General features: G+C 39.8%; 9 protein-coding genes across 17 annotated transcripts in view; 6 read left to right on the top strand and 3 right to left on the bottom strand.

Annotated features, from left to right (window-relative positions):
• Positions 1-3,491: 3,491 nt before the first annotated feature.
• LOC306823232 (uncharacterized protein) lies at positions 3,492-8,872 on the top strand. 5 transcript variants are annotated; one of them, XM_079342679.1, is made up of 15 exons: positions 3,492-3,572; positions 3,822-3,873; positions 4,080-4,142; positions 4,311-4,346; positions 4,460-4,569; positions 4,687-4,987; positions 5,076-5,111; positions 5,258-5,323; positions 5,441-5,484; positions 5,588-5,615; positions 5,700-5,840; positions 6,064-6,256; positions 6,405-6,537; positions 6,869-6,976; positions 7,866-8,550. In XM_079342679.1, exons 1-15 carry the CDS (start codon positions 3,507-3,509, stop codon positions 8,301-8,303), a joined length of 1,815 nt encoding a protein of 604 aa, XP_079198805.1. In that variant the 5' UTR covers positions 3,492-3,506; the 3' UTR covers positions 8,304-8,550. The 5 variants fall into 5 exon arrangements, with proteins under 5 accessions (XP_079198805.1, XP_079198806.1, XP_079198802.1 ...); XM_079342680.1 differs by lacking the exon at positions 7,866-8,550 and adding an exon at positions 8,744-8,872 and having other exon boundaries at positions 5,588-5,840; positions 6,869-6,977; XM_079342676.1 differs by having other exon boundaries at positions 5,588-5,840.
• LOC306823233 (uncharacterized protein) lies at positions 8,560-12,831 on the bottom strand. The gene is made up of 13 exons (XM_079342681.1): positions 12,688-12,831; positions 12,094-12,168; positions 11,856-11,915; positions 11,595-11,685; positions 11,312-11,400; positions 11,085-11,212; positions 10,946-10,997; positions 10,646-10,743; positions 10,355-10,491; positions 10,206-10,271; positions 9,561-9,607; positions 9,332-9,480; positions 8,560-8,958 (listed from the first exon to the last, which is right to left on the bottom strand). Exons 1-13 carry the CDS (start codon positions 12,735-12,737, stop codon positions 8,660-8,662), a joined length of 1,341 nt encoding a protein of 446 aa, XP_079198807.1. The 5' UTR covers positions 12,738-12,831; the 3' UTR covers positions 8,560-8,659.
• A 1,368-nt stretch (positions 12,832-14,199) lies between these two features.
• celsr2 (cadherin, EGF LAG seven-pass G-type receptor 2) lies at positions 14,200-72,443 on the bottom strand. Of its 3 annotated transcripts, none has more exons than XM_079340659.1 (34): positions 68,607-72,443; positions 49,896-50,603; positions 42,627-42,849; positions 38,037-38,152; positions 37,825-37,913; positions 32,505-32,662; positions 31,897-32,060; positions 31,514-31,639; positions 28,851-29,014; positions 28,040-28,219; positions 27,835-27,948; positions 27,255-27,411; positions 26,913-27,054; positions 26,709-26,829; positions 25,437-25,620; positions 25,189-25,290; positions 24,962-25,056; positions 24,413-24,622; positions 24,003-24,186; positions 22,798-23,116; positions 22,000-22,167; positions 21,787-21,910; positions 21,495-21,695; positions 21,224-21,398; positions 20,892-21,004; positions 20,390-20,472; positions 19,428-19,554; positions 19,229-19,339; positions 18,316-18,446; positions 18,136-18,221; positions 17,866-18,030; positions 17,141-17,356; positions 16,802-17,024; positions 14,200-15,460 (listed from the first exon to the last, which is right to left on the bottom strand). In XM_079340659.1, the coding sequence occupies exons 1-34, from the start codon at positions 72,145-72,147 to the stop codon at positions 15,454-15,456; spliced, it is 9,027 nt and encodes a 3,008-aa protein (XP_079196785.1). In that variant the 5' UTR covers positions 72,148-72,443; the 3' UTR covers positions 14,200-15,453. The 3 variants fall into 3 exon arrangements, with proteins under 3 accessions (XP_079196785.1, XP_079196784.1, XP_079196783.1); XM_079340658.1 differs by having other exon boundaries at positions 14,200-15,512; XM_079340657.1 differs by having other exon boundaries at positions 14,200-15,515.
• A 2,217-nt stretch (positions 72,444-74,660) lies between these two features.
• Positions 74,661-88,785, bottom strand: capzb (capping actin protein of muscle Z-line subunit beta). Of its 2 annotated transcripts, XM_079341549.1 has the most exons (10): positions 88,454-88,785; positions 82,863-82,952; positions 81,063-81,184; positions 80,268-80,381; positions 80,029-80,170; positions 78,167-78,283; positions 78,009-78,074; positions 77,390-77,466; positions 76,943-77,044; positions 74,661-75,809 (listed from the first exon to the last, which is right to left on the bottom strand). In XM_079341549.1, exons 1-9 carry the CDS (start codon positions 88,454-88,456, stop codon positions 76,951-76,953), a joined length of 825 nt encoding a protein of 274 aa, XP_079197675.1. In that variant the 5' UTR covers positions 88,457-88,785; the 3' UTR covers positions 74,661-75,809; positions 76,943-76,950. The 2 variants fall into 2 exon arrangements, with proteins under 2 accessions (XP_079197675.1, XP_079197676.1); XM_079341550.1 differs by lacking the exon at positions 76,943-77,044 and having other exon boundaries at positions 88,454-88,782.
• Positions 88,786-90,286: 1,501 nt separating this feature from the next.
• Positions 90,287-95,612, top strand: LOC306822111 (MICOS complex subunit Mic10-like). Its single transcript, XM_079340857.1, has 4 exons — positions 90,287-90,413; positions 95,125-95,172; positions 95,253-95,362; positions 95,440-95,612. Exons 1-4 carry the CDS (start codon positions 90,353-90,355, stop codon positions 95,449-95,451), a joined length of 231 nt encoding a protein of 76 aa, XP_079196983.1. The 5' UTR covers positions 90,287-90,352; the 3' UTR covers positions 95,452-95,612.
• A 2,455-nt stretch (positions 95,613-98,067) lies between these two features.
• On the top strand, positions 98,068-103,473 carry nbl1 (NBL1, DAN family BMP antagonist). Its single transcript, XM_079342251.1, has 5 exons — positions 98,068-98,332; positions 98,414-98,547; positions 99,962-100,139; positions 101,294-101,405; positions 102,843-103,473. The coding sequence occupies exons 2-5, from the start codon at positions 98,538-98,540 to the stop codon at positions 103,119-103,121; spliced, it is 579 nt and encodes a 192-aa protein (XP_079198377.1). The 5' UTR covers positions 98,068-98,332; positions 98,414-98,537; the 3' UTR covers positions 103,122-103,473.
• Positions 103,474-106,056: 2,583 nt separating this feature from the next.
• On the top strand, positions 106,057-111,286 carry tmem88bl (transmembrane protein 88b-like). The gene is made up of 3 exons (XM_079342682.1): positions 106,057-106,286; positions 107,163-107,457; positions 110,529-111,286. The coding sequence occupies exons 2-3, from the start codon at positions 107,164-107,166 to the stop codon at positions 110,754-110,756; spliced, it is 522 nt and encodes a 173-aa protein (XP_079198808.1). The 5' UTR covers positions 106,057-106,286; position 107,163; the 3' UTR covers positions 110,757-111,286.
• Positions 111,287-134,110: 22,824 nt separating this feature from the next.
• LOC306822937 (von Willebrand factor A domain-containing protein 1-like) lies at positions 134,111-138,895 on the top strand. 2 transcript variants are annotated; one of them, XM_079342248.1, is made up of 6 exons: positions 134,111-134,554; positions 135,950-136,489; positions 136,629-136,907; positions 137,197-137,472; positions 138,178-138,470; positions 138,594-138,895. In XM_079342248.1, exons 1-5 carry the CDS (start codon positions 134,473-134,475, stop codon positions 138,468-138,470), a joined length of 1,470 nt encoding a protein of 489 aa, XP_079198374.1. In that variant the 5' UTR covers positions 134,111-134,472; the 3' UTR covers positions 138,594-138,895. The 2 variants fall into 2 exon arrangements, with proteins under 2 accessions (XP_079198374.1, XP_079198375.1); XM_079342249.1 differs by having other exon boundaries at positions 137,230-137,472.
• Positions 138,896-142,697: 3,802 nt separating this feature from the next.
• LOC306822695 (lumican) overlaps positions 142,698-143,164 on the top strand; it is a gene marked incomplete at its 3' end in the record, with an annotated part of 5,454 nt that continues 4,987 nt past the window's right edge. Inside the window, exon 1 of the mRNA XM_079341864.1 lies at positions 142,698-142,977. The remainder of the gene's footprint in view (positions 142,978-143,164) is intronic.

Raw genomic sequence — 143,164 nt, forward strand, 5'->3', positions numbered from 1 at the left:
TTAATGCCTAAGAAAAATAAATGATTGGCTTAAACATTCAAAATCTGACAACATATTGAGACAACCTGACTCTTTCCTGCATGCAACACTTATTCTGTAAATGCTTATCTGCACGGTAATGTATTGTCACATTTTGTAAATTAATTTTTTGGTATAATTTCATACAAACATCAGTATTTTTGTGAAAGAGGAATGTTGAGGTCCTAAATACAGTGGCTGTGGAGTGCAAACAGAACTTACAAAGTGTGAGGGGGCAGTCACACTTGCCATCCGTATCATGCCCAAACACGCTTCAGCCCTGAAGTCCAGTTTGTTTGGCCAGTGTGACCACTCATTCCGTATTAAGGCACAGTGCACTTCCTCGGCTTTGGCACACTTCAGAGAGATGTGCTTGGCCAAAATACATGTCGAGCACAAGCACGTGGATACACAACGCTGACAGCCTTCATTGTGGAGAAATCCAGAGTTTGATGTCTGTATCTGACTAAATTGACTCAAAATAAGTCATAAAGCAGCTGTCATGTTCTCTGTGTTCATCCTTGAGTGGGGCAAGATAAGGCTGGTTGAAACACTTTTACAAGGCTTGAGATAATTTGACATTTGGAAAAAGGTTTTACATTTTATTAAACAAAATTGCAAAACTCTTTTACCAAGGACAAAACTAATGGATGAAACAGGCACAGGAAGCAGCATCCACCAGGCGACAGAAGGCAGAAAGCGCTCTACCAAAACTGGTGGAAGACAGCGCTCTGCGGAATCAGGAACAGGAATCAGGGAGTGCTCAGCAGGATCAGGAGCAGACTTGTGTTGAGGCTTGGACTGAGGATTAGGCTGCTGTGGCTGACTCGACTCAAAAAATACACTTGTCCATTCAGGGATCATATGCGTCAGCCAAGGTCTTGATTTCCTTTTGAGCCTCGATGACTGCGGACCTGTCAAAATTTTTCATGAAAAAAGTTAGTGCAAATTTTCTTAAACGATAACCAAGGCTCTGTTGAAAATTTTCATGAACAAAAGTGTGTCCAAAATGTTCATAAAAAAACGATGACCGCGGACCTGTTGAAAATAAATAAATAATAGCAAACAGTGGATAGTATAATTCAAAAGAAAATAAAAAATAAAAATATAAAAGACAATTGGATAATGAGCTATAATAAGTTACAAGTCTGAAAGACAATGGGAAGAAGTAAAAGTTATTGAAACACCTTCTCCATCTATTCAGCTATCATGTAATATAATGTAATATGTGTTTATAGTTTATATGTGTTTGTTTTTTCATGTTAAGTTATAAATAAATAAATATATATATTTTATCTTTCAATTTTCACATCCAAGTTTGGTGGCAGCCTCAGCACTTTTGGCAACAAGCATTTCACAAGCTCAACCACATCCCCCTCCTCACTCATCTCTGGTATTTGGAATATTCAAATGTTATTTCTTCTCAGCCTGTTTTGAAGGTCTTCACATATATCAGTGAGTTATTTATCACGTTGTAGCAGGTATCGTAGCACGCAATTCTTCCTTGGCCCTGCATCTTCCACTCCACTCAGTCTTCTGCGATTCTCCAATCTTCTGTTGGTGTTCACCTAGCTGCTCTTTTATATCCGTCTTCTCCAGGCTCTCAAGGGTCCAATGATTAACAGCATTCAGGTTTCTTTCAAGGAACCCTGTTTTCCGGATCCTTTGTTCCTCGTGGAGGAGGACATCTTGTTCAAATGTTATTTTCTAATCTGAAGGCCTTAATTATCTATAGTAGTCGTAGTTTTCCAAAGTTTTCTGGCAGAGCTCTGTCTCTAACCTCTCGGCCTTGTCATGATGAGCAGTTAATTAATTTGTACCGGAACAAGATCTGGCCCCTACCAGATTGGGACTGGCACCTGTTTGATTGGTTCTCTTTCAACATTCGTTTCGGTATCTCACTATGGGACAAGCTCCTCGTGCTGTTTCCCAACAGCTATATTACACTAGACGTGACGACCGGTTTTCCGGTTCTCGACCGGAAAAAGGTGGTTTGCCCCCTTCGGGTCGGTGGGGAGTCCCTGCCCCAGGTGGAGGAGTTTAAGTATCTCGGGGTCTTGTTCACGAGTGGGGGGAAGATGGAGCGTGAGATCGACAGACGGATCGGTGCGGCGTCTGCAGTCATGCGGTCGCTGTATCGGCCCGTCGTGGTGAAGAAGGAGCTAAGCCGAAAGGCGAAGCTCTCGATTTACCGGTCGATCTTCGTTCCTACCCTCACCTATGGTCATGAGCTTTGGGTCATGACCGAAAGAACGAGATCTCGGATACAAGCGGCCGAAATGGGCTTCCTCCGTAGGGTGGCTGGGCGCACCCTTAGAGATTGGGTGAGGAGCTCGGTCACCAGGGAGGAGCTCGGAGTAGAGCCGTTACTCCTCCACATCGAGAGGAGTCAGTTGAGGTGGTTCGGGCATCTGGTCCGGATGCCCCCTGGACGCCTCCCTAGGGAGGTATTCCGGGCATGTCCCTCCGGGAGGAGGCCTCGGGGTAGACCCAGGACACGCTGGAGAGACTATGTCTCTCGGCTGGCTTGGGAACGCCTTGGGGTCCCACCGGAAGAGCTGGAGGAGGTGTCTGGGGTGAGGGAAGTCTGGGTGTCTCTGCTTAGACTGCTGCCCCCACGACCCGGCCCCGGATAAGCGGTAGAAAATGGATGGATGGATGGATGTGACGTCTGCTCTCTGGAGGAGGGACTTCCTCCTACTATAAAAGCCTGACATAACGTCCCATCCTCAGTCTTAGCAAACACACCTCTTCCTGGTCAGGTGGTCAGGTGTACGGCATACATTTTAGGACATCCTCAGGTCTCAGACGAAGGTGTCAGACCTCAGACGAAAAAGCATCAGTTCTCAGGAAAACCTCCGTCGGGTGTCAGACCTCAGACTAAACGGCCTCAGATGAAACTGTCTCAGACTAAACGGCGTCAGACCTCAGACGAAACGGCCTCAGACGAAAAAGCCTCAGACGAAAAAGCCTCAGACGAAACGGCCTCAGACGAAAAAGCCTCAGACGAAAAAGCCTCAGACGAAACGGCCTCAGACGAAAAAGCCTCAGACGAAACGGCCTCAGACGAAAAAGCCTCAGACGAAACGGCCTCAGACTGAACGGCCTCAGACGAAAAAGCCTCAGACGAAAAAGCCTCAGACGAAACGGCCTCAGACGAAAAAGCCTCAGACGAAAAAGCCTCAGACGAAACGGCCTCAGACGAAAAAGCCTCAGACGAAAAAGCCTCAGACGAAACGGCCTCAGACGAAAAAGCCTCAGACTGAACGGCCTCAGACGAAAAAGCCTCAGACGAAACGGCCTCAGACGAAAAAGCCTCAGACGAAACGGCCTCAGACGAAAAAGCCTCAGACGAAACTGCCTCAGACATATTTATTTTATTTATTTTTAAATTCGAGGGGGGGGGGTGACTAAACGGCCTCAGATATAATTATTTTATTTATTTATATATTTTTAAATTGGGGGGAAGCAGAGCGTTGCCGGGGAACATGAAACGTCATCAAGATGCGACCACAACAACCCTGGCGCGTCTATGGGCGCGGAATGAAAATACAGTAAGTAAGTTTTAGTTAACGTTCGCCGTTCTGTTTCTTTTGCTTATGCCATTGTTATATATATTGATTTATTGACTTATGGTTAGAAGGTAGGAAGAGAGCTAGCGTTATATTATATTTTTTTAAATTGTAAAATTAGGCCGATACTATTGTGTCTTGCTAATCGTAGCTAGCTTCAGTACATTAACGTTAGTAGCAATGGCTAATGTTTTGCTAAATTGGTCAGTAATTGATCCATATATATTTCAGCAGATGGACAAAGTGAAAGCCTATGAGGATCTTCAAAAAGAACTTGAAAACGGTAACGACTGTTTCATTGTGGTTTAACGGTAATGGTAGCACATTCATGCTGACTTTAACTGCCACACAACGCTGACAGAATTGAGCTTTAATCATGTATGTATGTGTACTTTTTGTTGTTAAAATATAAAAGGTGAATTTGATTCAAGATTTGGTGACTGACTACTGCATTATTGTCACTCCCTCCACTTCAAATTTAATTTGTAGGTGAGCTTACCAAAAAAGGCTTTGATGCCAAAGTCAAAAAGCTCCTGGCAGCTGACAAAACAGGTAGGCTTGACTATTGATAGTTGTTGCACAACTTGTAAAAAATTACAGGCTGATTGAACGTACAATATGAGGACATCACATTTGTATATGAAGTTCACTGTACAGAAGCCTGTGGCAGTTGTGGAATTAATGCAGTTGTTTCATAACACTGCCCTTCTCATATTGCAGATGACACCAACTCAAGAAGGGCCAATGCATTTTTAAGTAAGGAAAAATAAAATTGTACACAGTTGTAAGAGCTAGTACTGTTACTAAGAAATAGTTTAGATCGCTTGGCTTGACACAATTGTCAGTCTAAATGTATAACTACTTTACAGGTGCAGCAGAGGCATTTGGCAAAGCCAAAAAGCTACTAAAGCCCCAAGTAAAGAAAAAACAATTTCCACTCAATGATAAAGATTTGGGCTGTGGAAAATCATTAGTGAAGGTGTGTGAATACTAAGCCACAGACACAGATTGTATGAATGTGTTGTATACATATCTTTGTAAAGACCTTCTTATTATTATGATTACATTTTATTTTATTTTTTTCCCTTGATGTTAGATAAGACTGGCTCCAATGGAGTGGAAGCCTAGAACTCTCAGAAAGTATGGACGGTACCAGAAACTGATTTTGGATGAAACTCCACCTCGCGTCCTTCTACAAGGCCATGAAACCTATGATGACTTGGTCAACATAGGCAAAAACAGTTTCTGGCCAGGGGATGTTGAGGGGAGTGAGTTCACCCTTTGCCATTCTGATGGGTCCAGGTGGAGTAAGGAGGACTTTCACAAAGAGTATAAGACTGTTTCAGACCTTTCGACTGCATGGAAAAGGACAGTTTATGTTGGACGAAGAGAATGTGGTAATTAATAGGCAATAGTGTAATAAGTATTGCTTTTATCTTTAATGTCCAATTTGTTAATTTTGTAAGAAATATTGTTTTTTTGCAGATGTCATGGTTTCAGGTGATCTAAGTTCCGCCTCAGGTGTGTACTTGTATATCTGCCAATGCTAAATGAAAGATTTTTTAAATTTTGTCTTGTGATTACATTTCCAACCTATATAAGCTTGTGCACTATGTGTTTGCTAATGTATGTTTATATTTTTTTGTGTAATGTGTCTAATTTTGCAGATGAACTCCTTAAAACTGATGTGGGCGATGATGAAAGTGGCATCTGTATGTCTGCCGATACTGAATGTATGGACTTTTTTTAGTGTATCTTGAAATTACATATTGAACCGGTATATGGTTGTGTAGTATGTGTGCACTATTGCATGGTTACAGTTTTAGTCTAATACATGTCTTATTTTGCAGATGAATTCCCTGAAACTGATGTGGGTAGGAGTCTTGCAGATCAGGTAAAGCCTTGATCTTCATTATGGTCTTATTTGTGTCACGGACATTAGTTAGTACACAGTGGAAAACATGCAGTATAGATATTTTCTCCAAATGTGTTCATAGGATATCCATCCTAAGACATCCAGCTCAGGTGAACTGGAGACAGGGAGAGCGAGAAAGGAAAGCCAGTGCAGGTCACAGGTGGATGTAAATTCAGGGTCATCTGCAATTATAGGCAGAGCTGTAAGCCAAGGGCTGTCACCATGTGCACCTATAGGGGAAAGGAGAGCAGTGGAGGGAGATGAAGAGCTATTTGTAGGTTCTGCAAATATGTTTCTCCCTGAATCGTCCAGCATGACTCCCATTTTACCATCATGTAAGTAATGTTTTTTGTTAGATTTATCATTAGACATATTTTTAAGCAGAGGTTGAGTTAAACCAAAGAAAGAATAAAAGTTGTCATATTTCAGGGGTAGAAACTGACTACAGCTCCTGGAGATAGCCTTGCATGGTTTAGATATGACTGTTCTACAAACATGACAGGAGTGATTGGAGCACCAAGTGGCAGCTGTTTGATAATGTGTGTTTTTATCCCCAAGTGTATCTTCCACGTGTTCCATATGTGGACAAGGCTTTAATTAAATACGATGAAGAAAACCTACTTGGTGAAGGAACATTTGGCAAGGTATATCAAGGTTCTTTCCATGGTACTCCGGCAGCTGTTAAAAGGATAGTATTTGGCTCTGCAGGATGTGAGGACGACGACATCCAACATGAAATAAACGTGTCCTTGTAAGAACTTACATGTGATTTATATTGTTTTTTTATTTGATAGTGCTGTGTTTGCGAAAGTTTTATAATGATACATTTATCATTGTATTTATCAATGTTGTAAAACAATGTGACACTACATTGTGTTCTTTGTCTTGTATTTTATCAGGAGACTGTCTCATCCCAACATTGTCAGACTCATGGCAGCAGCCCGCAGTGAGACCTGCTTTTTGTTGGCGACCGAATACATTCACGGAGCCACCCTGGAAGCAGTGCTTCATACAGACAACTGCTTTGTAAAGGTGCCATTACTCTTTCTCTTATGTCTGCATGAACAATGTTTAGGTGTGTCTGTGGGGGGGGCTTACTTACTTTGTCTGCTGCCACAGAAGCACAGGATGTTTGCCATAAAAGCATTTTATTTGCTAGAGCTGTATCTGTGCCTTTTTTTTATTGCACTTCCACCTATGGGTAATTTGGAAGTTGACGTTCTTGTCAATACTTGTACATTTATTTCGGAAGAGATGCAGGACATAGTTACGATTTCTGCACACTTGACCCCATAATGTTTAATTTGAGCAACATTTTCACTATTTCTTTAGTTTACATATATTTTACCTTTTGTCTTGTTAGCTCGAAGGACATGATGCCAGTTTCATATCATTGGACCTTTCAATGGCTGTTGAGTATATCCATGCACAAAGAATCATTCACCAAGACTTAAAGCCAGCAAATGTCATGGTAAGCTACTTGTCTTGAATTACAGTTTTTCTCCCTGATTTTGTTAATTTTCCCAGATCACAACTGAAATTCTCAACTATTTGTTCAACCTCCACGTCATCAAGTCACTTATGCACATCAGAAAAGCAATTTCTCTGCTTTTTCAACAAGTGAAACAGATGCAGTACTGCAGATGCAAATGCTTTGGCATATTCATGCAAAGGATTATGTACACTTATACAATTTCCTACATTATCCAGAGCGTATGTTATGTACTGTAGATAAACATGTTTTACATAGGTTATTTTTGATTGTCTTGCCCCCTGAAACATCTAATCATTCGTTCATTGCATGAATCAGTACATGCAGAATGGTTGAACATGTCACATTTTCAATACTGTAACACATTTTGATCGACATGGCATGATCACTTAAATGTAGGAAAGAGTGGACGACTATACATAATTTGCATGAATGTCCCAAAGGATTTGTCCAAAACAATTAGAAATTTGTTTTATGATGTGCACCAATGACTACATGTGGAGGTTGAATAATAAGTTTTGAGATTTTAAATTCTGATCTGAGAAATCTATCAAGCAACTGAAAAAAAATTGTAAAGACAAATTAACCCATATTGTGGGTGTGGTGCTAAGTTGTGAGCTTCATCCCTCTGCCAAGGTTGCCTTGCATCTGTTTCCTGAGATTCACTGCACATCAATAAAAAAAAAGTTAAAAGTGCATCCTACCTGAATACCATAAACATTGGACACTATGGGTAATAGGACTGTAATTAGTATGGGAATTATATAGGTATTATGTCTGTTGCAGCCACGTGGTTTTGACCAGTTATACAATCTGTGAGATTTTGGACAACCTGACCTTAAAAGATTTGTATTTCAATACCTTACAGGTTCACTACCCATCTAAGAAGGCAATCCTGACAGACTGGGGCCTGGCAAACATTAGAGACACTGTGATGGTTCGTCAAGGCAGTAGGTTCACTGCACAGGCTGTAGGGCCAACTGGTGGTACTTATCTTTACATGGCTCCCGAATGCATTCTACACTTTGAAGAGGCCTCCTTGCAGACAGACATGTGGTCCATGGGAGCTACATACCTGGAGCTCCTCACTGGGTCTGTTCCGTGGAAGGTCAAGAAACAACGAGAGCTGGTTGCACTAATGGCTGCCAAAACCCCACCACATGCCCTAGCACATCTCAGTGAGAGGTACAGTTTTCTTAGTGGGTTGGTAAGCTATGACCCCGCATCGAGGCCTGCCGCATCTGATGTTGTACAGTTCCTCAAGTCAGGAGTTGATCTTGCAAGCCGATATGGCTACAGCTGGTAATCAAGCAATAAGTTGGGGTTCAACAGTACATTTTTACCACTGTGCTAATATGTTTTGCTGTATGTTGTAGTCTGCTGTTTATGAAGCACTGAAATTCTTTTCTTACAGTTGAAAATTATCAAGAAATCAAAATGTAGGTTAGGACCTTTGAAACATGGAAAACATTGTTTAACAAGAAAGTTTCACTTTTTCTGAACACTAAACTTCCAATACTGTGAAAATGTTCAAATAAAAACATTGCCAGTTATTTGTATCATTTTATTTCTCAAAAGGTATTTAATATACTCCAGCTGATAGCCCTGTCGCTTGTCTTAGCCAAAGGAAGACTGGTGAGGTGTTTTAAAGATGTCACTTGCTCACTCCCCTCCCATCCTCTGTCTGATGAGAACTTCGTATATCTCATTTGCCTCTGCAAATGTACAGGGTGTAGGAATTGTATTCTTGTTCATGGCAGTGGTGAATTCTTGGACTATCATGAGGTATGCAGCAAGACAACCATCTGCTGTGTTTGGAAAATGACTGCTTTCCAAAATGGCATGGCACATGTCTCGGAACTCCTGGTTTGCCACCATTGATGGTTCATCTTTCTCACTGACAAGTTCTTTAGCGTAGTCGAGGAGGTCTGTGTCGACTGGGCACAGCATGTCAGCAAAACCTGCAATTGGGGGAACATTTTCCATTAGAATGACAAGTACATCAATAATTGCAAAGCTGTTTCAGAGCATGCATATAAATCAGTTCACCATGACCTACAATGCTTTAAGCTGAAGCTTCAATGTCTTTCCTGCATGTTAATTTAAATATGAAATGTTTTAAGTAGGTTTACAGATTTAGTAATATGAAATTAAAAAGATAGGTAGCCAACACTAAAACATAAACAAATATTTACAAATTTCAGAATTTGTTCCTATAATCTGTCAGTCTGATGCAATGGTGTGATTACATTGGCAAATGACGTGTGTTTTGTTACGTTAGAATTAAGTTAAATAAAGATTATCAACTTTTGTTGCAACTTGCAAGTAACATACCAGGAGGTGGGGACGTGTAGAGAACATCTGGCTTCCCAAATGGACCTGCAGCATAGCGTTGTTTGCGGATGTCATGGGTGTTCCATGTTATCTGCTCAGTTTTCAAATCTTTCTGAAGGAGTGGAAGGTGTGTGTACTGCAAGCAGTTGCTTTGGAGAAAGAAATGGAACTCAATGTTAACATTAAATCTGTTAGTGACATGCAATTAATCTGATCATTATTGACTTACATGTGTACAGGGTTGTCAAGCTCAAGGATGCCAGACTCCATCATGGCCTAAGCATGTGATTTTGAAAAAGACAGAAGTTGTATGTTTTAGCATTACATCAGTGAACCAAATTCTAAATTTATGTCAATCAAGTCTATGATTACAATAAGAGTGAGGAAATGCCCAAAAACTACAAGATTTTAATTCCCAAAGATGAGTGGGTTTTTTAAATAAAAATAAAGTCATGTAGCAAAGTAACTAGAAAATCAGGGTATGCAGCATTTATTTTCTTTTATATTAAGTCAAAACATCCTCATGCTTTTCCTTAAATACGCATACACAACAGTTAGGATCACTTCAGAAGGCAATAGAATAAAGCAAATGCTCCTGCTTGACGAGGACTTTTTTGATCTTATACTCTACAGTTTATATGTGTTTCTTGGGGACAGATTCAATCAGCCTTGACTAGCAACACATTACATTTAGAAAACTATCTAATCCAAGATATGGTCCAAAAACAAAAGAAAGTCAAACATCTAAATTGTCAGTTGGTGTTGGATGTTCATTTTACATCAAGCTGGTGTAAATGTCAAGCAAAAAAACATTAAACTTTAGGAGCGTACTTTTTTTATTACGTCTGTATTGTTAAATCATTTGCTTTTATACCTCAAATGTTATCAGCCATTTCTTGATCCATGCCCTCTTTAAAATGCTGTTGAACCATTCGGCTCTCTAAACAATGAAAAATTACACTATTATTTTGAATGCCATCAGTGCCGGTCTAAAAATATTTGTGTATAAATGTAAAAACTTTCCTGGTTGTGCACTGATGTCCCCATTCTGAAGCACTGCTGTGCCTGGTTCCCCTGCTCACGCATGTGAAATGCCATCTGCATTTGACCAACAACAAGGTTCTCCTTTCCTCTGTCACCTCGAATCAATTTGGGACAGCCTGAGCATACAAAAAGAAAATCTTTTGTTTGTGCCATAACTGTTTGGTATTTGAAACCATATCAAGGACATTCTATTGTTACCAAAACTTAAATCTTTCGCTTGGTAACTGTTTTCTAGGAATTCCAACCAATTAAAAACAATACAGTGCATACCACCCTGCTCCTGAACAGCATCGTAGAAGTATCTTGCAACAAATCTTTGCTTGCGGTTGGAAGTGCCTAGCTTCAACCAAAGAAGTTTCCTAGAAAAACTGAGTGGACAACAACAGAAAAGGTGCACATATTCACATTACTATAATAGGACTGAATTACTGTTATGGCACGTGTAATCATAGCAAGACTTTTACTGAAAGTCTACATGGCCATATGTGACAAAATCTACATCAACACCTAATCTTCATGGAACATTAAATTATCAATGAATTTACAGACTGCGAAGAAAATGCAACATACCCATCAATACCTAGATGTATCCACATGCCAAAGAACTTCAGTTTGTCATTACCTGTATGGAACAATGTATGTTTCTGAATGAGTATAAACTTACCATCTTAGAAGTTGATCACTTAAATTTAAAAGATAAGATATGTACCATCAATGTGCCAGGTGTCATTTGGGCCATGGCAGAAGTAATTCCTCCGGTGAATTTTCTTCTTGCCAGGAGCTCTTTTTTGAAGACCACTTGCATCCAGATCCCTCATTATTTCAGCAACATCATTTCTATATTAACAGGAGATTACAAATTAATTAAAATGACCTACAAATTAATTGAAATGAGCTTCTACCTCATAACATTAACAGCAAAGTATAGAGACCAACCTGTAGCAAGGCTGCACTCCTCTGATATCCCGAACCCGTTTCAGCATTGCCCTGATGCCTTGTTCAGGTGACCACTGTCTCATCTCACTCTGTAAATCAACACATTGCACAACATATTAAACCATTTGAATTATCATAAGGAAAAACACTGCAAATACAACCTGAGCAACTAACATTTCATTACATGTATTCAATATATCGGCAAAAATCCTGCAACAAAGGTTCCAGAAAAACATATTAATATCTTAGCCTTATTGACGATACTTGTTTTATTAAGGCTTACCTCCACAGCTTTGCGGATTTCAGTGAGAGGTCGCTGGGGGTCTCTCCGCCTCAATCCCAGAACTTTCAAAATCCTTCTCATGTGTCTCTCACTGTTAGGTCACAAAACAACCACAATACATGCTTTCCTTATAAAAGCACATGCATTGTGTCTTGTCCACAAGGAAAAGACTTTTGTAATTATAAGACAATGTGCATATCAGAGATGTGTCATGTCAATGGTATCTGATACAGCAACACATTTCTCAAAATGCAGGCCTACCTGATTTCATGTCCAGATGAAGCCAATACAGAGCGTATTTCCTTCTGTTTCAAGCCATTTCTGAATAACAATATTATCATATCCTCTACAAAACGTTAAGTGTGACAACCATAGGTTGAATGATATTCTAACACCTGTACTGATGCAAAATAGCTAGCCAGTGGAATTATGGACATTTCTGGGTGTGAACATTCTACTTAAGAGGTAGTAACTTTATTCAGCTAAAACTCATACATACATAGCCTCATAAGTATATTGATGATTGTGGATACTCCTTTCACTCTTGCTGTCAGTTGACATCTTGCACCAATGTCTGAAAAAAAGTAAACAACAAAAATGTTATTGCAAAATAATAGCGTTAGGCAATTAGTAGAAATCCACAACTGACAGCTTTCTATACAATACGTCATTTGAAATTTAACGAGCTATAATTTTAGGACTAATGGTCAGTATTTACACTTGGTTCATTTTAAATATCAAACAAAATGTGAGAATTTGATTTACTACAATACACGACCTAATCACTTCACTGTTTTAAGTGCTTTAATAGCCTCACAGCGTTAATCATTTAAAGCCTCCCATAATCATTTAAGGGAGCTAAAATATGTGTCTGCTACAAACGTATGCTATGTACATTTGTAGCAATTGCTACTACTGAAGCTAGCTACGATTAGCAAGACACAATAGTATCGGCCTAATTTTACAATTTAAAAAATATAATATAACGCTAGCTCTCTTCCTACCTTTTAACCATAAGTCAATAAATCAATATATATAACAATGGCATAAGCAAAAGAAACAGAACGGCGAACGTTAACTAAAACTTACTTACTGTATTTTCATTCCGCGCCCATAGACGCGCCAGGGTTGTTGTGGTCGCATCTTGATGACGTTTCATGTTCCCCGGCAACGCTCCGCTTCCCCCCCAATTTAAAAATATATAAATAAATAAAATAATTATATCTGAGGCCGTTTAGTCACCCCCCCCCACCCCTCGAATTTAAAAATAAATAAAATAAATATGTCTGAGGCCGTTTCGTCTGAGGCTTTTTCGTCTGAGGCTTTTTCGTCTGAGGCTTTTTCGTCTGAGGCCGTTCAGTCTGAGGCCGTTTCGTCTGAGGCTTTTTCGTCTGAGGCCGTTTCGTCTGAGGCTTTTTCGTCTGAGGCCGTTTCGTCTGAGGCTTTTTCGTCTGAGGCCGTTTCGTCTGAGGCTTTTTCGTCTGAGGCCGTTCAGTCTGAGGCTTTTTCGTCTGAGGCCGTTTCGTCTGAGGCTTTTTCGTCTGAGGCTTTTTCGTCTGAGGCCGTTTCGTCTGAGGCTTTTTCGTCTGAGGCTTTTTCGTCTGAGGCCGTTTCGTCTGAGGCTTTTTCGTCTGAGGCTTTTTCGTCTGAGGCCGTTTCGTCTGAGGTCTGACGCCGTTTAGTCTGAGACAGTTTCATCTGAGGCCGTTTAGTCTGAGGTCTGACACCCGACGGAGGTTTTCCTGAGAACTGATGCTTTTTCGTCTGAGGTCTGACACCTTCGTCTGAGACCTGAGGATGTCCTAAAATGTATGCCGTACAGGTGACATACCTCACTGTTTCAGAGAACCGGGGTTAATTCCTAACCTAAAGTTTCAGCACTCCAAATCTCTCATTACATTTTGCGCAATATAATGTCTGTTCTGACATTTTTTTTGTATTTAAATAACTGGGAATGTCTTGTTTTTCTTGTATGAAATTTTAAATTTGTAATAAAGAGGGACAGAGCGAGAGGTCAGACTGCGGTCAGGTCACATAGGGACGCATGAAGTGGGAGTTTTGTTCACGACAAGTGAACAAAATAAGGATTAAGGGTTGTTTTTTTCCTTTGAAAAAAAGGCTAAAATATCAGCCCCTTTTACCTACTTCTTCTACTATAGATTAAAGGTCTTAAATGTTTGCCACTATTAAGAGTCAGTATTTGAGTTTAACCTCAAAGATTGATTTGAAGATCCTCTGATAGATTTACCTCTTAAGATATACACATTTTTGTCACCATTCAAACTGGATTTGTCTCGGTTACTGATCTAATTCTCATTAAGTCCTCTAGGAAATGTGTTTCCGTGGTCAAAAAGCTTACACAATTTCCAAATATGTAGTACATTCACCCACATATCAAAGATTCTAGATAAAGTCCTTTTCATGGTCATCATCAGGCTTACATTTCTGCTGTTCAAGACTTTGTAAGTTGGTTCTTTTTTAAAGCACATAGGACATTAACAGAAGCATGTACCCTCATGTAAAGCATATTTCACAGAAGCAAAAAAAAAAGTCACAAAAGTTATTACCATCAACTTGGCACTGAAGGAGAGTTGAAATATGAATGGAATGGTAGAAAACAGTTTAATCAGTAAAAACAGGAGCTGCAGAGTCAAAGAGACTATCCTCTGCTGGGATACCAGACTGGATATGAGTGATCTGGTCATGTTGGTTCATATGCAATGAAATTATTTACAATAAAGTCACATGGTTAATGATATGGCATCCACAAATATCACAACTTTGAAAGAAGTAAGTCTGATAAAAAGTATTTCATAAAAGCAGTTTACATCTTTACTTCCATATAAAGATATGTCCTTGATTCATTTACAGGCCACTCTGTACAGTACAAATGGATTACAGCTCAAATAGTATTACAGCACATGTATTTCTTTTTTTTTTTACAAATGACAAAAGGCTGCGTAGCTAATAAAATACAGCTGTTTAGTCACTGAACTCGCATGAACGCATTCATCCAAATACATCAATGAAAAATGAGAGCACTTTAAATATCCATACAAAAAAATTGGGCCCTCAGTGATTTACGAAAGATGTATCAAATGTCCTTTGAGTCCTTTGTGAGTCTGCAGGCGCAGTTTTTCCCTCCTGATAGGCTGAGCAGTACAGTCTGTCCTCCTTCATTAAGGGGACATAGCTTATATGGAGCTTCCATTAACCAGCAGATACAACCGTTCTTTTGTCCTTATTTTCAAAATCAGTGTCTGTAAAAAAGCTCCACTCCACCGCATTGTATCTCGTGGACGTTCGAGGCATTTCAAGAAAGTCAAGAGTTTGAACTCTTCAGACTGGCACTGAAACGTAAAACAGCTTCAGTCGAAACAGGCGAACCAGGAAGATATCACAAACAAGTTGTGTTTGAAAGTGGAATTTCCCTGAATGTTTGCGAGTCTAAAACTAAATGACCCTCCCAAATTCAAACAAAACATATCACGTTAATGCTCCACGGTCTTTATAAAACAACATATATGTTCTTGAACACTTACAAAAAAAGTTAAACAAAATAATAAATTGAGCAGTGAATTAAAAAAAAGTGCATTGCTTCAAGTATGTAAACAAAATGATTTGTTTAAAGGGAGAGTGACATTTATTTTTGTCAATGTGTGTTAGCCTGGACCAGTGCTAGGACTCCTGAGGTTTGGCACACATGTATTAACTCAAAGACACACAAACACACACATACAATGTCTGGAGGGAATTCTTTCTGTTTCCACATTTGTCTTCATGGGGTAAGCCTGCTGCTCCCTTTTTTCAGTAGTTGTTGTTGTTGTTGTTGTTGTTGTTGTTGTTGAGGAATGAGGCTCTATGACCTGCAAAGACACACCCCTCTGTCAGCGCTGTCACATGGTGGTGTTGCAGTGGCTGCTGGGAACACAGGGTGGTGTGGGAGAAAGAGGAGGAGTTGGATGGAGATGAGTGCAGGTGCAGCACAACACAACACAAAACGGAAACACAAAAGGAAAGCATGAAACAACACATGAGGGAATGAAACATTTGTCCACACATCACACACACGTACGCACACACACACACACGTGCACGCACGCACACGCACACACACACACACACACACACACACACACACACACACACACACACACACACAGATGACAGATTACAGATGCTTAAATAATGCACCAATCTGTAGACAGTGATCCTAATTGCGGTACATGAGGATCAGAGCTTTATGGGATAAAATTAAAGTATAAAAATCTATGATTTTAGGAAAGGGGGAGGGAGCAAAGACGGTTGATTAGTGAACTATTTTTTAATATTAAAGTAAAAAAGACAATTTGAACATTATCCACAGATAATGTATTTCTAAGTGCCTTTGATAAACACTTATCAAAGTGGAAGTTTACCAGTGTGCGTCTCCTGTCTGTCTACAGGATGTTCATTCCAGCTTTAAATTTAACACTCAGACAGAATCTGAGCTTTAGTGTCACAATGAGCCATAATGTCTGGACATACGATGTGAATTCACAGCTTTTTATAGATACAGATTAGTTCTAAAACTTCAAAAATGTTTATACTATTGACAGTTTGAACAAAAAATTTAACTTCAAAAAAATTCAACTTTATTTAACCTAAATCTGACTATTTTTGATTCAGACCAAACATCTAGCAGGCAAAAACAGGAAGCATGTTTTTAGAAATTAAAATCTTTCAACATATAAACTTTTTTAAAGGAACAAAACTTGAAATGAGAAACTAAATGATGAGAACTTCATCTTTTTTACAAATCATTTATGCTTATTTTTTCAACCTTACAATTATGATGCTTCATCACTCCATTAAGATGAACTGCTTTAGGTCCATATTCCTTTAGGTTTAAATTCCTACCTCATTGAAAATGTTTAGGACCTTGCCCTATATTGACAAATTGTGTTAAAGCAGGATGGGTGCTATTTGTGTTTGGTTTAACTTTAACATTTAAGATAAATACGTGAATATGAGACGGACCACAAGCAATGAAAACAGCACTGAGACAGCAGCACAGGTCGTAGTTTGACACAGACATTTGAGGGACAAACTGAAGGACTTCTGTGACACACAATGATAGAAATCGAACAAGCTCACAGTAAGGGAGCTACATACAGTATGTCATGCTTATGTTTGTTTGTGGATGTGTGGCTTGAGTGTACACTCACTCTGATCCTGATGAGTCTCCATCCACAGTTCCCGCCTTGATGCTCATGGCAACACCATTCAGCTGATCGGGGAAGCTGGGTTTAGCCGGACCGGCTCGTCTGTCACTCGAGCAGGATCCCTGTGGAGACCCAGTGTCAGGAGCATTTTCACAGAGTTCATTGTGGATGCGGTTCAGACCGTTCCTTTCTACAATGGGAGACAGCTGCTTCTTCTTTAGTATCCCTGAAGAGGATAAAAACAAAATGTGAAACCTTTAGGAAAATGTACAGATTTGTTTTTCTATATTGAAAATATGCAAAGAAGGACTGTGCTATGTACACACTCCTACAGACTTTTACCTCTGTGAGGGTGGGCATGGAGGTTTGGCAGACTGGGCAGCAGCACTGTCATGCTGTCCTGACTCCGGCCTTCTGATAACGTACGTGCATCACGGCTGAGACTCTGATCCTGATAAGCCAAAGTCTCCAGTTTCAATCTGTCTGCACTTGCTAGCTCGCTGTCGCTCCCTGCTGCTGAGTAATCAACAGGCCAGTAACTCTTATTCAAACTGTTGTCTGAAAAACAAAAAGAATTGATAAATTGATGGACACGGTGAGATGAGTTTGATGTTATTGTAACACATTTTAAATACCAAAAGATTCAGAGGGTGTTTGTTGTCCTCATAGGAGACACAAAATGAGTTTCAGCACCCCTCAGTTGTTTTGTTATTTGATAAACAAGACTTTAACGCTGACTCTGAAACTGCAACATTTTTTTATTTGGTGAAACTTAATAAGGGCATATCCTCCAATTCAGCTACCTTTTAGCTTGTTGGAGGAGAGAAAACCAGAATTGCTTTTGGATTATGTTGAAAGAACCTTTTTGTCCCTCCATCAATGTCATTTTTTTGATTCAGGTGATTAGAAGGGCTTTTGTAGTTTTAGTAATACCTTCAGATAAGCAGGTGTGTAAAAAATGCCTCTGTTCAATTTATTTTTACATTATCTGATGCTGAGAACAGAACGTTGAATATAATGATAGCTAATAAAAGGCAAAACAATGGGTTGGAGATGGGCTTTTGTACCATGTGGTTGTGTTCTCTTGACACCATTGGACGCCAGGTTTTCCCAGCATTCATCAGGGGGGAGTGGACCCTCCTCATCCTCGCTGTCAGAGGAGTGGGTAGAGGCATAGGAACCGCTCTGATCGTCCTCTAGAGACAGGTCACTGTCTGAGTCGCTGTCACGATCTGAGAGGATGTGATACAGTTTAAACAATCACTCTACTGTAATCACTCCATCAATCAATCAATCTGAATTTTGACAAAATCAAAGGAAGTTGGTGAGAAAAATACCATCCAGGTGTTCTTTAGTTTCATGGAAGACTGATGCATGGTCATTCAGAGCGATGTGAGCCTGACTGTTACCTAAACCATCGTCCCTGAGAAGACAAGAAATCAGTTCACAGCAGCTGTTGTCAATCTGTCAGGTAATGATGCATTTTCAATGACTTGATAATCATTATGCTAACTTACCTGAGGACAAATGGCACATAACTCTGCTGACTTTTGCCGCTCTGCACTGTCCCGTTGAGAGACACACTGGAGTCTCCAAAGGGAAGGTGGTACAACTTGCCGTCCATGTAGTTTGTGTTGCCTTTGTAACCCTGTAAACAGATATCAGAGAGGAGAAGAGCAAACCATGAGACACATCTGATTATCATTTACTGAAATTGTATTCTTGTGGCTGCTGATACTTATTCTAATCCAAACTCAAGCTCAAGGGCTTCCTGAAACAGCCGCCCTTTTTCAGACTTCATCTCACAGAGAAGAAAGTTTGCTGGTTACTGTTTAAAGTAGCTGATGAATGCACATGTACTATACATGTAGTATAGTATACAGGGAGGATTTCTGAGACTTACTGTAATCAAATGTGTGGCTCATTGATGTGCTCTAAATTTTATTTGATTTCAAACCTTTATTTAAGCATCAAAAACATTGAGTTTTCCCTCATTTACAATGATGTTGAATTACTTAAATAAAAGAGCACAGATCAGACAACAAAGACAGTTTACGTCTCAGTAAAAAAAACAAAAAAACAAGTAAGTGTAAGTGTGTTGTTGAGTGTGTCCACAGAGTAATTAGCTAGCGACAAAGACAGTAATGGATCAAATAAAATCCTTTTTCTTCTGGGGTATTACTTCAGGACAAAAAAACCCAACCTATTTTTAGTTTAAATGTTCAAGGTTGAAAATAAACTCCAGAATCAACATATAACACACAACACTGTCAATAAAAGCACAAAGGAGGTCAGGAAAAGTAGGTGGAGACTTTAGAGATCAGATGATGTGATTTATATGAGGCCAAATAAATCAGTTTGTGTATGTTAACCTCTGCTCTACATGCTGGAGGTGTCTGAGTAGAGTTTGTGTTTCTCAGAGGGACTCACAGAAGCTTTTGATTTGATCATGTGATCGGGGCGCTTGCGGCTGCAGCAGTACTTCATGGCATTCCTGGCTTCCTTATTGAAGACGATGCGGAAGAAGAAGACAAAGGGACCCTAGGGATAGAGGACAAAGACGGTAAAATAACTCAGCCAAAATAAAATCAAGCATTCAAACATTTTCCGAGAGAGCTGATGTGCTCACCTGCACACAGTTGAACCCAGCGAACAGGTAATGGAAGATGATCATGTCACTATTGACGGAGAGGAGCGCTAGAAAACAAGTTACTGAAACAAGGAAGAGTACGCCACCGGCAGTCTTCAGGCCCGAGCTGCAGAATCACAGTCAGAATTAGCTTTATTGGCAAGGTATGTTTAACACACAAGGAATTCATTTGTAAATTAGGGTTTATTTGAATAGGGACTGATACAACCACATAGATAAGCTTGAGCAGTCGTCTGGTTAAATGTATCATAGTGTTTTCAGCCAAAGCTAATTCACAACACTTGTCCCTTGTGGGGCAGACTTTGGTATACAGTGCTCTATTTGTACAAATATAAAAAATAAATATCAACAATTGAATAATTAATAGTAAAGAGTGACCATGAGAGAGAAAACAGAGGTGTTGGTCTGAAGCTGTGAGGACAAATTCTGCTTATTATAATCTGAAGATGGAGCAGAAGATCGGACATTGTCTCATAAAGAGCTGTCATCACACGATGCTCATAGTGATCACATAGTGAACACTGATGCAAATCAAGTCTTAGCTTGTTTGGAAGTGACAGCTTCTGCTGTCATGATAAGTCTTAAATTGTACAAAACCCTTATGTGATCCATCATATCTGACAAAGGGGAGGAATCATTTTAGATAATATCTACTCTCATCAACAAGGGAACATTTCTCTGAGGGAGAATTGCTTTGTGCAGCTGCAATCAATTACAACATTACATAACAAAAAGGAAATAATTATACTCTGAGAATGTGCAACAAATTGACATCCTATAAACAGTTGTTTGGCAAGTTTGTCTGTTTTGATTAGAAGGTGAGGAATTTCCTCCTGTGGACAGAGCTGAACTGGAAGTACTTTAGCAGAATGACTTTGATTATGTCTTAATCCAAGAGCATGTAAACAGGGCTGATGAAAGATAACAATTGTGACACTCACACTCGAGGCTGTTTCATCTCCATGCTGTGGTGTCTGAGTGAGCAGGATGCTCTGGACGACAGGATGTAGAGGAAGATGTTCATCTGTAAACACAACATTGAATCACTGCTCACAGCAAGGCAGAAGTATGTGAAAGCAAACAGCGTATCTATGTTTCTGCTGGAATTTTTGTCTGTGCTGTCATTTTTCAGGCTGAGTAACCATACACGCACATGCTGACAGTGATCCAGCTGAACAGTGACAGGTATGTTTGCTGTAATAATAGCTGTAGAGCCACTCTGATGAGGCCACCATCAGGACATTGATATGAGCTGTAGATCTGCTAGCATTACCATTGTGTTCAGTTCGCGTGAGTCTGTAGAAACGTACTGTACGTGTCCAACAACAATCATGCATGCAGCTGTTGTCACATGTGGTAAGAATCATAAATAATCACGTTTTCAATATTCTCCGATCAATAACAGTTTCTTTATGAACAGAGCAAACCACTGCAGGGACTCACAGAGGCCACCATGGCGATGGGTCCAGCGAAGCTCCCTATAAGAGTATCGTACATGGACAGCCAGCAGAAGTCTGGGTTTCCGTAACCTTCAGGGTCAAGTCCTACTGCCAGGCCTTGACACAAACACAGAAAGACAAATTCTTCCTCAGACTGTACTTTTTTTTTTTTTTTTTTTACGAATTAGGAAGTTGTTAAGAATGTTTTTAATCTCTAAAAAAGGTAGACTACAAAAATATTTTTTAAGGACAATAATGAAATGCTTTAAACTTTCCCAGATGTGTCCATCACTGAATACATTTTTTTGTAATGAATAGCATCATGATGGTTCAAACCTGTAATAAAGGCAGGAACTCCCCAGCCAATCAGGTAATAGAATCTCATTGGTCCATAGTTGATGTCTCGCACTTCGCTGATCATGCGGTAGATGTGAAGCCCCTCGAGGAAGAGCCAGGAAAAAGTGCAGAGATAGAAAAAGTGCAGCAAGATGGCAATGACAGTGCACAAAAACTGCACAGAGAAGGAGAAACAGAGACAAACGATTAAAAAAAAAAAAAGGTAATTGGAAACTTTACAAAGAAAATGAAACGGAGATGAACTGATTACCGGGTTGTCAGCCTGGTTGATTCCCAGGATGAAGATAAGCTCTGAGAGGAAGAGAGCAGTGGCTCCGTTGTTTATTATACTTGTCTTGTTGCTCTGCATGGCTCTCAGGCAGAGGAGGAAGATGGTGGTGAGGAAGAGGAAGCCCAGGGTCACCCCCACTGTGCTCCATGTCAAGATTTTGATTGGCAGAATTTCTCCATTCTGACTCAACAATAAACACAGAAAAGATTGAGTGATAACAGAGGGATGATATTGGTGTGTAGGTGAAGCTGAAAGTTTGAGATTGTCTCACCTCTCTCCTGGAGATGTCCATGAGCACGGCGAAGCTGGTCATGTGATAACACTGACAGCTGATGTGGGTGCTGTTTCTGAAAACCACCTCACAGCCCTTTGCAGACCAGCCGCCGCTCCCGCCACTGACAAAAACATGAAGACAATGTGTGAATAAAGAGTGACTATAATCTGATCTTTCCCTGCATGTTAGTGTTTGTGTTGTTGTACTCACAGTATGGTGTGGTTCCAGAAAACACAGATGGGTTTGGAGCGCTCCTCGGTGGTGACCAGGCGGAACTGCACAGTAATGGGTTTATCCAAAGTGTGCTGCAGCAGCTCATCGTTGTCATGGACCGTGATGCTGACCACTGGTGTGTTGATGACAGGACGCTTTGGCACCCTGATGGATATTTAAAAAGAAAATAACAGAGGCTACATTTGAAACTTTTATGAGCCTAGCTGAAATACAAGCTAAAATCTTCTATGTGATGTCTCATATCCTACACCCTGGAGATTGTTTGCGGAAACTTCATTTGAATAAAGATTTTCTGTTGAATTTTATTTTACTTACTGCTCTTCAGCTGTAAAAGTTGAACTTTAATGGTAAAACAATGGATGGAAGCTGGCGTGCTCACTGTGTGTCGCTTAATATTCGTTAATACAGGGGGCGCTGTAGTGGAGACAAACGGCCAACACCATGCCACATGTTTTTCTCTCTTCTCTTTTTACCTTAACCTCACCCACACATGTGCCTCTTACCGCTTCAGAGACAACTCAACTACGACACGGAGGTCCACAGGTTTTTTTTTTTTCAGTCAACAGATAAAAGTCTCTCAATTCTTTTGATGAAAAAAAGAGATACTGGAACACTCAATGATAAAGGTGATCGGGAAAAGTGACTTTATTTTTACCTCTTTTGAATATCTTTATTTCATAATGAAATCCTGTTTATCTAATTAAGGGTGGTTGAGATAAACAGAACATATATCACTAACTTCACCGGGCTGTGGTTCCCATCATTGGTTCTTACCGCAGACTCCTCTTGTCGGGGTCGTAGCTCTCTGGAAGCAGCGATGCCAGGCTATGGAAGATGATCACGCTGGCGATGGCGTCCTGCTGATTGTCCTCAGGGTGGCGTCTCTTCCTGGTTGCCGAGCGGTTCCTCTGTGACGACTCTGGGAAGACGTCCATGTGCCTGTGGCCCTTTGTGTCCACAGGTGTTTGAAAGACAGAATCTGGTAGCGTGACGGCCGTCTCCAGGTCTGCTGGACGAGGACCCCTTAGAGACTGGTACCGTGGGAGTTTGGCTCCAGCAAAATTCATCTTTTTCAGACGATCCACGGAGATGACTGTGGAGATAAACGCACAGCATATTTGGAGAGTTCTGCTGGTCACCAACTTTATCTCCCTTTATTATCATCTCAATTAATTGAGACAGAAAAGGTGGAGAAGCTTCAAGACTTAACATCTTGAACCCCCAAACACCATTTTTTACAAATTTAATTTAGTATATGTTTCTTCAATAATTAGCATTTCTATTTTAATGCTGTTACCAACGTTTCTACACACTTCGTGGATTGATAGCTGGTTAAAATTGCACATCCCTTAAATCAGTCCAAAAAAAACAAAAAAACCTGTTATGCTATGCTACCACAGTGCTCGTGAAGGGGCACTTTCCCTGTTTTGTTTGAATTATTTTTCATTTGTTTGATTTAAGTCATCTGCACTATGGGCAAATCGTCCAGGCGATTTTTTGGATAAAGGGTCAAACCAACCCTTCTCTATTTCCTGTGGTGCAAAATTAAATAATGTGACATGTTGTTTTTCTTTGGCTGGGCAAAAATTGTTTACCAGCCTTTTTGGAAGAATCACAGGCATTCTTCAAAATGTTCTCACACTGAAAAACAATAGTAAGTATTAGTCTCAGCACTGCTGAATCAAATGAATGCTTGAATGATTGATTCAACAAAACCTCCTTCTAATAAATTAAAGGAAAAATTGTTGCACAATATCGCCTTCTTTGAATATTTGTATAAAATAATTCATATACATGTTTTGTTTTATTAATATCTGTTTAATTTCTTAATTTTAATTTTGACCTAACTGTGTTTTATAATCTCTTATGCAGCATCATTCTTAATAACTATACTGCACTTAATTATCCCCTTTATGCTTGACTAAATAATGTTCATCATCAAAGATCTACACCCGTCGTTCTCCAGTGAAACCGCTCACCTATGTGTGGTGTGACGATAGTAAAGGGGCTCAGATAAGTCTTTCTCATGTTCTGTGCCAGTGTGTTTGCGTATTCCTCATAGTGGCGTAGCAGCGCCGCTGTGCCACCCTCCAAGTGCTGGATCAGCTCCCAGTGCGTCCGCGTGTCTGGAGACAAGATGGAGCTGCCCACACGCACCAGATTCTGTGAAAAAAACAGCGAGAGTTCAGCATGACAGGAGGCTAGAGCAAGAGTGAAACAAGGTGTCACTTCCACCCTGCAGATATAACATGAGAAACTATGACGTCTCACTAGGCACTAGACTTGCTTTTTGTTTCTAACCTGTATTTATTTTCAGATATGCAGCAATGTATTGTTCTCATGTTGTTACTGTATGATAAATAAAGATCTACAGTGCGTGGTTTCTCACCTCAGTGAAGTGGACGTCCTGTGTAGCTGTGAGGTTGAAGCCCTGCTGGTTGCTCTCGTGCTGCAGCAGACTCTGCATGAGCCGATACGCTACTTTCACATCGCTGCCAAAGTAATTCTCTGTGTGCAAAGTGGCATTGGCCAACATGGCCGCCGTCTGCTGAACGTGTCCGGAGTCCAGGAGTGTTATGTTGCGGGAGAACTTTTCTGACTAGAGGAGGGCAGGGAAAACACAAGCGTTCAGTAACTTATAGATGTTGCAGAGGTAAAAATAAAATGTCTTAGTCGCTTAGTCTAAAATAAGATAGCTGTAATGTAAGAGGAAGATTTTCTTCAGTACAAACATGTATGGTCCCGCGAGGACAAATCCTTATGACCTTGGTGAGTTCTTAATTTTTCTTCTAGAGCCATCATTCAGTTTTAACAACTATTTCATAAATGGGCATGAAATTTGATTGAGATAAAAGCCTCAGTGTTTGTCTCGCATGCGGATGTCACTATGAGAAAAGCAAGGTTTAGTTTAAGACTGAGTGAGGGAGAAGGTACACACCAGTGCCTTAAGCTTGCTGAAGGTGACAGAGGTGCAGTTGAAGAGATTGGGGGGAAGCCAGCCCTTGTGCTCATCACAGTGTCGTATCGCTGTGCCTGAGAAAGAGAGAGATAGATGCATTATTACATGAGAGGTGACTGCAGCTGAGATAGGGCTGGAGGCAAGTTTCCCATATTGCCATTATTTTATGGAAATTTGATGAGCTGCTTTATAAAAAAACATCTTACCGAGAGTTCCCTTGGGACACGGAACTGCTGCTGGAAGACCAAACTTAGTCCTGGGCCACCATATCCCAGCCTCGATAGCTTGAGGGCAGCTGTCATAGATAACTGAGAGAGACGTAGCAGGGAGGATGGAGAGACACGAAGAGGAGCATGATGGAAAATTATCTTATATATATATTTATGTATTACGAGAAAACTGGTTTATAAATTAAGCGTTATGATAACTAGACAGTGATTTGATGTAGTCTGACCTTCACAGCCGTTAGGAGAAACCTCAGCAAATGGGTTGTCACAGCGGTCACACTGGCGTCCAATGACGCCGGGTTTACACTGACACTGTCCGCTCTCTCTGTCACACGCTCTGGAGAAAGATCCGACCGGGTAGCAGTCGCATAAAAGGCAGGTGTCACTGCCTTCAGGACGGTAGTGGTTGTCCTAGAAACAGGATGGGAGGAAGGAAGAGATAATTAACAGCTTTACACTCCAGGTTGTTTTTTTTTTCCAGTATCACCACACAGGATGGCTATGACAAGCTGCAGCTGCTCCTTAAGAAACATCTGGTGAACTAGTTTTCTCAATTATGCACACTTAAGTTAGTCCTTTTGACACCTTGTCCGTGTGCATTTATACACATTATATTCAGCACACAAAAAATGTTATTTATATTTGCTGGATTTTTTGTGTGAAATGTTATTCCAGTACGATAACACAAAAGTGAATGGTGGGAATCTTTCAGCCACGGATCATAAAGGATAGGAAATACTCTTTAATCATGACTGTGCATGTTTTAATGCTCCTTAATATCAAATCAGTACAAGACATATTTATAGTAGTAGTGCCAAGACACATTCAAGTGCTTGTGGGACAACTTTTAGGATCTCATGCGCACAAACACCATGTGCAATTGAGAGAGAGAGAGAGAGATAGAGAGAGAGAGAGCACAGCACACTAAAAAGGGCCATCAGCAGTCTTGATGTAATAAACTTTAATTATTACTATTGTTTTGCATTTTTTGCAACATTGAAATAATTATCACACCTTCAGAGTCTAATGTTTGTTTCTTTATTAATCCATTCATTTATGCTCCACTGTCTTCCCGTCTTCTTCTGTTTACCACCTTATGTTTAAAAGGTCTTCATGATTATTTTATCAGGTTTTTTGATGTTTCTGTTTCTGCCAAATTTCACACAAATACAGCTTAAAGAATAAGAACATAAAGGGTTGATGGTGGTGACACTGTTCCAAAACTTTATTTCAAAACAATACATGCTTGAAGTCTTTGGAAAAACATTTTCTTTTGATGCAGTATAAGGCGTCATTTAGTTAGGGTTTTTTTTCTCACTACAAAACAGATTTTGTAGATTTTCTTTTTCTTATATTCTTATCGCAAAAAATGTATGGTGTGACAAGTCATGTGGAAACCTTTTGTACCACAAGCTTTTCATGCACGCTCACACGTTCTCATGCATGGTTTTGGTTTTGTAAGAGTTATAAGTCAAAGCAGCAGGTCGGCACACACTCACCTTGCAGCGACACTCTCCACTTGTCTTGTTGCAATCGGTGTCAAAGCCCTTGTGTGTCTGACAGTTACAGGGGCCACAGGTCTTGTGACCCCACCAGCCTCTGGGACATGGCAGGTCAGTCCTATACATAAACACTTCATTAATTTACCTGCAAAGTAACAAATCAAATAACACACAGTCTTGCATTAATGTGAGAAACTGTACTTTTTCTCGCAGTAATGGCCAAAGTAGTTGCTTGGACAGTCACAGGTGTAACCGCGGGACAGGCTCAGCTTCCTGGTGCACGTTGCCTCATGCTCACAAGGGTTTACAGAGCAAACATCAGTGCAGTTTGTGCCATAGTAACCTATAAAAGAAAAAAAAAAAACGAATAAGCTAATGCTCACCTACAAATCAAGGTGTCACATTTCTTTCAGGATAAATCACTCTTACAAATATTTACCCTCATTAAGTGAAAGTTCTTAAAATTTGATGTGTCCCTTAAAGTTCTGCCAAATATTAAACTCAAACATTTTTAAAAGGTCTAGTATGTACTCGTAGACTGACCAGCACGGCAGGTGCAGGAGTGACTGTCCCAGTCGTTGTTGCAATAGCTGTTGGCTGGACAGGGGCTGGAGCTGCAGGGGTCGGGCACGCTGCAACCTGGCTCCACGTTCACCTTCCTTGCATGAGACAGACTCAGAGCCCCGCCCACACGCAGACCCTGCAATCAGACACACAAAGATAGAGACATACATGACAACAAAGTCATATCATGATGCAAATCCAAGCAGAAAAATATTGCCTTTCAGAGCTTAAATATGATGGGGGTTTTGTGATTTTTGTTAAAAAAGGTAACTTTGAAGTATCCATCCATGTAAATATTGAATGTTGTGCAATAGTTATTTGTCTGAATTTATTTTCAGGTTCCAACAGAAAGTGAATACTTTTACATCAACACGAATTTACCCTTTCTTGAGATAAGTGTGAAAAAATACCATTTGTATGTAATGTACATTTGATATGATAATCGGTAGAAATTTACATGATTTAGTTGTCAGTGTTGATTAAAATCATTTATAGAAATATTTTTTTAGATGTGCTTTAAAAAGCTGCTATGACTACAAATGCTACAGAGAGGACAAACCTGTATGCAACCACGAAATCCATGTTGCACTTTCCCATCAGGTGTTGCCAAACCACCAACACTCACAGCCTTCAGCTTAGAGTCTCGCAGCTTCCCATCCACTGCCATACTAGCCTAAAAAAAGAGTATGACACAAACATTGTGTTTGCAAAACCTAGAGACCAAAATTCACAAAAAATGTCAAAAACCAGGATCCAATACTCACCAAGTAAAGTCCCTGATCTACAGACAACACTGCTTTATGATGACTTGCTGCTCCCCCCAGACTGCTAATATCCAGCTGCAGGTGATGCCAGTCTCCATCGTTCACCAGCACCTCCTCCACACGGGAAAGAGTGGAGTTTTCGCCTCTGTGCAGTCCCATCAGCACACTCCCGTCGCGCAGCTATAAAGGCAGGGAGAGAGCAAAGGCGATTGAAGAGACAGCAGGAGGGAGATTGATTTCAAGCTCAATCACAGAAGGGAAAAAAAGAACCGAGAACACTGAGAATGAGCAACGCATGATAATCAGAAAGTGAGAGCTGATTGTTGTTTGTTTTTAACACCGTAGAGTTGGATGTCAAACCTTGAGACATCACAGGTGTGCAGAGCAGTAAATATCTCAGACAGTTATGAGAGTCGCAGTTAGAGATTACATCTCTTTAAAGCAGCTCAGCACACATGAGCCGAAAATGACTCAGAAGTTGCAATAAATCGAAAGCTCATTTAGGTTTTGACTCAACATCCTCTATCATCTAATGACCAACAGGTGGAGCCTCAAACCTACAATGTTAGATAACATTTAGGTGCAAATTGCTGGACTTTACAGCAATTAAAATGAAGTCTTTTACTCTAAAAATTCAATTTTATTAGGTATCCCATGAGATAAATTGCTGTTCATTGCAACATTTCAGCAAAGCTAAATAATGCAATAGTGATGCAACTCCCCCTTTAGCAGACAGAGATCCTTCTGTAGCTTATAAGTGAGTTTGAGTGTATGTGCAGTGAGAATAATTGCGACTCCCTATCACTCTTACCTGCAGTGTGAGGTTGTGCTGCATCCCGGAGGAGATGTGCAGCAGCGTCGCGCTAGCCTGACGTGTGCGGAACATGAGCTCTATGTGCCATGGGACAGATGACGCCGCCAGGTTGTTCCACTGCAACAGGCTGTTACCCAGGAAACGCTGCGGGCTGGCCATAACTACAGCAAAGAGACAATATGAAGCAGATAAAATGTTACGACAGAGTAATAGGCTTAGTTATGTCATTTGAATGTCACCCATCAATAATGTTTTCTGATCATGTCTGAGTTATCACAGCTGAAAAAGTCCTTTAGTTTATCAAACAGGAACAACTATTCATTACTCTGCATCCTGGTGTTCTTGAAACACTCTTATCAATCCAACCCCTGCTTTAAAGTTCAGGTAGTTCAGGAGTCAGATAAAACTGTATTTGATATAAATTCCTTGAAGTGAAATATCAGTTGACTTTTCTTTATCATTGCTGTTTTTGAGCTTCTCTGTGCAAAAAAATGCTCCCGGAGATTTTATGCCAGATAGCTGTTTTCACTTTGATCTGCAGGAAATTCTCCATCCTCTTCTTAAATCTGAGTTTCAGATGTGTTGGTCAGTACCAGGATCAGGGTTTACAACATTACAACTAGTGTGGAGGCCAAACACAGTTTATATACTTACCATCACACTGTGGTAATGCGAAAACTTGAAACCTCCAGTGCACATATGAAAGTACAAAATACCTCAGTGAAGGAATGTTTTATGCTAAGGGATTACATTTTCAAATGAAATATTTACATATTCATGGATTTTTCATCAATAAGGCGGAAAAAAAAATTCTTTAGAGATTTTTAACATGGGAATAAAAAATGTTGTGAGAATAGAAACACTTTTTCAGAAGCATATTATTATTTAATGCAGATTTTTAAACTATGTCTGAAAACGTATCTGGAGAGAATAATTAAAACCCTCAAGGACTGAACACTTGACAGTGTACTCTGCGAGTAGCAGCTACATTTTAATTTCAGATGTAGTTTTCACTGTGTAATTCACAAGTGTGCATGCGATGACTTTTAGGGTCTAGGAGAAGCTCTCTGGCCTTTCCTACAAAAACATAGAGACAGAAAAGGACACTATCCATGGCGGTAAACAGCTTCCTTCTCATTAAGCCATCTCAGTACTGACCAAAGAAAAAGCGCCTGATCGAATTGATTGATTAGTGACGGCAAATAAAGCTCATGTGATGTGACAGTCACTGTTAGCTGCTGAGAGGAACCAGTTGCAAAGAGAGAAACCACTGTGCAGTTTCAGTGAAAATGTCTGAAATCCACAAATGAAAGATACAAAAAACATCACCTGCCTGACATATATTATGCAGCATGACAACACCAACAGTTACGCAAGGTGAATTAAAAAACAGCAATCGCATTTTCAACAAATGCCCTCAATGTTGAATAAATTATCGTATAGAACTAAAGCGCTCACATCTAAAAAGGAGGAATTCCGAAATGTATGTTTTTTGTAATCTATGGTTGAAAAAGGCCTCCTACCATAATTTGAAAATCAAACAAGTAAATGTTAGTTAGTGCAAGTTTTAAATCTCATACTGTTCATGCATATCTGATGACTGCTCAAGATGGTTGTTCATTTTTACATATTCAAATTATCAGAACTGATTAAATCACTCTCAGAGATCAGTAACACATAATCAAACAGCCTTATGGCCCACTTTCTATACTGCTTTAATGAACACAGCTGTCCTCCTTTGAATATCAATCTCTAATTCGCTGAAGAAAAACAAATCCAATCCTTGTTTTTTTAATCTGGTCTACATAACAACATTTCAACAACACAAAATGTGTAACATATTCTTCTTTAGACAAAACAAAAAGTGTGTGCTTTGTTTTGCAAGTCTTTGAGACGGACTGTTTCTCTTCCTCCTTCTCTTCTCTAATCTCAAATTGCTGCACACCATAAATCAGCATAGCTAACAGCTGCAGCGGATCAGGTGCAACAAAAACAGACACTGGAGAACACAGGAACAGAAACACAAGAAGTTTACTGTACGTGTTCAAATGTCAAAAAGCAATTACTCTTGAACATTTGAAAATCACAGAAAAAGAATGAGGACAATCAACCAGAAACAGCTTTTCTTTCATAGCTTATGTCTCTTTTTTAAAATCATAAATCAGCCATCAGCAGATACTGCAGACAATCAAAATCACTCAAAATTACCAGTAATAACACACAGTTGATATTATACACACTGTGTGTTTTAATTCCTGATCTGTCTTTCCACGAGCGAAAGTGTACATAGTGTTTATGCCTTGTATTATAGTGTTTATGGTGTTTATAGTGTTTATGCCTTGTATTATTTAAGTCTATTGTATTTTTCTTTAACCCCTTTATTTAATCAATGTAAACTGGCTCATAGCTGTTCTTTTCTTTTTTCTTTTTGCTATTTGATGCTGTTTATATTCCCTGTTTTACTGTTTTTTGGAGCTATTGTAAAACCCAAATTTCCCCCATTGGGGGATCAATAAAGTTTATCCTTATCCTTATACATGATACTTTTGAATACAAATGAAGTATTGACAGGGATCTGTTACTGAGTTCTTTCTCGGGTCACACATATGGAAGACAGTCTTATATCTAATCCCCATCATTTTTATACTTGAACCACTCACCTCGTTCACAGGTTCTCCCTCCGAATCCAAGCGGGCAGTCACAGCTGAAGGAGCCCCATAGGTTCACACAGGTGCCTCCGTTCACACACGGGTTATTGTTGCAGAAGTGTCTTTTGGCAGAGCATCCTAGGAGGGAGGGAAAATAAGAGGTTGATCTGTATACTATCTTAGTATTTCAGAGTTGGAAGGTAATTAATTCATAGCGGTACAATGATCATTTCCACTGACTAGACTTCCTCACAGTGCTCGTTGAAGTCTTAACTTTATTCTTACCCCTGCCTGACTCTTGAGATACAAGAAAAAAAATAGTTGGACTCCAAAAAAGCCACAAGTTTAATTTATTCAGTGAAGAGTAAACTAAAGGTCAAATGGCAGGTGTTTACCTGGAAGAGTGCCGTTGTTAGCAATAAAGCTGGCCATGTCTACGTGATGGTTGTCAATCCGCAGGTTCTTCATGCAGCCCACAAACTGCTGGTTGCGAACAGGAAAGTCCTCTGGGAGTTTGGGGACACCTCCAAGGAGCAGCGGGCCTGTCAGGTCCAATGATCTGAAAACACAAAGCCATGAACATGTGTGTAGCCACAGTTTTGCTCTGCCTTTACATCATAAACACTAATGGAGGGGATGGGGGGTTGCACATTAAATATTCATCACTGAGAGGGATAGGAAGTTGTATTTTTTGTATTCATATCCCTGGATATGAAAAAAAAGGGGTAGACATCACTATGAAGGAAAAAAAGCCCAGCTTTGCTAACACCCTGGAGATGTGGATCTTCATTTCTAAACAAGTTTACTCTTTCTTTTAATGAGCCAGCTTCAAAGAAAATAATCAATTAAATTAACGGAGTAAATACAGGCGTAATGAGGGGAGATGTAAGGCAAGGATTTAAAGTTTATTTAGGAAATTTCTGCAGCAAAAAATAGATGCATCATCTGTTGAATTAAAAAAAACCTCAAAATTCTGATGAACTATTCTTCTTTTGGAGCTTACTTCTTTGATCCTGATTGGCTGCCCTGAGCAGAGCAGGTGTAGTTTCCAATCATGTGACCGAACCTCAGGGCCACAGAGGTGTCACAGTTATCCACTGTCACTACGACAACCTTCTGGTCTGAGGGGCCCTGCGGCAGGCCAGCCTGGTTCAGGATCGGCTGTTGGGATTGGAGACAAACAAGATGAAGATAATTTATGGAGTTTGAACAGATTAAAGATTCATAATGGCTTGTTGATTTCCCAGTATCGCACGCACGCAAGCAGTGTTGAGACACACAATGAATCCCACAATTAATTCCTTTTTGTATACAAGAGAAAACACATTTTCTAATATTTGGTTGAACTTTTTTAAATCTAACTGTGGATTTATAGATTGAAATGTTGTTTCCTGTTTTAAGCTTATTAAAAACAGAAAGATAACTTTTCTTATATTTTCATATTCATTTGAGGTTCACTAAAAGGTTTGACACCGAAATATCATGGCATGATGACAAAAAGAAAAAGCAGTGCAGCCTGCTGCTATTTTTGAAACATTTTTGTATTTTGGTTTCACACACTATTAAGAGAACTCAGGTTGTTATTCAAATAACTCCTTATTCTACATCTTTTAATGAGGGATTAGTGTATAAATGAGCACAGAGAATCCTGGCAGTTTCAGGCACTGCTAAGCTGCATGAAGCTTTATGAGCTTCATGAAAAGTCTTGAGGCCTGAAATGAGGAAACAAAAACATAAATGATCTTTTGCACCTCACTCAGTTCAGCTCCCGTTCATACTTACATCATCTATGACTGACTATGTCAATAATTCATATCATAACAGCTGCAACTAAAGGTAGCGTCTGGCTCGCATGCATGCATGCAGACCCACACACACACAAGGAAAAAGAGCTTGCTCTCAGCAGGACACCATCCCTATTAACAAAGAACCTTCTTTATTGTTGGAGAAATCAATGGGGGGAGCGACAAAAGGAGGAGGGGTCTGTGGGGGAGAGAATGATGATCCTGTCAATAAAAGGTCACAACCTCTTTACAAACCGGCCACGGACTCTAAGGTCACTCAGAGCTCATATTAGCCTTAAGTGTGGGTTCAAGCTAATGTCGCGGGCTGAGAGAGGAGCAGCGACCGCCCTCACACACACCTCCAACTTGCAGGTGATGACTGGCCGCTGTCAGCTGCTTACACAGGATTTCGCAGGAAATAGCTCATCTCATGAGCAGAGATCATAAACAACACAAAACTTTATTTTCTCCATTTTTAGTCTTCCATGAGGTATAATAATATACTGCACAGACCCGACCCCTGATTGCCCAAGCCTCTGAAATGATCATTTCTTGATTGCTCTGTTGTTATGAAGCTTTGTCTTCGAAAACACCACCCAGCTGTAGATGTACTGCAGATTTTACTGGCTGATGCAACACATTTAGGAACTTCATAGGAAATCAATTAAGACAACAAAAAAAAGACCTCATCATGCAATACATTAATGGCAGATATCATTTTAGCCTCAAGGCAGCGCCACAGATAAATTTCTCTCACATGATTTTTTTCCTCGAGAAGATTAGATTAAATCTCCATGAGCCTTTAATAATACGACTGTAACTGAGAGGCTGCAGTGAGTTAAATTCCTGGTCTCACTCTGTCTTGTGATCACTGTGTGTGCTAAGTGTTAGTGATATGAATGAGATGAGACCAAAAAACCCCAATTATAATAGTTAAGTAAAAAGTATTTATGGGAAACAGAGATTTCAGCGTAATGGTCTGTCCAAAGTTTTGTGATGAGATTTGTGAAGTAATACAGAAGGGGTTAATAAAACTTTCTTTTATCAGAGGGGAAACTTGCCCATGACTTTCTGCAACATAAAAGCAGCACAGTGTGATCTGATCAAAAAAAAATCTCTGCACGTGATCCCCGAATCAAATACATCAAAGGGTGAAATAAAGAACTTTGTAGGCCGGGCTAGCTGCTCTGTGAGGATGTATGTACAGCTGCTCTTTAAGCTAAAAGCTAAATTAAGAATGCTAACATGTTTAAAATTGCAGGTTTAGCAGGTTTACCAGGCTAACAGTTTTTGTGCAGCATGTTAGCATGCAAATATTTTCAAATGACCACTTACCAATGTACAACTGAGACTGATGGCAGTAACAACAGCTTCGCCCGTATTCAAACCAACCAAAAAATTGACCACAAAGTGTTGACCTTTGGTAATGCTACATTGAAAAGTAGGAGACTTCACAAATTTCACAAAATAAGTCATAAGTTTGAAAGATGAAAAATCAGCAGATGTTCTAAAAAATGGATATATCATTTTGTTACCATTTATGTTTTGGACATAACATTTCTTCACAAAGCCTTATTTATTAAAACATCACACACACACACACACACACACACACACACACACACACACACACACACACACACACACGCACACGCGCACACGCGCACACGCACGAACGCACACACGTGTGTATAATGTTTTTATAAATAAGGCTTTGTAAGAAATGTTATATGCTTTTGATTTGTGGCCCAGCAGGAATTATGTATTAAAATGCAGATTGCACATGCAACAAAAGTCTTCTTTTTATCCTAGTGACCAGATTGAGTAATTACAGGATGTGGAAAAGCTCATGATTTTGAAGTTATTATTTCGGTGGCCGTGGCAACTATGCAAGTTTCCTCCTCGGCCTCCAGTTCAGGTGACTGATGTTACTTTGAGGAACAACAGGCCCTGTTGTCCAGCACTTTTCCCACAGGAAGTCCTGTCATTTATTTTTTGACTGTGAAACTCTGCTGCGCACTGAAATGTTAAGTAGAGAGGAACAAACACTTCAAAGGTGGCTTTTTATTTCTTAGCTGATGCTCCTTGAGGGCAATCTGTTACAAATTTGTTGATGATGAAACAAGCAAACACGTAGTGTGAAGTGCCAAAAGGTGAAATCATCTGACATGCTGTTTCCACGGTTTGTGAAAGCACTGGAACAGGCAATGCTCCAGATTGGACGCTCCCTTCACTGACCTCTGCTGTCATCAGTCACGCCTGTTGACTCTCTCATAATGACCGTCTGTCAGGATGTCTTTCTGACAAACAAAACCCTGTCCTGTCAGCACTGATTGGAACACACATATTTGCTCAGGACCACATTAAACACTGCTCTCACTCACAACTACAGGGGATTATGGGAATATGAGTTCCTTGTCACAGAGGGTGAGAGGGGTTTCTCAGGAGGAGCATGGCGACAAAAAACACAAATATGGGATTTAAGATTGAGTGAAAAAACCATAGCAACAAGAGGGGTCGGCCCTGAAGCGCAGCATCCCCGTTCAAAGCCGGAGTCAATACGTCTCTCAGCTTTTCTTTACCCTTTTTTCGCTCCTCTCATGCCTTGCTTTTCTGTCATGCGGGAGAACAGTGAGAGAGGGGCACCTTCCCCCGGGCCGCATCATTCACTGCCCATGGTCCCAAAGGAAGCAGAGCCCTGCACAAAGGCAGCGGTCATTGCCATTCTCCACAGTCCCCCACCATCCTGAAAGCCACATTTCAATCTAAAATGTTCCCCCTCCTCCCTGACTCACCCTACCCCACCCCCTGTGGACAGGGATGGGTCAGAGTAGGCCACCATAGGATGTCTCTAGTGGGGAGAGCCATGTTTCTGCTTCAGTATGTGGAGGATGAGAGGAAGATTAGTCGAGCTGTGAGGAGAAACCCTGGATATATAATGCTTAACATATGGCCTATATTCAATATAATGGCCACATGAGGGATAAGTACACTGGTTCCACTTTATACAAAATTCATGTCTCTATCTATTTTTGTGTTTTGTTTAATAGATATAATGACGTTTCTTTGGCCAAAATTAGGAAATGATGAAGTTTCTCTGAGCTCATTTAGCGAGTAAATTTTTATTGGATCATTAATTAATGACATTTACTTCATAAATTATTCAATATGCCACAAAATAAGTTGCAATCCGGAAAAGTAAAAAGACTTATGAACAATATGAGAGTTAATAGAAATATGTAAGTGTCCACCACATATCCATATATCTCACTGGTATCTTGAAGACCATCTGCTCAACAACTCGTGCTGTTAATGTAAATCTCCTTTTATCAGGGTCATGTCATATTACTCAGCATTGCACTTACATAATAAAACATCAAGTCAGTGAAACAGTAAAAACTCGTGAAGTTGTTTGCTCTTTGGGTTTTTCACCAACGTGATTAATGGGACTATAATGTCTATCTGGCAAAGAGGCACCAACTTTTCATCCAACAGTCGACAAGTCCCCCCCCCCCCTTCACTTTCTCTGCCTAAAATCTCATACAGCCATGTTATCATAGACTCTCAATAGAAAATGTAAGCAGCGGGGGTGTTGCCTGGCAACATCTTTCTGATGCAAAGTAACTTCCTGAATAGCTTAAATGTGACATCCTGTGTGTTGGTCATGGGTGGGAAAATACTGAGAGAGCAGAGCCAACAGATCCATACGTCTCTGTAATGACGGATACATTTCTCTATAAGAACATCACAACAGTCAAAACATGTTTAGACCAGTCTGGAGAATAATAACATTTTCACTCTCTGGCTTTCCTCCTTCTCCTCCTCTTCTTCTCTAGTCTGAGTCTCTGTCAGCGTCTCGTTGGAATGTTGGCTCTCCTCCCAGTCATTGGCCTGTCAGCAGTGATGCTGTGGTCTGACAGTACGAAAAACTTACACAGCTCAGGGTTTCCTGACTTCACACTATCCTTCAACCTCCACATTTATGAAGTTATTTATGGAGATTTTTATTATCCAGAGAAAAGTGCTACTTATCACTGCAGTCTTTACTTCAATAAGAACAACACTGTCAGTCGTCTGCAGGGGATCAAACCAACAACCTAATTTCTCTCTGAATATCTTCAGACACCATGTCTGGTGTTGTGCTGTCAAACCTGATGAGAGGAGCAGCAGCAGACAGTTTCACCAAAAGTATGTCAGCTATTGTACAGTAATTAAAATCAAGAAATGAAGGAACATGATCATTATGTGGCGAGGATCCAACAAGCTGAACCTTGTTCAAAGAAATAAAATCACGACCATTTCTCGACACAAAAGATACAGCTATTACCAGCAAATAGCTAGCTTAGCATAGCATACAAAGCAGAAATATGTGTTACCATGGATCAGTCACACAAGCAAAATCAGAAAATGACCCCCTTTGAAACTAAATCTAAATCTAAGTCTAAATCTAATTTTACCTTTTCACTTTCACTTGGACTTCCTCATTGCGAAGGAAAACACGAGTAAGCAATTCTTTTGTAAATTCGTCAGCACTCATACCTTGTTGTAGTAGTGGACCTCCACGGCGTGCCACTGTCCATCACTGACCCCCCCAAGAATGTACGGGGAAACTGTAGTTTTGGTTTCACCTGGAAAAAGTCAAACAGGTAAAATAAAACTGCAACACAGTCCTGAAAAATATTCCGAAAAACAAAAAACTGTTGTCAATAAATCATAATGCAAAAATAGTAATTAACTAATAACCAGTGTACCTGCAGAAAAGGTAAGCTGTATCTGCTCATTGATGATCTCCATGGCGATGAAGTCGTGTTTCTCATTGAAGCGCCCATTGTAGAGCAACAAACCATTTGGCTCCTTTGTAGCGAATCTGTTTAAAAAAACATAATATTCATATATATATTCCCCCCCAAAAATTTTAATAATGCCAGAGATTTGGTGTGTGTGTGTGTGTGTGTGTGTGTGTTTACTTTCAACAAATAATCTAGTTATTTAACGAACCTAATGTTATTTGAAATGGTTTTCAACAAATAAAATCATCAGTCACATGGCTGCACTGAAGTATGATGAACTAGCACACTCTTGTTTATTTTACCCTAATCAAACATACACCTCCATATTTCCTCACTAGTAACAGTTGAAGAGCATTTTGCGTTAAACATACTGGAGCTTTAAGGAGGTTCCATTTCAATTAATCTATATATCCAGGTAAAACCCTGGTCTTACACAGATACTGGCATGGCAGATGTGTACAAAAAATGTGCTTTTAGCCATGCTGGTAACCCCCATTAACAGAGAAAAAAAAACATAAAAAGGAAAGAAAGAGGGCAGTGGTCCTCCGGTTTGACCCATTTAAAATGATCCAATTATTCCAAAGTGAGCTCAGGATTTAACAATGCTGATGATTAACAAAGACCAGTGAACATAATGAGGTTAATACTGAACACCAGTCAGAGTCAGAGGGAATAAAGTCAAGGAAGACCAAATCTGCATGCCATGAATAGTTATCAGATTCACATTAAACAAGACACTACAACACAGAAGCAGAAAACTAGGACAATGTCAAAGCAGCAGGGTGGGGGATACATTAAGAAAGGAAGAAGCACACGGGAAGACAGTTCAGAGTAACAACAGCTTCAATATATATCATTTTCTCACAGAAGAGGAAAAAAACACAACAGCTGCAAATTCAGTAACCACAGCCTGAGTTTCAGATTTCTGTTTTGAATCTTAATCATGAAACTAGATCGCCCATGTACAACGTGTTGCATGATCTATGCATTTACTGTATATATGTCAATATATTTAAATATATTTGCTCTCACATGGTCCTGACACTGGGACCAGACTGAATCCCTCTGCATGTAGTATCAAAATGTGGTTTTAAAAATATTACACTTCACCTGTCAGCTGTGGACTGTGCTTGTAAATCTGTATCTGTGGAAATGGGTCGCTGTGATGTGTGAAAGTGTGTTACAACAAAAAGAAGGACTAGATTCTGATTGTATTCATAATTCATCCCACCGGGGACCAAACTGTTAGACTTGGGTACACATCTGCCAACTGAGGAGCATATTCGAGTTATGAGCAGCTGTGTTTTCCAGTCATTAAATCCATCATGCTGCAAAATTTACCTAGAAAGCAATACTGAAATACTATATAAAAAAGACTGTTCTGAAACACAGCAAACCACACAGTTGGTTTAGCATCCTTTTTTGATATACAGACTAAAATAATGGGATTTACAATGTTTTTTGTAGAAAAAAAGGATGTCACTCATACAGCCAAAAATCTCACGTGCAAACAGACAACATGAGCAGTAGCCCAACCCCCTCCTCAAGTCCTAATGGTTTGAGGGTCTTCTGTAAATGATGCTGTTTGTGCAGTATTCTTCAGCTGGAAACAAGCCAGAGGGCACAGTACCGCTGACCTGCTTACTGAAAAAAACACATTAATCACAACCTCTGAGAAAAGAGGATGCCGATGCTCCAGCTGATAGTAAGAGCATAGACAGATCGCAGACAAATGAGGGCTTCTATACATGTTGTAAAAAATACACAACGCCAACTCGAATATCAATCCAGAGACTGAGTCTAATACTCCTCAGTCAGTGGGCTTCAGTCTTTGATGGATCGATTTAAAAGGCTTCTTCACTTCATCCCCCTGAGCCCTTTTGAACTATGAGAGTAATCAGCCAGAGCTAAATACTGACTCAACTGGCATTACTGTGTGTCACATTAGGCACCCATCAGAAAAAATAACAACCAGTCTGCCCTTATGTAGGGAACCATGTCACGCAATGCTAAGATGCTGCATTTCATACGATGTATGCAGTGGGGAGGAAAAATAAAAGAAGCATTATAGATTTCACTGCCTCTAAGAGCAGTATATAGGTTCAGAAAGCTGTGCTACAATATGAACTTATATGAAATAAATATCTGGAGATGGAGGAGCATCATTTTTTCACACCTTTAAAACTTTTAAGTTTATTTTTCAGCTCCAGGGATGACAGTGGTTTCTTGCAGACTGAAATATCTGAGTAAGGTTAAAGATCGTACAAACAGGATGAACTGAATAAGATAAACAGAGACGTCGGATCAATAACAGTACAGTCATATTTACTTATATTTGTTTTTGTTAAATATCTCAACAAATGATTCATGGATTACCAGGATATTTGGTACATGAAATCAAATCTATGAAATTGCAGATTATAGTTGGTTAGTTTTTAATGGGGAAAATGAAGTTTCATTTGATGGTGTTTGGTTAAACAAAACCTTGTTATTGGAGGACAAACTCAAGTTATTATGGGGGTCCCCTTACTTTTCTCCACCATTCATATTAACACACGTGGATTATCTTTATAGCCATTTATTTTTCTAAATCTCAGTCACAGACAATTAAAATTGCCACAAATGGAGAAAGTTAAAATCAGCGCTTTTTATGAATCTCCAGCTAAATTGCAGCAGTCAGTGACATTAATTGAAAGAATGAGGTCTAAAATTAGCCATCACATCAAGTGAACAAGATCCACTTCCTGACTCATTCATCATAACAGCAGCTCCTTCTGGGAAAACCTGATCGGTGTAGGCTTAGGTAACAGAGACACTTGTTGACCTCACCTGCCTGGAGCTCTCAGTACCGGCACCTTTTACACAGCAGCTATTTCACAGCTTCTGTGACCTGCCAGTGAAATGTAGACCACTTTCAAAACTGGTTTGAGCAGTTCTGCATCAAAAACCGCTGTCATCTGAGCCGGGCTTAAAGAAGGGCCGTGTCCATGAAGCACCCAAGGGGATTTTATTTTCACCGGCAGCCACTGAGAGTATAAAAGGCTACCAAGCCCATCTCAGGTGTCAAGAATCACAATAAGTGAAGCAAAAAGGCCGTACATATTCCCTGTGATACCAGCCGTGAGCTGATACTTGTTGTCACTTGTTGTGACAGATAACAAACAGAACGGACAGCTTTTATCGTCGATTACATTTCATCACGTGGAAAAATCCTGCAGATCAGGAGTCGTGCTGTCTTCGCATGTGTTCAGTGTTTACAGCTCATCTACTTGTTTTAACACAATATGCGCTTTAGTTTCAAATTCCGAACAAACTTCTACATCTGAGTCATTACATCTGGTCTTGACACAAGTTAGAAGGTAGAAACAAAAATAGAAAATGCTAAATTGTAGAAATATAGCTTTAAACAGGACAACTTCAAGAGGGACTGTCTAAAGAAAGAAAAAAAGCAGAAATAAAGTAAAACTTTCTACTTTTAAAACCAATGTGATTAAATTTAGATGAGGCGTTTTCAGGTTGCCTTTTCATTTTGTGCTGTGTCGGAAAAAAAGGAACCCTGGGCTTAAATCTTCTCTTTTTTGTACCGAATACTAATCAAGGTAAAAGATAGCGCCTCCATCTCTGAAAGTGAGTGCCAGTGTGAGCGTAGACAACTCTGTTTGCATCTCTCATGTCAGAGAAAGTACTACCCGCAAATAGTCAGAAGTTAAAGGAATAGTTGAACCATTTTGGTGAGTCAGTGTATTGAGATTGTCATCTTAACTGAGTAAAAGTAAAACAAGGGGGAACTGTTAAACTGGATCTATCTGCAAGAATCTAAATCCATTAGCCAGCATCTTTAAAGCTTACAAACAAACATGATATGTCCTTCAGATAATCTGCTTATAAACTCAACTGTAGAAGGTTTCAGCAAATATAAGCTAACATAAATCTGGCTTTAGCAACATTGTATATAAAATATCTCATATTTCAAGGTTGCAGGGAGTGTCTTCCCAGCAGAGCTACAGTAGTCCCTGTAGCTCTGCTGGGAAGACACTAAAGAAGACAAAAATATAAATATAATTTGAAACTAAAACTATAAAATATGGAGCATTTGGGAAATACAAACTAAAATAAGCATGAACTTGAAGCAGAAAAGGGGAAGTTAGATATTAAGGAATAACTAGAACTTCCTAAATACGATAAACACTTTCATCCATACACAGCCTCTCTCTGGAATGACGTCACAGTCTGCACTTCAGTAAAAGATTCACACCTCTGATAGGCAGAATCTTTCAGGGCTGGTTCTATATTTATAGAGCAGGATCCAAAATGGTAAACGAGAGTGGCTCTACAGAATATGGTCATTTGTCAGTGTTTCCATTATGGCTATTAAACACCATTATGATCACAGAAATGTGAGGTGGGGGCCACATTTCAGTGAAGAGAAAGCTCGAGAGTGAGCATGGAGGAGTAGATTGTGGAGGTGGATGCAGAGTGAATCACTGAAAGGTGACAGAGCAGCACAGGTGCTCTGCAGCATACTGCAGCTGTGGAAAAGGAGGTGCTTACGTGAGCGAGAGGGTGAAGTGGAAGCGCTGCCGGAGGCCCTTGAAGGTCAGGAAGGAATGTGGTGGGAAGTTGCGCGTGGTCATCTCACAGTAAGGTTTCTCGTAGCCGCCCTGTGGACACTCACATTTAAATCCTCCAACTAGCAGGTTGACACAGGAGCCACCGTTCTTGCAGACTCCTGGAGCGCAGCGGCCAGAGCGGGAGGACAGCTCGCAGCGTTCCCCTGCACACACAGAGAAGGATGTAGAAAGAGGAGCGTGATGAAGATGTATATTGTTTGTGACAAGCAGCATAAGCTTCCATGTCCCTGTACATCTTCCACCTCAGTGACACAGTACATGCTCTGTCACTGCAGCTGTCCTTTATGTGTTAATGGAGGTATGATTTATACAGAAGTATTGTTTAAATACATGAGCGAATGAAAAATAAATGATGAGGGTGTTGAAAGTGCATCAAAGACTCATAAATATGAACCCCTTTTGAACATGTCTGCAGTTTCTTTATTTGTCTTTCCTCTGTGTCAAACCTAGCTTGACTCCATATCCTCCCTTGGGGGAGTTCATTCCGTTTTTGATGCATTTATCTTCAGTGGGACAACCTGATATCTCAGAGCAGTGACTTAGCAATGAAACAAGGTCAGACTATGAAGCGGTCAAATGAAATGTCTGCAGTTTTTGCTCTTTGTAGTGTCTCGGAGCATAGAGCTCGGAGTGATGACTGCAAGATATCCACATCAAATACATTCTTGATGCTTAACTTTAAAAGGAACAACTGAAATATTGTTTAGTGACACTAAGTGGAATGAGGAAGATGATAAACCAAGAAAATAACAGACTGATCACTAAATCACTGATAACAATAAATAGTTCTTGCACAGATGGATCCCATTAAGCGTATCTGAAGGGATCAGAACAGGTCACACGTCCATATTGTCATCTCTCCTCCCTGTTCAGGTTCACATGTGCTGTTTGTCTGGATGCTCAGGACGGGACGTTCCAGCAGTCGCTCAGGCGAGACTGCAAGCTCCCATGCGTGAGCAGGAATCTGTGTCAAAGCTACTCAGTCAGCAGAGTGGAAGACTTCCTCTTTGTACTACAGCTCTACTGTAACACTGACACACACAGAGACACATTGAATGTCTTTACCCACTGACACACAGGCCTTTTATTTGCTCTGACAGTTCATTGCTTCATCCACAGACCACTGAGAGCTTACTTTTTACTGTCTTAACCCTGCTGCTCAGAACATCTGTTAAGTCAACTTAAGCGATGCTGATTAGACGGTTGAATTGCTGATAATGACAATTTCCATTCTCGGAGAAAAAATGTGAAAACACAAGACAACGTTTGAAAGACTTAATGTTAAAAAATCATGCTTTACAGTTAGTATTATGAGCTTGCCGTTATATTGTAATGGTATAAAGAATGGGTTGCCAGGTTGTGGAACCACATGCAGCTATTTAGCTGGAGTCTTAAAAATGAAAAAGAAAGAATGCCTTCCATGAGGCTTCAAACATAAAGTAAAAACGTTTGCTAAAAATCAACCATCATTTAGTTTAAATGATGAATCCAGAACAACAGTCAAAGTTTTCTCATTTAAGGCTTAATGAAAGAATGTGTTTAGACTTGTATGTTAAACAGCTGATTTAATGTTTGCTTTAAAAAGATGTTTTGAAGTGTAGGACACGCATCTTTGACCCACAGGGGAATCCTTGACAACTTCATTAGCATGCCCTGCTCTAGAGTGGTATAAAAACCCATGACACGACACTCTGCCACTCTAATAAATGGAGTGAGATGGCCACCCTTTCATGCCAAGACAATTTGTTGTCAAGTTCTTACTGCTGCTTCCTGGTGACAAACAGCCACTGCTGGCCAGCCGACTGGAAAATGAAGCCTTTCTGCCTCGTTTTTAATTCAGCAGCTTGCTGTTGGCAATAAAACACTTGTGTTTCTTTAAGCACTTACACGGGTCAAACAGCACATCAGCACAGAGCTAAACTTCACTCACAACACTGAGATGTTCTTCACTGTTAGTTGACAGCACATTTTACTGCAAATTTCTACAATTCTGCCCCGTTGGATGAAATTCTTTTGAGCGTTCACTTCCTCCCTGTGGGACGTACCCAGCACATACGCTCCTGAACAGCAGCTTCAAGCTGCCAGGTGAGCAACATAGCAGGACGGGAATGGGCTCACAGCCGCTATTTGACAGAATATTCCAATCAATAATTCAAACACGTCTCCTCTGCTCTATTTACAGTCCTCTGTAAGTTCATCCTGTTGCCCACACCCTGTGTTTGCTGCCAGCATGAATCATTAAAGCAGCAAATCGCACAGATACCTCAGAGATTCTGTTTTTATTTAGACAGGAGGAACCTCGTTTCCTGTCTCAGTTTGTGGGAAAAGAATTTTAAATCTCAACCTGGTCGGCTTAAATTAAGATAAAACCTCTGCCTTTACGAAAGAAATGTTTTATGTTAGAAAATGTTTCAAAAGTACTGCCTATAAACCAGATAAACACAACACACACACTTAAATCCATGCCAACATTCATTTCTTTAACCAGTTACCAACCAAATCCACTGTTTACTTAAAGAGTGCACCACTCTGAGCCAACCGTGTGCAGGGGGTTTCCTCAGAGATCTTTTCTTTTCTCAGCAGATTTGTCTGTGCTACTAGGTAACAGGTGAGTTTCATCAAGTGAGAGGATCCCAGCAGAAAACCAAAGAGAGAGGCTGATATTCAGATCAATGGCCACTCACCCCCCAGGAATATCCAGAAGAGTTAAAGATGCAGTAATCAATAAATGTATGGATACCGGACTATCTGTGTTGAAGTATCTGTGATCAAATATTCTTATCACATTATAGATTGTCTACATCCAACCACACACAGAGACCACATGACCTTGAGCTGTATCTGTATTCTTCTCATCACATTACTGGCCATACACATCCCCAAGACACGCACACACGCACACACACGCACGCACACGCACGCACACACACGCACACGCACACACACACACACACACTATCTACACAGAAACTCAGGAAGAACGACCAGAATAACACACACATCTGATTGTTAAAAATGTATTTCTTCAAACACAAATCATCAATATTGTAGATCAATGAAGCCCATCGGCATTTGTAATCATGTCTCTCAACCCTTTTTGTTCTGTTTATAAATCATTATTTATTAATTAATTATAAATCTATCACTAATCAAATCTTACTTTACTTTACTTTAAACATACTGTGAGTATTCATCGGCTTATGAGAGAAAACAATTCCATCAAGAAGATTACTGAATATTTCTGTTAAGCATTTACTGCTGACAGAACCCTTTTCTTTTTTCTCAGTGAGTGTTGCGTTTAACAGAGGAAAGAAGGTATAAGACAATCATTGTCTTCAGAGAAAAGTGCTTATGTAATTACAGGACAAGTAGACGCAATAACACGTTTAACTTTGTGAAACAGTTCCCTAAAATATATGCAAAATGAAAGTTTCTCAATTAAAAATGGCAACATTCAACATTCATTTGAACGAGTCAGGCCTTTTCAGGATACAAAAGTTGGGTTAGTTAATCTAAGCACAACAACAAAAAAATACTCTCATTTTAAAAGTGTCCTTCAGTCTGGCTGAGGATTTTGTTGATGGCACCCGGCAAAAGCTAATTGTCGTCGCTTTGAGTCCTTGGCTGGTATAAAAATTCAGAGTGGGAACACTCACCTGTTTTTTTATCCTCCAAGTGCTGTCGGCACTTTTTATCATCAAAAATGTGTTTGATTATTGAATGAAATACCAGAGATGTATAAAAACAGACGGGGTCAGCAGTTAGCATACAAATGATCATCACAAACACATGCAGGGTGCTTTTAATTCCCTCCTTTTTATACAGTGTTTGATCCTTACAGTGTGTTTTAAGAGAAACATGTGTGAGATGTGACAACCTGTTGTTCAGCATGTTGACAGTGACTCAGACAAACTGTACAAGAACGGCAAAGATGACTGCTGGTAGTTTTTTTTTTCATTTGATTTCGTGCTACCATCTGCCAACGCCTACGGTCCAGCAGTTACACACACCACCACCACACAAATACCGACGCATACACATCCACGCACCATTAAACAAACCACAGTTTATCTGTCCAACTTTTCATCCACACATCATAGCAGAGATTCAGCACTTAGCTCTCTGCCAAAACCGCAAAGAGCGGGCAATTTAGCACTCACACACTCAAACACACAGACCCCATGCCAGCGTGCAGCAACTCTTACTGAAGTCAAACAACATACTTGTGGATCTCAGAGGAAAATATATAGAATAAACCCTAATGGCCTTGTTTGATCAGACAGTCTGACAACATGTTTCAAACATCTTATAGAATAAGATAAAAGACATAATCTCTCTTAGATGACTCCTGCACACTGGCTCTAACAGCCCCACCTGGCTCTAAACGTCACACTGATGGGGATACATGCAGTTGACTGTTCTTTCTGCTGCCTGCAAATGAAAATGCGCTCACTTCACCCACTCACATATTCACTCTCCATCTCTGTCGCTTCACTTTAAAAGCACCTGCAGGTTCAGCTCTGACACCCACTGCTGTGCACAGGAATATGTAAGTGCCACTCCACTTGGACTCGGATTGACGGAGCCCACACGTTTAAATACTGACACTATTTCAGGCTTTATAAACAGCGGCACAAATAGATGGAAAAAGGCTTTTTATGTTTGACAGGAAAGAATGGAAATTCTTTCCCCTGTCAGAGCAAACAATGTGGATATTTGCATTTTTTTAACAGCAGACCTTTCTTTCGGCATTAAATCTGATGTGATGTTATAGTTGCAGTTATCCTTTCTTGTGATGCTCCAGGAATTTCAACATTTGCAGTCAGATGGACTGAAGTCACACAGTGCACAGCAGCTGAACATCTGCACATAATAACTACACTTCAGTACCCAAATTATCGAAGCATCATATCAAACAATAAGGCAATATGTCATATTTGCAATACTAATGTCGGCACTCCTGCTTTTGTGGGCTGTACAATGCATAAAGTATTAATAAACTAATTATAAAGCGATTAAAAATGTGTATGATGGTTAAATTAAAGGCAAATAATTTAAATCATTAAATTTACTAAATCTGCGATATAAGTAAACTGTTTGATTGATTATGATTAAAAGTATCATATAATTTACAGTTGTATGATACAATTTACTACAATGAAGAAAACATACTTCAAAACTAAATGTAAGTGCAGTATTTGACAAAATACATTTATTTACTTTGCAAAACAGCAAATTATAAATCAGCTATTGGTTACTTCCAAGATGAAATGAATCTTTAACTCACATTTAAAAGTCAGGGTTTGACCCACTTAAAAAACCAAAAATAAAGAGATGGAGAAACTAACTAAATATTCATAGTGTATAAATTAGCATATTATATTTCCTTCCTCTTTAGACTTTCAACTTTCCCTTTGCCCCTAAACCATATAGCAAGTGAGCAGACCGTCTTTAACCCTTTGAGAACGTGAATAATTTTTGGAGCAAAGACTAAAAAATAGTTCCTGCAATTCTGCTGCAAACAATCATAAATTATTTCTTCATCATCCTTTTTAAATGGACGCCTCTGTACTCTGGCTTCTTTTGTTATCTTAGATATATTTTACTACCGGGCATGTTACAGCCAGGGGACACTCTTCATCTGTAGCCATACATTATTTAAGATTTCTTTCCCTTATTCAACTCAGCATTACTGCTCTGTAAAGAAACACTGACGCTTTCTTTACTGCAAAAACATTTGAGACAAAGAAAAGATTTCTCCGAAAATCTTCAGCCTTTAAATAGAAATCAGTGAGGAGATATATGATGGTTGTTATATCATCATTCCTCCCGTTTACTGGCTGTTCCTCCTACAGAATAGGATGGAGTTATTAGAGTAGGTGTGAATTACTATGTAGGTATGCAGGTTATAAACAGTAGCAGGACTCACAAAGACAAATTGTTCTTGATCAAAAAAATGCAGCCAAAATAAGCGTGGACAGATATTTCTGGGACCAAAATCTTTGATTTTAATTTAATCAGGATGCTAAGACCAATGCTATAGGCTTTAAAACAGATCAATCAAGTTATTTCTTTAAAATGAACCAAAGAACAAATATGATGTTGCATGGACCTTAAATTGACACTACTTATAACATTTAAAGTAACCTTACATCAGAAATGCTTTACATCTGTTTACATGTCCATATCCTTGTCTTTTGCTGGCCAACAGGGATAACTAAATCAATAACTCATCACTCAGTCTTTGTCTGCACACACGGCCATCAGTATACCGGACAGTCTACCTCAATAAAGAGCCAGGTTCAATAAAAGAGCTGAAGAGGGGAGTGAATGGGACAGATGTTAACATTAAAGCCCCCATGGGAACTTTGTGAAAGAAAATGCATTTAAATTTTGAAGACTACGGCTTGGCATAAATTTTGCCCTTTGACCCTGTTGTGGCATTACATTTGAAGACAGGAAATTATTCAGTGTGAAATCCTGTGGGACAGCCTGCATAACCCCCTGCCTAACACAGTGATTTTGCTGTCAAAGATTACAAATAGTAGGCTAACCTGGCTCCAAGTGCCAAATCAGCATGCAGGGACCTTTCATTATTATTGGAGACCTCATCAAAACCAAAATCATAACAGTTAAAGTGTAAGGAATGGATTTAATGTTGTGCTTACTTGCTCTGTTAGCATGTCCAGCTAACTAGATACTTATGGCAGCTAAATTGGCAGCTCTGTTCTGGTCTTTCTTAAATGTACTCTCCAATAATCTTATATTCCAAACTAAAAGCTTGTTTAAGTTTCTTGTAAAACTAAAATTTGAACAAATAGCACAAATGTTTTTTTCTCATCAAACTTAACATAATGTTAGGATAACCTAGCTCTTGGACCTTTTAGTTGTAGCCTCTATCTTACAACATGTTAGCCAGAAATGGCACATTTAAGACCCTTCTGAGTTGTTTGGTTTTAAAATAAGGTGGATATAAAAATGTTCCCAAATTTAGATTATATTTTTCATACTGTAATACTGTATTTAGTGAATACAGACCATTTTGAGTAGTAAATCTTTCATTGTTGTGTTAGTAAACACCCTCACCTAATTTTCAGCAGTAATTGAGGAAGATGAAGGGAGGTAAATGATTTGAGACTTGAAAATAAATAATATAAAATGGACAAGTCAATGAAAATGAGCTTCTCACCTGTGTAGTCCTCAGAGCACTCGCAGGTGAAGCCTCCCTCTCTGCTGCGACACACACCGTGGGTTCCACAGGGTTTTGAGTAGCAGAGGTCAATCTCTGTCTCACAGTAGTCTCCTGTGAAGCCGGTCGGACACCGGCACCGCAGCCCGGCGATTGGATGAATAGGTCTAAACAGGATGGTATCTGATGCAACAAATGGTGCCAGACTGTCAAACTTCAGCACGGACACACATTTCATGTAGTTCTCACATGGCTCTCGGAGGCAGATGTTGTCATCAAAGGGAAGAACTTCCTGCGAGGAAATCTTAGCAAGGAGGCTGCGATTCAGGTACAGCCGCTCCTGCAGTTCTTCTGACCCAAAGAATTCCCCGCCTCCAATTTCGACCCCTTTTCCAGGCTGGTCCCCACTGTGGTCGAGAAGCCCTATAGGCTGCTGAGCCTCCCCCAACACAGGCACAGCTACGGACAGGCTCACATTCAGGATGCGAGCACTGACATCAGTGTCGTCTTGGATGTTAAAGATGACAACATCCTCAGGGGCAGCAGAGAGGACACGGGCCACTCCATCCAGAAATTGAGCAAGAAGCAGGGAGAGGAAGTGCTCCTGGGAGGTGTTGGCGAGCCTCAGTGTGATACTGTTTGACAGCATCTCATCGGTGATGATGGTGACCTGAAGGAGGCACTGAGCTGACACCGAGTGGACACCATCTGAAAAAGTAAAGGAGACATAAATGTAAAATTTATGGGATTTGTGATTTATATTTTGGAATTGTTCATAATTGGCTTGTGATCTGAAATGCTTTAATATTTAAAGAGAGGGTGACGGCAATCGTGGTGATATCAATCAATGGCTCAAGGAGATTGATTCAACTCAGTTTTGTCATCTGTTTATCTTGGAAACATATCAGTTAAAATCAGATCAATGAAGCCATCAGATTTCATCCACAGTACTTCTTGAATGTTAGCTTAAAAAATCACGGATCAACGCCAATCCTCTAATGGAGGCTACAGGGATTGTTAAAAGGTCTCGTAACAGTGGACATGGAATGCTTTTGTTTTTATATTACATAAATTAAGAGATTTAAACCAGATTAACATGACCATCTACTTTAAAGTCAACATTGACTGCATCATGGGGCAGCTGTTACAACTGTCCACGCAGGATGTATGCAGGTCGAGTCATGGTGGCACATTTAAGCAACAGTTGCTCTTGTTTGCAGGAGACCCTCATGTGCAAACAGAAAAACACCCCTGTTGTCACTATGAATGCAAAATTAGTTGATAGTGACTGACTTGTATTCAAAAATGATTATACAAAAATCATCACTTTTATAAATCCCACTTTTATCTCGCTGTTTAGTAATTCATTCTTGGCACAAAGGAGAGAGGGGGTTTTTGCGGGGAGGGTCTTTCTCATGTGCCAGAACAGATAACAGGAGAATGCCAAGACTCAGACGGAACAAGTGTATCTCTCTTTTCAATGCACTCCAAGTTTCTAATCAGCCATTTCACGCCTGTATTCACGACTCTCTCTTTCTTTTCTTTGTCCGGAAGCAGAGAAGCGCCTTCATTATACATGCTGCACTGAAAGCCTCAAGATTCAAATTCTACGCTTACAGCATTTCTCAGCTCAGCAAATCTCTAACAAGACAACATATTTTTTGTCTATTGTCTTGTTAGTTTGGCGTTTTATCTTCTATACATTCAGTTTTTTGGAATTGACTGCACACATGTCGTGCTTTGTCTGCGATTGTACAGTAGCTCTTGACTGTACAATACATGTTTTACCATGTTAGATATGCCTTTATCATCCACTTTGGATTTGCAATGTAAATAATGCTACTGAATAATGTCAAAAAGGTTCTGTTTCATTGTGATAACCTGGTTGTCCTCTGTAGCTCCTTCACTTTAACTTAGTTGAGCTCAGTTAGTTAGATGTTTTTCTCCTGTAAACACAATACAATAAAACAATAAAAAGGGAAACTGCCTATCAGCTGGAAGTCACAGACTGGGGCAGTCAGAGTTCTGCTCACTGAGCAGTAACATTATAATGACAACAGGGTTGATCCTAAAATATCCAATCACAAAGAACACAAAGGGAAGGTTTTTTTTTATGTTGCTAACAAGCAGGAGACCTATGGATTTAAGCCCGTTAGTCTCTGGTTGTTCTACATCCAGCAGACAGAAAGTTTGATACGACTGCATTACAAAATATATGCAAAACCTGATTTTCAAGACATGATTACTCAGACTTGGGTGAGTCGTATGCTAGAGAACAAGAAGGCTGAAGTAGTAAAAATATATAAAGTTTGCAAAGAGCATCCTGCCCTTTTGGCTTTATTTGTTAGTGGAAAATGACAACACTTTGTCTGTCAAAAGTCACAGAGTTTCACGTTAACATCAAACACAGTGGCCATTCCCCTTTAGTCTATCTCCCTGCTGCCATCAGGTTCCTGCCTGAGACCTTAAGGCCAAACACACAAAAGGTTTAATCTAATCAAATGTGTCAAAAAAACAAGGTCTGGCCTCTCCTTCCAAAATAATCAATGGGATGCTTTGTTCTGGATGTCTGGATGTCGGCCAGATAGCAGAACCTGTGAGCCGAACTCACTTAAAAACACTCTGCCAAAAGTTACCAGATCCCTGTTTTGGCATTGAACAAATTTAAACACCAAGTGCCAGAAGAGGTGGGAGGAAAGAGGAGAGGGGTCATAGAGGAAGTAAGACAGAGAAGCATGTTTGACACGGTTTTAATCCCTCTACTATCAGTCAAGTGCTTCCAGCACTGTAATAATACAGGGCTTTAGCAGAGGAAGTGGGGGAAAATCAAAGAACAGAAACAACCAGGCTCGCTCCTCTAATTCACACTTTACTGTAAAAACAGAAACACAGACAAACGCACACAGACACAACACCTGTGTATACAAGACACATTTAAATATAGGAGGGGGAAACATAACAGGAAGCCTCGACAAAGGTAAATCAGTTCATAGTTCAGCCTCTATGCTCAACAAGAGAGAACAGATTCACTGATGATTGTTTTTTATTGCCAGGCCAGCTAATCTACTCATGATTATTGTGAGCATTTATTCACGAATAAGGAGTTGGTTTCCAGTCTTTGGTCAAAGGCCTTCTGAGTGATCTTTGTTTTTGTTTTTAAAAGCTGGATAGCCACTACTTGTAAGTGGAAATTGCAATTTAGAAAAATTGCTCACATTTCACAAACATAAAATGTGACGTGGCGCCAAGTAGGAAGATTTAATAATCAAAGGTCTCCTGATAAGGGGGTGGTGACCAGTAAAGTCGAATAAATAAATTGTAGATTAGAATACATTTTCTGTGCAAAAGCTCTAATCTTAAATGTTTAAATTGACAGAGATTTTGTACAAATAACAGGTGACAACTTGAATCTGTGTATATAGTAAGTCAATTAATCATGTGTTCTTCAAATGTGAGATAATAGAGAAAACAAATCCTAACTAATTTTCCTGGAGTCTAAATTGTCATTAACAGATTATAAAAATCTTTGCGGAGGCCTTTAGATACATGAGACAACCACTGTAGTTAGTGTACACACACAAGCACACACACACACACACGTACATATATAAACACAGACAAAAGGCTTATTCAAATCAAGGGAACTCAGCAGGCTGCTTCGATCTATCAGTGAGAATCTGACAGTTTTATGGATTATGATTCCAGGTCTCACACAGAGGAGATTTTCAGCCAATGTTTATGGGAACAGAGGAAGGACTGTACATGAAAGCTTTGGTTTTATTAAACAAACAAATATTCAAAAGTCACATAGGCTAATGTCAGCACTAGAGTCATTTCAGATTTGATAGAAACGAATAAACAACAACAAACAGTTTCTCTTGTTCGACTATTAAGCTCACTAGAACTGATAACTTGCAGTGCAAGCAGCCAGATATACACAGCTCTCAGAGAACATAGGCACTTAAAGGTTAGGCCATATAGACAGACATGTATTTAATTATGTCCTCTGCCAACTCACATTCTTGGTTTGGAGCTAGGACAGAGATACAGACATGGACACAGCGCTGGGAACCTGAGCGCGAGGAGAATCTGCTCTGAAAGGAACCAGACCATCCCTCAAAGAGGTCATTCTCCATAGAAGGATCCTATGCTGAAGAACGCAGGGTAAGCGGTGCATTTAGGGCCAAAAAGGAGGGAAAAAAAAGAGGGATGCTAAAATGGTAGCAAGACGAGGTGCCAGCTCTGAAGTGTGACACTGTTTTCAGCGCAGAGTTTGACCCCCTCTGGGCCTCTTGGTGCCAGGAATGCTCTCAGCTAGGAAGTGGCGCCAGCAAAAAAGATTAAACACACTGAGGCTGTAGGACTGCCAAGGCTGTGTACAGAATTGTGTGTGTGTGTGTTTGTGTGTGGGTGTGGGTGGGTGATGTTAATCCTTGCGTCTACACAAGCAGAGCGGAGAGTTTACGTTGAAGCAGAGGAGGTTTGTCATCACAGAATCACAAGAGGGGTGGAGCACAAATAGAGAGTCTTTATGATTCAGAAATGAATTAAGAATGAAAATCACAATCCAATTCAAAATCATTATAGTTTATTGCCAAAGAGATTTATTAGGAATTTGTCTGGGTGTTTTAGTGTCTGACAAGAAACAGAAAATTAATCAAGACAGGGGGAAAAGTAAGCAGCAATACTCATACATAAAACTCAACTTAGATCTTGGAGTTGAATCAATGTTTCACACAGCAGGATAATTATGCCAATTTTGGCCCCGATTCTCCCCTTCCAATAATCTTAAGGACGCCCCGATCATCATAAAATAATCTAGCCGTGTGTAGTGTGTTAAAACTGCTGTGGTCGGCTCGGAAGGATGTCGGGACTGTTCCGATCTCAAATCAGGGATATTCAAGATGTTGGATTGTTTTGGCCCGATTTACCATTGTGTGTGGTGTCCCCCGAGGGGAAAACGAGCATGAGCCTGTTAACTGTGACGCGTAGCCAATTTCGAAAGTGAGGTGACGTGGTTGCGAGGAAACGCCGGGAGCACGCAGGGAATCCAAAAATCAAAACACGTTTGATCTCGAGAGGTTTTGCGAGATTTCCTGTCCGATCGGGGGATGTTCACGAGTGAAATTGGTTCGTGTGTGGTGTGTGTTGATGTGGCCGCACACCACAAACTGTATGACAACAACACTGTAAAACCTCAGATTATTTATCGCCATGTGTGTGGTCTCTAAGGTTCGGGAAATCAGCAGACAATTTTAAAATCCTGTCGTGTGAACCAGGCTTTAGTGATTTTTTAGTGATTCATCTATTTGATCACTTGGTCAGAAAAAAATATATATAAACAGCTGTTTTCATTGCTGTGGGTCAGCTGCATTAATTATTCAGGATGCAAAGAGAACCTTGCGGTTGCTACTGCTCATGTTCCTGTGAAAAGAACAGGCATATCAACAGAGCAAAAAAAACCTTCAAGACAAAACTGTTGCAGGTTACCAAGCTGATTCATTAGGATTTCCAGAGAAAAGTCTCTCATAGACACACAAAGGTCATGTTTGACTAAAAGTTCATGGACATGAATTATCAGGAGAGATTGGAGAGAGGAGGTCTACATCTTTTTATCTGTGAATTATAAATGAAGCACAGTTTCAACCGGTGAAAGAATAATGCACTACAAATACTTCACAGACAGTTTCAGGAGCACAAAGACAGCCTTTACATCAGAGTGTTTACTGAGAAAAAAGGTGTTATTCAAACCAAGATATAAATGGATTTCTGTTTCAAGCCTACCAGGGATCTCAGTGGCGAGGATAAAAGGCTGCTGAGAGAGAGACAGAGACTCAAAGAACAAATCGGTGAGACTGGCCTAATTAGAGCACAAAGTTGCCATCAAATCTCCCCGCTGAATCCCAGAAAATGTCAACAAAGTCATGGTGGATAAAGATCAGAAGGACTGTTTGACCAAATTACTCAGGACAGAGACATCAGCTTTCGAAAGGCTGAAAGTAAACCAGAGCCTTTCCCTCAGAACGTCCCCTGATGGGCCTCTGAGTTGATCTGTTATTTACGCTTTCCTCTCTGTTTAAAGATTGTATCTGGAGTTTTTCTTCTCTGCATATCAAGTAGAAAATAAAGAAAATTACGTTTTTAAGAGCTGTGATGTAAACACTCAGGCTAATGACAAATATAGGGTAAGAAAACAAATCACAGTTCTCTGTGACGCTGCTTGCAAATGACTGTTACAGCTTTCAGTGCTGAATTGAATATCAAGAAAAGAGAACAAACAGCGGTGTTAAGGCTACTATTTTCTGTTTTGTGTTCTTTAGATAGAGAGAGGGGATGATATGGAGTAAAGTGTCTTGGTTTATATGAAACCCAGAATGCAACAGTAAGTAGTCGACCTCTGAGTTTTGAATGCTACATACTTAAATAGAGGGAAAGTACTTATCATTCAAATAATCCATCAAGTGGCAACATATTTTTTTGTATAAAATTCCATTCTGTATGTACTATACACACTGATGCCTGCTAACATTGGCCTGGATGTGGATGAAGTGGATGAAAATCAAGCTGTGCACAGCTGCCTTCGAAAGAGCTTTTTTTGTATAACATGAAGACATCTTCAGACAACCATGTCATGCTTAAGTCCCTCAAATGAAATGTGAGAGACTATTAGAAGTGGCATTTATGTAAAAATCGAGATTCCGATCTTGTTGTGAGATTTAAAATAGATTCCAAAAATCGATTGCTAAGTGCAAGCTCTTGAACTCAGTAGCAAACCAAATGGAGCAAGAAATTAAGCCAGTCTCACAGATGACTGGAGTAGATCCCAAAGTATGTACTAATTCAAAAATAGACTTTGATTCATGCATCCAGAGTCGCTTTATGAAAATAGATTGAAAAAATATGCTCATAGAATTGATACAAAAATGTTTCAAATGTGGAGTTTCTAGTTTTAACATCTTTTTTAACTGCAGGTCAACAGATCTATTACATGCAGTCTGTAGGTTGTTAGCAAGACACATTTTTATCATTAAGAACTCCAAAAATGTGATTTTAACTAGAGACTGCTTTCTACAGACACTTATTGACATCATCACTTTACTTACTGCTAGTCTTGCTCAGAGGTACTTCAGCAGGCTTTAAACCTACCTGCTCCACCTCCTAATGTGCAGGTTAAACACAAAGCCAAGGATAAAACCTTCTAGTTTAAGTAGGGAGGGGGAACACATTAGTAAAACTATAAAAATGCTATTTATCATTGTGGTGAGACAATAAATAATCCTACTTAAGCAGCTCACTCAAGCAGCCATTCATCACATGTGTAATGGTGCCAAATTAAGAACGCCGCAATCAAACAAAGCCCATTAGTTCTATGATCCCAGGCGGCCGGTATTCCCTCAGAGGCAGCTGTGTGTTTCTCTGCCGAAGTGTGTCATGTTGAGGGGAACCTCTGGGTAAGAAGGTAATGAAGTTGAGCAGAGTCTGTCTTAGTTGTTTAGCCTCAATTCACTACAGTATGTGCAGCACGCAGTGAGAACTTACTACATCAAAGAGTGCAAAGCCAGGGTCCCATTCCCAAGATCAATAGGGAGATCATAAATTAAAAATCACTTTGCAGGGCTGAGGCCTGTGGATGCATCTGCAGTTCACAGTATTTAGAGATTCAACCAAAGAAACCCTCTGCAAACTTAAATAAATAAGTGATTTGGAAATGATCACTCACTTTCTGTGTGATTGGTTGTCAAAACTGTAAAGTGACATTTGGGAACATGTTTTTGATTCAATACTCGTTTCTGAAAGTTTCCATTTCTATTTCTATCCTGTGAGCGAGCAAGGTTTAATTAGAGCATTTTTAAAATGTGAAATGTAATATTTTGGTGTATTAGTGCATTTTCATATTGGGTTGGAAGTTGCAACATGTTTAACTCTAATCTTTCAATGAAAACCAACGTTTTAGTGTAACAGCGTGTGCCTTTACTCTGAGATAGAGGAGCAGCTGCCCCTGTCAAACAACCACAGAGTCAACACAACCACACACCACCCAAATAAACAACAGAGCTGTGACCTGTTAGTGAAGTCCTCGCTCGGCCACAAACAGGACACAGTTTAATTGAATGCGAGGTAAATACTCAGTCCTTGGAACAGTCTTGAATCCCATGCATTCATTAATGGAGCTCTGCTGCTGTAAACGGTCATGTGTGACTGACCCCCACTAATGTATTACATTTTTACTTGTTCAGTTGTCTCGTCACCTTGACAGATTTATGGCATGTTTGAGACTACAGCCTGCAGGTGCTGGGACCTGTCAACATGGGGCCCACTTGGCTGTAAATCTGGGGAAGGGTGAAATTGGACAGGGCAGAAAAACTACAAAAGAGAACTGGAGACATAACTATTCCAACACACACACAGGAACTAAAACAAAGAGGAGGTGTAGCTTGAGCAGTTTTCATGGAGGATAACTAAGGAAAATGAAAAATGTGATTAAATGTGGATTCTGTACAAAATTAATGCTGGACCCTTTAAGAGTTTTACTATACATTTACGATCTGAGTCAAGGACGAGCTTTTTGACACAACAAGAATGGACAGCAGGTGGACACAAAGGAACAGAGAGAACCCAGCAGGACCTAGTTCCCGCTCTTAAACAGTCATCATTAACACCTAAGAATAGAAAGAAGAGATTCAGGCATGGAAAAAAAACATTAAAGAAGCCTAATTTGGGTTAAAGAGGCAGAGAGAAGAAGCTATCATGTTGGAGAAGTCACTGTAGATCAAGCATATCAGATGTCTCCTTTATTAAAACTAAGTCCACTCTGCTTGGTGTTAATCTTATTTAAAAGCTGGAATTCCAAGTCCTGCTGATCAAAAGGGGCAGAGGAAAATGTGGCTGAAGAGCGGCCTGCTTGAAATAACCATCTCTGAAAGGTGAAACTCACTAAAATGCAGCTTGAATAGGGGCTAACGACTGGTGGTGATGGTGGGGGGTGCTATGCATTGCAAAAGGAGCGACAGATTTTTCATCTCATTACCCTCATAACCCCTCCCCTTCCCTTCTCCCCTCTTCCTGACCCCCTGCTAGACGAGCAACGGCCAAAGCTGACACCCCACCACCACCACCACGCTCTGCATAAAATAATCTAACGGCACATGCCAGGCCTCTGTCCAGCTATATCGGCAAACTTTAACACATAGCCTTCAGATGTCAGATGTTAAGTAAACACGCAAGGGCTATTTTAACTTCAAAAAAATATTTAGAGCTAACTGTGTCCTTTTGTATAATGAAAATGTACAGGACATTATCTAGTATCTAATCTACATTACATTTTGATGTTAAATAATGAACTGCTTGGTCTTTTAGCTCAAGTCATAGTTGAGAATTAATTTTCCTGGAAGGCAAACCATACCATGAGAGACTAGACAAATAAAAAGCTTTTCTAATCACCAAAACATTGTTGAGCAGCAAGGAAACTCTAAGCATACAATAACATCAGCCTGGAGCAGATACATGATTGGATTTGGATAAAGCTCGTAATTTCCATCAGTTAGAGAACTGTATTGTTGTTTCTCATGTTGGAAAAAAGCTTCTTGCATATCACACTCTCAAGGGAGGGACTGGACGGCATGCTTGAACGCCTACACAGCAGATTGGCTGTTATTTATATGTGAGCTCTGTTAGAGCCGTTACATCAGGCAACACAAATTTCACTAATCTTCATGATGTGTAATTATTAATTCGACCATGCATGAGGATAAATGCTTGTGTTAAATAAAACATAGGCATCTATAAATCCTTTATAAAACAAAATAAAGGTAAAAGTCTTTAACCTGATTTTTTTAAACATTGTTTTTTCAACCAGCATCCTGAAACTGGATGTGTCTGCAGCAAAGCACTTAAGCTTAAGCAGAAAAAAAAAAAAAAAAAAAAGAACAAAGATCAGCTGTAATGATAGGAAAAACACAACACCACTTAAATCCTACAGTGACCGAGGAGTCAATAATGAAAACTGCTTGTGTAGCTCAATGTCAGCCCAAGGATTTCCATCCAGAGGAGTCAGAGCAGACCCACGGTCCCTCTGCTGATTTCTCCATTCAGGAGGAAAGCTGACTATGTTGGAGGCTATTCGTACTCATTTGTGGATGCTGCCACAGCATCTTCATTCCCAACAAACACAAACACTTTTCTGCTGTATCTGAAAACCACAGACAGAGGACATTCCACAGATTCTTCCTCTATGGTGAGGCGGCTTTAGAGCACAGAAAAGCATCTGAACTCTTCCAATCAGAACATTTGCATATCAAAGGAAAACGGCTGTCAGCGCAATAGTAAAGAGACATTAGCATGCAAAGACGTGATGAAGCTCTTATTCACACATACCAATAGTCATTTGAATGATACTAAGTGTCTTACACAAGTACAATTCTGACATTTATCACTTTTTTTTTTTAAAGGAGCAGGAAGTAAACAAACACATGACACCAGTGCTGGAAATGTAAGAATAGTAAAGGAGTGTTATATTAACTGTTTCTGACAGTGTCATATTTGAGTGTTGTCACAGTAAAATTATTTTTGGAAAGAAAAACTTGATAAAATTTGATTATCATTCAAATAATCCATCTGCATCTGAGTTTATAAATAGTAACTCAGATTCATTAAGTGTTGTAAGAAAGAAAAACCGACTATATTTCCTGTGAGCATGATTCTCTTCTGTGATTATTCATACAAATAAGGCAGTTAAGTAACACTTTAAACTCCTTCACGTTAACGTTCAGCACCTCCATCAGTAACACCTTGTGTATAACAGCCTAATGTTGATAGTTCACATCTCAAGAGTTAAACCATTCACATAAAACAGGTCAGTGTGACCGTCTGACTCTGGTTGGTTGCATACTAAATTAGTGCAATTTAACTTAGAAGTACTGGACTGTTAAATAAACATCATCCTTCACATTCACATTATTGAGCAGTTGTTTCTGTACTAAAATTGATACAGTAGAAAAGATGCAAACACATTGTATTTTTTATACCAGTAGTTGCGAAAATGAACTGTCAGCCTCCCTTACAGCACCACCTTTCATTTCCTTGTTTTTCAAAACTGATTTTTTTTATAGTTGTTATTAAAGGCAGTTACATAAATGAGGCATCCATTGTAACATTATAAAGATTCATTTCACTTTAGACTCAAAAAGCTCAAATTTAAAGTAAGTAAAGAATAATCACTGTATTACACAGAATGAGCACTTTTGAGCCATCCAAGTTATGGTTTCAGATCAGAATATTTAAATAATTCATCCAACAGAATCACACAGTACACATTTTTTAATTCATGCGATTGCCAAATAAAGGCCCTAAGAGTTGTTTCACCTTGATAATTTGGAAAAGCAAAATTATGGAATTAATAATATAAATAATTAATTTATTAGTTTTGGCTAATTGTCTTTTTGAAAACTCCTTTCTAATTGCAGCACAGCACCTTGTACTTTATGCAGAGTAGCTGACATTAAGTACAGAACTTTCTTTTAAATCTAATCTATTTCATACAAATGTCCAGTTACAGAACTTCACTCAAAGAATATTTTCACATGTTTCAATTGACAGTGCAGAAGTAGTTTGGGACAGGGTTTTTCCTGGTTGAAAAAAGCCGGCCTGAATCTGTATCATATGTGCCCAGTCAGCGTTTCACTTGAGGGGAGATTGTACAGTCAAAAGGATAAAGGGCAGCAGTAGCTCAGTTTGGACCCGATGCGGACCAAAAAAATGGAAGTTGGTCTAGATGGGGACCAATTCTCAAGTACTGCCAAGGTGCCCTTGAGGAAGGCACAGAACCCCGACCGGCTCAGAGGGTGCTTCCAGTGAAAGAGAGAAGCATTTATCTCAAAAACAGTGAACCAGAATTTCCTATTCAGGAATTAATACTGCACTGACTGTACAAAAAAGTATATAAAATTAAAAATACTCTGTGCAGGGGTTTAAAGCATTACATAACATAAAAATTAAATAAAAAAATAATTCACGGATGAATAGCTGGCCTGGTGGAACTGTTAAGAGCATAGTGGCAAACAAGTGGACACAAAGACAGAAGGGGGGCTCATGGGGGGGCTATCCCAGACAGAGCAAACCCCATTGTCTGCTTTGATTGTGAAGACAAGCAGGGCAACGCTCAGATATATAGAAGCACCACAAGGTCTCCTCACCCCAGCGATGCACCAGCCTTAATCCCAAACACCACTTCCCTTCCTCCTAATACAAAGATGATGTCATCCTCATCCTCACCCCCACCCTTACCCCCACCTCAGCTCAGCTCCTCCGGACATTTGATGCAACTGAGCGAGGAGGAGGGAGGCCCACAGAGGATGTTCTGCGTGTAAAGAAACAAGCTGGCAGCAAGAAATCTGATATCCTCTGAGTGCATCTGTGTCACAACTGAAAGAGCTGAAAGACAACACTATCATATCCCCGCAAGCTTTAAACGCTTTACCGCCTCTGAAGACCTGTCATCTGCTAGACTAGATGTTGTCCTTCAATTATGCCACTGATGGAAAGTTTATATCTGCAGTCAGGTGTCGACTGACTTGATGCATGTCCTGTAAAATGTTTGCAGCTGGGAGGACAGGTCATCGTGTCCTGCAGCAATACAGGTCCAAAGAAAGCCCTACATGCTTCACTGGAAAATAAGGAGAGGAGGGACATTTGCTCTTTAGAACTTTATGTGCCTCCCCTTCCCCCTATCTTCACTTCCACAAAAGGGACCTTACCCCTTGTCCCCACCCACAAGGAATTTCTCAGGCATTGCTGGCTTCACCATGACAACTGGGTGCTTAACAAAGCATTTCTCTTAGACATTCTTCCTTTCACAGGGGAGAGAGATGGGGGGACAACAGTCAAAGGGAGGAGGGAGGGACAGAGAAGGAATTGGGGGGGGGGGGATAAAAAGGGAGGGTGGAGGAGCTTCCAATGATGGGAGGTTGCAGGGGTGAGGGCCATAAGACCCAGGCAGATAGGAGAAAAAATGGGGAATGGTGACAGGACAACAAAAAGAGGGTAAGAGAAACAGGATCAAGGTGATATGTGATTCTAAAAAGGGAGAGAAAAGAAGAGTAACAATGATACAAACATTCCAAGCAAGCCTGCAAGTGTGACTAACACCATCCAGGGAGAAAGAAGGAGGCAGGAAGAATAAAATGAGCAGAGTACGGATGACTCTGGTCACACAAAATGCGGGTGAGCGTTTGCAAGCTGTGACTTTGAATCTGATGAATCAAGCATTAGGCAAACAGAAATTCATCAAGCATTAAGAACACAGACATCCAAGGTGCGCTTCGCTCGAGTGAAATAATTACATAGACGGGAAGGAGAGGAGAAAAGCAATCATAGGGGTCCAGATGTTGGAGGCCACACACATTACACACAAACACCAGATTTTATGGGCTAGTGTTACAGAAGACAAACCCCTGAGAAAGTCCCCTCACAGACAGCTCCAAGGTTTAATAAGATTATAATGAAATTAGTCTTGCTTTAAATGTCTTGGTCCTACTTATACAATGTTCTTCAAATGCAAGGGTGCCAAAGGCAGTGAGAGTTGAAGACAACATCAAAAACAGTCAACCTATAGAAAACTTAAATCTTCCTCTGAAGAATCAGATAAGAAAAACATCCCGACAAAAGAACTGAGCTTTCCATCTTTAAAAAAAAAACACAACTTGAATTACATAAACATATGGTTTCTCCTAATTTGGTCTGACTGCCAGCAAGTTTGGCTCACAAATTTGACAGAAAGTGGTTTAACCTTGGAGCATCCACAGCAATACACTTGTGTTATAAAAAAAAGAGAAAATATCTGCTGTCCACCATGTAATTTGAGCGTCTGTACAACCTGCAGTGTGATGTGAGCTGAATCAAACTGCCATCATTAGTCGTGGAGGCGTGTTGTCTGTTAAATCTCTGCACTGGCGTTTGCAAAGTGAGCACAGGGGCGCAATATTGGCTTGGACGCTGAATCTGATTAGAACAAGGGCGAAGTGTCCTGATGTTCTCGTCTATATAATGTATACTCTGTATACACGTTACACAGGCCGGAGGTCTGAATTTAGGTGTGTCATTGCTACTTATTGAGTTAAAAATGTGCTGGAGGGGAACCGATGACTGGGGAGTTAGTTTGCAGGTCTCATGTTTAGAGGCTATGGTCCTCAGAGGAGGCAGTTCAGGTCCGGCCTGTGGCTCCTATCCCTCATATCATTCCCCAGAATCCCCACTCTATCCATGTTTGCCACATATTCTAACTAACAAGCATAATAACATGTTTAGAAATGAAGGATAATGCAGGATTAGCTCTACTTTCTGTACGGAAATTGAGGGACTTTAAAATAAAAGATAAGCAGGGAAAAGATCTTCATCATCCAACCCAAACACCTATTTATGCAGGCTCACGCTTGCCTGGGAACAGTGGATCAGCCTCTGAGTGTGTCAACACTGTTCTGACGGATCCCAGGATACAGATGCAGCTAATCTAATCCCTCCAACCACAGCCAGCCCACCACTCTGCAGTGTGACCACAACTGTCTTCATAATGCAGCAGTGACACATGGTGAATAATATCACAGAAGCCAGATGAATCCTCAACATGGCAGAAATGGGAGCTACAATTCCATAGATGAGTTTCAATTACCATTTTTTTTAGAATCAGTAATCTGGCACCATAAATGGCTGATGTAATTCAACAGTTACTAATTTAATTTATGCCAGTGAACTAAATGGTATTTGATTGTCAGGTGCAGTTTTAAGTGGATGCTCATGAAAAGACAAGTCACTTTATTGGATTTTTAAAGAAGTCCTGAAATTATTATTTGTTTAATGTGTATTAACAGTATTTGTTTGTCTCCTGATGTTGCCTTCTAATGTGACGACTGAATTATGAAGCATATTCAAGCAATTGTAGACATAGTTTGAAGTATATTGGTTCTGAAACAGTAACACATTATTTTTTGTCTTCTGATCATTGTGTGCATTTGTTAACTGGGATTCCAAACTACTGCATACAGTTGTCTTTCTATGAATAAATAATGTTTTATGGGGTTTTGGTAGAAGAAACAGGACAAACAGGACAATTATAATATTGACAATAATATAATGAAATTGCTTCCAAATGTAATGTTGCCGAAGTGCATGCTTCCGATTTTCCACTTATTAAAATAGCTCTAAGTATTTTGAACTGCCCCAAGGGACAATTAAAGTTTTTTTTAATTGAATCGTATTAAATATGTTTAATACATCAATTACATGTTAGTAAACACCTACGATAACGTTTTAAGAAAAAAATATTAGGTTTCCAAATAATTCCTGTCACATGACATTGTTGAGTTCCTGATCAACTTTACAAAGTACATGTTGATTACAAACCCTCCCAAGACAAGGTAGTTATCACATAATAATTGTGTCATTTTCAAAAAAAAAGACACACACACACGTTGTTGTATGACCATTTCAAGTTAAGTTTCTTTCACAAAATTGTGAAAGAAACTAAGATAAGGCTAAAATAATTGTCTCTCTTCAACATAACTTTATACATTGATTATTTCTTTTTGGTTTGACCCCAGGCTTTTTTTCTTGGGGTCAAATTGACGCATAACATAATGTTACTATTATTGATAAGAGAAATTATTTTTAATTCCAAATGCTACAGACAACAAAAATGTATTTAGAAATAATATAAAGCCATTACACCAAAAAGATCTCTTTTTGTATAATTCTCCATAGTCCATAGCGTATCAGGTATTCTGAATGTATAATAGGGTTGATTTATTTAATGGGATATTTAGGTAGTCAACAAACAAACAAAGTACATGGCAAATAAACTTGGGTAACAATTGTAATTATAATAATTTCCATGAGGTTTAAATTGCTGGGGTCAAATTGATCACAAAGATAAAACATGTACATTTGTCGATAACAGGAGGGTTAAAGTATTTTATAATTTGCAAAATAATCTTATTCCAATGTTAGACTTGTTCTTACACTTGTTTTATATTATTACATTGTTTCTGAATAAAGAGAGGTCTTTTTCTTTTTTGTTGTCTAATTCACATTTTACTACCACTTTACTAGTGGTCTATACAATGTATGTGCCCACCGGCAACTATAGTTGCCACTCATTCAAACATGATTTTTAAGAAAAGTGAGCACAAATAAGGGATGCAGACCATGTTTGTACTGGTTGGTTTTGTTTGTGTAGCGTTTTTCTCCTTTGTTGAATTCATTAGTTAGCGGTTAGCTGTTAGTGGTTATCTGCTATCATATGACACTATTTGCATAGCGGCTATCGTAATCCGGCTTACAAGCCGCCTACCAAATAGGGCACGGGTGGCTGTGGAAACGCAAAGGGGATCGGGCTTAATCAACCCAAACCGTACCAAACTGTACCGATCAGTACCGGACTGCTGTGTGGAAACGGGTCTATAGAGACAAGGACGGATGTACTTTTCTTAATGCACACTTCATGCAAGTGCTCCCAGGCGCACAGCCAGCGCTTTTCTGTGGGGACACAGGCCTTACTTGTCTATTAGTTTGAATATCTAATACAAAGCCATTAAATATATTACCAAATAAGTAACTATAAGTATCTTATTTGTGAAATTATGGTATTATAATTGTAGTGTGTTCAATTAAATCAAATTGTTTTTTGCCATGAAGAAATGTGATTACAGCACATCATAGCAATACACTGGATCATGCTCTTGAACATTCTCCATCTGCAGGATGATAACATAATCTTTGGACTATTTAAAGGTTAAAAATGAGAAGCAGAGCATAGAAATGACATTAAACCTGAAGTATAGCTTCATTAGGGCCATTACATCTATTTCATGATGAAGAGCGGTGCTCAGAAACGATGTTAATCACAGTCCAACAACATACAAAAGAGCGCATCAAAAATCGTCCATCATAAGGGGCCTCTTAAATGGCAACATAAAGACACAGATAATGGGAAGACTTGGGAGGTCCCTGGAGGGAGACGCTTTGGAGAAATTGGGGTCAGCAGTATCTATAGGAGGAGCCCCATCTCCTCCACCAACTGTCCCAGTATAATAAATTTCATACTCCTTTACAGTATGACTGCATTTGGGAACTTGTTCCCAGTTTACACAACCTCGACTTAACCCTCACCCCTTCCCCCTCCGCCTTCTTTCTCCCTCGGTCTTTCTCTGTCTCCTGCAGGGTTGCTGACACATAAACCCCAGCAGGTGCGGGACGCGCTGAAGAGATACAACGCCTAATTGGTCCTTTGGTGGAGTCACAGCTGTTGCCCCAAACCACAGCCTGGTATGAGCCGTAGCCCCTACCCTAAAATCGACAGATCACCATTGTTCTCTACAGAAGCAAAGCTTAGCTTCAATTCATCATAACGATTACCCACTCAGACCATACAGTTTTAACTCATCAATAAAGCACTTCTTGCTGTCAGACACTTCAGTTGTCTTACTCAGTCAAATACAATAAATTCCAAGAATATTACAGAGTATCAGATTTTATCTTTAACCATGATGTCCAATACCTTTACAACATACACCGTTTCTGTTTCCCTTTCTTAGGTTGTGCCAAGGTCACGGAGAAGAAACACTGCACCAAATGCTCTAACAGAGAGTAACAACAACATGTCCCCCAACACTTGCATGATTGCTCTGTGGGTGCAATTTAAGTTCATTCACATTGTAATCACAAATAAAACTCTGTATTTTTTAATAATAATAAAAATGTGTTACACTATTTTAGACAAGCACACAAAGAAAGACAATACCTAAAGTGAGCATGAATGGCAAACAAGAAAAAGAGGAAAGGGAAGACGATCAAGAGGAAGAAGAAGATTTAAATCACGTTTAAATGGTTGGGATTTACATCATCATTAAAACCACACCATGAAAGTCAAACATATTCACATTTGACCAGACTCTTGTTAACTGTCAACTCCCAAAACAACATCAAAGCCAGCATCTTTATCCTGAAACAAATAACTCTTCCCCTTTTGGTAAAAAAAAAACACAAGCCAGTCCAACAATAAGACACTTACGGAAGATTAACTCTTGAATCTAATTTTAAACAAGCTTTAGAAATAGGCCATAATTAAATTAGGTCTTTCATTGAAAGTAGTAGGCAAGGGGGGAGTGATGGGTAATAATGGGGCATGATCAGTCTGCCCACTGGAGTGTGGATCCCACAGATACAGACGTGCTCAGACAAACAGCTATTTAAATCTACACAATAGACTGAGCTAAATCAGTCTTCTGTAAACGAGAAAGCTGTTTAATGAAAGTTGAAAAAACAAAACAACTGCAGGATCCACCCTACAAATGAACCAAATTACGTTATTTAACCCTCAAAATTTAAACGCTTCAATGCATTTTTGTGACCTGGCACTCTGAGTTTCCTGTGGAAAGTGGTTCACAAACAACCTGTCGGGAATACTAATCCTACTTCATGAATATGTCACCAATAAGAAAATCACTTAAGAACGCTGAAGCCAAGAAAGACATACTCAAGTCATCATCACTTCCATTATCTGGTGAAGTGAAGCGAACATGTGAAGAAAGGAAATCAAATGTTAATGGGAAACAACACATCTCGGAAAGACTGCTCTATTTTCCACTGTCTGGTAGGAGTTTTCATTTAAAACAGGATGAGAGGATGAGGTTGCATTTACAAAGAGTTATCTCACAGACTCACCTGAGACTGATATCCTCATGGAGGCCTCCAGGGGCCTGTTGTTATCCAGGGCTGGGCTCAACTGGATCTCCCCAGTGCTTTGGTTCAGAAGTACAAGGTTCAGCTCATTTCCCACTTCAAAGCTGTAGTGGAGCTGGTCTGTTATGTCAGGGTCATGAGCAGGGATGCGTCCAATCACTCCAGTGGGGAAGCTGCTTGATTTGTCTGTTACATAGTTGTTGAAGATGATCTGGAAGTTTTTAAGAACAGGAATGTTGTCATTCTTGTCGACAAGTTTTATGTGAATAGTGGCACGGCTGACCAAAGGGGCAGAGGTGGCTTGGACCACAATGACATACTCAGATCTGGTCTCATAGTCCAGGTCTATTAGTGCAGTCAGTTCTCCAGAGAAGATGTCCAGCTGAAACACCTCAGGGATGTTTCCCTCAACTATTTGGTACATAATCTGAGCATTACTGCCTTCATCCGGATCTGTGGCCGATATATGTGCAACCACAACACCAATGGGGCTGTTTTCCTCCACCATAATGTCAAATTCATCCTTCTCGAATACAGGGGGGTTGTCGTTCACATCGAGTATTGTTACCTGGATGTTCACCGGTGTTTTCAGAGCAGGAACTCCTTTATCCACAGCAAACGCCTGCAGGCTGTAAATGGGCACATTTTCTCTGTCCAATCTACGAAGAGTGCGAACAATGCCAGAGGTGGATTCAATTATAAAATCTCCATCCCCATCCTCCCCACCTTGGAACGTATAGAAGACACGGCCGTTTAGCCCAGAGTCTCTATCGATGGCTGAAACCTGGACCACGCTGGTGAAAACAGGCACATCTTCCATTACAGAGCCCACATAATGGTCTCGAAGGAAGCGAGGCGAGTTGTCATTGACGTCATTCACCAGAATCTCCAGGTAGGTGGTGTCAGACTTCTGTGGGATGCCGTTATCCCGAGCGGTGATGGCCAGCGTATAGGAAACCTGGTCTTCATAATCTAGCTCCATTTGTGTGGTGACAGCGCCCGTGTCTGGATCGATGTCAAACTGAGGGATGCTGTCATCCATAAAGTAGGTGATGCGTGCATTCTCACCTGTATCTTCATCTGTGGCACTTATTACGACCACAGTGGTACCCATAGGCCTGTCCTCATTTATATTGACTGTGTAATGGGAACTTTGAAACACAGGCCGGTGTGTGTTGGCATCCGTTACGTTGACAAACACTTTAGTTGTGTCAAAAAGTGTACCATCACTTGCAGTGACAGTGAGGACATATTGTCGTTCTAGTTTGTAGTCTAAAGGAAGGGCCAGTGTAATCAAGCCCCCTCCACTCTGGCTCGTGATGGAGAACCTGTTGCGGGTGTTTCCGCTGGATATCTGATACGTCACAACACTGTTGATGTCCTGGTCTACAGCTGACACTGTCACCACACTAGTCCCCACAGCTGCGTCCTCATTCAATCTCATGTAATATGCCTTCTGAGTAAATTCTGGGTTATTATCGTTGACGTCCAGAATAGTCATGGAAATGCTGGCTGAGGAAGACATGATGGGGTAGCCATGGTCGCGGGCCTCCACTCCAAAGTTGTAAAAATCAACACTCTCCCTGTCCAGTTCGGCGGCCACTACAAGCCACCCTGTGCTGTTGTTGATGCTGAAGGGGAAGTTTGGCGTGGTTTCAGTGAGGCGATACTCCAGCCTGGAGTTCTCGCCAGAGTCTGCATCAACAGCTTGGATGTGGATGATGGAGTAGCCCAGCGGCACATTCTCCAGCACAGTGGCCTGGAACGGGGTGCTGACAAAAATGGGGGCATTGTCATTAACATCCAAGACCTGTACAGTTACCAAGCCACTAATGTTGGACAATGGTGGGCGTCCTCCATCCTGAGCTCTGATTCTTAATGTGTATTCTTTGTTCGCCTCGTAATCCAGGTGACTAACAAGGTCCATTTTACCTGTTTGAGCATCGATATAGAACTGTCCCCTGGTGTTCCCACTCATGATGCTAAAGTGGACGATAGAGTTACTTCCTCTGTCCTGATCAGTGGCAGTGACCTGCAGGATCTCTGTGTTAGGGGCCATGTCCTCTGGCACCCGAACCACATAGCGTTTCTCACTAAACTGGGGGGCATTATCATTGTCATCCTCAACCACAATGTAAACCGTAGCTGTGGCGCTGCGGGGCCCAGGGTCACGACCTTGGTCATTTGCCACAACTAACAGCATATATGCTTCCACCTCCTCTCTGTCTACAAGACCTTTGGTGCGGATTACACCGGACCTGGAATCAATCTCAAACACATCATTGGACCCATTACTGTTAATAATACGATAGAGGATGTTACCATTAACAGGGGCATCGCCGTCTGTGGCCCTCACTGTCAACACCTCATAACCTATTTCTAAATTCTCCCTGATGCTTTCCTTGTAGTCCTGCTGCTCAAACACTGGGTCGTGATCATTTGTATCAGTGACTGTGATAGTGAGGGTGGCCATAGCTGTACGTCTTGGTGAGCCATGGTCAACTGCAGTCACACGAAAAACATGGGTGTCTTTTGTCTCCCTATCCAGCACCTCGATTGTAGACACAGCACCATTGGCTGGGTCCACAGCGAAGAGGTTGTTGGACCGGCTATCAAACAGAGCTTCTATGAAATACTCTAGCCTACCTGCCTCCCCCTCATCAACATCAACTGCTTTCAAAACTACAACAGGTGTCCCAGCTGGCTTGTTCTCTGCAACAGACACTTGGTACATTGGAGGTTGAAACTGGGGACTGCTGTTTACGCTTCTCCTACTCCTGCTTACAATCCCTGAATTAGACTGAGCTGCTTTTTCTAACAACTTCCCCAAGTGGGCCTGTCTAAAGGGTCCCTGTCCCACACGCCAGTGAATGGTGATTGGATTGACTTTAGCACTAAATCCATTTCCAATGAGTACATCACAGAGCAGGTCCAGCTCTAGCAGTGTGTCCTGCCTCCAGCACAGCGTCTCAGACACAAACAAGTCCCCATCAGAGAAGTAAAAGTCATGGCTGTTGGTTACTTTGCATCTGACTGGGGCTCCAGGTAGCAGACCCCCGACTGAAAATAAAGCAGAGCCTGCTTGGTGGCACTGTGAGTTGTGGTGGCTGTAAGTATTTAACAAACTGAGAACCTCCATATCCCACTGAGGTTTTCTTTTATGCTTGTTTGAACAGTTCCTACCGTGAACATGCACGTCGTACTGGCTGGTGAGGAGGTGCCTGTGGCCAGAGCTCGTGCAGTCAGCCACGGTAAATACAGTGAAGGGGTTGGAGCGCAGCGTGGGGCACTTTACAGAGTCCGAAACAAACACAGTGCCCTCTGCGGAGTTGGTCTGCAAAAACGGCTCCGTAAATTTAGGAGCGAGAACTTGATCCAATGTACACGGTGCGCCCTGCTCCAATTCGGCAACCACTGTCCTTGTCCCCACATCCTCACTGATATGAACGGTGTAACAATACACCAGAGAAATCAACTTACACCACCAGAAAGTCCACAACAAATCCCATTTGATGAAGTGCATCGCTCCTCACTTTGTGTTCAGCCTGATCTCAGAAAGCGTATTCCTGCAGCGCCTAGTTCCATTAAACTTTTTGTCTGTGAGTTTCCCTTTGTTGCTGAGAAGCCATGCTCTCAGTACGCGCGCTCCGGTCTGTCCGGTGAATTTGAAGAAGGTAAGCCAGCAGTAACCTCGGTCGGAGCGACTCACACTCACTCACAAACACGCCGGTAACAACAACAGCAGTAGCCTACGTCCGCTCCGCCCGCGTACCTCCGCTTGAATGGTGAAAAATGGCTCCTGCTCCCCCTGCGCCTTGAGGATCCTCATTATCATAAACCTGTGTGTGTGTGTGTGTGTGCGTTAGAGAGAGAGAGAGAGAGAGAGAGAGAGAGAGAGAGAGAGAGAGAGAGAGAGAGAGAGAGAGAGAGAGAGAGAGAGAGCAGCTCAACAGAGGTCTGAGGACTTGACAGAAACCCCCTGCCACGAGTGATAAATGCTCACTTCCTAAAGCTTCATTTATTTACTGAAAACAACAACTTTCATCTAGGCCATGGCTACTTTAAAAAAAAACATCACATTAATCTTATTTTTTACTAGCCTACTATCAGCATGACCGAGCTGTGGGCTATTTGTTCAGTTTTACATTTGGTTTATTTATGGTTTAAGGCCTTTAGAAATTTTAAAAAGACGGATGAGATAATGCCTCGTGGTATTCAATCAGTGATAGATTTGTTCACTTGCATTCACCATCCACCTTCAAAAAGAGTTTACTCATTAACTAGGACACATTCCTCAGAAGTTAGGCTGTTATAAGTCAAGAAACTGGAAGTTTTTGTCTTTGACCTGTTGCTCTTAGAAATCTAAGAAGCACTTTTCTAAATTCAAGTTCAATTAAAACCTATCTAGGAAATTTTTGTACCTGTAGTTTACACCCCCAACACTTCATTTGGTAATTTTGTCTACTTCACTGAGTTGCTCTGTTACCCATCCTTTCATTCAGGAGTGGTCATGTCATTCTTTTATATGCAGATTATAAAATAAAACAAAACTGTTAAACAACTAAAGAAATTCGATCACAACAGACATTTTATACAATACCCTTTACGTTTGGGGTGTTGAGATATCAGGATTAAACATATAATCGAAAATAGGCTTACTATACCTGCACAGACCAGCTGATAAACTGACTTTTACTGACACCTAGTGGACAAGCTGCAGTCCCACAGTTTGGAAGAGGCGCATTTCCTTAAGTAGGGTCACAGGTCACAGCTCAGTCTGCTCATGCTTATCTGAAGTATTTTCATAACATGTCAAGTTTCATGAACATATGGTTTCAGAGGGGTTGTTCTGGAAGGATCATTTCATATTATTGCGTAAGACCCTTTACCTGCTTTTTGTAAACATAATGATGAGCATGGTCTTTTTCCTGCTCTTTTGTAATGTAAGGTCCATTACCTGCTTTTTGTAAAGTGTCTCGAGATAACACCTTTTTGACGTAAGACAAATAAAAATTGATTGATTGATTGATTGATGATCGCAGAATAATATCAAACCTTTAATATTTCCTGCCACCTATAGACCTTTGAGGTTCATTCTTGACCTTTAATATCTTGTCATCTTTTGAAGATAGAGATATTAGAAGACAATAAAATTAAGAGGGAGCAAGAATGTGTAAAATACTTACATACATTGCCCCTAAAGTCCCAAAAAGTAAAAACTTCCATCTTATCAGCACAATGTAATTTGATGCGCACAAGTTCCTATTTGAACTTCAGGTACTCTGTATAAGCTACATTACATTGACAATGAAGTGTGAAATTCTATAATTTAGAATTATTTAAACATTATTTTACTCAAATAAATCCTGTTAAAAAGATAATTACATAAGATAAAAGAGATGAGCTCTAATTATAACTTAAGTGGTCGACTAAGAGGGTAAGCTTCAGGATTCTTGCAGACCTACATTTAGGCTGAATAGACACATTGAGTTTATTTCATTACGAAAGTCTCTCTAGGAAGACTAACTTAAGTAAAATTAGTAAGTCATAGGAGTAGTCTATATTATTGAAATAAAAAGGTTTTTTCAGTTGTAAACATTTAATCGAGTAAACTTGTTCGTAGTTTTCCTGCTAGTATGAACATTTACCTTGTTTGGATGTCTCACAGCTAACACATTGAGTTGTAAGCTAAATATTTACAGTCTGTGGTTGTAAGCCATGTTGAAATTTCTGACTCATAAAAGCAGAAGGCCCATCGATGAGAAGATAAAACATCCCACAAAAACAGGGAGCAGATGAAAGCTGCCCTTGTTTTTCTGAGTTGCATTTTATTTCAACTCCTCACTATTTACGCCACAGCCAATAATCAAATCCAACACAGCTACTGGAAATATATAGTGCATTTATGTATTAGATGTTTTCCTACTGCTCATAAACACTTGAAAGTGGCAGTTAGTACCTGGCTATGCAGTTCATCAAATCCCTGCTCATAAACTATCTGGAATTATGAGAGAAGACAAAAATTAAGAACAGGGGTAGCTTTTTGCCGTTTTTATTGTTGCTGGAGGCTCTAATACAATATGAATCATAAGCTTTACAAAATAAAAACAAAACAAAATACAACAAAAGATTCCCCTCCAAAAATGGAAACAGATGGATGTTTCCGCTAAGACACAAAGACAAACTGTGACCCCCAACATCGACGTAGTAAGTGAGGAGAGAGAAAAGGTTGAAGAAGCCGAACAGAGGGGATGCGAACCGTCATGTTATTCACCGTGTAGGGAGTTGGGTTGACAACGTCGGTGCCATCACCTGGTGATTATAACAGTCCATGCCCATGTTTGATAAGTTTACATTTCCGCTCACTGCTGCCCACATGCTCCCACATAGGCGCACATGCATGTGGGCGACGTGGAGTTCAGAGTGCATCACTAACTGAAAGCCGCCCTCGCGTTCACACGGTTTACATCGCCCAGAATAATGACAGTTATACACGGACAGTCATATTTTTATACAAATATATCATGGGGGTGTTGTAGACAAAAATAGGTGCAAGAATTAAATTTGATGTACATAATAATGACAGCCCCACAGGAGACTCTGTGTCCGTTTCCTCGTCACGGAGGAGGCGTGGGGCAACAGTTGCTTGTTTCAAAGCGACTGAGGTCACATCAGCAGTGAGAACATCAGGGATTATTTCTACAATGACCCTCACACTGTAAGATTATCATTAACCGTGGTAATACTATCATTATATTCATAACATGGGAGAGAATAGACAGAGAGAAGAAGAAAGGTTAAGAGAAAACAGAGGGAACAGGTGAGTAAATGGCTTCATGGCAGATGAGATGCATGAAAAAAAAAAAACAGTTGACAGGAAAAACAAAATAAAACAAAAAGAACAAATAAAAAGCTAAGCATTTTCTCCTTTTTTTTTTTTTCCCCCCACAAAACAACAAGAGTGCAGCACTGAAACAGGCATGGAGGGAGGGATGTAAAGAAACAGAGAAAAGATGGCAGAGATGAGGCGGAGAGAGTGAGAGAGCGGGAGGAGGGAGAAAGATAGACAGAAGAATAAAACAACAGTAGCATCTCTAGGTGATTTGCGTTTTGCGTTTGAGTGCCTCCACCAGGTGTAACTTCAGAGCTTCCTGCTTTGACTTCTCACCCAAAGTCTGGACACTCCTGTGAGGGGGGGGGACAAAAACAAAGGGAGAGAGAGTCAGTTGTGTACAAAAGAAACAGCGAGGGACTGGAAAAGTTTCTGCGATGTTTTAGTTTGTAAGAGAAAAAACCGGATGTTCTGAAAAGTATTAGTCGAACTCTCCTTCTCTGTAGAGACAAAAACACATGACAATGGCGTATGTATCACTGCAAATAGGAAATATTAATGTCAGGCAAATAAAACCTCCAGTTATTTCTCATGCAGTTACACCGTATGCCTTACCTGCTCCCAGTGACTATGTGCACATGCACAAAGAATTAAGTTGTATGCCTTTTATTTTGAAAACCATACCAAGCTGTTTATCGACAATAATTAGTCCACAAACATTCCAGTGAACCTGCAGCAGTGCATAATCCTATAACCACCCACTTCCGTTCATTCAATCAGTCCATTTAAAAAGGTTAGAGTTTAATTAATTTTGCCTATTCCTGAATATCTAAAAACTTTACAAGGCTTTGCAGTGACCTATCCTTCTGTTTTACAAACGCATCATTCCAAAGCCTTGCAAAATGTCTACTAGTCCGTTTGTTTATGACACAACTGAATGTAAACAGGCCAACGGCATGTGTTACAAACAGGGGAATAAAACTTCATGAGAGACAAGCTCCATCAGACTGTATTCATGTCCAAAGAAGTTCCTATAAACCCAGAAGTGACCACTTCCCCCAATCGTCTTCGTCTGGAACACTGCATATATTTTTAACTTCTCTTCAGCTACCACTTTATGATGAACTGAGAATTTGATTTGCAAATAGCTGAAGTCCTCACTCGGTTTGCCTTATTTTAATGAATCACACTCAGGGTTTCAGATACAATCCTGTTAATCATAAGACCAAATAGGTCCAAAATGAACACTCTTTAGGAAACTTCAAAACATCAGGGCTGACATGAAGTTAGACATGTTGCAGTAGAAGGCATGATTCTGTCCAGCGGCCTTGAGGCTTATAAAAGGCGGCACCAGAGAGAATCAGCTTAGGTGTAGGTATAGTTACATTGGCGCCTTCTCATTCTCTACTAAGCACGCACACACACACACACACACACACACACACACACACACACACACAACAAACTTCTTCATGCCAGGTTGTACCTCTGACACTAGTCAATGAAGATCTGACGCTGAGTGAGCACCTGTGACAGCTCCTTCTGGAGCTGCCGGTACTTTTGGTTATCAGGCAGTGACTCAATAGATCTGGAGCACAGAGGGGGGGGGGGGGGGGGGGCAAAGGATGGATTCATAGAGATTGACAGAGGATTGAAAACAAAGAGTAAGAATAGCAGCAGAAGTGGGGGGGGGGGAAGGGCAATAAAAGAATCAAAGTGATGAAAAAAGGGACAGTGGTAGGAGATAAAGTGAATATTGAGAAACCTACAATTTGAAGTGAAAAGGGCAAGTTGAATGAAATGATCCAAGATATGACAGAAATGGGAAAAAGAGAACTGATCTGTTGACTCGGAGATGAAGACCCTGCAGATCGGACTTGCTCTGAAGAAAAGAGGATGGTTAGAGGAAACTTTAAAATCCCTGTTGCGTTACCTGAGGCCGTTGACGATGTCCTTGGTCTTGCCAAAGTAGATTTCATTCAGTGTGGAGCGAATCTTATTCTCCATGTCCTTGAACAAGAAAAAAAGACATTCTTCAATTTATGTGCGATTTCCACTGTTTTCCTGTACTGTGTACTGTGCTTCTTTTGTGCTGAAAAGGATGGTCAGTTAGCACTCTACAGGGCGTCATGAATGACTTCCTCTTTCACTGGGGTTGAACAATGGAAAAAATAAACAAGCTGCTCTCACTTTAATGACCTGATCTGTCCTTTAAATCCTAACAATAACGAGGAAATGCGTTTTACTTTTAAACTGCTTTACAATCCAGACAATCCCAGAGAAAGGCTCTCTGACAATAATTAACTGTCACTTCTGTCAGTCCTTAGATTGTCTGGTTATCTATTCTATGCATGTTTTCTGCATTCAATACCACTTCTCAACGTAAAGTGTTCAAGGTTTATATGAAATAATTTATTCTTGAAAGTTATGTTAGACAAGGTGGAATTATTCCATTAGTACATAGCTCATCAGCAGCAGAATCCCTGTTTCCCCTATTTCAGGTCGGTAATCAAGGAGTACAAAACAAGCACGACACATGATGTCATACTGACTTCAACAAGGCGGCCGATGTTGGCGATGTGGGGATTGTTCTCTCCAACCTGGTCATCTCTTTCCATCTGTGAGAAGGTGGGACAAGTTCAGTGCACTGACAACAAGCTGGACATCTGAATGAGTCATCCGTGTATTCTTCTGCACTATAATACAGCACCTGTCTCGTAAGGCTGCCTCCCAGGTTCATGGTTCCAGAGCCGGTCTTAGTTGTCTGGAGCCACAGCATGACGGTGGAGGTGAGTTTGTAGTGAGCATTGCGACCGCTGGACTTCTCCTACTCGCACAACAGACACAACAACCAATCAGATTAAAGTTCAAAGTAAATGGTTAAGTTTAACATTGTGTCCCTGTCTAAGGATTTCTGAAAGTACGTGACTGCATGTTACTGATATTAACAGTCACCTGAAATCAAAGTGAACAGGCCTATTGTCTGTATAAAATAAATCCTCCTCTTACTGTAAAATGATTGGATAAAAGGGTTGAATCTTATATTTGCCAGGTGTTAACATGTTTATTCTGGTTATTCCAGATGTTGAGTCCCTGTATTTATCCATTATGGAATATAATGAGAATCTGTAAGTGGATGCACAGGGTTCATATGTATGTAGGGTGCATCTGGGTTTGATAAATTAACTCGTTGATAAATGATTTGATATCATCTTTGCAGAGGGAAAACATCATGCCATAATGATCTTCTGGAAGACATTTTGGATTTTGAAATTGAATGGGTGCTTGAGTCATTACTTCCATCAGGTCCTCAGGGAAATAAAGCAGGCGGTCAAGAAAAAAAAACAGAAATATCTAGCTAGCCACTGTCACATATGAACACTTCTAAAGAATCTCTTGGAACTGCACTAAAATCCTCCTGACAACTGGAGATTATCCCTGTCAGACAAGAGAGGGAGTCCTGAGGTAAGACATAACGTAAAAATGTCTGCAACAACACGCTACAATGAGAATATTTGCCTTCATATCGATGCTCCGAGTGGAATATTTCGGCTGTTAGCGTTTAGACATGCAGCTCACCCTGAAATACCTGAGGAGTTTTTCAGGAGTTTTGCGCAAGTGAGCAAGCTTCTGATATAGATTCGATATATGGGTATAATGGTGATTGGCATTTTTAATCTATGGCTGTGGCTCAGTTGGGGGAGGTAGTAGTTGGTAGTGTCCCTCAATCGGAACGTCGGGGGTTCGATCCCCAGCTCCTGCGAGCAACATGTCCGATGTATCGTTCGGCAAGACACTTAACCCCAAATTGCTCCCCCTGCTGCGTCAGGGGCGTATGATCGTGCGTGAATGTTGGTTATTATTAGTTACTGGATGGGCCATATAACCAGCCATCAGGTAGGTGTGATCTGCTGTGTAAAAGCGCTTCGAGTAGTCAGAAAACTAGAAAAGCTTTATACAAGCTGAAGTCCATTTATCAATTACAATCATCTCTACATGCATCACCTACACACTGAAATCTGTGTGCAACCCAGATGGCCCTAAGGGTGCAGCAACACTGGCCATCCGTATGGTGCTCAAGCCCACTTCAACACTAAAGTCCAGTGTTACCGCTCCATTCCCGTGATCAGGCACGGTACACCTCTTTGGCTTTGGCACACTTTGGAGAGGTGATGCGGGTACACAACACTGATAGCCTTCAATACAAAGAGATCCAGAGTTCTATATCTGACTAAATTGACTCAAAATAAGTCACAAAGTCACTGTCATGTTCTCTGTGTTGTTCTCCAATGTGTGGACGCTGACTCAAGTGCGCTTTACAATGTACAAGAGGCACGGTTAGTTCTGATGCAGTGTGATCACAGGCCGTGCCAACAAGTGGGCACACAGTAAACATGGCCAAGTGTGACAGCGCCCATACTTTAATGCAGAGAATTATAAGCACCTTTCTAAACAATAAAACTTAAAAAGCTTTATTTTTTCCAGTTGATGGGACAAGATAACCAGGATGAGAGGTTTAAATGTCCACAGTTTATATTTCAAACACAGCTGTGTCATCAACATCAGTCTCACCTGAACCTCCACCACATGGATGGAGTCCCAGCACCCTTTGATCTTCTTGGATCCGTCCCCGGCCTTCTTGATGAGAATAACTCCAGCGAAGCCATGATCCAAGTCCCAAAGGTACACGGAGGACACGCCACCCTCAAAGTACCTGAGAAACAAGATATCAGAGGTAACAGGAGGCAACTCTCACGTTCAATAAAAAAGAAATTAAAAAAACTCCCTGACGTTGCTCAGCGTGTACTCACAGGTCTCTGTACTGGTCAAAGGCGTTATTGGCTTCGACCTCGAGTTTCCTCAAGCGAGCTGAAGGCATGGCACCATCTTCAATTGGAGGTTCATATTTATTACTCCATGGGGATCTACAGCAGTCAAGAGAAGGACAGAAATAATGTACCATCATCTTGGCTTTTATCTATGCATACATTTGATACTTGTTTCCTTTTTATATGTGGTATGTTTTCTTTTGAATGTGATTATTATTCCCGTATATTAATACCAACAACATCAAGCAAAACATTAGAAGAACAAGACTGTGTGTAGGAACAGCACTAGCTGGCATGTGGTAGGTGAGAGCAAATTAAGATCATGTTGCAGAAAGTTAATGAGTTTTGAAAGTTATGAAAAGAGAAAGGTTTTTTTTCTCAGTGGCAAACTCACAGGAAGTTACTTCGTAGCTGATATTTTACAGTAATAGAAAGTGGGCGAGATGCTCTCCTATGCTTCCCTTTGATTGATGCAACGGATCACAAATCTCATGGTTGGGATTGAATCACACATTTGTGTCAAAGATGGGATCAAAAAAAAAAAAGTTTCTTCTGCTCGGCTAACATTAACTGTGACTTTGCACATAAACAGCGAAACAAATCACAGCAACTCACAAATAAATATCACATTCTCATTTTCCATTCGCTTTTGACAAAACGCTACAAACATGGATAAACCCGAACACCCTGTTCACTTAGAGGACGCCTCTACAAAGAATCAGAGTCTGTCTTAAAGAAAGAACATTCAAATCTCTGAGGTGCAGATATCAACTCTACCTGTAGGAGTCACCGTCTCGGTTGTAATCGCAGAGCAGATAGTCTTTGCCCACCACCTTGTCCCGGGCGATCTTCAGGGGCTGGTCCACAGAGGAGAGGAGGTCCTCACACAGGCTGGGAACCTGAGATGAAAACACACAAGAGGAAAACGTTTTGCACAGGACACAGTCAAAGACACTAACTCACAAGTTTGTAACACATCTTTAACTCTTCAGAACTTAATTAAAAGTGTTTGTTGTTTTTCTTCTGAAAGCATAAAACATATGAGCTCATGCTTTTATTTGTTCTGTAAAAAGAACACCGTCTTCTGCGTGTACGAAGTGACCAAACAGGAAAGACAAAAGCAGAGTTGTTGGTGGTAACTCATTTTATGTCAAAGATGTTTTTTTTCTTGTCTTAAGTTTCAGCCTGATTCACTAAACCAAGGTTATATTACGCTTAACTGGAATATAATATCATGAGAAACAAAATATCTAGAGGATAAGGAAGTACAAGTGACTTCTCACAGACTGACATGGATCTGCTCGCTTCATGTCCTCCAACATAAGCGCACAGACACAAAGAAGAACCCTGTTTTCCACTCAAAGCCCCCACAACCTTGAAACCACCCACACCTGGCAGCCCTGACTGGAAGAGACGAGACAAGAAAAGAGGAGGAGTGAGGTATATTTTAGAGAAAGAGAAGGAGAAAGAAGGAGACGGGAGAGATACGGGACAAACAGGAGAGAAAGGTGATTTCAGGTGATGCCGGGAGGACTTTGCGCGGAGATGCTGGCGCCAAAAGGTGCTTGGCAGGAGCAGGTGAATGACAGTTGAGATAATAATCACTAACAACTGGACACAGTGAGATAGGTGAGGAGACGGCCAAGGCTCAGAGGGGGGAGAGGTTAAAGGTGAGAGAGGAGGAAGGAGAGCAGGTGGGGCTCTGACTGGCATCTACTCCGCAAAACAAGGTGCCACGCAGACACTGGGAAAGTGTGCTTTGATTTGTGTCAGACTTCACTTAGCAGCTGGCACTGACAGGATATTTCCACAGAGCGGTTTGAAATGTTCACATTACAGTGCTCATGTTTTTTTTTGAGAAAGGAAACATGAGAAATGTATTCTATGGGGGTTAGATATGAGGTATGGTGGTTTGCAAAGATTCAAGACAAAAGCATGAATTACTAGTTTCAATGAGACATGACCTCAAACACAAGCACATGAAAACAAACTTCTGCTACGTGACACACTGTAGATGTACTTAAAAAGAAGCAGGAGGTTTTTGTTTACAATCACACTAAGGCTAACTCTGGGTTTTCAGTTTCAGAAACTTTGAATCGCTCCCCTTGGTGCCTTCAGGTCTTTTTTTTGTTGTTGCAAACTATAAGTTTCTTTTTTACTCTTCTCCCATTTAGCATGAAGTAGGAGTCTGACACGCAGATTTACTTCCTTGTTGGTACAGTGCATTCCTCTGCATATACTGGAGGACATCAATGTGCAGCACAAATGCAAAAAGGAAATGTGAAATCCTGGCTGGTAAGTGAAGGACCATCTTTATTATTGCAAGATGAATGATTAGTTATTCATGAGTCCATGAACAGACAGTGAGCGGTGTCTTTGAGTTCAAGTAAAACACATGGGTTCTTCCTCAGCCCAGAATATTTCCAATGCAGTAATCACTGCTTCAGTGAGCCGTGTTTTTCTTTGAGATATAAATAAAATGCATGATGATTTTAAGTTCTTTCTGAATTCCTGAATTCTGAATTTTTTATAAAAGTGTCCTGAGGAGATGTGATGAAGCACAGACGGTCGACTTACCAGGTCAATGAGGTCACTGAGGTTCTTCTCGATCTGCTGAGGAGGCAGACGCCTCATCAGGTCCAGGGCACAGTCCAGCTGCTGCTCATTCTGAGAACACACAAAACACAGAGAAAACACTTATTACGCGGCGGTATTGAATTAGAGTCACCCACGACAGTTGACTGCTTCACAACAAAGCACATCATAAGCTATGAGGGGATGTACTGGTATGTGCTGGAAGGATTCAAAGCAGGCTTTGAAACTAAACATTGCCTTCGACCAAAACAAGGAATTTTTAACATAGTTATTAATTAAAAAGAAGAACCTATTTGATGCTCCAAAAACAAGCAATGCATTATTTTTGCTGGTTTTAAAGTGGTAGTGTTATGAACAAAACATTCAACAGGGTTAACGAGGATGTAAAACCTGCTGAGGTCAACATTTGATTTTGATTAATTTTTTACAATTCAAAATTCTACAATAATATTTTGTGCAAGGTTTGGCTCTGCAGCTGCAATATGAAGCCAACAGACACAGATCACGTACCTAAATTAATAGCAATATTAACCTTGTCATCATAATTTAAAATGAGATTACTGTTTCAATGGCCTGAAAACAGCTGCTTTCAACAAGTGTTTTTGAGAACATAGTGCAAGCTTTAATATTTGTATATCTCGACATTTTGAGACTGATCAGATTTACTGACATGTTTTTTTTTTTTCCCATCAGATTATTACGTCTGTAAACTTTGTATCTGGTCGTCCAAACTATCCATGTGCGGCCCATAAAATGAGCTGAGCCTGACCACAGCGTATTTAAGATATCAAACAAGAGAAGATCAGGTTCCAACATTATCCAGTCTTGTGCTTTCAGACAAATAGTGCACAAAGAGATCTGTGTACTACGACATCTCGAGAACACGCTCCACTTGGCGAAGCCTCGAGTGTCACAATTTGTGTAAGGATGCATCTGAAACAAAAATGCAAACAATATGTCAGGAAGCCGAAGCGAGCGGAAACATAAACGTCATCATCAACACGCCACCTCCCTCATCAAGAAAACTCCAGATGATAATCAAGTTCTGAACACATCAGCTCAACTGGACTTTACACAGACTATATGCCTGGTGGTCTTTTTAATGTTCAAGTCAACAGATAGAGACAGACAGTTACATTCTCCTGGTCATGTTTGGACATGTTCAGGAAAACACAGCTCCCAGAATGCATAGCAACGCATGCCACTTCCACTGAAGCTACAGTGTATTTACGGTGAATGTCTGTAGAGAACATCTAGCTTTCACCTCATCCGAGGCTCAGAAAAGAAATAAGGAGCTGCACCACAGAAATAGCCTTTGTAATAAACAGGCTTGAAAAAGAGTCACTTGATTATGCTAGATCTGGATCATAAGATAAAATATGAGATAATTTCTTCTCAGAATGAGGACTGTTGATTTTGAACGCTAATCACTTTCACTGAGAGCAAAAAGAAAGAAATCAATACAGGGAAACTGGGAACCTATCCTTTAAAGGAACTCTGTGACAGACATAACACTAGGATAGTTGAAGTCACAACTATTAATAAGATTTAAGTGAAAAAATACTTTTCTTTGTTGCGTCAGGACTTCATGCTCCAATAATAAAATAGAATGGACAACTTCATGCTCCGGCACATTTCCCAAACAACACACTGATGATAAAGGCCTGTTACATTCTGTATGAGGGTATGAGACGAGTTGCAGGACATCTCCACGCCCCTGGAGATAAACTTTGTTTGTATTGTGACGTTAACAACAACTTTCAAGCTCAGAAAATCCAACAGCACTCGTGGTTTGTCACATGAGAAGTTACAGAGAAGAACGACCTGTTTAGGTAGTACATGAACTCCAATCAGTGTGGATAAAAAAAAAAAGTGGATAAAACTGTCAGACATAAGGGACATCTGACTTTTGTAAAAGTCCCCACACTCCACTTTGGAAAGAACAGATATCAGAGGCATGGGTATGAACAAACTGAAAACAGGGATTACCGTTTAGTGTACTGTCAGGCAGCCGACTGAGCCCAAGATGAATCCTGCTGGGCCTTCGCTTCAGCCGTTTTATTTGGATTTTTTTGATACTATTTTTGTTCCGTTTCAATTAGTTAGGAATGGTTGGAAGGCATCAGAGCAACATCTGTTACTCGCAGTAAAACTAAAGACCAATGTTCTCCAAACCTCCATGTGTTTGTGGAGCTAATGGCCACTGGAAACATCAGATCGCCAAATTATTTCTCACATAAATGACAAAAAGCCTTATTAAAAAAAAAAAGATCAAGATCATTTTCCAGATAGCCAAATACTAAATTGATGAGCAGGAGTTTGTTAACAAATGTTTCCCCTCAGGTTTATCTGTTTGAGTGGTTGGACTGGTCCCCATCGGGGGTCAAATCTTTTTCTGGCATGTAACATATTCACTAAATTCTCTTCTGCAAGACAAACACAGTGTTGTAATATTAAAATTACATTCAACTTTACTGTCTGAACTAAGTTCAGTTTAAAAAACTAGTTCATGTTCATATGGGCCATTTGTTTTCTTCTTCTTTAGAGCCTCCTGTACTTGCATCCCTTCTTGAAGTCATTACTCACTTGCAAGTATGACCTAAATTAAATCCATGAACTATATTATATTAAATTGTCTTGCATTCCTAAGGATCAATGCTATGCAGGAGTAGAGTCATGTGCTCAACATTAAATCATAATAAAAATAGGCAAATTAAACAATGTATCCCTCTTCACTTCAAAGGCTGTTTACTAAACTTATACACAGGTGGTTTCAATTGTTTTGTGCTTTAAAAAAACCCCATATTTACATTGAAAACAGTCCCTTGGTTAACATACAGACACACAACAACTGTATGCAGAGGGAGGCAGTGTGGGAGGGACACGCAGCAACCTCTGGTGTTGAAAAATAAAGCCAATACAGAAGTGCATAAAAACTGCAGTTCCTTGTGTGTCCACTTGAAACTGGCAAAGAGCCAGAAGTCCCATACACACCCAATATTACATACATACATACACAAACATATACATATATACGTGTGTGTGTCTGTGTGTCTGAATAGCTCTGGTTTTATTGGCACACTATATACAGTAGATGTGAATTATGGTTTTTAACTAATAAGTTTTGTAAAGGATAAGAGGGAGTTATAAAAAGGGTTGTGGGTAATCTGACTGACTGGAGGAGTAATATCCGCCTTAGTTCTAGCTCTTTTATTTCTTGGGTGACCAAAAGTCAGTTTGAGGCAGCATTTCAAAACTATCGACCACCATCATAGAGCTTCAAAAGTCTCCTTTAGAAACCAGTGGGTGAAGTCACTGAGACCACGTCCATGTATTTACAGTCAGAGAACAAGACACGAAAATACCACCCATAACCTGATGGAAGGTGATAAGAGGGTTGATGCCATTACATTTCAGGAAGTTAAGGAGTTTTTTCTGTAGGAAACTGAAGTAAATTCCTTATTTGGTTTCAGGTTTTAATTGTTTACTGAGGCTTTTTTGTTATGTACTCATTCATCCATTTGGTAAATATTTGTTAACAGGATCAACCCACAGTCCGCTGAGTAGCAGAGCCATTCTCATTCGCTCTTGCGGATATCTATTCCGTTAAGCTATGTTAAACAGATGAAACGTATACAAACCAACCCTGTTCCCTTTAACTGCAATAATGTCTTACTTTGGTCTGACTTTCTCTCCTTTAGGCAGGCAAGTCAATTCAAACAAAATAAATGACATTATAACCGCTGTGTGAGGACACAGAATAAACAGGACTGCATAGCATCGCGTCCCCCCAGGGGTTTCCCCACCCTTAGATATGCAGTGAGCAGCAGGGTATCAGAGAGTGAGGGGAGAGACCAGCTACAACATGAATTACTGGAGAATGTGTTGATGATGGAGGTAGGTATGTGACTGCAGAGGGACAAAACCCGTTTCTCACCGAAACCTACCACGTTAATGTTTCTAAGATTTGTTTCTTAGCATTATCAGATGGTGCCACACATAATCCTATAACGTCAATAAAAATAAACCAATGTCAACATTACACTTATTAAAAGAATGTACTGTAATATCAGTATGTAGAACTGGATTTACCAGCCTACACGGCAAGGCAAGGCAACATTGTAACTGATGGTATTTAGTTGCATTGAAGGCCAGAGATATGAGATCCTTTAAGGTACTATAATGTGTAATCTACCAATAAAACAAACATACACTAGCAGACCAGTTTGCAAATTGATCTAAAACCAATGCATTAACGTTGGAAATAATCAAGCATGGTAAGAGCAACAGATTGTTAAAACATTATTTATAATGTGGATTTTATTCACCACACCTTAACACTGTGACACGGCACCCTGCATCTGCCGATCAGTGAAGTAACACCTCCTATAAGAGCATAAACAGACTATACTGATGCAGCTGTTGGCTTGTCAAAAGAACTGAGGGGTGCATGCTTTCCATAAACATTTTTTTCTGAAGGATGACCCTGGACATAATTGGAGTTTCTTGGTAATATCTCCAAAACTGTCACCATGTCTCACTATTTACTTTACGCACGTTTTAACATCTCTCACAGCTGATGAATCAGTCTGCTCCATCAGACACCTGTGCTCCTTGACACTTTGTTTAACAACACTCCTGTCTCTGTATAAACACTAGCTCAGACCAACAACCCCTGGGGTCAAAGGAGACCTGTGAGGCTGAACCAGCAGGATGGATGAGGTGAGGCCGCGGAGAGAGTGGGCGTCTGTAGAGAACATCCAGATGTTCTCCCCAACTCAGGCATGAGATACTTGAGGTTATGTGGAAGTACTAGAAAAGTTAATTGTATGAAAAATGTTAAAGCACAAGTTCCTCACTATGCTAAAAGTGTTTAAGTGAAATTTCAGTTCTGCCATCTATTCTGAAGGTGAGACATTTCTATACAGTGAATCAGTAAACAAAAGTTGTTGTTGGTATCATTTTAGTAGCTTATTAGAGATAATCATTCCCAGAAATTAATCAATCCTGCTCAAATCTACAAGGCAGGAGAGAACTCAGCAGAGGAGTCTGACAGCTCGTCGTTGTAAGCAATAGGGGGAGCAGACAGTCTTATTTTAGCAACAGGCAACCAGGCACTTGGCTATTTTAGCCGAGGTGCGTGCACGACGTTTGGACCTTGTGTGTGTGTGCGTTACATATTAGGACACCTTACTAACACTATAATCGAACATGTGACATATCCAAAACATCCTGTCCTAACTTTGAGCCTACGTGAGCATCTCGCTCGGCTAAAAGCTAAGCTAAGCTAGCTTTACTAGCGAGCTGACGACTGAGAAGAAACAGCTGCTAGCTCAGCCATAAAGCTGTTATATTCGTATCCGGTTAGCAAGTCCTGCATACAGAGCACATGCATTGGTGATTTATACACTTGGATCCCCTGCTGCTGCTGTTCTCAGGTTACGACTCAGTCTCTCCAATTACCCGCTAGCCTAGCACCACCTTTCTTTAGCGCCTAGTTAGCAATAGCCAGCCGCCCCACCAAAGCAGTCTTTGCCCGTCCACATCGCTCCAGCTCTGCCGAGGCCCCTTACCATGTCTGCGGCGGTCTGTGGCGGTCTCAGAGGGGCAGGGGAGCACGATTTTCACCGATGACTTTACACTTTCGAGTTACAAACGCCTCCGCTTGTTCCGTGTTGTTTGTGTTGTGTTTTTTTAAGTCCCCCTCGGGAAGATGTTTTGTTCGCCTCTCCCTCACTGAACCCAGCCCTGTCAGCGAAATTCACTTCCTCAACCGGGCTACAGGAAGGAAGGAGGCTGCTCTCAGACAACAAGGCCTCGGTTGCATGTCCGGGTCATTCTGAGCCTCCTCTGCGACAGCCAATAGCGAAGGAGTGAGAAAGGCATTGCCAAGTATGGAAAGAGAGGAGTGGTGCAGAGCGCTCAAGAGATGGACACAGTCACTTTTGGAGCTTTAAATGATGGCTGCAAACTTCTTGTTTTGCTTTAAGCATGACATACTGACATACTGATGACATAGACCTGCTGATCATTTGTAAAGCATAAACCAATACATAAGTAAATAGGCTAACTGTAATACAGACAGGGCTTTCTGTTTCGTTTGTATAACAGTTTAAATGACTGTGTCCTCTCTAAATGTTTTTTTTTCCCTTTTTCATTTTCCACTTCCTTTCTGCTTAATTAGCCTACTTATTAAATACAATGTCCTGACTTCTTGTCAAAATCAATCACATTGTTATTATTTACAAAGCTTAAAACCGATGTTGCTCTCTTGGCTTTTTTATGCATATTGTATTGTAGGCTACAAAGAACATCCCATTATATTTATTATATTTGTATTATTTCAGTAGGATAATCATCATTTAATAATAATAATGACCGAAGTAACTGTTGCAGAAAAGGTGTACTTATATCGGTCGCTATTGTTTGTTGCCATATTCCTGTTTTATTTAGTACCATTTAATCTTTGACAATATTTAGGTCCTATGAACACTCAGGTAGATTAAGCTTCATGGTTTCATACTTAAAAAAAAAAAAAAAAAACGATCATTGTCATCATCACATACACGATGAGGACCCTTCTGTGCTGATAAAGCTGAGATTTCTTTATGAATGAAATCGTGTTTGTGATGTCGGACCTGTACAGTATAACTGACACCAACAGAGTTTTAAGTTGTTCCTCCTGATTTAAATTAAAATAAAACAGAAATTGTGAAATGACTGTAAATTAAGTGGGTATAGCAATACGGCCTGCAGGTGGTGACTGGTGAATGACTCTCTGAAAATTCAATTAGATTACGTCAAGCTGCTAATAGGTTAACACCAGTGCTATGTGCTATGTCCTCAAAGGTTATTCGAGTTTGCTGTTCTGAAAATTCAAGCTGCTCCAAGTTCAAATGGCATGTAATTGCAGGGCGAGAAATGCAGACATCTGAATAGCAAACTGTTATTGATTGTTGTCTATTATAAAATAAATATAGCTCACAGCCTAAATGACAACACATTAGAGATGCATGTATTATTCCATGTGCATATTATTCACAAGGCAGGAACAGGGTGTGTTTACATTATTTTGGGTCAGAATATTCACAAAAACATTGATCAGAGAAAGTCAGATGTACTAACCAGAGGACTTTAAATTCGAAAAGTAATCCAATTATTCTTTTAACACCCTGACAGAAGCAATGATTTTTTTGTAAAAACTGTGTATGAGTATTTGTATGGAAAGGCAACTGCGCATGTGTGCACATTATCTATCACGTGATTATATTAATATAACAATAACTTTTTTTCAGATGGTTAGGTACGTGTTTGTAAGGGAATAAAGTTGAGAACTGAAAGCAAAAAATGTAAGGTCTATTTACAAAAATAATGTACAAATTGTACAAAGTAAGCTTTCAGTGGTCTCCAAACCTAACGTGACCTGCCATTGCTCTCGCGATAACTTAACAAACATCCTGACAGTTGAAAACATGGCGGACGAGCATGGACGAAAATGGGACCGCTGTCTTGCTGATACATTCGTGAAAACAGGTGAGGATATTGTCATACTTTTTTAGTTGATATATTATGTGGTCACAAGGAAGGCATTGTGCAGGAACGTGTTCTCTGTTAATAAGCTGCGTCATAGGTCTGGACTGCCGGCGAGATGCTTTTCTTCATTTTTGCGACAAGCTGGGATAGTTGAGGTCATCTGACCACCTGTAAACTTAATACAAAAAACGTGACCTGTTTGATGTTTCATGGGGAAGTTGTGATTGTTGTTTATTACATTGAGATTAAGCTGAACTTTGTGTTATGTGAAAAGTCACTTTGAGAGCAACAATGAATATATAGTAGGTTATCGCCACAGTAAAGGATATCCTCTTATACAGCTTACACCTTTCTAAATGATCTGTTTCATTCTCCCCATCATCCACAACTCTAATTTACATTTTACTGTGAAACAGCAGCAAGGAGCATTACTGTACTATAACATGTTGAGATTGTGTAAATGAAAACGCACTGGGTAAAAAAATACAGAGAAAAACAGAAGCATCTCCATTGTCGACAGAGATAAATATTCAACTCAGACCACCTTCATCTGAAAACACTTTCCACACATTAATTATTATAAGGACCTTATGATTTCTCTGCTGGGTCTCAGCTTGTGTTTGTCTGCACATTTTGAGCAGTTTTCCATAAAAATGGTGTCATATATTAGTTGTTTTCATTTAGGCGTGTCCTCTCTCTTATCAGACAGATTCAGCATCAAACCATATACTGTAGTAGCCTATACAATTGATAATCTAGGCCTAGAATGAAATGTTAAAATATATCCTCGCCAAAGGAACTGTTTCTGAATAAAAACAGAAAGTTCACACGGAGGTTGCAAAAATGGCAATAACTTTGACAGCTATTAGCAGTCAGTTTTAGATCTGAGCCATCAACTGTTCCGGCAATAATAGAAAAAAAACCCCATCCACCAATATAAATTCAGAAATATTTTGCCATCACTATAAGTTCCGATGCTTTCTGACTGATGTTTTGGTCACTTTTGAATGCTAGCGGTATTTTCACTCTCGTGGTAGCATGAGACGGAGTCTACAACTGACAAGTGGCTCAGCTAGTGCAGCTCATCCAGGATGGCACATTAATGCGAGCTGTGGCAGGAAGGTTTGCTGTGTCTGTCAGAGTAGTGTCCAGAGCATGGAGGCGCTACCAGGAGACAGGCCAGTACATCAGGAGAGGTGGAGGAGGCCGTAGGAGGGAAACATCCCAGCCGCAGGACTGCTACCTCTGCCTTTGTGCAAGGAGGAACAGGAGGAGCACAGCCAGAGCCCTGCAAAATGACCTCCAGCAGGCCACAAATGTGTCTGCTCAAATGGTCAGAAACAGACTCCATGAAGGTGGTATGAGGGCCCGACGTCCACAGGTGGGGGTTGTGCTTTCAGCCCATTACTGTGCAAGACGTTTGGCATTTCCCAGAGAACACCAAGATCGGCAAATTCACCACTGGCGCCCCGTGCTATTCACAGATGAAAGCAGGTTCACACTGAGCACATGTGACAGACGTGACACAGTCTGGAGACACCAGTATTTAATAAGAATAGTTCACTCGTTCAGATCTAGGATGTGTTATTTTAGTGTTCCCTTTATTTTTTTGAGCAGTGTGAGTGTGTGTATATAGATATATTTCTTAAATCAACATTGTTTGCTACATAGGATAGGTATAGAGATAACCTCTGGTGTTGGAAATAAATAACCAGAAGTGAAAGTCCTGTACCTTGTTTGATTGTCCACTTGAGGCTGAAGGAAGTCATATACACACCTGTTCAAAAAAGCAAGTTTTTACAGCAGAAAATAGATAGATAGATAGATAGATAGATAGATACTTTATTGATCCCAAGAGAAATTGAAGGCATCCAGTATCAGTATACAGGACATTAGTTACAATAAACACTAAACAATAAACCACCGCTGTCCCCCCTCCCTTCATAATAAACTCGAAACAAGATTTAAGAGGTCCCATATATGACTAAGAGTAAACAAATTAAACCTGCGCAATTAAAAACAGACTTGCATTTATAAAGATGTGTATGTAACCTGAAAATACATAAGTAACATGCTAATATCCTGGTTAAAAAAGTGAAAGCAGCCTGATAAGCTCATGTCTTGGTCAGCACACTGTACTGGGGGGGGGGGGGGGGGGGGGGGGTTTATTTTTTTATATAAGTCGTCAGTTTTGATGTTACAAAGGATGAGCATTATTCACAACAAGGCGCGTAGCTGAGCTGATTGACAGGCACAGACAGACTTAAAACCGGCCTCAGCTCCAGCTCTTAGCCTGTTGAGGATGACATCAAGTTGGGTTGAGACAGCATTTCCAGTATGGAGCATGCAATAACAGACGGGTTACGTCACTTAGGCGTTGTCCATTAATATTTACAGACTATCCATGGGCTGTTTCATTAGAGGAAGCGTCACAGCCTACACATGCTCTATCATGAGTCTAAAAAAATGTCACAATTGAAACATTAAGGTTATTGCTAACAAAAGGAGATTATGATACCTTCACAACACCTGGTATTTCTTCAAGAATGTTGTATTAAAAAAAAACAAAAAAAAAGCTTTGTAGATGTTTTGGATTCATCCTTCAGGCTCTGGGCTTCACAGCCCGCCTGACATTGCTAAGCACAATGCCATTGGGTCTTTATACAGGAATTTATCTGTAGTACTTCAAACTGTGTTTGTTCTGCACTCAAATACTCAGACTGGCAAACAATCTGTCCCAAAAAGCACTTAATGACGTCAACTTCAGTACAATAAATAAATATGTTTCTTGCTTTGAGGAGAAACATCTGCTCCGTGGCATATATCGTAGCTCACCCAGAGCAGCTTACAGCCAACTGTGCTAAGATATCTCCAGGAGCCAGAGAAACATTGCAGGATAAAAGTGGAAAAACACTGAGAACGGTCCATTTGTATAGAGCGGAATCGAAACCATCAATGTGTTATCATTGATGTTGAGGAGAGAGAGACACTCCAGCACCGTCTCTTCATGACAGTCAGCAACAGTCTCTATATTAGACTTTATTGAAGGGAGACAATACCAGAGTGGAACAAGCAAATTCATACACTTCTTCATTACACTCTCATTTTTTTCTGTTGATAAAAATGACAATCACATTGTTGTTGAAATGAGCTGCAGAATAACTAGTCAGTCTTTATCCTGTATTTGTTCTATGGTCACTTTTTTTTCCTTTTTTTTTTCTTCTCTCTCTCCTCTCAACGTTCACCTATCAGAGGCCTTACAGCGTCAAAGAAACGATCCAGCCATTTTATCTCAACAAAATGCAGAAAGACAAAGTCTGGTTGACTAAAGTGTTGTTACTCACAACACAGACTGCTAGTGTGATGGATGTCATACAATGCATGTCTTCTGACAGTCACAGATCTGATTCTTTTTTTTGTGTTTTAAGCATAGCAACCATCAGTTTGAAACATTCTCACTCTTACAAAGATAATGGGCATGTGTTTAGCAGGTACAAATGTTTACATTGTTCACATTAAAAAAGCATTTTAGAGGCCTAAAAATTGCTAATTAGCACATCAGTCAAAGTTTTTCACTAAATTCACATTGTTTATATATATATATATATATATATATATATATATATATATATATATATATGCATACATTATTTTTTTGAAACTGAGCTTCAGCATAAAGCATCATTGAACTTTATTTTCTGGCTACGTTGTTGAGTATTTTCTGGCTTATGGGTTAAACATTTTACTCTGCTCCAGCACAAATGTTTTTGTTATAATCAATCCCTTTGAGATGTCCAGACAAAGAGAATAGATGCCAAAATAAAATACTGATCTGCCTTCATATTTTGCCAATGCTTTCCCTGTATTTCTCTCTGTGGGAATCCAAAGGCTCTGGAAAAGGAGCCAAGAAATGCTGCCACAGACGGTGAACTTTAAATCTAAGTACATCTTAGCTTGACATTGATTCAAAGGACATAAGTTGTTCATCTGTGCTTATAATAAGCGTATGGGCTGTGTTTTGTGGTCTTGTTTGACATTTATAAGTTGTGTAATAGAGAACAGTCTAAGGGTTCTGGTTCAGGAAAATCGGTCATGCTGCATAGCTCCCTGAATCCAATTAAGAGTCAGAGGGGCCCAAATGGCTGTTTTTTTTATGTGTTTTCTGTGCTGGCTGGGCTGCTGTTGGGTGTGGTGTGGCCTGCAGCAAGGTGGAGTTAAACGCACAAACACATTCCTCCTTGAAATCCAGCTCTGGTCTGAACACTTATAACAATTTGGCCAACTTTTGTGCCACTGACTCACCTTCAACTTGCCCATACTGGGTTGACATTCACTTACCTATGTGCACTCGTTGACCCTGCACCTCTCCTGCCTCTCACCTCACTGATACTCTTGTTACTCTTTCCCCCCTCTCTCGCACCCCTTTTACTGTTTTTGTTCTTCTTTAGAAGTTTGTGCTCTTGCTGCTCTTTTTCTCCCTCTCTTTTCCTAATGAGCAATGTCTTGCTGACTTGTGCTTTTTGCCAACTCTTGCATCAAACATAATAGAGGCACCCCACTGACCTCATGACAAAAGATTTACATCTGTGTGTTTTATACTGGATGAGACATGAACACATTACCTCAGTACTTATGTCAAATGTTTTGGATGTGTAGTTTAATCACATCAGTCAAACTTTTTTCTTCTTCTTCTTCTTCCTCCTTTGTGCAGTAACTGGCCTTGGTGTGGGCGTTGTGTTCTCCGTCCTTCTCTTTAAACGTAAGTGCATTTTCACAAGATCAACTACAAAATGCACTAATTCAAGATGCCATTCATGGGTGCATGTTTCTCTCCACCAGGTCGCACATGGCCTGTCTCACTGGGTTCAGGGTTGGGACTGGGCATGGGCTACTCCAACTGCCAGCATGACTTCAGATCACCATACCTCATACATGGCCACATGGCTAAGGTAGGTACAGCCGGTAAAATGTTTGTTTTTAGGTTTCTGACACACAATGCCACATTGTTTTGTACTTTTATTTACAGGACCAGCAGTGAAGTAGGAAAGATGACAAGAGTTTGCCATGATGGTGTTCCTCTGTTTTCCTGTCATGTTTTGCTGCTCATTTATGTCTTGGCACTTAAGTCCCACCATGCCCAAAATTGTGTTTATCAAAAGGCGGTCGATGTATATTTAATAAAGTGATTTTGGAAAAACACTCCTTATTTGTCTCTGTTTTCTTCTGTGTGCATGTTTGAGAAGAATGAAATGTGGTTCTGGGGGTGGGAGGTAAATGTGTGTGTTAATGAGCTGGGAGAGTCGAACTCCTGCTGTTTTGGAATGAGGGTCAGGTTCAGCATCTGCAACCCTGTTAGAGTGGGAGGTCGAAAAGTTTAACAGAATGATGGAAGAAAGGGGGGGGAAAACATTACACTAAAAGAGTACATGTTTGAGTTACTTAGTGATTGTTTTTTTCTTTTTTTAAACAGTTCATTTTTTGTTTCCCTGCATGATCGAGGAGATTATTTTTCTGAAAACTGGAAAGTTACCCCGGTCCTCATTCGGACTATAAGCATTTGCACTTAGTTGCATGCTCTGCAGTCCTGTGCTGCGTGAATTGGTCAGTTGTTGACCATAACTGCTTGCGTCACAGACAGTTGGAAAAGCACACGTTCCCATATAAGGAGTGATCTCTTACCTTTTGTGTATCCAGCAACTGTCGTTTTGGCAAGATTCTTTGGAGTGTGATTGATGACTTATGTTTGGTTTCATGGGTCTGCAAGGAGAGAAGACAGATTGTTTGTGTGAGCGTGCACACACATTTATCCAGCCCCCTGGTGAAGCACAATCCTTGGAATGTAGAGGAATGCCATTTCTGGCCCAGAGCTTGGTCTTATTGCAAACAGGTGAGTTCTACACTTTGCACTCTGAACACAACACATGGTTTACACTCTCACATCAAAGAAAACATTGACGCATACACACATTTTTTCCCCCTCTCTGCAGAAACAGTTTTCTCCACAATGCAAGCACAAAATAAGCAATGTAAGATATTGAGCTGTGTCACTCATCACCTGACCATTAACATATTTGTTTGCAAGTGAAGCATGAAACTGATATGGGTCTCTATGGACATGAGCCAGGCTGAACACCTGTAAGCATTGCTGCACTGGTAGGATTAGGATGGAGTGCCGGAATGAGGTGTGTTGGGGTGTGTGCGTGTATGTGTGTGGGGGGAGGCAGTGACAGTCAAAAAACAATACATCATACCTGTCTGTGCCTGTATGAAAATTCTCTGATGAATCATGATTAGGATTGAAATGTGTCCTTATCTCATTGCTGATCTAAAGGCTCAGAACTATTGGTGAGTTTCTGGCATTAGCTATAAGACCAGGCGTGCAATGTGTGCTGGTACCGTCAGCAGAGCCAATAAGCCTGACGCATACTGCAGGTGAAAATCAATTATTTTTATGAAGTACTTTAATTTGGGACAATTTGAGACCATTTGTATTTTATTTTAAAAACATTTTTTTTACATTTAACACCTATTTAATCGTAAAATGACCTTTACAGAGTGCAACACAACAGCTTTTGCTTAGGTTTTGGAGACAGGGATCTTACAAATTAAAATTTGCTATTTAAGATCAAGTTATTGGAGTAGTTTGAACTACCATTCAGAAGGCTGTCCTATTGTGAATGTATAAGCCATTAATGTACTTTATAGTTATTAAAATTAACATCACATTGTGAAAAAATGAATATGATGGTTTTACTTTTATGTCTTTAGGTTTTTATCAATGCTGATGTGTTCACTAAGCGAAGAAGTCAAAGGGTTATGGCCTATTATACTGCTTAATAATTTGATGGTTTGTTCTCCATAATCCCATTACGGTATTAAGTGAACGTGATCATTTTTAAAGTTAATGTCAAATAGATACAAAATAGACCTACATCCTCCTGATATGTAGTCAAAGTAAAATAATAAAATGCTTCAAATAACCCTTTTTATAACTTTGGCTCTAAGTCTCTCCACCTATAGATTTTGTAGTGTGTGTTCGTCTTTGAGGATGGGGGGACTTTTTCATCCACTAAAAGCTACTGTTTTAAGCAAGAACAGACTGAGTCAGATTTACTAGCAGACAGAGCAGCCATCCTATTCATTTGTTCTTGAGGCAGGCCCCATATTCATTGTTGAATTAGACTGTTATGCTGAAAAGTCAGCAAAACAAAAAAACATGGTGTCTTTCATCAACTCAAAGATGTGTTTTCCTTTTAAACACACTTGGGCTTTTATCATATTAAATGAAGTAGTCATGAGTTTATAGTTATAGGGCTTTGCATGCTATTTCAACTTTTAAAGACTTAAAAACTTTTAATATTGAGACAAGCGTGTTTCATAAAAGTTCTAAGCATATATCCACATCTGTTTTCCACTTTATCATACATTATCACTGTTGTTTAAGTGTGTCAATTTAAAAGTAGACAAAACCATATGGTAGTCAAATAATGCCAGAGACACCCACAAAGTTGCCGCGTGACCGTATACCCTATTTGTACAATCATAAAATCGTGTTTTATTTGCATTTTTGTCCTGTAAATCTGATCTGCGCTCTCGCCTCACTCCTACATTGGGAAACATTTGAAACCTTCCCAGCTTTACCCTCCCTCCCCGCTTTCTCTCGTCCAGAAACAGCACAGCAGGACCCCTGTATGAGTGCTCAGCCGCGCCTAATCCCTGCAAGAGAATTTTACAACAAAAAGCAACAAGTTGGAGTGTTTTTCATTGGATTTACATGGGAATTTAACAGTTGACGGGGAGAGAATTAGGGGAGGGACAGCCTGAGCTGATGGACTCGGGAGATGAGATAGTGCGCATAACCTTCCCCATCTCCCCATCCTTCCCCACCGGACGGACGCTTCTTTTTCTTTCCGGATGATGTAACTGTTTTATGACAGCCTTGGCTCGGATTTATTTTCGCCTCGAACTAAGTGCTCATAATATTTTCCTTTAATTTTAAGTGCACCGTGATATCCGACGACGCGCCCCATCCTCTGGTTCTTTGGGGCCCGTGTCCAGGTTTTGGTGAGGGGACTCAGCTCAGCGGGACGTTACGCAGTGCTACTCGGCTGTTCTCCTGGATCGATGAGCGGTGGTAAGTGTCGTGCTGCTGGGGCTCATCACAAAAGTAGGCCTTTTTAATTACGCGTTATTAGTTGCAAGTAACATCATTTATAGACCACTCATGTGAAGAGTATCGTTTGATGACAACTTTTCTTTGCACGTTATATTCTTAATGTTTCTTCCCCTCAAACTTTATTTTTATACGGGCTGGCTTGTTTTACCTTGGGCTACCTATTTAATGACATGACTGCTGCAGACTCTCCCACCTTGGTCGCCTATTAAAAGAAAAAAGCTTTTCTTCGCCAGTAACAATCCGGAAATTCTTTTCGACCAAGCTATAGTTTAGTTGAAGTGAAACGTAAGGGAGATTAAGGAGAGCTAGTGGATGTACCTTTCATCTGCCAGTTTCCTCTGTTAAACGTAGACTAGCCTACTTTTCAAGAAAATTGAAGCTTGCCTTTAAATAAAATTCAACCTCAGACACGACAATTTCAGCTGCTAGGCTATGCAGAAAAACTATTTTTTTTTACCAGAAGTAACGCCAAGTTACCTTACTGTAACGCGTGTATGTATGTATGTATGTATGTATGTATGTATGTATGTATGTATGTATGTATGTATGTATGTATGTATGTATGTATGTGTATACACACATATACACATATATATATAGTTGCACCAAAGAAAGTCCAAGTTGGACTTCAAGCTATTTTTTTTGTCTTTAAGCCCAACTACGATTCAACAAGAATATTTACTATCAAGACTCCAGTCATTGTCCGTAGTCTTCACTCAAAACTTGCTCAAAAGAGGGGGAAATAGATCAAACACTCTTTCTCCCTTACAAAATCACATCCCAACAGTCTTCTTTATTTTGTATTTTCTGTATAAAAGAGTAGCTTTATTGTCTCTTGTGTCAGAGGCACAGGGATATGCTGAAAAGTACGTAAACGGTCAATGTGGGTGACCTCAAGTCACTTTTCTTTTACAAGCAGCAGGAGAAAACGATTTTGTAGGTTGTAAATGACGTGACTGGTTTAGGCATTTTTAAAAGAAGGGTAAACACTGGATGGCAGACTTTGTATTAGAGTCAGGTGGTATATGGAGCAGACTTTTGCCTCCCTCCAAAATTATATTGGGAAATTAATCCAGCATAATGTTGTTCTTTGTAACTATATCTGGTGATTCTGATCCATATCAATTTGTCTCTTTTGATAGTTCAAAATAACATGGTAAATGGACAAAAGTAAACTTGCCAAACACCAGGAAGATTACATCCAATGATACAGGGAGATGTAAAGTTCAGTTTTATATCAACAGTGAAGAAAGACTATATTCCCACTAGCATACAAAAATAAAATTTATGAGATTTTGTGACTGTATTTGAGTGCTTTGTCTAGAACAAGGGCTAACAGAGCTGTGAACACAGTGGTTTTCTGCCTCTTTAGGTGCAGTCATGTGGAGGATTCAGATTTGCTGCGCACTGTTTGCACTGTATTCAGCAGCACCACCTGCACACATCAACCGTCTGGCACTGTTCCCTGACAAGAGTGCCTGGTGCGAAGCCAAGAACATCACACAGATAGTCGGGCACACGGGATGTCAGCCTCGCTCTATTCAAAACAGGTCAGGATGAAGGCCCTCTCTGTCTGACCATCTTTCAGTGCTGCTGAAAACAATGAATCTACCAGCTTTGTGTGGTTGTCAATATATCTTCAGTGTTGTGCCTCCTTCAGAGAATGAGAGCTGCTACTTCAAAAACCACATTACATTTGTTGTGCATGTTGTAGCCAGTTTAATGAAAACATAATTTCTGTTATACCCCAACAGCACCAAAATTTTGTAGAAACTTGCGGGAAGTTTAAGAAAAAGATTAATGAGTCCACAATAAATACTAAGTATCGAATTCACTGGACTATAGAGCAAGTCCCTCCATTTTTTGTTGATCTCCATTCAGTGTCTCAAAAAAGTGTAAACTGTAGCTGCCTGTATGGCTGAAAAATTACTTGGAAAAATCCAAATCCAGAAGAAAACTCCAGGCATTGGCATAAGAGTGGTTTTCTCCATGCTTCTTATTGTAAAGGTAATAAAAACACACAAAATATATTTTTTTAGTGGCAGTCTCACAATATTATTAACTTCCCAACCTGTTTTGTTATGAGTAATATTTGACATTGGTCATGAATATATGCTTGATTTTTATAAACAAAAGACAACAAAATATAAGTGCTTTGCGGACTCAAACAGAAACAAATGTTGTCTTTATTGGGGATCTTTTGAGCTGATTTGTTCCTCAAATGAGTAGTTTCAGCAGCAGCTGTGTGTCCTACCATGTTTATGTAAATGAACTAAGTGCAACTTTATGGGTTGGTGATGTGCTTTAACAGTTTGGTTTCATTTGTAATCCAAGGCACTGAAGACAGAAAAGAGGTGTTTACTACAGAAGCATCAGAAGCAGACTTTATTGAAGTGTCCCTAAACTGTAATCAATGGACAAAACACACAATAAAACCAGTCAATAATATGTATTATTTCCTTTCCTTCCTCATTGCTTCCCATGTTTAAAAGGAAAGCAGTTGTAAGGATACATACCCATTAAAAAAGATTCCCATTCAGAAGGAGACGTTGTCCAGGGGTTCACCTAACATTTATGAATAACAGGACAACTGATTATGTGTTTAGCCCGGGCTTACTAAACATCCAAAACTCTCTCCTACACAGGCATGAACATCCTGTGTCTGTTTGCACAGTGAAAATAATGCTCTCTTTCCTCCTCTCAGAGCCTGCCTGGGCCAGTGTTTCAGCTACAGCGTCCCAAACACATTCCCGCAGTCGACAGAGTCTCTGGTGCACTGTGACTCCTGCATGCCTGCACAGACACAGTGGGAAGTGGTAAGAGTTATTGCACATTAGCTCATGTAGCAAGCCCACAGCAACACCGACTTGTTGAACTCGCATTAAAACCACAAGTTTCCAACATAAAAGATGGCAATCACTGCTCACTGGCGGACGTAGGTCCCAGGAATTTTTATTAGTTTTCTGCCACAATTTCTGCCATTCCCAATGAACATTAAGCCTGTATTTGATATTCCTCTGGAGCTCATTGTCCTTTTCAGCCTGAATGGAATCCAGTCTTGCGACAACAAAGGCTTTGTGGTGAGGTGTATGTAGTTTGGAAAGCTGCCAGGTTGGCTAGGCGGGTGGGACCACAGGTGAGGTCGCTTCATGTTTCAGTGGAAAATATTGTATCGGTTGAAGTGAACTGCTGTTACTTGATAGATAAGTTGAATTACTTTCCATTTTTGTTGCAAGATTAAGGCCAGGGAAAGTGCATTGGTAGTCTCACCTTACTTCTAGTGATCTGGAAATGGATTTTTATGTCTCTGGTTGTGATTGTTGTTGCAGGACTTTAAACTAAATTCATTATGAATCAAAACAAAGTTGTTTCTCAGGAAAAGGGATACTGCTCCATGCTGGTTTGGCATTGGTGCTATGTTTTTGCTGAAACTGCTGAATGATCATGTTGATTCCATTAAGTCACTTCGAGGGGTAGTTGTCTGAGGTCTGGAGAGTGAGAAGAGCTTGTGCTACACTGAGGTTTGGATATTGCGTTTATGTTTTTTTCTTTAATACATATTTAGAAATTCTCAGCAACTCTTTACTCCATTGTGAATGTACAGTTTTATCTCAAAAAAGCAAAGAACAAAAACAAATAAGTATCTGTTGGAGGCTTCAACAAACTACACACACTGTAGTTCATCCTTACCATACATCAGAAAATAGAAAGTTTCCTCGGAAGGGCAGATCTGAGAAATATGAAATACAATATGTAAATATATGAAAATAGTGAAAAATAAAAAAAGAACTCCCATACACCAAATAATGGAGTATTTTAGTCGAGTGACTGTCTCTCACTCAGTCCTAAATTACAATAAAAACAACCATTATATTCTTTGTCATAATCATTTTGGAATTCAAGATTCAAAAGATAGTAGATTTCATTTTAGTATCACTTTTTTTGTAGGGCAGGACAGAAAATATTGTTTGGATTAAACATTAAGTAACTTTGCATGCATGCATAAAACACAAGGTCACAGTGATAACAGTGACCACCCCCCCCCCCCTCCACACACACACACACACACAAAAAAAACCTACAAAAAATGTAGATATTGTGCATGAAAATTACAAGTTACAAATAAATAAAAAACAACTCTTAAACTTGTTTTAGACAGTCTTTGACTGTGTACCTTGAGATGTGTAATAAAAGCACCTATTGTGTGTGTGTGTTTATATGTGTATACATTTTAATTGCATGTGTGTAAATAGGTTACTCTGGAGTGCCCAGGTGCTGAGTCTCCTCATGTGGATAAACTGGTGGAGAGGATCTTCCACTGCAGCTGCCAGTCCTGCAGTAAAGAAGGTGGTCAGGAGGGGGCGGTGATGCAACTGTATTCAGCAGACAACGTCCTTGATGTTCCCACTTTATCTGACACCCTTAGTGGTGCCCAGTCCCACCCTCTATCCCCTTCAGACTTGCATCCTAAGAAACATGCTCATGCACATTCAGATCATCACACACTACCACACACATCAGATGGAGGGTAGGTCTGACTCTTTCTGTCCCTTTGCTCCTCTCTTCTGCCCTCTTTATTCTTCTCTACATCCTTTGAACCTCTCTGTAGTATTGTAAAGGCACTTTAAAAATAAGGCTTCACACATTCACAAAGTCATGCTACCAGTTCACACTCTATTGTATATAAACCCAAACAAAAACACAGCAGCCTTTGCACTCCTTTGTTTTTCAATTCAACAGCTTCTGTTCATCAGACATAACCACAGTCTGTTAAAAAGCTGTGGTCTCAGTTTGTTTAATCTACTTTATTGAAATAAATTCCATTGTTTTCATAAATGTATTTTTGTCTATAATTATATTCATACAAATAAAACTTTGCTCACATTTCACGTCCTACAGCTTCCTCTCATTGTTAAGTTGAAGCTACGTCTTTATTACTATGCAAGTGTTTTTTTCCCAGGATAAAGTTATAGGTTTTGGTACTACTTACTGAAACACAAAAGAGCTGCATAATGGGAATGTGCATTTTGCTTCTTCATTCTTCATAAGTAAGAAATATGCTGATGGAAAGGCACAGAGAAAGTATTGCTTTTATGCATTTGTCTCAAAACAATACTCACATTCAGTATGTACCGTTAAGAAGTGATTTTGTTGCGGTCATTATTTCTCCCAGACTGTCTTTTAAACTATAGGTCAGATCATGAAAAACGTTTCTCACAGAGTAACATTCAAAAACAACTTAACTCCCTCTTTGTATTTCTACAGAGAGTGTGTACTTGTTAAATCTGCTGTAGAGAGAGAGAGAGAGAGATGACTGACTGGCTGGCTGACTACTGGCTTTGTATTCATCTAAAACACTGAAGTCATTTTAAGTGATGCCTTTACAGCCAATATGGAGGGAAATGATCACAGTCGCCATCGAATCAAAGAACATATGAACCGATCCTTTTGAAGTACAATGATAAAATGCTCTAGTGAGAGCAAACAAAACAACACAGGAGTTTCATTTCTCCAATTTTGGGCTTAAAATTAGATCTGATCAATTGGACCAATGTCACAAAAGTTAAGTTTGAAAGGGTTATACTTTCTGTAGATTAAACAATAATACAACACCCAAAATGTAACAAATATACAGATAACTCTTAAATGACATTTATTTCTGTAAAAGTCTTTCTTAAATATTCATAATCTTTCTTGCGTGAAAGTGAAGAGTGTAGTATGATAAAAACTAAAGGTGTTGGATTGATACACTAGGCTCATTACAGTTGATTCAGTTCATCTTAAAGAAAAGCTTCAATAGTGGCCTGCACAAGCCAACATATAGAATCCGAATTTATGAAGAATGACACCTGTTAATATAAGTGCACTTATTGCTAGGTTTGAAAGGTGCTGCCCCCCTCCCATGAAATCCTCATTTTACCTATATTAACTTCTAAATTACTAAGTTGTTTCCACTAACCCTTTGTGTATATTTTTTGGAGAATATCAGACCTTAAGTTTCGCAATGTGGGTGTGAAATAATAACTTGTGTCATGGGATGCTGACATGATGTAACTATAACAGTAACAACTAAATAAATACAATTTATTAAAGGGACATAGTGGCATCTGATAAAGGTATAGTAGTTGCAAAGACAGATACAAAAACTCAATGGTCATGTGAATTGCCATGGCAACCTCCAAGATGCTGTTCAGTAAAATGATGGTGATTGACTGACCTAGTGTGTTGCCTTAGGCATAGGGGGAGGGGAATCAGAGGTGGAGAGCTTGATGGAAACACATCAGATGGTTATTTCATGGTCTGTTGGATTTATGTAAACTGAATTCTTCATAAAAGTCTATCAAATGAAGAAAGACTGGAGAACATACAGTCGCTGGAGAGAACTGATTGAGTTACTGTCAGAGCAACATTTAAAGTTCCCAGAGGTTCCAGCAGGTGTCAGTAGATATTACAGGTAAATCTAAAGAGGTTACATTTACTGCACTCCTCAACTTTAGCTTCTCAAACCAGACAAACAAACCAAGCTATCTCAATCTCTTCTTCGAGACATTATCTTTTCTTCCATTTTGCAGCCCCATATCCATCGATCTTAGTTCTCTTGTCCTGTGTAATTAAAACTGAGCAGTGAAAGGTTGACTGTCTGTGCTGCAAAACAAATCGATCATCCTCTTATCTCCTGGCTGCACAGCTGACAACTATCCGAGACTGCAGGAAAGCTGACAGCTGAGGAAGAAACTAAGAGTAACATTTTTGGGCTAACCAGCCTATTATCTTTATAAACTTATGAAGCTCTTAGTTCATTTAACTATTTTTAGGTAAATTGCCATGAGGCTTATCGTCCTTACTGACACCTCTCACTTTTGCTGTCAGAGATAAAGTACATGTTTTCTGGGCATACAGTTTTGGGTGTTTTTGATTATTTTCATCTTGGAGAGATGCAGACAGGGACTCAAGACTGCAGTCTGTGTGACTCAGTGGGAATGCAAATTAAACTAATTTCCCTGATGTTATCAGAAAATCTGACTGAACTGAAATGCATCATCTGTTATCTAAAGCATAAGTCACTTAATTGAAAAGAAAAAAGAGCAGGTTTAGACTTACCTATAACCTAAATAATTAGGAGGTATACCTTTTTTGTAACGTGCTATTGTTAAATTACCTATAGTTTACTTCCTTTAAATGTTGACTTTGACTAAAAGTCTTGGACTCCTTTAACATGACCTTACTTTGCTGACTGTAGGCCACCCTTGAACAGGAGCTATAAGACCTGTAAACCATGCATCTGAAAAAGAAAAAAGTCAGTACCTTTGATTGATCCATTTTATACATACATATATATATATACACACACACACACACACACACACACACACACACACACACACACACACACACACATAGTATATTGTGGTTATAAATCAATCTGTATTACCGCGTGAGCGCGCTCTGTGCGCGCGGCCTGGTTTAGTTCGCTGTACAGACGCACAGCGGCTCTTCATAGCATCATCACTACTGCAACGCTGGGTTCAACTTACAGCTGCGTTCTCCGTGTTTTTTTAAACAAGTGGCACCAAGTATTATTGCTACTGGCACCATAGGCTTTTTTTTGTTTAACTCTAAGTAAGAGCTGCAGGTCGATCAGCGGGAGAAGGATTCACCAAAAACACCGGAAAAATTGACAGGATTTGTTCTTGGAGGTAGGCAACTAATATTCCTGTCATGTTTTGTAGCCTAGGCACAATCAATAATACATGTTATCAAAGTTTCTGGAAAGCAGTGTAACAATGAAAAATCTTAAAAAGAAAAATAAATGAAATGCTTTGGCCTAATTATTAAGCCTACTTGGTGAACCCATAAGAACAACAAACAAACATTTGATTGATGGATTTGCTGAAACTGCTGGGACAGCTCTCTAAGAGGAGCAAAACATGAGTTCTGTCCAGTGTGACGCTACCATCTCAGGTACTGGTCAGAAGCTTAGCGGCAGGTCATGCGAGGGTTAAAAGGTTTCGGGCTGATTCACTTAAAACAGAATCTTATTGGCATATATTCAGGACTTTAGTGACAAAGCTCCTAATCGATAAGATCGACCGGGAGAGATGTGAAGACAGATGCCAGTGTGTGTGTATGATGCGACAGGAGACTAGCCTATAGGTTCCTCATTTAAATAGCCTGATGAGGTATTGGCTGCTTGAGTGTAAAAAAAAAATGGATGAGGACAGTGAGAGGGCAGACTTCTGTATGTGCCTTAATATTCTTGTTTAAAGGCTTAACATTCAACATGTGGGAAAACAAAATAAAACCTGTGTCAAACAGAATCCAGAATCGAAATAAAATAACCTTTACATGTTTTTGTTTGTCTGATTAAATTAATGATGAGCTAAGAAATAAGATAATCTAATATGTTCTCATTTTAAAAGCTTTAAATGACTTTAAGACAGATTTTTTTTTAATTACTTAAATACCTAGAGATGCACAGTCATGCCTTTTGAAGATGCACAGTTAGTCTTCAAAGCACCACAACGCCACTTTGCATCTCATCACTAATGCCTCTTGTTTGTATGTCACTCCAGGATGTGTGGTATGGATGTGGACCTGGATGACGAGGGCTCTGGCGAGGAAGAGAAAGAGGAAGAGCTCTGGATGGGGGAGGGAGTGAAGATGCTACCCCCGCCCGTGGCCCACAGTGGGGGCAGTGCGTGGGGCAGCCGGCGGAGTAGATGTGGCTGTGTAGCGTGCGGGGCGGGTCTTGTTCTCTGGAACCTGTGTGTGGTTTTAGCCAGCACTTTTCTCCTTGTCATGGTCTTCTCTGTGGTGCTGCTGCCTGCGATGCTGCTGCTGTATGTCGGGTTCCTCTGCCACTCCAGGGTGAGTTTAAACAGAAATGTGAGCTCAAGTTCAGAGATGTTCTCTGTTATTTGTGCTTGTTGAACTCATGGGTTACTGACTAGGATACTGCTATCAGGGGCATGTCCATAATTTTTTGACTTTGGCACTGACTTTTTTCAGGTGTGGACTGCAGTATGATGAATGCAAAAACTCACAAAAAATTATTTATCCTTTCTAACCTCACACATAATTGCTATGTTATCACAAGAGTCATTGATTAATGACCCAACTAGAATACAGTATATGTTTCATAGTCATAATTTAATGTAAATAACATTTTCATGCAAACTCCTGCATTGTCTAAGTTGCAATGTTTTGGTTCTGACAGATTGCCAGTAAAATTATACATATGACAGTGTGCATTACTTTCCTATGCACCGGTCTTATTAAAGAGATGTGGAACATTTTTATTTACAGTTGAAAAAACCCCACAAGAAAATATGCTACATTGATATGTGAAGAAAACTCGCAGCCTTTGCAACCAAAAAAATAAAATAAATAAATGTTGGTTTTTAAAAAAGCCCCTTTTCTGACAGGGCAAATAGTCAATCACAGTCTAGGCTTTTTGGGGTGACACATCGTCGGCCAATCACATTTCTAGGATGGCCCATGCCACCCATGGCCACCCCTCTGGACATACCCCTGACTGGTATTGACAGCTGATCCACTGACAGGATTAAAGCTCCGGGTACAGTACTTAAACAATGCAAAGTAACATGATATAAATACAATATGATACTGATTCATTTACAATCTTACAACACTATGTTCCCAAAGAATCATAATTTTTGTCTTTTTTATTGAAAGTTATTGTTTTTACTCGGCCACTTTGCAACAAATGTGACAAGTAGACCGCTTGAATTAAAACCAATTTTCTATTAAAAAACCAACAAATTCTGTATGCAGGTAGGAATATGGTAGAATAACTTTTTTTTGTTGCATAAATCTCTACATAAAGTTGTGGTGAGTGTGTAGTGTGGTGGTTGTATTATAATTGTCTTATTTGTGAACCTTGTGGACTATCTTGTCACTTCTGAACCAGGTGTTAAAGAATTGGTCAAAAGCACAACAGAACTAAAAGGAGAATGCTGCAAACTTAATTTTCATCAGATTAACCAAACATGACTCCAAAAGAATAATGTTGATTTGTAGCTGACAGATGTGTAAATCCTATTTGCTAACACATTTTCCATATACAAATTACAGTTTGTAGTTTGTTTCTGCTACCAAAATATTAATAAATGTAACTCATTCTGTGAAAAAAAGACACAAATCATCAACAAAAGAGGGAATCTTCGCTGTTCCCACTTGTCCCCTGTTGTCCTTTATCTTTAACTTTTGGCAAGATAGACCATAGTTACCCAGAGTGGGAGGATTATCCTTCTTAAAATCTGGCGCTGGCATTGGGAGCATAAGGAGGAAAAAAAGGCCTCAGGGCAGAGTCTTTTTGGCAGTGTAAAACAAAGGTGTCCAGGCTTATTCCTCATATTGCACTGTTTTGTTTTCATTTTAAACCACAGACTCATCCAAAAAGATAATGACTGAGCATGAATTCTTGTAGCGATGTGAGGATATGGGTGTGCCTCATATTTTAAAGGGCAGACGGATCATCAGTAAAATATTGAGTCTAGCCATCATGCCAAATCATGCTGAGAAGATCTACAGTTGTGTCCTTGGATCAGCAGACAGATCATAAAATGACAGCCCAGCTTCAAATCAGGTGGTCCTTTAGCCTGATAAACTGGTTGTCTCAGTTTTTTACAACTTAGAGTTTCTTAAGTCAGAGCAGTGTATAATGATAGAGCAGACAAATTTTAATTGAATGTACGATTTTTTATTTTGAGCAGGTGAAAGAGTTTGTTGCATGTAATATGCAACATACAATGAAAACATAATACAAATGGTATTTTGAAACACTTACTTCAAAATTAATTTGATTTATATATATATATATATATGAGGGAATAAAATCCCTTAGGGCAATAATTCCTACTCTTTGTGTCAATATTTTTTTTGTCAAAATAGCAGCTAAGTTAAAAAAAACCCTGTTAAGACGATGTAGAGTATCGTCAGAACACATGTCAGAATGAACAGTTAGGCCTGTCACAGTTCTCGCACTTGGCTTCAGATAGAAAGACCTGCTGAGGAGACGGGAATGTTGAATTTGGTGCCAACACCAGCTGCGCACAAACACACAGTCAACACTTCGAGGAGGAAAATGTACTCAGTGAAAGCACATTGTGCACTTGACAGAGGTGTGTCTGTGTGTGTGTTTCTTTGCATGTGTTAATATAACTGTTGCTATGGCACATTTGTTCGAGGCAAAGTTCCTTTTGAAATAGCTTACAATAGAAAATGTTCCGACATAGTCAAATCATTGTGAGTATGTCTGAGTGTTTGACGGATAAGATAATGTGCTTGTACTTAATGTGTTTGTGTTTATGTGTCCTGTGTGTGTTTTTCACCCTGACGGATGCTCTTCAAAGATGTCAGTGTGCTATTCCACAGCCACATACCTTGTATACAATCTGATGTCAGCCCCGCCCCACCTTAATTATCCAGTGTTTAGTTCTCCTCCCAACATTTTTACCTCCTCTTCAACATTTTATTCTTTCTCTCCTGCCCACCTCCTCCTCCAAGCTCGCTGTCACAGGATTGACAGCTCAGAGGGTTACTGACAGCCACTGAGCCACTCCTTATCTGAACTGTGGAGGGAGGCTGGGACAAACTCTGTCACAGCCCACTGCCTACACGGTCCCACTTCTGCACCCTGAGCATCTGCAAAGACGCACACACGCACACACACACAGCTACACACGCACACACACACACACACACACCCACACACACACACACACACACACACACACACACACACACACACACACACACACACACACACACACACACAGACACACAGCACACACGCACACATGCACATATGCTCAGAAAGTGATGAGAAACAGGTTCTGCTGATACCATAATGTTCATTTCGTCATCTGCTGTCCTTCTGTCTACTCTTTATATCCCTCCTCTGTTTCCCCCCGTAGGTCCTTGACGCCAACTCTGCCATTTGCAGTTACCTAGACGACAACAGTTGCTCCGCCCTCATTATCCTAGGCTTTGTTATGATGTCACCGCTCGTGGTTGTTGCGGCCGCTGTCTTCTGCGGGCTGCTCCGAAGGTTTCAACTCCTGCTACTCATTCAGCCAATCACACGTGCTTGGTACCGAGGGTGGCGGCTGGACTGGGCAGGCAGCATCCACGCCTGGGTCTGATCCTCACAGGAGGCTTCGATCGTCGGATGTATTCAAGTTTGGTCGATTACAACATTAAGTGTGAAATCAATCAGAGAGACAAAACAACAGAAACACCTCCATATGTAATCAATCTGCTGAGTGAAAAATGTTAAATGACTAAACATTACTCACTAAGTGGAATAGTTTGTCTCCCGTCCAGCCTGTAGACTCTACATTGGGACGACTGCTATGCTAAGCTAAGCAAATCATCTTCTGGCCATGGCCTTACGCCTAATGGACAGCTATTGAAGTGTGTTTCTCTGAAAAAGAAAGCAATGTATATGTCTACTGCTTGTGTTTTATTGGGTTGCATATTGTGAGGTGTTTTGATTGTTTTGTCTACCCCCACTCACACTGATGGCACATATGTAATTTGCTGAAATGTCCTTAGAGCCTTTATAGCTTATCCCACCTCAGTCTTTGTTCTTTTATTTGAGAAATCGTAAAATGGTCATTGTTTTGTGAAGTGATGTCTTTGTACTAAAATATTCAGAAGTATGACGAAACATATTCTTGATATCATACTCATATTCCAAACTTGAGATAGGCCAGAAATGATCAAATGTTTTTTTTGGAAATTAAGGCTAAATGTAGGATTTTCATGTCAACATTGACACATCAGTTTAGATTGGATAAGTTAATACTCAAAGGAAGTTGTATTTTCTTTGGAGGGGCTAATATTTTAAAAAATGAAGCAGGTTTTCTGTGGTTGTATTCAATCAGATATATGTAAAAATGTGATTTTGTATTGGCTGTTGACTGACTGTGTTGATCGGCTAAATATGGTTATTTCTAAGAAAGATATTGTTGTGAAGTTGTTTGTAGTTAAAGAGTAGATGTCTAGTTAGAATTAAAAGTATCATTGTAAACATTACAAATGTTGATAATATTTGACTGAGTAAACAAGATACATAGAATTCAATGTAAGATATAAAACAGAATACACAAAGTTTAGTTCTAACCTTGAGTTGAATTACATATCTTTATCTGGTGGAGCTTTACTAGCAGTCGTGTGGCAAGAGGGGCAATATATGAAACATATCTTATCAAATGAATCTTTAACATCTCGTCCTGCCACAAGGAAACAAACCCTTTATTAGAAACAAAACAGAAGCTGCAATACGACACTATAATGGTTGTTTAGAGGGAACCAGCTGTTCAATTGGATTTGAATCATCAGAGTAGAAACTCATTCTGCTGCGTCTTCACTTCCTGGTCATTTAATTTAATCAGCGACACACATTCTGCACATCCTTTTTATCAGTGTGCCACGGCTCCATTAGTGTTCAGATTTAAGTTCTCATTTCTCATAAGAATTGCTTTGAATCATCCTATAACATAAACTGTTATTACTTGTCCTGAGCCACTGTTATTACCAAATTTAAATGTACTTATATTTAATTTAAAAACAGATTTTTATGTCCTTTAAAACGTACCAGTTTGTTTTAGTCCTAATACGAATCCTTCATTCTGAGGATAATGGTATCACGCTTAATGTATTAAGTCCTATTTAGTTTCAGCATTTTTTAAAATAACTATTGTTGCAGGGACTTTTGCTGTAGATATAAGACCCAAATATTTGTAAATAGTAATATGCAGTGCTTATCTAGGATTAATCTTTTTTTAATTCTTGTGTTTCTATCAAAATAACAACAAATGACCATGCTCAGGCCATTCATAAATAAACAGATGTCTCTTTGTTTCCAAAGTGTCTCTTTTTTTACATGAACTGGGACCTGGATTAGAATCCAGTCAGTGTCAACCTAACTTTTGTCATGAAAACTTTCATCACATACATATTTTAAAAACCTGAACTTTAATTCGAAACTGAATCAATATGATTAAGTCTCTTTCTTGCTCTGCATTTTGCAGAACCAGTTAAAGGCCACATATTATACAAAACCCTCTTCACCATGTTTTTCTAAAACTAATACATTATGTGTCCCTAGTCTGAGGGCAAACCACATGAGAAAAGTTCATCCTCTCCGTCTTTTTCAACTTTTCAAAAAATGTTTGCCCAAACATGAGATTTGCAGAGTTTCCCTTCATGACATCACAAAGGGCAGTAAACCCTCCCCCTGGGTTGTGTTGCCTTCTGAGTTTACCTTCTCACCTCACCTCACCTCACATGAGAACATGGAGCGAGATAGCCACATCCACTTAAAGATGTCAGACATAACACACTTGGATTTAAACTTATAAACAAATAGAAACAGCCTGTTCTGAGCAGGGCTGAAATAGGGAGTTTATAGACATGATCAAATATAAGATCAGAGTGGATTTTTAACAAGAAACTTTAGAGACATGAGGAGCTTTAGGACTTATTTAAACAGGTTGGAAAGGAGTATATGTGACTTGTAAAAGTCTCATTTGAGTAAAGTGTTGCATTTGAGTAAGTGGTTCTGATGGTGTATTCAGCCCAATCAACCAGCTTGGTGTTGTTCATATTTACAGATATATCAAACACATTTTGTTTAGAGCCTGCATGTGGTTACCCGTCACAGGTACCACCTACAGTTTGGTTTATCTTACAATTTTGGGAAATTCTCTGAATGCCTGCCTACTAAAAGTACATGTTACCACCTGTCTGACAAATATACAAAGTGAATAAAGAATGTTTGGAGCTCAATATCAAATCTCCCTCTCAGAAAAGGTTTTAACATGAGTTTAAACAGGACTAAGATCCTGTTTGCATTTACTTCTGAACACATCTTTAGGAATTACATCTCACACTGACAGTGATTAATGCAAGTGTAAACAAACACCAAGATGCATACTTCACACGCTGTGTAGTGTAAACATTTACAGTATGGGCCCTTTTTAAAACAAAATCTCACTTTTTTCAAAGTCCTGGTAAAGTCCAACAAAGGAACAATCCCCCCCCCCCCCAAACAAACAAACAAACAAACAAAAAACAAACAAATAAGGAAGCACTTTCAACCACATGGGAAATATCCAATACCGGAGATGGGAACACAACTAATTACACTGAATAGACCAGGATTGAATGGAGACAGGTGTGACAAATAATACATCAATCAATCAATCAATCAATCTCTCATGGCTATATTACAAGAGCCCAGCTTAATCCGTCATAGCGTGGCAAGAAAAAACTTCCTTTTAACAGGCAGAAATCTTCAGCAGACCCGGGCTCATGGCAGAACAGCCATCTGCTAAACTGTGCTGGGCTTGAAAATGGGATGGGGGAGATGGGACAAGATGCAGAAAGAAGAATAGGATAGGATAGGTTTGGGGGGGGGGGGGGGGGGGGGGGGGGGTTGTTTGGGCAGGCCATCCTCACCAACAGTCCCAAGGAACCTAAGAGAGCTCAGGAGCTCCCAGAAAAAAAAACTGATAACTAAAGGCTCTACCTCCCATAGTACTTTTAGAGACTATAGGCACCACGAGCAGGCCTGCATTCTGGGAACGTAATGTTCTTGTTGAATAGTACGATACAATTAACTCTTCAAGATAGGATGGTGCCTGACTGTTTAGAGCTTTGTAGGTGAGCAGAAGGATTTTAAATTCTATTCTAGATTTTATATGGAGCCAATGGAGAGAAGCCAATACAGGAGTAATGTGGTCCCTTTTCCTAGTTCTAGTCAGAACACGAGCTGCAGCGTTTTGGACGAGTTGAAGGGTCTTTAGAGATTTACCATAGCACCCTGCTAAAATAGAATTACGGTAATCCAACCTGAAGGTAACAAATGCATGAACTAATTTTTCAGCATCATTTTGTGACAGGGTCTGTCACATACATAGGTGATACTAGTGAGGGAAATCAGAGTGGAGGTAATCACAGACAAACAGAGGAAGTAAAGCAAGACAAGAAACACTGGGGATAAGAACTACAAAATAAATCATAAAACATTAACAACAACACAAGGGAGATAGAAACACAGGGACACTTAGAACACAAGGGAGGAAAAGACAAAATCAATCAAGAAAGCAAAATTAAGCACCAAAACCAAGGAATAACTAAACAAAATAAAGGCAAATCATGACAAAAACAACTTGAACATGGAGGATTGTTTTTGGTGAAAAGCAAATCGATGTATATAAAGGCCTGAAACATTATTTATTTCCGATGTGTTGCAATGTGCACAGAACTTTTAAATGGTGACCCTAAGGAGTCAAAGCTCAATCAAATCTAATTTATTTGACAAAATGTTTTTTTTTTTTACATGAAGAAATCATCATTGATGGAATTATCATCTGAAGAAGACAACGTGATGAATTCAAACTTAACGAGACATTTTAACAAGCATGTGGGCATCTTCTTTCTCTGCTTCCTGATTTTGCACTGCTCTGCATCTACTTGATGTGCATTGAACAATCTTATTTTTCCTTGCAAACCCAACATATGCAACTTCCACAACATACCCTCAAAACATACTAAAAACAGTCACTACGTGGAATACGCATTGTTTTTTTGACATGTTAGTCCTACAGTTTTTCTTTCTTGTTGTTACTAAACAGTGCAACGTCAATGTATATATGATTAGGTTACCATCCATAGGTTTAGTTTTACTTTTTGTCATGTGCTTGGCCTGTTGAGTGTTGCCTTTTATGCGACTCGATCCAGTCAGCTTTGAAATTGCCTTCTTCATTTATTCTCTTGCGTTTAGAAGGAAAAGCTGTGTGCGCCGCTGCAGGATCTTCTAGTTAAAAAGAAAGATTTGTCATATAATTAGGAAAGAAAATTCACTTGCCACATAATTCTCTGTTGTTAAGTGGGTGACAATGAGAACATAAGCTGTGAGTGAGGGAAGAAAAGGTATAATAATGGACCAGACAATGAGCTGTGAAAGATGGAAAACATGTGAGCATGACTCTTTTGCCTTAAGACTACATAATGAAGCTCAATACAGATAACAGAAATCGTGTATGCAAGTGCTTGAAATGTATTTTCATCAATCATCAAAGGTGTGTCATTATTTATAAGACATTTGGGAGCTTCATCGTGTCTAATAATTGCTGTTGTTCTCATCCTTTGTTCGTTGCAACAGCATTAAATTAAACAAAACTCACACTGCAAAATCCACCAAACATTTAAATCTTGAAACATGATGACTAAAAAGTGTGTCATACTAGCATTTTGGAAAAATAACACTATCTTTAGAAGAAGGGCACAGACACAAAAAAACACTACAAGGAATCTGTTCATGTGTTTCTTTTAATGACATCTGTCCTGTTCTATCGGAAAGGTGTCCTGAAATGACTTCAGTTGTGGTCTGGCGCAAAATACAAAATAAAATAAAATAAAATAAACTTGGGTTCTTGTTGACCGACTATTCATAACAAAGGAATATGGACTGTTTTTAGCTGGCGTCACGTTCGGAAAATAGCACCTTCTTAGTCATGACTAATGCTAAGTATTTTGTTAAAGTGATTTTCATACAGAATCCACCGATTTGTCTCTATGACAACGTAGATTTTTTTTTTCTTTCGCAACCACATTATAACAGCGGGAATACTGATTATATACAGTACCTTTTATGACTCGGCACAACAGTGTGTCCTTTAGAGCTGGACACATTTTGGTTTTCCTGTATTGTTAATTGTGTATCTAGCTTTTGATTGTTTTTGCATTATGTGTGTGTATGTGTGTGTGTGTGTGTGTGTGTGTGTGAGTGGTCTTGTTCATAAGTACTGGTAATTGGATGTTCCTGCTGTTCCTCTAATGCTGCGGGCTAGTCGTTTGACCTCACAGTCACCGTTTACAGAGCCAAAACAAGGAAAAGTATGAATCTGGAAATACATACGGTCTGCAACTCAAGCATCCTCTTTAACGTAATCAGCAAATGAACCTCTAGAACATTTTTCAAACCCACTTCATTACTGAAAATTTCAACAGGAAAAGCGGGTTCCTGAATTCAGTCCAAAGTAAATAAAGGAACATTGACAATTACATTTTGTCAACAAATGAATCCACAGGATTAGTCATCCAGATTACTGATCCTGTTTAATCAACCAATGCACCAAGAATAAACATTAGCTCTTCCACAAACACAGCAGGATCCGATTTAGATGATGTCAGCTGTTAGCAGAGGCTGGACAGCAGAAGTTTTGTGTTTTCAGCTGAGTTAGTTTGTGACCCTTCTCCCTCAGCATCCACTCTACCTGTAATTTTCCTGTCAATTATCCTTTCACTTAACCACTTCCCCCAAATGTAATTACCTCCTTTCATAGAACACAAAACATTAAATAGAATTAAAATATTGTTTGTCTCGGCTTATGCTGATGCTTTAATAAACAGATGTGTAGCGCGAACTGTGCATTTAATTTAATCTATACCTTTAGATGCAGGTGTTTGTGCTATGTGTGTTCAGTTTATCTTAATAAGAAGTGGTGCTGAGTGTGTCAGTTTGAGAGCTGCATGTGTTGTTATATTTTGTGACCTACACTTTGTTTGCAGTATAACATGATTCTGTGCGTGTCGGAAATGAACCCATTATGTGCCTTTGTTATGGGAACAAGTGGCTGTGTAAATAACCGCTGTGTTAGTACGCAGATGTTCACTGGAACGATTGGAGGAAACACGTTCATTTTTTTCATTTTCTCTGCACATCCTGTGCTAGCCAGTGGCTGGTGATAAAGCTTAGGAATACAGATGGATAATTACCAACAAGCAGTGAGCTTCCGTTTTTGCTGCAGGCTGTCAGGGTTGACAACAGAGCTAGGGCATGTAGTGGTGAAGACTTTTAATTGGTGTAATAAACCTTTTGTCTTATAGGGTTCAATTATACACATTTATCCAATTAGCTGCTGACATGTAGAAGCGATGGAAATCCTCCTGGGGTTCGGTGAAGAAGTAGGAGGAAGTTCCAAGTGCTGGTTATGGCGGCATTGAAGCTGTTGGTGCTCAGTGATCCAGGAGAAACACAGTTTCATACAGGAGATCTTTGTACTAGGAAGAAGGATTTCTATCACAGAGGTTATACACAAGATCACATAATGTATAGATCTATCTATCTATCTATCTATCTATCTATCTATCTATCTATCTATCTATCTATCTATCTATCTATCTATCTATCTATCTATCTATCTATCTATCTATCTATCTATCTATCTATCTATCTATCTATCTATCTATCTATCTATCTATCTATCTATCTATCTATCTATCTATCTATCTATCTATCTGTCTGTCTGTCTGTCTGTCTGTCTGTCTGTCTGTCTGTCTGTCTGTCTGTCTGTCTGTCTGTCTGTCTGTCTGTCTGTCTGTCTGTCTGTCTGTCTGTCTGTCTGTCTGTCTGTCTGTCTGTCTGTCTGTCTGTCTGTCTGTCTGTCTCTGGAGAAAGTATGGATATTTGAGAAATGCAAAGATTTCATGTATGTTTTTGTGTGAGACCCAGATTAAAAATTCTTCTTGTCTGAACTTCCTGTCCATGGCTTGTTTTGTGATACTAAACCCTTGTGGAATCTAGCAGCAGGTCTGTGGGACACAAAGGGCTGTCTCCCTGCTGGTTTTGATGACAGAGCTATGTCTTCCTTTTTAAGGTTACAGAGGTAATCAGGACTCAGTGTCTCAATTACAGACAATCATTAGAGAGAACTCAAATCTTTTGTCTGTGTGACATAAAAGGCTGCAAAAAATCTGATCATGCTCATTTAAAAAAAGATGTTATAATATTTTAAATTATAGGTGTTACAAGACAACACAATCGGAGGTAATAAAACTGCTCTGATGATGCACTGGGTTTTCTCTCTCCTTCTTTCTCTCTCTCCAGCTCTGTGCTGCTTTTTGAAGCACTCTTGTGAAAATGAGTGTATATGAGCCATTTAGATCAGGCTCTCTCAGTCCATCTCCCACTCTTGTACTCCTCCCTTTCCTCTCATGCGCCATCTCAATCACGCACACACGCACGCACGCACACACACACACACACACACACACACACACACACACACACACACACACACACACACACACACACACACACACACACACACACACACACACACACACACACAGACTCACACAGCCTCTTTGCTTTCACTTTCAGGCAAGAGCAAATTACAGCTCTCTTGAATTCCCCTTTACATCCACCATTTCTATAATCTCAACCTCTTTACCCACCACATGCTGTCTGTTCCATCTCATGCACTTACAAGGTCTTATAGAATTCATGCTTGATAGCATTTTGACCACTCTGGATGAACTAAAGTATACCACCAGTGAGTGAACTGATTGTAATTTGACATTTGTCAGACATTTCTGTCTCCAGAAGTTGAATCACTGACTTCAGTAACACACTCAAGGAGATTATGCTTTTGTATTTATTTATTTAAATTCCAGGGAGCCACAATTTAGGATGACTTGTACAAAGAGAAATGTCTCATGGTCTGAAATCTATTACATATGTATGTTGTTGCCTTATGTTACTTTAAGGAGCCACATTTTCAGGTCCAGGTCATTAATGAAAGGATTTTGTGTTTTTGACCAAAATTCCAATCCCTCCATCTTTTGCCGGCTCCACTTTTTAGAAAATGTGTGCTCTAACAGGCCTTTTGGAGGGGATTGTAAACAAGAAACCTCAAAGACATGTTCTGGGGACTTCTGAAGGTTATTTAAACTTATTGAAAAGGAGTATAATATCTGACCTTAAGACATCACAGACATAGAACATTGCTCCTGCTGCACACTGATGTTAGCACTTACCTAATCTCTATTCAAAAAATCTACACAAATGTTGAATGTCATTCATACAGAATGAGGTCAACACTGCAATTGCTCTCCAGTTGATTCTGTCTGAAAAGATTCTGTTATGCGCTTATTTAATTCTGGTATCTCTCCCCTCTCCTTAGTGCAGCCATTTAAATAGCTCACATTTGCATCATGTTAAGCAACCCCACACATCAAGTAAAGTTGTTTTTTAAGCAGGAGAAGTATGTTTACCTAAAATCAGTGGAAAGGCTCTAAATTAAACAACCCCTCTCAGTCATCAATTATTAAAGGCACTATGCATAACATTCTTATCAATGACAAATATTCCTTTTGTGTGGTATCCTGTTATTCACTATATTCAGATAGATAGATATGATACTTTTGTATCATATCTTGTATGACTTCTTAACATTGCCCTTTCACAGCCTTTTGTCCCAACACAATTAGTCTGACCTATATATGCCTGTGTTTCCACCAGCCCTATAGGTTTACATTAAAGCTTTTAAAGCTGAGAAGTTGTCTGTGTTTTGACAGACACACCTTGATCAAAGTGTGAAATATGACTAAGCAAGATAGTTAAGTTCATAGAGTCCGATAAACCTCTGTGATGTACAAAGAGCAAACAGGTGTTTTAGGCACCCTGCTGACACAGCAGAGACATCATTCTGCCTGTTGAAATGTCTTGTACTATTAAATTGACCTTTGAAAGTACTATTTTAAGGTGGAAAAGGTACATTTTGTTGCTTTCAAATAACATTTCTAGTCAGATGGCCTTTAAACATCTGCAGTTTTTTTTTGTTCTACCACTAAAATGTGTCTTTGATGTTTCATGCCCTATTCCTGTCTGACAGCTACAGTACTTCTCTGTGATAATGTCCCCCCATACAACTTGTGGGTATCTGGCCCTGTGTCAGCCCCCCTCCATCTCTTATTAGACCCCTCCTGGGAGAAGAAGAGAGCCCCCGCTACTACACATTATCTTTCCCCTGTCCCCCAGCTTTTCTCATTACCTCTCATCTCCTTTCAGTTTATGACTTAGTACTTTGGGATTTTCAGCATTGCTGTCTTCCATCGTCCTCCTACCATTTTGCAGAAAATTAAAATCCATTTTCGATCAGTCTGCTCTTGTCTCATTAAAGCTTATTTCCTGACTCCTGTGGCTGTGGGATGAAAAGATGAATCAACACAGCCTTTTCATGAACACGTATTTCACCCTATGTAAGAGCGTCACTGCAGTCAAGAAGGGATTTCACTGAACTTGGTTGGTATACCTTGTGTGACGTGAAAAATAGATTGAATGAGGATTGGGAAACCGTAGATAATTTCCTTTCTCTCAACAGATAGTATGACTGATAATTCTTTTTTTTTATTTTTTTTATTACCTGTTTTTATTGATCTGCAGGGATGGGATGTAACTAAGTATATTTGCTCAAGTACTTGAGATGAAGAAATGATGATTTTGTACTTAACTGCTGAAAATAATCAATGTTTTGAGGGATGTTTTGTCATCCCGTGAGTTTATGGCACTATATTTTATATCTCATTTTCTGTTCTACTAACAGAAACCTGAAGCTCTGTTGTTTACACAGCTGGAGTTTACTGTTTCACTGGTTAATTAATATTAAAGTCTGATTTATTTTAGTTAAAATATAATTTGAGGCACACTGATTTCTCAACATCAGTGTTTGATCAATGGTTCAGCAGCTACAACCTTAATCAGAAAGTGATCTGTTCAGGTTCAAAGACACAACATGACAAACAGTTGATTATTATCTTGAGAAGAAGGCCTGCTTTCTTTTTGTGGTTTCACCTCAAGACACACCTGAACATTCCTGCAATGACTGAGGAACAGAGCTTCTGCTGTGAGATTGACCTTAGGGATCTGGTCCCATTAGGTCATCATCATGGAGTCTAAAACCTCAACCTAAGGATGACAATAAATAATGGATTCAAGTAACAGGTGTCTACTTAACTGATGATAAAAAGCCATTATAGTTATTCAAGCTTAGGTTCAGGTTCTGGGAAGAAAGAGTGGGGAACTACATTGAGCATAGAGCCTATACGCCTGTTGCAAACGAGGACTATATCCTCTGTACATGGGGTGAGTGGTATAACCATTATTGGCAAGACGCACTACCATTGTGCCAAATGGATATGTGAGCATGTAAGAGAAAATTTAAAAAAGAGAGTCATACCATTGTGTCTTCTGAGAATAGGACTGCTTCTTAGGTACATGCAAAATACATGTAACCAATAAAAGTGAAAGAAAAAGTGTTTGACAAAGGCAGTTTGTTAAATGATTTAAGGGCTAATGCATGCGTTTTGATATCACACTATTCTCAGCTCCTCTCAAATTTTGTTCTGCTAATGAAAGGTTGGAAATTGTGGAAAGTTGGTCTGTTTTATATTAAAACATGCACCTCCCCCCAAAATTTCAGGTCATTTTCACAAGTCTTGAGCATGTGCACAAGACTTGTGAAAATGAGGGGAGAGACACCAGAATTAAATAAGTGGTTTAAGGTTATTATTTGTTGGCCTTTTTCAACCCTTATTGATAGGAAAGCTGAAGAGGCACAAAAGGTTTTGGGAGGAGAGAAGACGTGTATCAAGACTGTAGTGTCTGTAAATGGAGAGCCTGTCCTGATTGAACTACGAAAAAACTTTATGTTATTTGAGTCTGTGGATGAAACATCCTTTGACTTGTATTGTTGCGTGATCAACTGTTGACTTGTTGGACAAACATGATCAAAGTTAAAAGAGTTTTACCTTCCCTCAGGGAAGGGAAGCACAAAAACTCCACACATGGCTCCACACATTGTTAAAACATAGTAGCACGGCTACACTAAACTCACTTCTTTGTCCTGTCAGCATAATCATGGGTAAAATGTTTTTTGATTACAGACAGTTGGAAATAGATCACATTTCATACAGACATGGTTTCCACAGGCTAAGTTATACAGTCTTTGGTGATTTTCTGACTTTAATAATGCACTATTGGACTCTTTTAGTTTAATTTAGTCAAATTTCTACTGAGAGCCTTTCTTTTAGAGGGATCATAATGAAATTTAATACAAAGATACATGTTTCGCCCAGAAGAAGTTGAAGCACTTCAGCAATCTGTAAACATTTCATCCAGTTCTGCCATCTACCTAACAATGTGGTATATGACCTCTGCCTTGACCTCACTATCTTAGAACTGACTGATGAGATTAAAACTTTTTTCTGCAGAATTTAAACAAAAATCCGTGACTCCATTCATTATCAAGACAAAAGGACTAAAACCAGAACAAGGTTTACGTTTTTCTCTGTTACTTTAAGCTTAATGTTTTTCAGATGCTGAGATAAAGGTGCAGAGAAAAAATCTTAAATTTAAAACTTTCTTTCTGCGAACATTGCTTCAACAAAGCGACAAAACACCGAAAAAAAACCCAAGATTAGCACCCTTATTTTTAAAGCACTTATCTAGATTGGATGTACGGAGAGAGAAAGAGAGTGAGATAGAACCTGTTGAACAAAGAGAAAATTAAAAGAGTGAGTTAGGAACCAGAGGGTCACCGATTCAAGTTCCGATGCAGACCAAAATATGGAAGTTGCCAGGTAGCTGGCAGCTGCCAGACCATATCTCAAGGTGATCTTGAGCAAGACACCGATCCCCCACCAGCTCAGGAGGCACTTCCAGTGGGGGCAGCCGCCGCACTCCTACATCTCTCCATTAATAAATTTCCTGAGGTCCTGATTGTGCATGAGTGTAATTCAGGCATGTGTGTGTGAGAAGCATGTCTCGAAAATAGCAGAGTGGAACCACATTTCCCCCTTGGGGATAAATAAAGTACATAAAGAATAATGATTTTAAAAAAGTAATTAAGTTAATGACTGTGCGATCTTTAATCAGAAGTATGTTAACTTGCCGAAACATGCTATGAGAAAAAAAAACATGGGTAATGTTAACAGCCGAACAGAAAAGGCTTCTTTTTTTTTTTTTATATACTTTATTAATCCCGCGAGGGGAAATTCGGTTTTTCACTCTGCATTAATGGAGAGGTCTCAGAGTGAGGGGGCTGCCCACAGAGAGCGCTCCAGAGCAGTTTTTTTTTTTTTTGGGGGGGTTCGGTGCCTTGCTCAGGGGCACCTCGGCAGTGCTCAGGAAGTGGACTGGCACCTCTCCAGCTACCAGACCAGTTTCCGGACTTGGTCCGTGCCGGGACTTGAACCGGCGACCCTCCGGTTCCCAACCCAAGTCCCTACAGACTGAGCTACTGCCGCCCCTACAACTGATTTTTTTTTTTTTTTTTTTAAACCTGGGTGAGGCATCCTCACTCCTCACCGTGGCCTCCACTCTCAGGTCCATGTATCTCTGAAGTCGTAGAGACTGAACATCTTTTATCATCCTTGTCAGACTACCTGTCTGTGCAGTGCCTCTATCCCTGTTCACGTGACTTGTATTTGTGTGTGTGCGTTCTTAAAAGTCGACACTTAAAAATGTGAAACAATAAGAGATTATTACCGAAATCCCATTTTGTAGTGGTGAATCAGTGTCAATCAAATTCTGAGTGAGCACAATCATGCCCTCTATATCTACTCGTTGTACCCCACAATACATTGTGAAAAGAATTGTACAACTGATGGTCTCTGTCCAAGCCATATACTGTATACCATCATGCATTGCTGTTCAAGCTTTCTGTGAGTGGAAAATGGCATTTGACTCAACTGCTCCCAGACAGACAATTGGAGCCACCACATGAACAAAGAAACAACACAATTCTAATCTGGCCATTTTTACTGAAATCTGTTTTAATTGAAACTAAAGATTTTGTACATGGTAACGCTAGTTTGTCCTAATGATGATGACAGGCAAGAGATCAAAGTATATAAGCAAAAAAAAGAGTTTCGGTGAGAAAATGTGTCAAATTGTTTTTTTAATTATTGCATTGTTAGAATTCGTTATTAATTTAACTGCTTTGTGAAAATACTCACAGTATAATATACGTTTCCACAATATAGTGAATAGGGAGTGAGTGATCTCAGACACAGTCGCTGTATAGACCTAGAGGAACCTTAACGGTGATGGCCCTCTTTACTGACGGTATCACCTTGTTTACTCACAGCTGATTACAGTCAGCTGGTGTCTCAGGTGTAACACTGGTCCTGACCAAGGCTAGCAGTTCAGCTCTGAGTCAAATAAAGGGCTGACAGAGTGACGTGTTCTAGGTAATAATGAGGAGTGCTGGATATTGTCAAGGATTCCTCATGTTGACACTGGAGCAGAATAACAATCAATCTGACCGAAGGCACAAAATGATAACAGGTGCAGTAGGCAGGTTTAGCAAACACCCCCCTAAAACGTCTTTTGTCTCTTCAGCTGCTAAATATTTTATTATGTTATCCAGAGGAGCCTTAACTGTATTCATTAGCCAACTTGTGGTGGATATGTTGTATTCAGGGGTCTTTTATTTTTTTATTTATGTAAAAAAAAAAAAAGCAGAACTCAAAGCTGAAGCCTGCTAAAAGGCTCTGTAGAATTGAGACACATTGTCTTTTTTCTCATCCTCAACCAAAGTAGTGTAGGCGTAATTGTTTTGTTGTTTGAATGTTATGGTTCGAGGTCATGGCTGGGTCCATGCAGTCATGCAACAAATACAGAAAAAAAGTGGAGAAAAAAGACTGCCACATCTGGCAGTATCCAATCCTCAATCCAGGTGGCAGTGGGGGGGGACATCTGACTGCTTCTTTATCAGTTCTGTGGGAAGATTTTGGGTTCTTAGTGCAGAAGTAACAGTAGTCAATGGAAACTTGTTAAACACAAATGAATATTAGACAGCATCTCCCAGATGTGCCAATCACCAGAGCTAGGCAGAAAAAAACCCATTGTCAAACAACTTATCTCCTCTGTTTACTAAAAACCCATCAGTGTACAATTTAACAACTGAATTTCTCCTGACAGGATTAATAAAGTATATACACCCATATGCTGTACTAAAGGACACCAGCTTCAAGTGTGCATTTAACGAGTTCAAAGCTTGTAATAATGTCCCATCCCTTGTGCACAAAAACCAGACCATGGTCCTTCCCTGGTGTGAAAAGGTGACTGAAAAAAATATGCTGCAGCCCTTTTTGTTCACTAACAACAGATGGATGGACCTCTAGTGAGACTTAAAGTTATGTGGCTGCACACTTCATTGAGTTATACTGTAATCTACTGTCTACCTGTACTTGTATATAAAACGTATGACAACTTGTTTATGGCCATGCTTTTTTAAATTATTATTATTAGTTCATGCATTTTGTGTATATATATTGTATGTTATACACACACATACATATACATATCAGAGCATCTGCCTAGTGTTTTGCACACATTGTTATCAGAAATTGACTTTTGACATTTGATTTTCTTTCAACAAAGCTTCACTCTCTCTGCATGCAGCATGGTCAGCTCTGAGCCAGTCTCCTCGTTTGCCCTTGGGCGCAAATAAAAGACAAATAGTGATGAAGAGGAAGCAGTGGATGGACAGCAGAGACAGATAGAGACAGAGATGTTTGGCTTGGAAATTGGAGAAGAAGTTGAGGGGAGTGAAAGGTCAGCTGAGAGGGAAGAACCTGCATTACTAATCAAATGCAGCAGGAGAGTATTATCCTGTGAACTGTTCAGTCCAACAGAAACAGCTGAAGAAACAGAACACCTGCTACATTATCAGAATGACAAATATTACCTGATTAAACACACATTTGTTTGAGATGGAAAAAAAAAGGTTTGAATCATTGCAGCCCAAGTCAGTTAATTTTCATTATTTCCTCAAATTTGAGATTAAGTATTTTAAAGATGAACTTCGCAGTGTTGCAAAAGTTATCATGGTGTTCTGGTAAGGCCATGTTTGTGTTTAGCTGTCAGACAAAATCAAGCCCACACTTTTTACCTGAAAGAAAAAAAAGATACTCATGTTGTTATGTTAGATCTATTTTCTGTAAAAACCCAGTTCAATGGGTTAACTATTGAGTTTGTATATGCCCGCTCACAAATGGAGCTCTTGTGAAAATTCAGTCAGGAAGACTATATTCTGCATGCTGGATTTATTGGTCATTCTCATACTATGTCACATGCACTCCTCGATGCATGCTCACAAATTTTCCTGTAATCATCAGCTGTTCACATCACCTGGTCACAGCTATCCAATAGAACTGCTCCACTCCCTCATTGTTAGCCTTTGATATTGATGCTTTCTTTTTTCATTACATGGCTTTCTCTTCAGCTCGTTCACTATGGGCCACCATTCACCACCCCAGTCTTCACAGTTCAGTCAGAGTCTTCATCCCTTCAGCCTCTGACGACATCTTCAGTGTTTATGGTCAACCCCATTCTTAAGTAAGATCAGCTTTTCATCTCACACGCCTCAGATGACATCATTAACCATCCTTCTAGAAAGCCCAGTCTCCTCAGTTTAATCAACTTTTCTCATCAGCCTCAGACGACACCCTCAGCTAACACCTCCACCACCTGTGTCAAGACTCCACAGGAGCGTGAGATCTTGATGCAGCTCAGAGATTACTTTTGGTCACCTTATCTCTACGCAGTTTAAGGGCAAAGATTCTCTGAAAATAATTTAATATTACATGTGTAAAATAAACTTGGAATTATTTACTTGAGTATCCTGATTGATTTGCCATTAAACACTTAAGGTCAGTTTATTAACTATGAATGCCAATAATTTTCATGATCAAGAGGAGATATTGTTAGGTTTAATACATCATGAGTTTTGTAAGGTCTTGCTGCGTCTGACCTACAGGCAAAAATTCCAAAAGCTGGAATAATTTTGGCTCTTGATGCTTCAAAGGAGATTTAAAAGATGAAAAATTCCCTAAAATAGTTTATATTGAAATTTCTTAATGTCTATTTAATTGACATAAAATTGAAATATTTTTTTCACTGACCTTGGGTAATACACAGCACAGCATACAGTACACAACAATACAATACACAGTTACTTAGAAAAAATCAGAAAGTGGAAAAGTTTCAGTGAAGGGGAATAATGTATGAAACTAATAAAATGAAGTATGGATGCATAATAACTCTTTAGGCATGTTACAAGCAGGATACCTCTGTGAAAAATCGCAATAATGATTTAGGGCTGCATCATATTAGAAAAAAAAACTCATGATATTGTGATATCTTTTCTTTCTGCTGTATATTTTCATCACAATGTGTATGCATAACTTAAACATTGACCATGCTGAGAATGATTTTCTTCTTTATCTAAAGGTGAATTAGCAATGCTGCTATTTACCACCATAACTATCACGTTATCTTACACAAAGTCAAACACAAGAAACTGTCTGGCTAATTTTCTGTATGCTTTGAGTGTTTACCCAACTCAAATGGTGTGTGTGTGTGTGTGTGTGTGTGTGTGTGTGTGTGTGTGTGTGTGTGTGTGTGTGTGTGTGTGTGTGTGTGTGTGTGTGTGTGTGTGTGTGTGTGCGGGGTGGCTGATATGCTGTTAGAGAAAGTATGTTAACACTCAATTTCAATCAGGGGAGACAAGTGATCTTAAGAAATGTATTTATTACTATGATTATATTTAAATCTGATTTGACAGAAAGTCTTTGGCGCTTGGACTCTGTGGGGTGGATGATGAGTTTGGAGAATGAAATTCTCAGCGTCATTTAGATAAATCCCCCCATGGAGTCCGGACCCTGGTGGTGGTGAAGCTGGGGACTTGATGAGACTGAGTGGGATGAAGAATTGATGGATGATTCTGCTGCTGAAGATGGGGAGGTGGAGGGACGCACGAACATCAGCATGAAGGACTAGGGTAGAGAAAGAATCATATTTATAAAGGGGAGCAGAACGATGATAGGCTGAAAATGAGGGAGGAACGCCGTGCCATTGGTTAGATGAGGTCCGCTGACAGGATCAGTTAATTAACCCAAAGACAGCCCAGACTAACAGCTCGAGAATGACAGAGGAAATGTGAAAGACCTGAATCGTGGCTCACTTATAGTCTTTCTTACTGAACCTTACGCAAGAGCTTCATTACTGGTGACAAAGAGTGTACAGACCTGTACAAGCACCTGTAAGTGCTAATGAGTGGGCAAAGTGACGTGGATACCCTGATGTATGTACAAAAGACACATCCGTGGCTTAGAGTGAACAGGGCTTCAATGTCAGCATGGATCAAGAATCTCTGAAACCTCCCGTGAAAAGAAATACACCAGCTTCGAACCATGCTTCCTTCACTGCCCTCCAAGGTGGTCTCACACCAGTTAACAGATTGATTCATGTGACCCTCACAGCTCAAACTCTGGTATGAACAACACCTACAGTCTTCAATTAATTCATTAATTCAATTAATTTTGTTTCTGTTTTCCTGCTCATGTTGTAGTAGTGCATACTGATTGGGCAAAATTAAGTGTACAGTATTTAAACAATATCGACAGTATGTAAATAATACCTGGATGTTGTACTGTTTCAAAAGGACAGTATGCATTTACAGTATCCTTCAGACCAATCTTTCTTGCTCGATGTTTTTCACAATTCAAGGTCAGGGATCAAAATGACGAACAGCAACAGCTTTTTTCAGCATTTTTCAGACCATAGTTGGATGCTACACCGTCGCTACGTTAGCGTACTACAAAATAACAACCCAATGGCAGTCATACTACACACTACTGTTGACCATAGTATGCATTATGCAATATAATACTGCTATTCATGCAAGTGTATCATAGAAGGATTCATTAAAGGTAACAAACACACAAATGAGGCTGCTGGAAGTTTTAGATGCCATGTAGCAAAAAAGGAAAACACTTGAAAATGTGGCCTAATAGCTACCACACTAATTTACAAGTTTTAGGTTCAAGGTTCAGGTTTTTAATTTACGCATTTACAGTAAATACACTATATGTCAATAATACTTTTCTACGCCCTTGGCAAGGGTAAGAATGTTCAATACACAGACGCCAAGGTCAATTGATCCTGAACCTGCATGAAACACTGAGTGATTTATAGGTGCTTGGTATCAGCAGGTCATACTACAGCTGCAGGAACATCAATTCCAGATTGATGCTGCAAACAAAAAAATAAACAGTGCACCTGCGAACCTTTCCCAGTGATAGTGAAATATAGTTTGTGGCCATAAAACTGACCATACCGCTATTGCTATTTCCATAGGCGTTTCAGGGTTATTCTCTGCAGCCAGAAATCGATGAGGAAATGTGTTATATGTGTTCAGGGTACAAGCGTGGCCCCCAGCAGTAAGCTTGATATGAGCTGCTGTTTCTTTAATGCTGAGTGCAGGGGAAAAAATGGTCACGCTTTTCTACATCCTCAGGTAACTGATCATCTCTCCTTCAGTGACCAGTCATCTGAAGCTTATAATCAAATTGCATTGATTCTAAATCCAGCAAAGGAGTCACTCCATCATTTAGGGCATATTGTTCAACTCAAAGCACATAATCACTCTGGGTTTCAATCAGCAGAACAGCTGAGTACACTAAAAGCTTTACCATGCCTGCCCTGGAAGGAAATTGTTACATAATTGCGCGCTTCAGATTACACCAATTGTGACAACACATGGTCACATAGTTTTGTTATTAAAGCTCACTTTTTAACGTCATTTTGTGCTGTACTACTTTAACACAGTCCTACATTGTAAGTACAGCAAGCCATACAGATGAGTGGGTAATGTGTCTGGACAGGCAACATCAACAACGTCCAAACTCATCTGCTCATAATTACCCGCTCCTTTCACACATTTGCCCAATCTAATAAAACAGCAAACTTTATCTTAACAAGCAAGAATTTCACTGACAATAAAAAAACAGAAGAAACAGGGCTTAGTGCTTTCATTGCTGCAGATTTGACTCTATCGTCTGAAGCTGTGTTTTGTTCATGTTCTCAAAATAAGAGTATAAAGTGCAATAAGATATTATCTCTTTAAAATGCTAAAGTCTTCACATTTTGCTTTTGCTATAACTACCTGCCATCCACCAAATAATTTCATTTGTTTTTTGTTTTTATTGACAGTCTCCCAATTTAATACTCTAACAAAGAAGGTGAATGTCAAATCTGTCAACAACAATAAGCAATGAAAAAAACAACGTAATAAAAACATGACCTCTTCAAACATTGCCCCTTTAAAAATACATCAATACCTTGGGAACGTGATGCTTAGCATGGATGTTGTTGCCTTTGGCGTTCAGATAATCAAAAACAAAACATTTATGATGCACAAGTAGATGTGTGCGCAAACATCAAGGGAAAACTGCCATTGCCAAAATCGCTTTCATGGGAAATTCCTGCTTCCAATCTCAAATGGAGGTCTGATAGTACCACAGGCCTGTACATGCATCAGACAACAGATGATAAGGTAACGAAGGAAGGAAATGCTCCATCCGTATTTCTGTGTTCTCTGAATAAATGCCTTTGATCAATACCTTTGCCTCCATGTCTTCCCTGTTTTTTTAAAAGAGGTATTTGTGGATCAAAGCTATTGCTTGGGGGCTTTCTCTGCCAGCAATGTTGGAGACTAGATGTTCACTCCCATTTTTAGGAGCATGTCCATTATGGAATCATTCAGTCTAAAAGGAAAGTAGATTCCAGCTTAATTCCTTTCCTGTGTCAATATTCTTGTTTCCCTGTGCTGTTGTGATAACAAATCCTATTAATTTGTGCAGCAAATGCAGAGGACTGACAGCACATTAATCAGGAAATGAATCAGACAGATTTCTCAGCAAAGCCAGAGCTAATCAACATGGTGTTGACAAAATAGCTTTTCAATAGCATCTCTCCCTGCTTTGTGCTTAACTAGACCAGGATTCTTTTACAGTGTAGAAAATGAAGTATTGGTAGTTTATTAATAATGTATACGTTTATGTTCATGCTGCATGCACAGAAAGAATTTAAAGAATGGCTTAAGCTGTCCTCTTTTGATGAGGAGCATTAGCTCATGGACACTCACAAGAACATATGCTGGGATGCTACAGTGGGAGTTGATTTCTCACTTAATATACACATAATGAAAATAAATTCAAGTTTCAAAGTGCTTCAGTAAAAGTTATAAACCACAGTTAGTTATACAGTATGACACATCCCATCGTAAATCAGACTGCACATTTGAAAGGAAAAGTTAAAAAAAACAAGTACATATCTGTGCACGCTTGATAACATAACATTGGCTTACAGTAAATTATCACTGGCTGTATTGTGCCACTACTATCGGACTGTGTCCCACCCATCACCCGACACCAAGTCAAAACCATCGGGCTATTTCATCCCTGCACCCATCGGCGTCCTCATTTATGCACGGCCTGCTCCGACCCCATCTCAGTGGCAAGGAAGTATGGAAAACAGGAATGCCAGGGTTACAAAGGAGAAATACTGCCTGCACATTATCCTATATGCTCTTTAAAGCGCCTCGAGACAACACTTGATTAATCAATTGATCTTTTTTTTTACCAGCACCTTTGGGGGGGGGGGGGTATTGTTTGGAAATATTAGCTAAAAATTACTTTGATCATTAAAACCTCTAATATGTTTTCTACTACTTCTGAAGAGTTTAGCGCTCATCCCCTCAGTTTACTTTTTTGCAAGACATTTATTTTCTTATCGAGTTACATCACCACATACCCCTTTTCTGTCTCTTGAATGAGTAGCATATGAATTTAGAGCTAAAGGGAGTTCACTTAGCATGAATTAAAAAGGAAGTAACTTGCTGGATTGGTTCTTCCTGAAGGTAACAAAACGTGCTTAATTCTCATTTAATAAAATGTCATATTTTATGCTTGAGGCCATTTCTTGGCAATACTGAAGGAGGCATTGTGTCCACTCCAACAACATCCCCTAATTATTAGTGTCCTCAAAAGATATTGGCCTTTAAAGTGCAGCCTTGAGTCAACTGGATGTGTAAGACTGAAGTCAAAACATCTCCTCTGAAGAAATACAGATGAATAAACTTGCACATGAAATATTTGTCTTGACTGAACTCCTGCATCAGGACAGTTTACTGATGAGTGATACCAGTCTGGTATGTAAACAAACTAAAACTATCTAAAAGCACCATCAAAAATAGCTCCCATGTAAACCTTATCTTTTTTACTATCTGTGTCTTCCTCATCATTTCACCTCTATCACCCTGCACCGCTATCTGTCTGAGACAGTGGTGGTTTGTCTCGGGTTTCCAGGCGTCTGCTACCCGTGGCATAATTGTTTGTGGCTGTGGAACTAAGGTAAGGGAGATGGACCTTAACTGTTGCAGACTTCTCTCACCACATCAATTCTCTGGATCAGCTCACTTCGCCCAGTCAGAACCAACCTGTTCTTCTCCGTCTAATGACAGTTCACTATTTTAACATAAAACACGCAACAGTAACTCAAGACTTAATTTCTTAAGAAAACCTGAAGGAGTAAAAAGTCTCTTGTCCAACTCCCACAAAGCTTCTAACTGTCCAAAACATTTGTTCCTGCACACCTGGCCACCTCAGCAAATCAAGGTGGCTTCCCAGCCATTGGCCGTGCGACCAAGCGAGCAGGTCTGCCACCCTTTCTAACTTGAAAGCCATGCCATATACCCTATCAGGGGCAGTATTGAAGTAACATGGTCAAGCTTGAGCTTGGCACATGTCGGGCAATCTCAACTCAAGAGGGTATCCAGTCAGTCCCCTTTATTACATCTTTCATATATATTGCCCCTTTCTTTACTCCTGTTACATCTTGTCATCAGCTTCACAATAGTACATCTGGTGGTGGACACATATGTACATGCATGCAAACACATGCAAGCACATGCATTCTGGGAAGTGACAACAACGTATTCATGTCAACATCTTGCATTTGTTTCATGTTTTACTACTGATAAGCGGCAAACTGTGGTATTAAAAGTAATCCTTTATTGGACTGGAATGATTTTCCTCGCTGCTGCTTGATCTTAATGATAGTCTTACTCTGTGTCTGGTAACCAAAGTCAGGTCCTGCTTCATTGTAAAACTAAAGGGCTTGTGTCACCGAGAATTGCAAATCAGATCTTTCCCTTTTCTTCTCTAACAGGGGCGTATACTGGGGATAAAAATGATATATAAAGGGTCCTCATATGAGTCGCCCTCAAAAATCAAATAACAATTGTCCGTCAATGCAGATACTGTAGGGACCCAAGAAGGGGCCTATAATATAATTTACAGTATGCTATGATATATTTCATAGTAGTTGTACATGGTTGTGTTTTTTTACTTTAACGCTTGAACATCATATTGTGAATTTAACTGTGGATGTTGATATTATTGTATGGGGATTTTGTATTGTGTAGATGTGTCTAGTGTATATTTTGTTTTATTTTCTCTTGTACATGGAGAGTCCATGTTAAAATAAGATAATCAAATTTAAAAAAAGAAAGTTTTGGAAGTTGCTTGCCTCCAACACTAGATTTGTGCAGAGTGAACAAAGGGCAGATGAGTCATTTGTGTGGAAAACATTTAATGTAACTAATAAAGACATTTTGTTTTTTCTCTTGGATACATCAAACAGTCTATGTGGTAAAATACCTGTATGTTTGTATGGTTAGTTCGAGGAAATCTGGACTGAACATATTTAGGAAGGATGAGGGCTTGGGGCAGCTGGCATCTTTTCTTTATAGTCAAAGACTGCAAAAAAAAAAAAAAAAAAAAAGACACCCTGGCTCTGCAGGTGGAGGTGTATGAGTAGGAGGAGGAGAAGGTAGGAGGTAGCTTATGTCTGTTGACTAAAAAGTGAAGAATGCTTGTGAGTAGTAGTAGAAGTAATCTGACAATATAGGACAAAACAGCATCGCATAGGTTAACATTACAGTGTGTGGAAACGTATTCGCACAACGCGCGCTAAAAGAAAGTTGGATAATAAATCAGCAAAACACCTTTTGTTTGAGGAAGAGGCGACAGAGCCGCAAAGCAAGTCAGACTGGAACGTTTTTCACTGTGATCGGCACGATTTGAAATTTTAGAGAAAGCTTTTTATCGAGTATTTCTGATCAGAATATCTTTTTTAAATGCTGCTCGGAAATTATGAAGTCATTTTTTTTGCGCTGTGTTCTTTTGTGGGCGATCTTACGGCGGAGCGACATGCAGGTGTCTTTACCTACCACAGGTGAGTTAATATACCAAAACAAATCGTTAAAAGGCAGGTCAAAGATCTGTTGACGAATGAAGCAGGCAAAACCGAGACCCTCTTCGATAAATACAGTTGATTAGTTGCCACAGGACGTCGCATAGGCAACCACATTATGTTAGGGCATGTAATGTAAAGGGTGTGCCATTTGGGCGATACACAGTGCATGATGATCAATAACTGTCTGTAATCGTCATTATGGCTGTGCTAAATGACTCACAAAGACTTTAATGTCAGTATGAGGAAACACTTCATCACTTTATCTGTCTTAATTAGAGCTTATATTCACATTATCTGAACAATCTTTAAGTGCAGCTTCAGTATTTAAGCCGAATCTACTTCAAATCCCCTTTAACACTTCATTTCCAAGCTCCCCTGTTGCATTCCTATGTCCCATTTTAGCTTTGACATGAGTTTGACTTGAAATAGACTTGTAGCCTTTAGCTATGTATAGAGGTTTCATCTTGTTGAACCATTTGGCTTTCCTCCGTAGCATCTCTTCTCTGGTAATCTGTGTAGGTTATCAGTGTTATCTGACAGCTCTTCATCTGTGCTGTTTCATTTCCTCAATTTTCCAGTCATTTTACTGTAATACGTGAGGTGATAGTGTAGATGGCCAAAGGTTACCAGGGGAAATGTTTCATCCTGTGTTGAATTCTCTCTGACGTACACTGTCACCTGTTTGCAAATAAAAAAAATGACAAGATTTAACGTCAATGTATAAGAAACATGATGCTTGTTTATCATTTTCATTGAATGTTTTTCAACTAACATGACTGGTGGTGAGATTGCAAACGAGTATAACTTCATTGTAGAGGAGCAATCCCAGAAATAGCTGAATGTGCTTTTTGTTTTCATCTTCTTCAACCTTATTGCTATTTTTTGTAACAGTTAAATTTCTCTGATTATAGTTTACAAATGATATGTCTTCTGTGACCAATAGTCTAATATTCCTCACTGTCATAAATCCTCTACTTTAGCTCCATTTATATTATACTCTGCTGATATCAGTATTATATTGAACACTGTTCCTCATACAGTTTATCATACAGTTCATTCATTGCCTTTCATTTGAATCGGTAACATAGTTGACATCAGTATGTTAATAAAAACAGCAGGAGAAACACTTTTTATACGTTATAACAACAGGATTATTTTTCACTTAAATTGGTTTACTGAATATTTTTTCATGCAGAGAATAAAAATGTCAGGTTATCTGTTCCTAAAAAGGGGGCTTTTTTTGGAGGCCTTAAAAAATAATGACTGGTTAAAAGTGCTTTATGTGTGGAAAGAATATCTTTCAATCAGATAAAAAGTGACATGGTGTTTGCACCTACAAATTTAATTGATTGTTTTCCCTCCTGTTGTGAACAGTGATTAACTGCTGTGAAGGGGATATACTCCTCCTACTGGACTCTTCAGGAAGTGTAGCAAACTATGAGTTCTCACGCTTGTTGCAGTTTGCTGCTGAGCTGCTTCGCCCCTTCTCATTGGGCTATGGGCATGTAAGAGTCGGCCTGCTTCAGGTGGGTACATACCCCAACCTTGAGTTCAACCTGGATGTACACAGAAATCAGGACAGCCTTCAAAAAGCTCTGCAGAGAGTCAACCAGCTACAGGGAGACACAAATACAGAAGCTGCACTCAGGGTGGCCCAGCAACTTCTTTCAAAGATGGAGAATAAAGTTCCAAAGATACTACTGTGGCTAACCGATGGTGTGCAGCCTGGCAATGTGGACGAGCTGATGACAGAGCTTAAGGCGCAGGGAGTTTATGTGTTAGCTTTGTCTACAGTACATGGCAACTATCAGGTGTTGCAGCGTGCAATAACACCACCTCTGGAGTCTCATCTATACTCTGTCGACATAGATAACATTGAAATCATCACTGAGGACCTAAGGGAGGCAATCATCGGTATGTGTGTGTTTAAAATATAACAAATGCAATGCAATACATTTAATAATATATTATTCAATCAGTATTGATATTTGATCTCACTATGCCCATCTTTTCTCTTTAACTGTCATTCCTATTGTTTTGTTATATCTCGTAGAAATAATTCGAGCAGACCGGCTGCGTGTAGTCCACTTGACTTCCTCCAGTGCCTTGCTGCAGTGGCGTCCCGTTCTGAGCACAGACAGTGGTTACTATGAACTGTACTACATCTCTGAATTGATAACAGACTCTGAGACTAGACGTATTTTACCGGGCGACTCTAGCTGGGCAGAGATAATCAACCTTCAGCCTGACACCTCTTACAAAGCCTTCCTCCGCCCAGAGTCCAACCAGAGGCTGTTCAACACACTGTCTGTCAGCTTTACCACACTTCCAGGTGAGAGGATGTGCTGGATTTGAGTTGATGATTCTTTAATGCATGAACAAATCAGTTTTTTGTTTTTTTTGTGTGTGTAATATAATTTAGCAAAAGAGTGGTAGAATTGCACTGCCACATATGCTCCATTTGGTTGCTGTTACAGAGTTTTTGTAGAAAGTGTTTAGCAGAAGGCGTTTTCTGAATAGCCATGGAATTGTAGGCATTTGTATTTTCATTTTCACTTTGGACGTATTGCTTATTCACTAGTGTCTACAGTAATGTCCCCTTCTTCTAACGCTTTCCTCAGATGTTTTAAGCCCAGTGGTGGTATCCCTGTCAGATTCCGGTCCACATCAGATCCGTGTGAGCTGGGGTCCCTTGCAGCCAGTTCGAGTCCAGAGATATGTGGTTGAATATGGAGCTATTCCAAGTGGACCAGTTCACACTATGGTGTTAAACAGCCAACAAAACTCTACCTTGCTGACCAGCCTGGAACCTGGCACTCAGTACCTAGTTACAGTCAGCGCGCTGCACGTTAGTGGAAAGGAAAGAGCCATGTCTGTAAAGGCATGCACTCAGGAGGGTAAGCTTTCAATTTCCGTTTTTTTTTTGCGTGTTTAATTGACTTTGTGTCAGTTGGTCGTCTTAGCAGCTGATTTAAATTGGTGTAGTCAAGTGTTTTTTCATTTTATCTCTTTATAACAACCTTACATTAAGAGTTTTTTGTGAATCATTCCTATAACCAGAGGTGCTTAAGAGCATGTAGTCTCATAGCCCTACTAAGTGTTGCATGCAATATTGCTGCGAAATAATAATAATGGACGCTGCTTGGAGGGGCCACCCATGAATGTTTGCCTAGGTGCCCCAACAGACCCTAGAAGTGTCCCTGCCTTTGACTAAGATTTAGAAAACAGACAATTCAGACAACTTTTTTTTTTTTTTATCAGTGTGGAATGAGGTGGACACTGGCACTCTGGCACCCTCGTGTGGCCCTTCATTCATGACACACACAAGAGCCAGGCATGAATTAAAATAAAGAGATACATTAATGAATCAATAAATAACACATGAGTGACTAGGAACGGACAGACAGACAGACAGACAGACAGACAGACAGACAGACAGACAGACAGACAGACAGACAGACAGACAGACAGACAGACAGACAGACAGACAGACAGACAGACAGACAGACAGACAGACAGACAGAGACTTCATTGATCCCAAGGGTTGTTGGTCAAGTTCTTTTTATGTCTGATCAGGTCTTTTTTGCTATGTTTTCTTCCAGAAACAGCTCTGCGAGCCTTGGTTGACCTTCAGCTGACCTCTGTGGATCTTCATGAGGTGAATGTTGCCTGGCAGGCCCATCAGGACGGCTTGAAAGGCTACTGGCTGAGCTGGGAGAGAGGTAGCCAGCCCAGCATTTACTGGAAGCCCTCCATCTCATCTGTATACCTGCCTCCTACCTCTCATGAAACACAGCTCACACACCTTGCACCAAGCAGCCGAGTGTGTGTGTCACCAATTTACACCTCTGGTCGAGGAGATGGCATATGCTGCACTGCAGAGACCCACATATAGGTTGGCTGAGCTGATTATTGTCATCTGCTTTTTTACTTAACACATGATCTTGTTCACACCTAGTCAATATCAAATCCTTGAATAAACGAGAAGTGCTGTTTCTCTGTTTCTTCTTTTTGATAGGATCCAGACACACTGCTTGATTATCAGGAAGATGGAGCACAGGATCACTGGACTGAATAGTATTTTTTTGGTTGCGATTTTATCTTTAAATTAATTTTATTGACATGAAAGTTTACAATCAAAACGCCTCAGCCCTCGACCTGAACAATAACAGAGCAAAAAAAATGGAGTGGTTATTTATATCTCCAGCAAGTAACACGGTCTGTCCACCACAGCACAAGATGTTTGTTGTTGTTTGTTGACCCTGTAGGTCTGAAATGTTAATGTAGGAACACATCTGTGTAAAAGCTCTGGTGCATTCATTTAAAATTAAGTACAAATTATAAACTTTAGTATTTTCGTTTTTCTGCTAGCTTAAACTTCTGCTTTGTCACATCTGATAATGTAAGTCACGTTTCGCCTTTCACATTATCTCAGTAATTGTCAAACGTTAACCAGGAAGTGGCCTTACATATTGATTGGACTATTTACAGGAAAGTTGTGCAGAAACAGGCGTATACGCACTTTTTTACATGTGAGACTTTCTAGAACTTTCCACTCGCAAGGAGTTATTAATTAGAATGCACCAAAAAAAGCCCCATTAAGAGGAAGCGTCAGACAAAATGGCCCTTTGCTCTAGCTGCATTGATGTGCTAGCAAGATAAGGTTACCAAACTTTGGTTAACTCATAGCTTCATATTGCACATACATTGACACAGAATGACCTTGATCTAAGGACTGTTATGGAAAATTTTACTCCATGTGTACTATATGTGTTGTACGAAGGTCTCATAGAATCTGTCATATAAAATGTATCTGAAATGTCTTAGAATACTACATGCACAGCATATTGGGTGTTTTGTTTTCCATCATTTTGTTCCCTTTATTCTGTTTCTCAGACTCTGTACATGTGGGAAGAGTCACCCAGGCTCTTTCTCACTGGACTCCATCTCCTTCTCAGCCTGGGGAGAAGGTATATGTTGTGGATATTTTATTTTCAATCTGTCTACCATTTTAGGCCTAGATGTAACAGTGTTAAACCCTGCAGATCTTTATTTTGGTAGGAGCCAAGAGTTTGTTGTGGAGTGAGAAGGCAATCGCTGAGGCTGATGAAATGAATATGTCTGACTGTTTCAAGCAAAGATGTTGTCTTCTTTTCAAGCCTATTATAAATGTACCAGAATGGTAAGGAATTGCAGTCTAACTTCTCACAGAATGAAAAGTTTGTCAGCTACTCATGCTCTGTTGCTGTTGTATCCGATCTCAGATGAATAAATCTAAGATAATCCGTCTGTCTCACGGTTTCATCATTAAGCAATTCTAAAAGAAATACCCCAACCTTACTAATACTGTAAAAAAGAAAGAAAAAGATGTACTTCAAGCATACACTGTTTAATCTGCATTGACACATTACAAGTTTGATTATGGTCCTTGTCTGATATCTAGCTTTGAGTGAAAAAGGTCAATCAATTAATATGCATATCTACCCTTGATATACAGTACAGACAACTCGTGCATTATCATATGCTGTTCTCTAACACCACCTAGTGGAAACAGAAGTTACCATTCCAGTCATTCACGTAATGTCAAAAGCACAGCAGCAGCAGCAGCTCTGGAGCTTTATACTGCAGTGTCCCATGTTTATTGTCTTTTAATTGCAATGCAGCTTTGGTACATGCCACAGATGCATTGATTAAAAATGTAATTGCTGTGGTACTGCACCAACAGAAATCTAAATCAAGCATTTAACTCTTGTGTTGTTCTAATATTTTTTTGCTATGCATACTTAGCTTTTGAAGCCTGTCGGACATGCTATTGTGGATAAAGACTTTTGATGTGGTATTGGTACAGTGTTAAAAAAAAAAACAACCCAGCAATTACTCCATTAATGCATACAGATTTTGTGTATATTTTCTAGAGGAGAGGGAGCCTGCAGAGGATGGAGAGAGTCTCTTCCCATGTCCTTCTCCTTTATTTCACTAGCGACAGACCACAAGGACAGTGTTGAGGACAGTGAGAACCTGCCAATAGGTTTCTGTGGCACACTCTGACACCAGCTCTTGTTCATGTTTTCAAAAACCTTTTATAACCTGTTTTTGAAATCACTTACAAGAACAGGACTGTTCTTCAAGAGTCTTAACCCTCATAGATAACTGGAAATGGGGAACAGAACAAAACATTACTGTCTTTTTTCCTTTCAATTTGTTTCATTGCAGCCAATTGCTAAAATCAAAGAAGTTAATTTTATTTCTCATCAATGTACAATCGGCACACCATTTTGACAGAAAAAAAAATCTTTGCAAATTTTTAAAAAAAGAAAAAAGAAAAATCACATGGTCATAAGTATTGACCTTTGCTCAGTATTGAGTAGAAGTACCTTTTTGAGCTAGTAAAGCCATGAGTCTTCTTGGAAAAAATGCAACAAGTTTTTCACACCTGGGTTTGTGGATCTTCTGTCATTCTTCCTTGCAGATCCTCTCCAGTTCTGTCAGGTTGGATGGTGAATGTTGGTGGACAGCCATTTTCAGGTCTCTCCAGAGATGCTCAGTTGAGTTTAGGTTAGGGCTCTGGCCTTGCCAGTTAAGTATGGTCACAGAGTTGTTTTCCGAAGCCACTTCTTTGTTATTTTGGTCATTGTCTTGTTGGAAGGTGAACCTTCGGCCTAGTCGGAGGTCCTGAGCACTATGGAGGAGGTTTTCTTCCAGGATATCGCTGTACTTGGCCGCATTCATCTTTCCTTCAATTGCAACCAGTTGTCCTGTCCCTGCAGCTGAAAAACACCCCCATAGCAAGATGCTGCCACCATCATGTTTCTGTTGGGATTTTATTGGGCAGGTGATGAGCAGCGCCTGGTTTTCTCCACTCATACCGCTGAGAATTAATGCCAAAAAGTTCAATTTTGGTCTCGTCAGACCAGAGAATGTTCTTTGTCATGGTCTGGGAGTCCTTCGTGTATTTTTTGGTAAACTATTAGTTTAATTAAACACAGCTGGACCCCTAAAAGGAGCAGAACCATCTCAAGGAGGTTCAGAAGAAATGGACAGCATGTGAGTTAAATATGAGAGTCACAGCAAAGGGTCTGAATACTTTCAGTACCCACTGTAAATTGTTTTTTCCTTAGATTTGTTACCACACATTGATAAATCAAGTTTTTCAGGAATTGTTTTACACTATCATCTAATCCATATGAAATTCCCTCTTCTTTGGTGTATATGTATAAACCTGGTTTTGGTGTTTTATTTACCAAAATTGTTTGGGATGTTTCAGTCATGCCGAAACAGCCATATAAACATAATACTTGTATAGTTAATGGGATTTCTGTCACATTGCTGTGTATACTCTTACCATCACATTAGATATAGCCCTTTGAAAAAAATATTATTAATGATTATATGATCAAAAGAAAAGGCTCCATTCACCTTTACCCTACTCAAAACCTTTATGAAAGTCATAATGTCATCCATTTGGCTAAATTCCAATGTGGGTGTAATCCCCCTTTTTTTCCCAGAGGGCGCACTTTCATTATCTCGGACAGAAATACTGTCTCCACTTGTCTCTCCTGTTCTCCACTTTGCCTCTGTTCTCACAACGCTCCCTTAAACTTGGACAGGGAAGCGGGTCTGGAATCATTTTTCTCTTCTCTTTTCTGCTCAGCTGCTTGCAAGAAGTTCATAACACACACTCACTCACTCACTCACTCACTCTCTCTCTGTCTCTCTCTCTCTCTCTCACACACACACACACACACACACACACACACACACACACACACACACACACACACACACACAGTCAAACACATACATATGGACATGGACACAGATACAAGCAGCTACACACACTTCCTCATGCAGAATGGTCTCTTTGGCTCCCCAGGTACTTTGTGTCTTTTTAGTTTCCAGGCAGAAGCATTTAATTTTTAAGACCCCATTACACAGATGCACACACATAAATTAATATACACATCCACAAACCCTGACATTTAACAATAAACATTTACACCTAGTCACTAACAGATTAGAATCCAAATCCAGTTTCCCTTATGTAATTGACTGTCTTCTCTATTTTCCCTCTAAGGAAGATCTTGTCACTCTTTTTGATTGTTTTTGTTTTACTCGATGGCACTCCAAACATGTTTTCATTAAATGCTGTGGGTTTAATTATTACCCAACTATCACCCCGAGGCTGAGGGACGGGAGACGAAAGAAGAGAGCGAAAATTATGGAGGAGGTCTGGGATGTGGCAGCATTTGAAGAGGAGGAATGTAGCAGACAGAGGGTAAACATTGTCGGTAGCCTAAAAAAACACACGTGCAAACACATTAAAACACACACTGTTGAATACAGCTCAGGAGTGTTGGATTGAGAATTTCAACTAGCCTGTCCCCATTCATCTGTCCAAACAGGTAAGTGTTGGCTTCTCTTTCCACTAAACTAGAAATGTGTTAATGTCATTACTGCTTATTTCAAAATGCATAGTTCATCTCTTTAAAACCTTTGAGAATGTCCTGTAAGATAATACTGCAAGTGAGAAAAGCAAGATACACATTGCATGCTGACAAGTCAAGCTTCCTGATTATGAAAATCTTTAAC

Source organism: Symphodus melops (assembly GCF_947650265.1).
Source record: "Symphodus melops genome assembly, chromosome: 4".
In the NCBI taxonomy this organism is placed as follows: Eukaryota; Metazoa; Chordata; class Actinopteri; order Labriformes; family Labridae; genus Symphodus; species Symphodus melops.

What these genes read in the sequence shown, in the direction of transcription:
- LOC306823232 (XM_079342676.1), top strand. Translation starts at nt 3,507, where the DNA reads ATGAAACGTCATCAAGATGCGACCACAACAACCCTGGCGCGTCTATGG. An exon ending in TGATCTAAGTTCCGCCTCAG is followed by an intron (nt 5,112 to 5,257) that starts GTGTGTACTTGT and finishes CTAATTTTGCAG; the next exon opens with ATGAACTCCTTAAAACTGAT. An exon ending in GTAGGAGTCTTGCAGATCAG is followed by an intron (nt 5,485 to 5,587) that starts GTAAAGCCTTGA and finishes ATGTGTTCATAG; the next exon opens with GATATCCATCCTAAGACATC.
- nbl1 (XM_079342251.1), top strand. An exon ending in CCTCGCTCTATTCAAAACAG is followed by an intron (nt 100,140 to 101,293) that starts GTCAGGATGAAG and finishes TCCTCCTCTCAG; the next exon opens with AGCCTGCCTGGGCCAGTGTT. An exon ending in CACAGACACAGTGGGAAGTG is followed by an intron (nt 101,406 to 102,842) that starts GTAAGAGTTATT and finishes GTGTGTAAATAG; the next exon opens with GTTACTCTGGAGTGCCCAGG.
- capzb (XM_079341549.1), bottom strand. An exon ending in CGAGACGGTGACTCCTACAG is followed by an intron (nt 80,382 to 81,062) that starts GTAGAGTTGATA and finishes TGACTGCTGTAG; the next exon opens with ATCCCCATGGAGTAATAAAT. An exon ending in TCCATGTGGTGGAGGTTCAG is followed by an intron (nt 78,284 to 80,028) that starts GTGAGACTGATG and finishes TTGTGCGAGTAG; the next exon opens with GAGAAGTCCAGCGGTCGCAA.
- LOC306822111 (XM_079340857.1), top strand. Translation starts at nt 90,353, where the DNA reads ATGGCGGACGAGCATGGACGAAAATGGGACCGCTGTCTTGCTGATACA. An exon ending in TGATACATTCGTGAAAACAG is followed by an intron (nt 90,414 to 95,124) that starts GTGAGGATATTG and finishes TCCTTTGTGCAG; the next exon opens with TAACTGGCCTTGGTGTGGGC. An exon ending in CTCCGTCCTTCTCTTTAAAC is followed by an intron (nt 95,173 to 95,252) that starts GTAAGTGCATTT and finishes TCTCTCCACCAG; the next exon opens with GTCGCACATGGCCTGTCTCA.
- LOC306823233 (XM_079342681.1), bottom strand. Translation starts at nt 12,737, where the DNA reads ATGCGACCACAACAACCCTGGCGCGTCTATGGGCGCGGAATGAAAATA. An exon ending in GGAGTGCAGCCTTGCTACAG is followed by an intron (nt 11,213 to 11,311) that starts GTTGGTCTCTAT and finishes CTGTTAATATAG; the next exon opens with AAATGATGTTGCTGAAATAA. An exon ending in ATACATCTAGGTATTGATGG is followed by an intron (nt 10,744 to 10,945) that starts GTATGTTGCATT and finishes TTGTCCACTCAG; the next exon opens with TTTTTCTAGGAAACTTCTTT.
- celsr2 (XM_079340657.1), bottom strand. Translation starts at nt 72,147, where the DNA reads ATGCACTTCATCAAATGGGATTTGTTGTGGACTTTCTGGTGGTGTAAG. An exon ending in AGCACAACCTCACACTGCAG is followed by an intron (nt 28,220 to 28,850) that starts GTAAGAGTGATA and finishes CTGCCTTTATAG; the next exon opens with CTGCGCGACGGGAGTGTGCT. An exon ending in GGAGACTCATCAGGATCAGA is followed by an intron (nt 15,516 to 16,801) that starts GTGAGTGTACAC and finishes CTGTGTTCCCAG; the next exon opens with CAGCCACTGCAACACCACCA.
- LOC306822937 (XM_079342248.1), top strand. Translation starts at nt 134,473, where the DNA reads ATGAAGTCATTTTTTTTGCGCTGTGTTCTTTTGTGGGCGATCTTACGG. An exon ending in CCTAAGGGAGGCAATCATCG is followed by an intron (nt 136,490 to 136,628) that starts GTATGTGTGTGT and finishes TATATCTCGTAG; the next exon opens with AAATAATTCGAGCAGACCGG. An exon ending in CAGCTTTACCACACTTCCAG is followed by an intron (nt 136,908 to 137,196) that starts GTGAGAGGATGT and finishes CGCTTTCCTCAG; the next exon opens with ATGTTTTAAGCCCAGTGGTG.
- tmem88bl (XM_079342682.1), top strand. Translation starts at nt 107,164, where the DNA reads ATGTGTGGTATGGATGTGGACCTGGATGACGAGGGCTCTGGCGAGGAA. An exon ending in GGTTCCTCTGCCACTCCAGG is followed by an intron (nt 107,458 to 110,528) that starts GTGAGTTTAAAC and finishes TTCCCCCCGTAG; the next exon opens with GTCCTTGACGCCAACTCTGC.